Here is a 141,313-nt window from a genome sequence, read left to right as displayed (position 1 = left end):
GAAAATTCGTCTAAAAAAAAAAAAAAAAAAGAAATATTCTAGTATGGTTTTAAATTCACCAACTCAGGAAAAAGCTGGCTGCATAGTTGAATTGTGCTGCTTTCAATACACAAACAAATCAGCAATCCTTCCTTAAATTGACACTTCCCAGGAGACAGGTAAAGAATGGATAGAGGTAGCAGGACCACCATTTTTATCTGTAGACAGGATTCATTCAACAAATGCGGATTTGTTGTTGTTGCTGGAAAGTGAGTTAATCATGTGATCCCTGAAAAATACTGAAATGCTGTTGTTTAATTCCATCAGAGCACCAGATTGTCTTTGACAAAAAGACTCCAGGCCAATGAGGCCAAAGTACCTTCTTCACTCTAGCAATCAAGTATTACATTTCCAGTGATACAAGCAATAAATAATCCACTGATTACCATCATCATTTAATTCAGAGAATTGAACTAGGAATGACCTTGATATCTTTGAAATTGGAATCTAGAGGAAAATAAAGTACTTCTTATAAGTGCTTTCCCTCAATCATTACTCTTAACAAAGCAGTGTAAAAATAATTTTCTCTGATCCAGCAAACAAACCACAAAACATCTGTTTTCATTGCGTCTTTCACAAATTGGAAATGATGACAGCCATTACATTCTAACTGGTTATTTCATAAAACCATTCAAGTATTGGTTGACCTTTGTTTAACTTTCATATTGCTTTATTAAAAAGAATATATTTTTCTTGGAAAAGGAAAATCAATTTTAGTAACTTCAAGATTGAATTATAGCTAACAAATAGAAAGGCCACTGAAAGCTGGCCTGTAAGCTATGATTTAGAAAAAGGGGAACATAAACGCTGGCTTCAGACAGAACTGAAAATAAACAAAATTCAAGTGAGGAAAATGTGTTGAATGCATTACCTTTGCATCCACCCTATGTTACAGCAGTTCCAAAAATGCTCACGTTTCTCGAAGCTGTCCTCTCTTACATCTCTCTGCCTGCCATGCCTGCCTGCCTGACTCAGCTCAGATCTTGTCCTTGAGGCATAGGTGAGAAAAGTGTGTGACAGCCCCGATGATAGGAATGCATCCCTGGGTTATAGGTTATTTGAGAGTAAGTAGAGATTCTGAAGCAGTATTAGCCAAGGTAGTTCTGAGATCTATAGGTGGGATGAAAAGACAACATTTAATAGGGCCAAAAGTGTAAATAGATACATAATGAATGCAAAATCTGATGAGATTGGATTGGAAAATTACTACAAAGAGGTTACCAGAAGAAGAAAGAGTTAAGCAAAGATGGCTGTAACGATTATTTGAATCTAGCAGTTTAACACATCACACAGACCCCCTTTTAACCTAGAGCCCAGAGGCTCCAGGAGACCAGCTTGCCAGGAAGGACACAATGACACAATCACTCTCTTGTCCTTACTCTCTCCACCATAATGTGACTGATCTTGAGTGTGTCTGAGGAGGGAAGCAGGCCCTTGCCATGATCCTCAAGCCCATAATCTAGCCAGACACTGAAGCTGTATGTCTGTTACAGAACATATGAGCTGGTATCCAAAACAGGATAACAGTGAAGAAAAACAAGGTTAACATACAAAGTGGGTGAATTTAGGCAAGAAAGTGATGAGATCAATAATACCATATATTTGGTGTGAACCTAGTCTTCTGCTGTGTAGTACTTTGTGCCTTCGCTTGAATTATCTTCTGCTCTCAGAGAAGCATGTTTGTTTGTGAGGCTTTATTGGATGCTGGGTTTTGCCTAGAGTATGCTGCAGCAGAGAACTTGGCAAGGTCTTGACAGGATGGCAGCTGGGAAAGCCTGGGGACTATTACTATGTAACTGGTGCGCTGAATAGGGAGGATTCGTACCATATAATCTAAAAAACAGCTTTACTTTGGTCTTCTGCTGTCCTATTAAACCAGCCCAGTGGGAGTAATCCTATCCCTGTCTGTAGAAATTTAATCCCTCTGACTTATCTGGTTATGTGTTTTTTTCTCTTTTGGCAAGTAAAACATATTGCTGTTTTGAAAATAAAATTAAAGCCAATGAAATATTAAAAGGAAAAGATAAATTGATTTGGCCATTGTTTCCAATGAATTTACCATTTTGTAAATTCACCTGCTTCCACAAGACGTATGCCCAAAACAGACTAACTATAAAATTTATTATCCAACATGAGATACTCTTGAGAATGAAAGGCAGAGCAATCTTTGATTGCACTGAGACCACAGACATAGTAATCGTAGACCACAGGACTGTTCACAGCAAACTCTGAAGGGCACTTACCTTAACAGAAACATCTGACAGTGTTTGGATGAAACCCAGCTTTCATGACACTGAGAGGTGACAGCATGCTGGCAGTGCTCACAGTCCTCGGTTGCTTTCGGTGCCTCCTCTGCCTGGGCTCCCGCTTTGGCGGCATTTGAGGAGCCCTTCAGCCCACCGCTGCACTGTGGGAGCCCCTTTCTGTGCTGGCCAAGGCGGGAGCCGGCCCCCTCAGCTTGCAGGGAGGTGCGGAGGGAGAGGCGCGAGCGGGAACCGCGGCTGTGCGCGGCGCCTGCGGGCCGGCTGGAGTTCCGGGTGGGCGTGGGCTTGGGCTTGGCGGGCCCTGCACTCAGAGCAGCTGGCCGGCCCTGCCGGCCCCGGGCAATGAGGGGCTTAGCACCCGGGCCAGCGGCTGCGGAGGGTGTACTGGGTCCCCCAGCAGTGCCAGCCCACCGGCGCTATGCTCCATTTCTCACCGGACCTTAGCTGCCTTCCCGCCGGGCAGGGCTCGGGACCTGCAGCCTGCCATGCCTGAGCCTCCCGCCCCCTCCATGGGCTCCTGTGCGGCCCGAGCCTCCCCGACGAGCACCACCCCCTGCTCCACGGCTCCCAGTCCCATCGACCACCCAAGGGCTGAGGAGTGCGAGCGCGCGGCGTGGGACTGGCAGGCAGCTCCACCTGCAGCCCTGGTGCGGGATCCACTGGGCAAAGCCAGCTGGGCTCCTGAGTCTGGTGGAGATGTGGAGAACCTTTATGTCTAGCTCAGGGATGGTAAACACACCAATCAGTGCCCTGTCAGAACAGACCACTTGGCTCTACCAATCAGCAGGATGTGGGTGGGGCCAGATAAGAGAATAAAAGCACACTGCCTGAGCCAGCCATGGCAACCCGCTCGGGTTCCCTTCCACGCTGTGGAAGCTTTGTTCTTTCGCTCTTTGCAATGAATCTTGTTACTGCTCACTCTTTGGGTCCACACTGCTTTTATGAGCTGTAACACTCACTGCGAAGGTCTGCAGCTTCACTCCTGAAGCCAGCGAGACCACAAGCCCACCAGGAGGAATGAACAACTCCAGACGTGCTGCCTTAAGAGCTGTAACACTCACTGCGAAGGTCTGCAGCTTCACTCCTGAGCCAGCGAGACCACGAACCCACCAGAAGGAAGAAACTCTGGACACGCCGCCTTTAGAACTGTAACACTCACCACGAAGGTCTGCGGCTTCATTCTTGAAGTCAGTGAGACCAAGAACCCACCAATTCCGGACACAACACCATCTGTCTGGTTACTCTTCTATAAGGAAAAGTCCTCAGATCTTTTATCTTATTTTATTTTAAATTTTAGCAGTTTAATTTTTTTTGTATTTAAAAATATGTTTTTCTTTTATAGAGATGAGGTCTCACTATGTTGACCAGGCTGGCCTCAAATTCCTGAGCTCAAATGATCCTACCATCTTGGCCTCTCAAAGTGCTAAGATTACCACTGCACCTGGCATGAACCACTGCGCCTGGGCAGTTCTCTGACCTTTTAAAGTGGCAAAGTCTTAAGCCAGAAATGTAATATGCCCTAGATAATGATCTCAGCTCTAAATTTGACTTCAACATAGAATCATCTCACCTCCGTTAGTAGAAGCCCTCATCTAGCTGGCTACTGACGGAGGGAAGGGGAATGTGGTCTTCCTTTTCCTTTGCCCTGTTGTTTCCTTCTTTTCCATCTTGTTATCATTCTGGGGTTTTCAGTCCTTCCTGTGTGCAGGGGAGACAGCAGAGAAAGAGGTAAGGGGGATTGAGGGTAGGTGTGTAGGTCACCACAATCCACCAAATTGTCTCCCAAGACCTTCTTCACAAAATCCTCTGACTCTCCACTCTTCTACTTGTTCATAACCCTGATGTGAGTGTGGGAGTTCGAGGTTTTTATAAATGAGTTTTGGCTGTTTTCTATGAAATTCTGCATATGGTCTAGAACTTGCTTCACTGTAGCACCTCATGTATTCTGTTGCTTCGTTCAAAAGTTTCCATTTAATATCCTGTTATAACCATGTTCATGGGTGTTCATTATATATAAATTCTGGCCCCAGAGAAAGAATCTGTAATCCTCCCTGGAGGATTTGTTTTTGTGGACACATTCTTCAAGGATCTGGTTCATATGATCTATCTGGTTTTTGCTCTAGTAACTGTGGGCAGTGGAAAAATATATCTGCCCTAAAAGAGCATTGAAGACTCCCTGAAAGACTGACACCAACTGGCTGGCAGTTTAATTCAGATTCGATGTGGCTAGAGGTTCCTTAAAATACCTGCCATAAAAATAGGGTTCTACCAGTGGGAACAGAGGATGATATAAAACAATGGATAGATCATAATGTTTAAGGGTCAGCAATAATGTACATGTAGTCTTCGGGGCATTTTAAGATAAAGTCTATGACTCTACCTCTCAAGAGCCCACAGTATTAGATAACATCCCACATATTTGTTTTTTAACAAAAGCCCACAGTATTAGATAACATCCCACATATATGTTTTTTAACATATCTGAGAACAGTATGTTGAATGTAGAAATCACAAAATTTCCAGCCCCAAAGAAGACAAATTAGCCCAACATTTTCTTGTCTCTATCCTTTGGTTAAAATCATCTCTAACACAGAGATGAGAGAGAGGAAAAAAATATGAGGAAGGTCTCTGAGAAGACACAAGAAAAATGAAATCTATAGCACAGCTGAAGAATTAAATTTAGACTAGAAAAGACTCCTTGGTTTTTGAGATCAAAGTGATGGTAGTAAAAATGGGTATGAATGAGGTTTATCAATCTCTAGGCAAAAAGATGAGGGAATTCATAATCTAATGTATATCTGATGAGAGTAAAAGGATTATCAAAAGCAGTTTGGGAAGTATGATGAAGGTATGAAATGGCACTGTTCAATATAGTAGCACTACAGCAAAATGAACTTTTGGGTCTAGACAGACTTGTTCATCCACTGTATTAGCAGTTATCTTCAGGCCCCTTCAGGAGGAACATTCAAATTTAAATTAATTAACATTGAATTGAAGTAAAAGTTAGTTTCTTAATTGCCTTAACAACATTTTATGTGCTCAATAGCTAAACGTGGCTAGTGGCTGCTGCATTAGACAGCGCAGATGTAGAACATGTCTATCACTGCAGATATTTCAATAGGACATCACTGGTTTAAAATGTCCTTTTCGGAAAGTGCAACATTTGTGTGGGTCTTTTGTTTCTGGAGGGGTGAAGTGTTGCTACTCAGCATTGAAAACTCATTTTCTATGTGTGTTGCTCTTCCTGAGCTCTGGCCTCTAAATGTTAGACTTGGGTGGTCAATAAGCCTGGCTTATTGTGGCTCTGTACTTCTGAGTATAGAGCCATTTAGAAATAAGACTCAAGAGACAATTATTTGGAAAATAACAATATTGCTTTTATTAGTGATAAAACCGATTAGACAACTTATTAATAGTTTTAGATCTACAGCAAAATGGACTTTTAAAACGAGACAGACTTGACTACCCAGTCATCATGTTAGCTAGAATCTTCAGCCCTCCCCTGAAGGAGCATTCAGAAACATTTATCAACTGTTTGACCTCAGGGAATTCACTAAATCTCTTTGAGCCTCAGTTTCCTTATCTGTAAAATGGGAATAATTATATCTCAAGGTTTTGTGGAAAGAAGTAAATTTATTTATATGGTGCTTAGGACAGTCCCTGGGACACAGTAAATTCTATTTATATGTTTGGATTTATCATTATTATTGCATAATGGAAAATAGCTCAAAATGCATCCTCTCTGCTGATAGGTAGAGCTTAAGGAGAACCAAAATAAAATGGCTTTGTTGTCTGGGATAAATACCAAAGTTCTTGGTCTCACAGCTGAGGAAATCAAGGAAGTGGACGCACACACGTGTTGAGATTAGAGCGGGAGTTTAATAGGCAAAAGGAAAGAACAGCTATCTGTCACAGAGACGGGTCCTCAATGGGTTGCCAAGTTGCAGTAAACGAATGTGCTTATTAAGGCCCACTCTTTTTATTGGGGCCCATTGTAAGTATGTGAATTTTGGTGATTACCCAGAAAACCCTGCTCTGTGCCCGAATTGCTTATCTATGTTTTACAGCCTGATCTTCTAGGCTGCTCTTTGTTAGAAGAGAAATGATTTCTTTGAACTGCTTGAGGTTAGAAAGGGAGCTATTTCTGACCTGCTTTTTGTTAGAAGGAAAGTTTTCTGCTGGGAACTCTCTCTACCCTAATCTATCTATCTAAATAATTTCTTTCTATCTCCTATAACATATTTGCCCCCCTCAGGAATGAAATCCCTAACTGCTGTTAGGGAGAATTGGGCAATGACTTCTTCTGGCTACTTCCTGCTGGAGAGGGGCATTGTATGGGAACAGCAGCCAGGGTTCCTTCTGAGTGGATCTAAGGGTTCCTAGTAGAAGGGTGGTTTCATTTTCAGCTCCATTTGCAGCACCATCTGAAACTTGATGATTTCTAGGTGAGAAGAGATAAACTTTACAAGGAGGTTTAGAATATAGGGTCCGAATATGAGTATTAAGACTACCATTATCAGTGGGGTCACTATAGGCCATAACCATGACAGCAGAGTTTGTTTGATACCTGTGAGCCATTTAGATGGGTTGTACTGCTGCAAGTGGGTGATAATATTGGTTGCCTCAACTAGATGTTGCTGTACTTTACCAGAAGCATTAATATAGAAGCAACACTCTTTCTTAAGAAAAACACATATTCCTCCCTGACTTGCCATTAGGAGGTCCAGTCCTCTTCAATTTTGCAAGGTGACACCTGTGAGTGAGTCTATTTGCCATTGTTGTTTCTGAGTGGCAGCCATAATTTCAGCTAGGGCCTGGGTTTGCTGAGAGGATAAATGTAGAGAGATGGACCTGAGGGTGGTTCCCAGGAGTCCAGTTACAACAGGTGCTAAAGGGAATAGAATTACATGAGCTGCACTTTTTACTACAGCGTGGGTATGTTTTATAAGGAATGGGAATTGTGTAGAGGCATTGGCATAGGATACTTTTGGAAGTATTGCTGCAACACCACAGGCTCCCTCCATTGACTTGGCAGGCTCACATATCCCGTGTTTCTTCATATGAAGTGCAGTTCCTGTTTGGGATCTAAAGACACTTGATATCCCCAGAAGGCCATTTTGGGAGGGGGTGTGAGGGGGTGTCCCATGCACTTAGGTAGTTTCCAGTGAGGTCCTCCCATGTTGAGGCAAATTCTGCCCGAATGTTGGGGATGAATACGTGATTGGGGTGGAATTTTAAGAACGTTCTTTGTATTCCCCAGGCTAACGTTCGGGCTAGGGGTAAAGGTGAGTTATCTTTCAACACTGAGTACCAACCCATAGAAATGCAGGAAGTGTTGGTGTTACTAGTAAACTGAGGTCGCCTTGAATTTGGGTATTTAAGGAGAAGGAACTGGTGCTGCTTTCTTACTTTAAGATACCATTTGCCTCTCTTTTCTGAAGAGTTGTATTACCTTTCCTGAGTTGTCCAACTAAGAAAGACTTCATATGAGCAGTTGGACAAGTTTCCCAGGTAAGTTCCCTTTGTTCTCAAGGATGTGAAACAAATGGATAATGTGCGCCTTGGAAGTACAGTGCAAAAGACTCTTACAAGAGGTGAAGTTTCTGTAAAATTCAGGTCTGGACCATCCTCTATAACTCGTGATATGATTGGGAGAAATACATTTTTTACTTGCTCATCAGGATAAGTTGCATTGGACTGAGTGACTAGGGTAACTTTAGTGTTAATGTTGGCTAAATCTTCTAATGATATTGGTAATACTTCAGCTGACGGCGAATCTGAAATACAGTATAGCATGAAGTTAGATTGACTGCCAAGGCTAGGCACTGGATCTGTTGGGCTATCGGGTTCAGGAGATTAACCTGCACTATTAAGAGGAGGAGGAAAAGTTTTAGCAACAAGGCCCTCATATTTGTCTTTTTCCTGTAATTATTAGGCCTGCTATAAAGGTGATAATCAGGCACAATATTAGAGTAACTAGAATTATTTGTCCAGAATTCCACTGTGCAGGTGGCACAGTATATAGTCCCACTGCAAACAGTGGAGTGAGCATAGCAGTTCCTCCAATTGTAATGCAGCAAATTATTTAAAATTTTATTCGCCAGGATATAGAATTTCCCCCTGTAAGTCTATGAAGCTACAAATGTAACCCCACAGATAGTCAAAGTCTCCCTGCAAGTATGCGTCAAAGAGGAGTTCTAATATCTGGTGGCAAATCTCAAAGGGAAAGGTGGAAATAACTGAGAGTATCCGGTAGGATGAAGGTGGGACTAAGTAGAATGAGTAGTCCTCACTCATTTACTTATCTTTGGTGATTCTCAGCTTGAGATCTCTATCTCTTCACAGCGATATTGAGGGTGTTCTGAGCTGTCAGGGACTTCTCCTTCAGTTCTCCCAGCCTTAACTCGATTGTGACGTATCCAGGAGTCGATTCCTGTAACTTTTACTGCCGAGGGAGTGGAGACAAGAACAGTGTAAGGTCCCTCCCAACTTGGGCTTAAAGATGGAGAGAGAGAGGAACGAGCCTTTACCAGTACGAAATATCCTGGGTTAAATAAAGGTGGTCCTGTTTCCTGGTGTTGGGCCACCTCCACTAGCTGGTTAACTCCTGTTGGAAGTGAGCTAGGGAGGTTACATGCTTAACCAATTCAGAGGTTTCTTGGTCTAATACAGCATTTCGAAAGAGCTCAAGCCTGACTTTGAAGGGATATTTCCTACCTGTAGTAAAGCTATGGGAAGAAGAGTGACTCAAGGAAGGTGAGTTTCCCCGGACAGTTTTCTGAGGTGTCTTTTGATAATGTTGTTTTTTTCTCTACATTCCCTGATGACTGGGGCATCCAAGCACAATGGAGATGATGCTGTATGCCTCGAGCCTTTGGCCCCTCTGGGTGACAGCTGTTTTAAATAAGGGTCTGTTGTCAGTTTGGAGATGCTTAGGTAGGCCAAAGCAGGGAGTTATTTCATTAACTAGAACGTTTATTACCTCAGAGGCTTTTTCTGTACAGCGTGGAAATGCTTCTACCCATTAGTGAAAGAAGTCCCACCTTTGCCTTTGGCATGTGGGTGAAGTCTATTTACCAGTCCTGCTCTGGATAGCTTTCTATTCTTTGGGTTTGAGGAGGAAGGAGCTGTTTCTTGAGGGAATTATTTTTAAGCCACTCTATTTGACTGTTTTTAGTAAGTTATCTCCTGAAAACAATCCCTGGGCACACTGATAAGTTTTATCCTTTCCCAAGTGAAAAGTTTGGTGAAGAATTTTAAGGACTTTCCATTGTCTAGGAGGTGACAAGTGGAGTTTGCCATTCTCTGGCTGTAGCCATCCTGAAGGCTGGAAAATGTACCTCCAAGTGGCCCACTCTATCTCTTCAGAGGAGTACTGAGGCTTAATTGCTGTTACGGAGCCTTCCCAGACTAGAGGGGCTTTAAGTGTTGATGCCCTGAGGCTTTCTTGCTGCTGACTTGGCTGCCTGATCAGCTAACTTGCTTCCTTCGGCTGTTTCATCTGTTTCCTTCTAATGGCCTTTACAGTGCATCACTGCTGCCTCTCAAGAAAGGAAAACCGAGGATAATAACCTGTTAACTTCCTGATGGTATTTTATAGGGTACCTATTAGCAGTTAGAAAGTGCCTCTCCTTCCAGATGGCAGCGTGAGCATGGAGAACTAAGATAGGATACTTAGAATCAGTGTAAATGTTAGTTACGTTTCCCTTGCTTAATTCAAGTGCTCTTGTAAGAGCTGTCAGCTCAGCTAGTTGAGCGCTTGTGCCTGGAGAGGGGTGCACTTTCAATAACATTATTCAGAGTGACGACTGCGTATCCGGCCTACTCACTCCTTGTTCCACGAAGAAACTCTCATCCATGAAGAGGGCCCAGTCTGAATTTTCTAGGGGAGTCTCCTTGAGATCCTCCCTGGCTGCAGAGGCCTGTACCACAATTTGTTCACTGTCATGTTCAGATTCCCCAGTTTCCTTGGGGAGGAAAATGGCTGGATTTGGGTGAGAGCAAGTTCTTAGCTGAACTGCTGACCCTCCTAACAGCAGAGCCTGATATTTAAGGAGCTGGCTGTCTGTTAGCCTAAGGCTTCCCCTAGAGGACAGCAATCCTTCTACATTATGTGGGGTGAAAACAGTTAAGCCATTTCCCAGGGTTAATTTGGTGGCTTCTGCTACCAGTAGGGCCACTGCTGCGACTGCTAGAAGACATGCTGGCCATCCCTTGGCTATCAAATCAAGCTCCTTACTCAGATAGCCCACTAGCTGTTGAGCTGGTCCCTGTGCTTGAGTTAAATCTCTCAGGACCATTCCCTTCCTCTCTGATACATAAAGATTGAGGGCCCTCCTCAGGGAAGGCTGAGGGCTGGTGCCTTAAGTAGAGCTTGCTTTAACTGGTTAAAGCCCTTTGGGGCTTCAGTTTCCCAGGTCAGGAAGTGAGTTTTAGCTGCTTAAGTTTCTTTCATGAGCTGACAGAGTGGTCGGGCTATCTCACCATACCCAGGTATCCACAGTCTGCAATATCATGTAATGCCTAAGAATCCTCTTAGTTGCCTGAGGGTCTTGGGGAGGGGTAAGGAGGAAATGGGCTTAACCCTTTCTTTCTCTAATGCTCTGGTTTACTTAGACAGCAGTAAACTCAGTTGCTTTACTAAAGTCTGGCAAAGCTGGGTCTTAGATTTTGAAACCTTGTATCCTTTGTCAGCTAAGAAATTATGGAGCGCTTCAGTGCCTTCCTGGGAATCTTCCTCACTTGGGGCACAGAACAGAAGATCATCTACATATTGCAAGACCTGGTCTGAGGATGGGACAGTGCCTGTCCAAACAAGTGAGGACTGTCTTGAAATCCCTGAGGCAGCACCATCCAGGTTCACTGGGAAGTTTGGCCAGAGGGATCCTCAAAGGCAAATAGGTATTGAGAGTCAGGATGTAACAGTGTGCAGAAAAAGGCATCCTTTAAATCTAGGACTGTAAACCATTTCGTTCCCTCAGGTATTTGGGTTACCAAGGTGTAGGGATTAGGAATTACCAGATGAATTGGGACTATGGCTTCATTAATGAGGCAGAGGTCCTGAACTAGTCTCCATTCCCCATTGGATTTTTGCACTCTTAGTGTCAGGGTATTTCAAGGACTGTTACAGGGTTTGAGGAGGCTTTGCATTTTCAGGTTATTATTATGGTTTCTAGCCCTTTCCTAGCCTCTGCCTTTAGGGGATATTGTCTCTGGTTAGGAAAAAAAGTGGGATTTTTAAGGTTGATTTAAACTGGCCTAGCAGTTTTAGCCCAACCTATTCTTTCTTGGGCTGCCTACACTTCTGGATTAATATTGGCTTCCATTAGGGTAAGACTAAAAGTCTGTCCCAGGGCCATGAGGATGCTAGTCCCTATACAGGCTAAAATGTCTCTAGCTAATAAAGGAATGTGACTTTCAGGCATGATCAAGAAGGCATGTGTAAATAACAAGTCCCCCTGACTACAACTAAGGGGTTGAGAGAAAAATCGTGTTAGAGTCTTTCCTGTAACACCCACCATGATTGTGCTATGGGAAGAGGGGAGGCCTGGATTGGAGAGGAGAACAGAAAGACTGGCTCCAGTGTCCAGGAGGAGGTCCACCCTCCTCCCTTCAATTTCCAGAATCACCCAGGGCTTCTGAGCAGTAATGGCAGTTTCTGTAGTTTTCTTCTAATATCAGGAGCTGCCTGGATAATAAACTTGTCCTTTAGAATGAGCTATCCTTCAATTGAATCAGAGGACAAAGAGGTGTGTTTTACTAGTGCCTCTCTCAGCCTTTCCATGAGGGCTGAGGGATTCTCATCTGGCTTGTGGTCTATTGTGGACGACTTAGAGTAATTAAGCGGTTTGGCCCTAGTTCTTCTAAGGCTCTCTAATATGCACATTAAAAGGTGTTTCCTTTCCCATTAATCTATGGGGTCACAGGGAGTCCAATCAGGATTGTCAAGAGGTATAGCCTCTCTTCATATTGGGAATGGTTGTTCTGTTATTTCCTCACCTTCTATATCTCCCCTTTTCCTTTTTGGCCTACTATAAGAGATATGTTTTTCATCTCCGAACTTCTCTGCTGCCTGCAGAGTGCCTCTTTTTCAGCTGCAGTGGGGGTTTGGCTTAGAAACAGCATAACATCCCTCCATGTGAGGTCAAACACTTGAGTTAAATTTTGGAAGGCCTCTGTATTCCTATCAGGGTCATCAGAAAATTGGCCCAAGTCTCCCTTTATTTGCCTAAGGTCCTGTAATGAGAAGGGAACTTGCACCCTAGTGGTGCCCCTTCCATCTGGCATTTTTTGTAAGGGTCAGAGTGAAGATGGGGCAGTGGAGAGCTTTGGAGATGGGGGAGCTGGAGGAGCCAGAGGAGCCAATGGCACAGTCACAGGGCACCCCGGATGAGGGGGACAGGAAGAACTGGTGGGGCACTTAGAAGTTGCCTCCAATGGCTCCTTACAAACTTGCTTTTCTGACTTAGGGGAACTACTCTCTACAGACTTGCCCAATACGGCCACCAAGAGTCCTTAGTCGATTGTGCAATGCTTGCAAAGGTCTGAGTTGTCTCGCAAGGCAAAGAAAGCCTGTACATAGAGGAGCTTGGGCCACTTGCCCTCCCATCTACAAACAAGGTCTAATTGTTGGATAAGATTAAAACCAAGGCTCCTTCAGCCGGCCAGGTCTGTTCATTTCCAAGATGGTCAGAAGGCCACGCCCTTGTGCAAAGGAAAATGAGCCACTTTTTCTAAAAAGTCTCAAGGTCAAAGGAGTTCCAGTGCTTCAGAATGTACTCCAGAGGAGTGCAGGCCAAAGATGGCTTGTTACCCATTTAGAAAAGAGACAAGAGAAGAGGCATCCCTCAGTCTCCTTGTTCTTTTCAGTGTGACCCAGGGTGGAGGGGAAAGACAGTGGGAGCATTACCCCAACTGTTCTCCCTCCTTGGTTCCTGGGTCCTAGCACTGTAGTGCCACCCATGGTTGCAGGTATGACCCTCAAACCATGGTACCAGAGGAACTAAGCAATGGGGCTAGTCACGCTACTATCCCATGTGACATTAGTCCTCTACTTGGTGATTACCCTTTGACCTCCTAGACTTGTGTGGTCTGCATGACTCCCTGATGGATGGGTCTCGAGAGAGACTGTAACAATTGCATTTGGGCAAGATCCCTTAATGGAGGGAGTATACTGGATTGAGCTTTATAATCTGCTGTTATGGACCAGATTAGAGAATTTATTCTTAGGTAGTGGTTCCAGTTAACTTCAAGACACAAAATCTCCTTTCTATTTAGACGACATTCTAGTTGTAGGCAGAATAGGTGTCTTAAGAGAACATAAGGGTCAAATGGTGGCCTTCCTGCTAATGGAGAGAGTATTGAGATTAAAATGTGGTTTTGGAGGACATTTTTCTCTTCACTGCTGAAAGCAGAGTTCTCCCGCTTGCAGAGGGGGCAAAAAGTTTGGTCTCTAGCAGAGGGACGCAAAACAGAGAAGAACTGGAAAATCTCCCTGTCTGTAGAAAATCACAAAAACAGCAATCCTTTGATCTGCATTCCTGGTTTCTAAGGTGGTGGCTAAGCCTGCCTAATTGAATTTTTTCCAGGGGTTTAAAAACTCCTGCTGCATTGCATACAGAGAGGAAATAGGAGACATGGTGACAGCAGAAAGGAAAGGAGGAAAGTATAATTTGCAATAGGAAAGCTTGGAGATCCTGTAGCTGACACCTGATTGGGCAGTTGGGGGCTAGGGACAGTCCAGAAGCCTTTAGATAGCACCAGGGTATAGCCCTGACCAGACAGAAATTTTCAGTTGCTCCAGGCCCTCTCCCAGCCCCACAGGATGGCCAGGATCTCCATGAAAGGAAACTGGTTTGGAACAAGGCCAACATTCCCAGCACCCCGAGGACACTGGGAGATTGACTAAGTCCTCCCCAGCAAGCCTCTCCTCTGAGCCTTCAAGAGCAGCAACTTGCCCTGGTGGCTCCTTAATTAGCTGTCAAATGCCTGGGTTTTTGATAGTTGACAGAATAAAAACTGAGGATGAGAAGCCTCGGAAATCAAAGTATAGAGTCCGCTCCTATACTCAACCTGCCGATAAATTTACTTTCAAATCCTGGACGGGTCCCAAAGTATAAAAGGGCCTCACTGTCTGGGGTAAATACCAAGGTTCTTGGTCTCACAGCTGAGGAAATCAAGAATATGAACCCATACACACAGAGAGTGAGACTAGAGCAGGAGTTTATTAGGCAAAAGAAAAGAATAGCTCTCGGTCACAGAGAGGGGTCCCAAATGGGTTGCCAAGTTGTAGTAAAACATGTCAGTATTTTATAAATGGGCTAGTAAGGAGGGTGTGACTTATCTTCCTAGGGCCCAAAGAAATGGTTAGGACCAGGCGTGCTATCTGCATAGAGCAGGGTCTCTATCAGCCCCCACCCCATTCTTTTATCATGTGGGTACACTCTTAGTTTATGCTGCTCTGTGCTGTTTGTCTGTGTGTGCTAAAAGGGAGGGAAGAGTGTCTGTGCCTATTCCCAGGCACCTTCTTGCAGCTGCAGGTATCTTACCTGTGCATGCTTGTAGCTTCCCTGTCTTAGTATGCCTAAAGAATGGGAAAGAGATAGGCTTATGAAGGCCCACTGTTTTTACTGGGACCCATTGTATGTATGTGAAGTTTGGTGATTACCCAGGAAACTCCCCACTCCGTGCCTGAGTTGCTTATATGTGTTTTACAGCCTGATCTTCCAGGCTGCTTTTTGTTAGAAAGGAAGTGACTTCTTTGAACTGATTGAGGTTAAAAAGGGAGCTATTTCTGAGCTGCTTTTTGTTAGAAGGAAAGTTTTCTGCCAGGGATTCACCCTAACTCTCTACCTAAATAATTTCTATCCCCTATAACACAAAGATACTGGACCAAGTATGCTCGGTTCTTTTTCCCAAGATCACCAGTCAGATGTCACTCTCTTATCTGATAAGTCACTCTCTTACAAGCTGAGTGTGAGAGGAGACTAGGTGGCGAGAGGTGCCTAGTCTCTAATCTATAATTTCTGTCCATACTCTCAAATGAGTCCAGTACAATGTCAGTCCATTTAGAGTTAAAATAGCACTTATACCTCTCTTTTCCCTACTTCATTAGTTTGCAATGCAAACATATGACCTTGACTTAAATTAGTGCTACAATATATAAATAGGAATAGCAACTCACCCAAACAGTCACATAACCTGCTTTTAATCATTTTGTGATATATATCAGAAAATCTCATCATTTTTATCTAGTAAGTGCATTGTAGGTTTCTGGAAATGTAAATGTGTCTATTCATGTATTTTTAAACATTGAAATAGACTAAGATCAATCAGTGACATTTATAGAAATAATTTAAGTTTTACATGCTCCCTTTGAAATGTAATATGCCATTTAAATTGTAATTTAATTCAAGGTAAATTCTCTCATAATGTTAATAGTGACCCTGTAAGCTACACAGCCTTCCAAGGAGTTTTTTTGGATTTAGTCTTAGGTTAAAGACTTCAGGCTAAGTTTAGCAACTGTTAGAAATAATGCAGTTGAGAGGAAGGCTGTGGAAGTAGGTAAATTCAGGACATTCTGAAACCAGCACTTAGAAAAATTACCATTTGTGAAACACTGACCTACTTCAAAGCTAGTTATAGGTACCACTATCATTATGTTGAAACACAGAAACATTTCTACCACACCAACAAAAGATTTTTATTTAAAAACAGTAGCCTTTCTTAGATATCATCAGATTAATTTAAATTGAAAGAGTAACAGATATTATCTGTTAAGTCATATTCCTTACTCTGATTGTCCCACTGAGCTTTATTCTTTCTTTCTTTCATTCATCCATTCAAAAATCCTTATAGGATTTATTATGTTTCCAGGCACTTAGAGAAACAGCTGTGAATTAGACAAAGATCCTGGGCACCCGAGACTTAACTTTATGAAAAAACAGACAATAAAGAAGTAAATAAATATAATTTCATGTGAAAATAAATACTATTTAAATAAAAACAGTGAGCAATAAGCTAGGAAGTGATTGGTATTGAGGGGTACACTTAGATTGGGTGGTCTGGAAAGCTCTCTCTTAGGTGTAGTGTTTGAGTAGAAACATAAATGAGTAAAAAGGCCACGTTAATATGAAAAGAGAGAACAGAAAAGTGAAAATGTCACATGTGAAGAATTAACTTGGTGAGTTGAAGGGAGATCAAGACCAGTGATCATGTGGCACAAGGGTGGGGAAGACGGTAGGAGAAACTGGAGAGGTAAGTAGTGGCCAGATCAGGTAGAGTGTTGAAAGCCAAAGCAGGGAGTCTGAATTTTATTCTAAGTGTGCTTACAAATGTTTAGTTTTAGGCAGGAAATTACAATGATCTTATTTAATATCCCCTGTGAAGGTCTCCTATTTTCTCAGATTAACAAATTCATGGTTCTCTTTAAAAGTCCAGCTGAAGTATCACACGCATTGTAAAGCCTTTTGTCATTGTCAGTGAGGCAGTGGTTGGGTGGTCCTGTTTAACCAGCTTTCCTAGAGGTGACTTCTCCCATTCAGTTCTATTCAGTCAAAGGTGAGTCTTAGAGACTGTCTGATGCTTCAGTAGTTTATTCTGGCATCGCTCTTAAAAGATGGCGGGAAGAGGCTGGGGACATAGACCAGATAGTCAGGGCTTAGATGATCAAGAGAGTCTCCAACCAGAGACTGTTCTCAGTGTTTGGGCTTTCTTCCCCCTTTTTAAAACCTGTATTCAGCTTGGTCAGTTATCAGATGTTTCTCTCATAAATGGAGTCGAAGCTATTCTTACAAGGGTAAGCTTTAAGGTTCATGAAAGTTGCATCTGTGCTGAAGTGGCCTTGTCTCCTGGAAATTACTGGGCCAGGGGTGGAAATCTCCAGGGCCAGTTTGTATTATATTGATAAATACATTTAGTATCAGCCCCTCAAGACACTTGAATGAGCCCTATGGCTATAATTAATCCTATAGCCATGATATATCTCTTATAGTATATTTTCCTTAATTCTCCAAGTATCTTCTCTATCTTTAGTTTTCCCATTTCATACATTCTTGCATTTACATGGTACATTTCTCTACTATAGTACATTCTGCTTGTTTTCAACTTGTCTTTTCTAATGAACTGTTAACTCCATAAGGATAGGGACTGTGTAAATCTTCCTGTATGCATAGTTTATAATGCAGTGCACAGCATATCATAATGTTAAGAAAATGATTACTGAATGAACAAATGAGTATTTCAATTATCCCATAACTTATGCTTCTGGTCTTAACATTTCTGTCAAATTCCAGTTTCTGATTTTTAAATGCCTACTGACATTTTTAATTGTCTAGTTTTTCTTCAGACTCAACTTCACATACCCACATCTCTTTCCAACTTCTCCATTTAATTAATTAATTAATTAGAGAGGGAGTTTCCCTCTTGTTGCCTAGGCTGGAGTGCAATGGCGCAATCTTGGCTCACTGCAGCCTTTGCCTCCTGAGTTCAAGCGATTCTCCTGTCTCAGTCTCCCAAGTAGCTGGGATTACAGGTGTCCACCACCACACCCAGCTAAGTTTTTGTATTTTTAGAAGAGATGGGTTTTCGCCACGTTGGCCAGGCTGGTCTCAAACTCCTGGCCTCAGGTGATCTGCCTACCTCAGCCTCCCAAAGTGCTGGAATTACAGGTGTGAGGCCCTGCACCTGGCCAACTTCTCTGTTTTTATTGGTAATACCAGCTTCTAATTTCCTTGACCACAAATTGTAGAGTACTTTTATTCTTCCCCTGATACTGGCTTTACTCTATTTCATTGACTGTAACCCTAGTTCAGACTTTTATCACCTAATTCCTGGAAAAATGCAACAAAGTGGCTGAATGCAACAAAGTGGGGAATAATTCTGTCTCAAATGTCTTCCCTTCTCAAGTCTGTACTGCATGTCTTTGCAAGATCATTGTTAATGAAATATTTTATTCGTGAGTTCATGCATTGTTCCACTTTCCAAGTATTTTTGCACACTGAATGTATGACATGCCCACTCCCTTATATAAAACCTTACTTAATGCTCACATGAACTAAATGAGATAGTATTTTTATCTCCATTTTACAGATAAGGAAATTAGGATTTAGGTTAACTGCCCAAAGTCAGTTACACCAATCACAAAATGGTAGAGCTGAGACCTGAACACAGGTCTTTTTAGTTGAAAACTCTGAGCTCTGCTTAATCATCGTGCTAGTAAGTTAGTATCCCAAGTTTAAAGTCTTTCTTCACTTTGGAGGATTTCCATGATATAGCCTACCAATCCTACTTCCCATTCCTGCTGCACTTGGATTTTCTATTTCATATTTCAAATATTTTTCTACTTATCTCCTGTGCATTGCCTTTCTCTACTTCAAATAGATTGTAAGCATCTTAAAACCTTACTATTATACTTGCCTTGCATTTCTATGAAGATCTACTGTTGTAGATGACACACTAAATTCTCAGTGAATAATTTATAAAATCTTTAGCACAGTTCTTGGCACATAGGCATGTTTAACAAATGGTACCAATGACTATTATTATTACACAGGGACTGATGCATCAAATTTAAGACCTAATAGGAAACCAGAAAATTCTGATCTTTTCCTCAGTCCTGAGAACTCTGCTTGCTCTCTCCCCAATTTAGACTAGTGGTTTCCAATATTAAGTGAGTACATTTCAGTCTCATAGTCTCATCTCTACTACGAAACAGTGCCAAGTATGATACAGACATCACCATAACATGAACACCACAGCAAAATTTTGTCCATTACTGCTCTCTTTGAGGGTACTTTGGAGAAAGGAAAATGGAATAGCTGTAGTTACATTTTTGAAAAAATGGTTAATGCCCTATCTATCGACAGGTGATCTATTGATGGATAAACTTCATTTAACTTTCATGAAGTTACTATTGTCTTGTCAAGACTTCCCGGCTCAAGTTTCTGATGTACAGAACCTAGCATTCTTCAGGCACCCCTCTTGTTGTATAATCCCTGCTTCATTTTGGCGCTTCAAACAGAATTGGTTCACATGCAGCAATAGGAAAATCCGACATTCAGGCCTTGAATGGTTCACGTGACGCAGTGCAAACGGACGATTTAGGACCTCCCCAGTCCTGATTATTTTTTTTTTTGAGTCGGAGTCTCGCTTTGTCGCCAAGCTGGAGTGCAGTGGCGCGGTCTTGGCTCACTGCAACCTCCGCCTGCTGGGTTCAAGCGATTCTCCTGCCTCAGCCTCCCAAGTAGCTGGGATTACAGGCACGCGCCACCACGCCCAGGTAATTTTTGTATTTTTAGTAGAGATGGGGTTTCACCATGTTGGCCAGGCTGGTCTGTGAACTCCTGACCTTGTGATCCACCTACCTCGGCCTCCCAAAGTGCTAGGATTTGGCGTGAGCCACCGCGCCCGACCCCCAGTACTGTTTTTAAAGGTATGACGCACTTATCCTGCCCCCGAAAGCGCAATCGCGCCGTCGCGCCGTCGCGCCACGTACGTCACACGCTCTTCGGAAAGCGCTGCTGCGTAAATGGCGGGGGCGTGTCTTTTGGCTCCTCCGCGTGTAGTTACCTGAGAAACGCGGGAAGTTGGGCCCAGGCACTGTTGTTCCGGTTGCCTAAGTTGTTTTATTATTTCTGGAGAGCCGTGAGCTTGTCCGGGGGCCCAAATCCTGAGGCCCACCCGGTTTCTGGCGCGGTGCGATGGAGGTAGTGGAGGCCGCCGCCGCTCGGTTGGAAACTCTGAAATTCAATGGCACCGACTTTGGAGTTGGCGAAGGTCCGGCGGCTCGGTCTCCGGGCTCTGTCCCTGCGCCAGGGACACAGCCGCCGCTACAGTCGTTTGAGAGGTCCCCGGACGCTGGGCAGACCGTGGAGATTAAGCCTGCCGGGGAGCAGCCTCTGCAGCCCGTTCTGAACGCCGTCGCGGCCGGGACCCCAGCGCCGCAGCCACAGCCGCCAGCTGAATCGCCGGCCTGCGGAGACTGCGTCACCTCTCCAGGAGCCGCAGAGCCTGCGCGGGCCCCGGACTCCTTGGAGACCTCGGACTCGGATTCAGACTCGGACAGGTCGGGTGCCTAAGGGACCCGGAGCTGTGGGGAGAGGTCTTGTATGACGGGCGGGGTGGCCGGGGCCTAGGAGCCTAGAGGTTGCCCGTGTGGGCCCTGGAGGGTGGGCAGGTCGCTGGTGCTCCGGGCTCACGTGTTGAAGTATTGGCTCCGACTGCCCCTTATTCGCTGCCTCTCATAGCAGGTTGCGTTGTGAATCTGAGCTTAGTACTCGCTTATTTCTTAAATTTGGTGGCCTGAAGGGTTCTATGTATAGATCGTATCATTTTTTGTTAGACTTTAGAAAACCCGAGGATCTTAGGTTGTTTCCGTAACTACTCAGTTTAGGCTGTACTTTTGTGGTTATAATTGAGTTTTGTGTCAGATCTGATTTTTTTTTTCCATCACATCTAGGCTTTGTTTTTTGAACCACATTGAGGATCAGGAAAAGGATTATTTTGTGTTTCAAAGCTGGCTTTTGACGATTATGTTAATTTATAGAATCCTTGTAGGGAACACGTGTTTATGAAAGTAGCTAAACAGTGTTATTTAGTAGTATTTTATGCTTCTTACGTTTTGTGAGAGCCTTTCCCCCTTGCCCCCACTTCTGTCTTTTAAATATGGAACCTCTGGGCTGGAGAGGACTCCAGCATATGGGATGTTACTAAACCACACTGAACATTGTCTACAAATAGTTGAGTGTGTTGAGTGGGGTACTGAACAGGTTAACAAGATAGACACGTGTTGAAGAGGTGAGAAGTTCAGTTTTCAGGGAAGTCATCAGCGAAGAGTGGGAGTGAAGAAGACTGAAAGATTTGGGTAGAAGAGGGTATGAAATGGACTGGGAGGGGGAAGTAACAACTGTAAACAAGGTTGGATTTCTTGGCAGTACTAAGATTGCAGTATAATCATCTTGTGGGATTTCAGAGCTCATTTTACCAGCAAAGAAAAGTAAATGGTAGATGATTTGGGGATACGTTTTGAAAGCAGAAGGGATATGGCGTCATAATAGGCCAACTTAGTGTCAGGATACTACTTCTGACTGTTTGTGGGTGATGGCAGAGGATACCAAATATTTGTAGAAGTCAAAAGGGGTACAACTTTTTGCCAGTTAATAGCAGTAAAATCAAGTGGAAACTGAAGGAGAGAAGCAGGTTTAGTTAGTATAATGCACTTTTTCTTGTTTTAACTTGCTGTGAGTGTGGGTGTATAGGCCATTCGTACAAAGGTGGCCAATATGCCGTCAGAGATTGGACATGGAGTTTAGAGATGTCATAGCCGAAGATTTAGGCGTTAATGTCACATGGATGATGACTGAAATCATTAATGTGTATGGAATTATCCATGAAAGTAGTACAGAAAGAAGAGAGAGAGGATGGAACCCTTAAAAATAGTATATGAAAGGGCTTGAAGTGGAGAGCCAACAAACAAAATTTAAACTGAGACAGTGGTTGCTGTTAACGATAATTTCTGTGAAAGATAAGGACCAAGTGAGTTTTCAGAAAGTAGAATGGTCTACATACTTTCGTAACTGAGGATTTCCCAAGTTGTCTGTAGACTGAGAAGAAACTCATTAAGCGATCTGACAATTAAGCGATCTGGTTATTGGTGACCAAGAGAGGTGCCATGCCCAGAATTCCCTTTTTTTAGTGATTTGTCACATGCTTGCTTATACTCAGACAGGTGTATGATATGTGAGAGTATTGTAATAAGAGGACCTGGGTTATAGCAAAGGTTTGAAAATGTTATTGGTAAACTAAAGACTACTTTCCCAATACCATATCATCTTCGAAGTGCTAGTTTTGAATTAGAACAGCAGTAGTAAACATGTAGTAAAGTTGGTATTTCTTAATTGAATAATCTTATTTTAATATTATTAGAATAAGCAGTGGTAAACGTATTAAAGTTGATATTTCTTAATTGAATAATCTTATTTTAATATTATTATAATAATACTGGACTATTTTTTTTAAACTGTTGTTTTCTTCCCTGCAGTGAAACAGATACAGATAGTTCAAGCTCATCGTCTTCCTCTTCATCTTCCTCATCGTCGTCGTCGTCGTCTTGTATATCACTTCCTCCAGTGCTGTCAGATGGAGATGATGATTTACAAGTTGAGAAGGAAAATAAGAATTTTCCTCTTAAAACAAAAGATGAATTACTTCTTAATGTAAGTACTTAGATTTATTAAGTTTAGTTTTCATGTTTTAAAACATATTCTGGTACCGATATTGATCTAATTTTGCCTGTATCGGCTACATAAATTTGAAGTTCATTCTCAGCCTAATGGGCATGCTTTTGGCATGCCTTGGCTTTCTTATGTAAAAGAGAGTAGTGATCTGGATAATTTCTTAGGTTACTTCTAACTCTGCTGACATTTGGTAATTGTTCCGATTATGGCATCAACTTCAGCTTTGAACTTTACATTTTTTACATTCCCTAGAAGAAGGTATTTCTTATGTAGATTTGCTGTTTTTGTTTTTTTTTTTTTTGGTCTGCACGTCAGAAAATTTTTCTCAATAGCAGTTGAGATTTTCTTTTTAATTGACTGCATTTAGAGAAGTAGAAGGTGAAATTCAGAGGGTTGAGCTTGTTAGGATTCCTATTGAAGTTTGTGGAGTGTTTTTATTATTACAGTTGGAGAAAACTTGTTAATCGTAGAATAGTATTTATTGGCACTTGATAGATTTGGTTTGCAAAGTTAACTCTTGCAAGGTTATTTCCTCTTAAGCTGTAAATATCCTTAGGAGGATGATGTTAGTCTGATTGAAACCTATAACCCCAGAGGAAAGTCTTCTCAGAATTTCAGAATGTAGGCTATACTATCACATTGTGTTTTTTCCACCCCTGCATGTACTTTTAATTATTAATGCTTTAAAAATATTTAATGGTCACTAATCATAATTCTTACATGACATTTAAATTGTTAAGATAGTTTAATGCAAGATTTGAAAAAATAAAGTGTACAGGCACTCAGGAGCCTTTTTCATGAATGGATTCTACCAGTCTTAATTATTTGTCTTTCTCTACTCATAACAAGACATTCTCATCTCGCTTATGCTTTATACATTGAAAACCTTTGGATTTGTCTGCAGCTTCATCACTGGCTCATGTTTTCATGCTACAGATATGTTAATATTTCTTAGTGGTCTTTGTACACAAAGGCTCCCAACATAACTATTTTCTGAAAGTAAAGACTTGTTTGGTCTTTTTTCCTTATCTCTTGATCACCTTTCTACATAAGTTCCTTATTAGAATATAATAACCAGCAAAGAAAAGACCACAGTACTTCTATAAATGCATACAAATCATTGTCTTATCTTACTAGATTTGGAAGTCTTACCGTGGGACTTTCTTCAAATTTAATGCAAAGTCTTAGCATATTTGTTTAGGTATAATTTTTTCTGGACAGAATGTCCCTGTTTTCATCAGAAGATCAAAAAGGATTTGTGGCCACAAGGAGTCCAGGAACAAGTTCTTTGAGGACTGAGTTCATATGTGATCCTTGTAATTCCCATAGTGCCCAGTGGAGTGCTTTACAGATAATGGGTTCTCAGGCCAAAGTAATACATGATTATAGAATGAGTGTGTGAATAGGCATTTTATATTTATTAATTCTTCAAGAAATTATTATAGCACACCTGCCATTTGCCAGGTGCTGTAAACAAGACCAATCCAGTTTCTGCTCTCACAGTGTCTAATGGAGGGACACAGACAGTAAATAAAGTGGAGATAAATCAATTTAATTGCTAAAAGTGCTATTGAATTGTGTGAGTGTATGTTTGCCTCAAAAGACAAAATTCCATTTGAATGTTGTTAGATTTTCAAACTTGGAATGATGGGTTGGTCTGTTCCTTTCTGTGACCATTTCAATGGATCTTTGGGAATGATGGAAGAGACAATTATAGTCTTTATTTGGGAAACTATTAGAAGTCCTTCAGACCACTGTGCTGCTAGAGATAGGTAGAGGAATTGATGAGTTTCCCAGTTTGCCCTAAATCTCTGGCTTACAGGTCTGAAAGAAGATATAAGGACTTCTTCAGGGTTTCAAATCTTAAGTTTGGGGGAAAAGAATGGCTTTGTCCTGTCCTTAAGGATAGTGTATAGTTACAGGTATGTAGTGTGTTTAGGAGTCTGCCTCTTTGTCCATTTCTCAGGGCTGGCAGTTTGACCACTGATAGACTCTTGCATGAAAGTCATGGAGATGACTTTTGCTGGCCTGTGGTCTGTTACACAGCCTTGAACAGATCATTGAGGTTAGTGGAGTGGGTATTCAGATTGCTTGGCTGTGAGTCACATAGTCATTCCTGTTTGTGTAGGCGAGTGTGTAGGAGAGAGTGAGGAGAGCATGTGTAGGAAAATGAACACTTGAAAGAGCACATGGGCTAGTGAGAGAGGGTGGGAGTGCGTAAGAGCCAGTTGACAGAAAGGGAGTGTGAATGTGTATGTATTGTGAGAAGGGTGGGATGTTGGGTGTAATATCAGCCCTATATAAACCACGTGGAATGGTTTATCTTTCACAGGAAAGGGAGCTTATATCCATTCCAAAAGGGGATGCTGGGCAGACAGTAATAATGGGTTATACTCTATAGAGGGAAAGGGAAATACTTGGAAGTGGTTATCATGTATGTCTTATGTTGGACTCATTGTTACGAGGAACAGAGACTCATATTACCTCAGGAGAACTGGAGGTTTATTTGAAAGCAGCTGGGAACTAAGGCAGCTATGAAGGCTAGTTACTCTGTTTCTTTTACATGCCTCTGGATAGTCTCACAGTTCTCTGTCATTTTATTCTTTCAATATTGGCTGGCTTCCTCTGTTTATCTGTAGAATTTTTTTTTTTTTTTTTTTTTGGTGGAGGGGGACAGAGTTTTGCTCGTCACCCAGGCTGGAGCCCAGTGGCCTATTTCGACTCACTGTAACTTCCATCTCCTGGGCTCAAGCAATTCTCCTGCCTCAGCCTCCCAAGTAACTGGAATTACAAGTGCCCCCCACCACGCCCAGCTAATTTTTGTATTTTTAGTAGAGACAGAGTTTCACTATGTTGGCCAGGCTTGTCTCGAACTCCTGACCTCAGATGATCCACCCGCCTCAGCCTCCCGGAGTGCTGGGATTACAGGCGTGAGCCACCATGCCTGGCCAGATTTATCTTTTTAATTCCAGTTTATACATGGATTTCAGTATCTCTGGCTCTAAAAATGGCATCTTTTGCGTTCAGTGTCCCATGAACTGGCTAATTAGTGTTGTATTTCCTTGCCTACTTTTGGAACAATTCTGTTATTTAGCTTAGATTTTTTTTTTTTTTTGGAAAATGACAATCCATTCTTTCTGGGAAGTGTCTCCTCTCCACAACTAGTCCTAGCTGGTGTGGTATGTGCCATTTTTGTTCAGGCCTTCTGATATGTTACTTAGACTTTTAGGCAGCAGAGGTTGTGTATCTTAGCTAGATGGAGCTGCTTCAAGCTCTATGTGGTCTGTTAATTTAACTATCTAACGAAATTCTGAAGAAAATTAATGAACTTTTCTGCTAAAAGGTATATACAAATAAAATGTGCCAAACAGTTAAAATCAATTTTAGAGTTTGTGCTGGACCTTCAGGGATCTGGACATAGACATGCCCAATTTAGCCCAATTTAACCCAATTTTATGTCCAACCACTTTCTAAAGTGTTTTCTAGCAGTTTCCTGTTGTCACTCAGGCATGCTTAGCTTAATTTTTACCTCCGTTTAGTCTGTGCCTCAAGCAGGAATGTCGCCTCTGGATGTATCCCTTTAAATCTTTCCATTGTGGGTTGTTCGATCTCTATGATCTAACTATGTACAATGCAGATCTTTAGGTATATGAGAACTACAGTGAAATAACTTTATGATTGTTCTTAAACCTTAGAAAGATGTAATTTTTAAAATTAGGTTATAACCAAATCTTGCCATCCCAAGATGTGGTTATAACCCAGTTTTTGTTTTTTGTTTGTTTGTTTGTTTGTTTTTAATGTGAGGATATGGTAAGGGGGAAGAGAATAAAAGAGGAATTAGTGAGCTATAGTGGCAATGAAAAAGGAGAGTCTTAAGTGGCTCTCTTCATAATGTCACAATTAATAAGTTTAACTAGATAAAATTATTCTTTTAAACATAAATTCTTCTTTAATGCTCAGAAGGTTTATATATAACCTACACAGTCACTGTAAGCAGCATACATATTACAGCTTTGGAACTATGTTGAGCCACATAGGATGTATTTAGTGTTGCGATGAATTGGAAAATTGAGGTTCTTTTTAAACAATTTTCTCAGCAGTTTATGCCCTGAACTCTTCATTCAGATGTATCAAGTGTAATTAAAAATGTAGGGTCATAAAAATATTTGGGATTATAGTTTTTAAAGTCTTAATCAGAAATGAGTTTTATAAATTAGTGCCCGTTGTTCTCTGAAAACCTGAAAGGCTTTTAAACATAACATTTTAAAATTGTAAGCACAATGTTTATGGAGATAAGAAATGGATAATACTTCAATAGGGATAATAATGTGTATATAGGCATATAATGTAGCATGACCAAGAAAAAAAATTAGTGCGTATTGGCAATTTTGGGGGAAATTTAGCTGTCATACTTTGGTGACTGCTTATTTTATAAAATAAGTACATTTGGTAGTTAGGTTGAGTACACTCTGTCCTCCTGATTGTGGCAGTGTGGACACATTCTAAAATGTCCTAACATGAGTGTATGGAAATATCTGGACCACCTCAAGTGGTTAGAAGTTGCAGTAGAATGTTTCATGCCTATTTGATCTCCCATCATATATGAAATTGTATTGCATCTTGGTCTACACTTAGTAATTATCAATTGAATATATTGTTTTCTAGGCATAAGTTGGTTTATAAGTTTTGTCCTGAATGCAGGCCTCTTTTAACTTAGGCTTTTGTTACTATGCGTATATTTGGAACTATTAAATTCTATTTTAGAATACACTTTGATAGCACTTATTAACATTCTTCCCAAAGTGCTTGTTATTTAAGCAATGGTTTATATACTTAAAGGAGATCATTTTTCGTTAATATTCAATAGTGTTCTTCAAAAATAATTAATACTCAGGGTTTTTTAAAGTTTTATATCTTACAGAATATTTCAATAAAGCTTACATGAAGCATGAATGATTCCATAAAGATCAAATAAATACTGTTTTATTCAGTAGAGTATCCATTTATGTCCTGTGTGTGTATATATATAATTATTATTACACAGAAACATTCAATTTTTTAGATTCTCCCATTCCTCAGTAGTTTCTAATAAGTGAATTCTGCTGATTGCTTTAGAGGATAAAGACAAATATCTGTTAAAGAGCAGTGGAACTAGAGAGTGAGCATATACACTTTAGCTGAAAGCAAAGTAACACCAGAGAGTTAATGGCTGAATGTCAGATGAATGGTGTACTGCACATAAGAAGTGATAAGATTGAGTAAAAGGGGAGGTAATAAGGATTTCTGAAAAATTTGGGCTAATACCCTGTGGCATTTTACAATTATTTGGCAGTCTTTTTATCTTAGTGATATATAAAATCAGTGTCTTAAAGTTGATGAAATATGGATTCAATTAACATAAAAGATAGGCTTAGAGTTATATTCATTGTTGGAGGTTTTTTCCTTATTGAGATGGACTATAGTTTTATATTTAAGCAAATTAAATTTTGAAGCTATTGTTATGAACTTTGCTTCTCTTAACAGTAATTTTAGAGAAAAACAGGATAATAATGTATTCATTTAAAAAAGAAGAATATCAAGACACTTCAAAGAAATGTTGACCGTCATTTTTTAATTGACTTGTCTGAGTCTTAAGTTTAGTGTCATACACAATAGGGTAATTAATGAGGGGACTAATGTTTACTGGTGATAAATAGCTGAGTTCCATGGAAACTTGTAAAATTACTTCCCCTGAAGAAGTTAATGAATTAGACTACATGTTAAGTATGGTCATAGTTGACACAAAGTGTACAGACCTAATCCATTCTTTTTCCAATATGTTTTACCAGCTATAGCGAAAAAAAAATTCAGTCATGGCTCTCAGTACTCCAGGGATTGGATCCTACTTTCCAACCATATCTGAAAAGTGAAGGCTCACCTAATAGCATCAGGTAATTGGCTGCCACATGCATGTCCTGTGTTGGGTAATATGAGAAAAGTGGTTAGATAATTTCATCCCACCTTCCTCACTTTTCTCAATTCTCCCCAAACTGACACCAAAAAGGTTTAGTTTTCATTTGGAATGTTTGATTCCTTCTCCCACCAACCTCTGCTGTCCTTTTTCCATATTTGTGAGTGAAAATCCTACTGAAGTTTCTTTATATAATTTTACTTTAGAAAGTCCTCAATTTACTGATACTCTTTTTTGCTCAATAAGCCTTCACAAATGCTAGAAAAGTCAAGAGTGTTGTAAATTATAAATGTTACCTTTTCAGAGGGCCACTTTTGACATTAGCTTCTTCCATTTTTGCATTGAAAGTTTTAGGCACCCATTTTTTGGTACGTCTATAACTTCATTTTTAATAGGATGAATTTTTAATGTTATGTGGTACTCTTGAATATTTTGCTTAACTGAATAACCTTGTAGATCATACAGATGTTAGAAAATTAAAATATAATAATCTTACAAAATGGACAATAATTGCTCTTTCATGGATATTCTAGAAGTATGGTTAGGATCTTGCATTTCTTTAATGCCATCAGTATGAGTATCTGTTATCACAGAAGCACAGTCATTTTTTTGTTCGAATCTAGTATATAATTTCTGTATTAATGTGTTGTCTTTTTGATTACATGCAGTTGGACATTTAAATTGTTACTAGCCATTTGTGTAACTGTTTAGAACTTTTGCTCAGTTTCCTTACTATTCATAGGTAAGAAAAATGAAACCAGAAAGAAAGAGACTTGTCTGAAGTCATATTAGTGGGGAGGAGCAGATCTGAACTAGTAATAGATACATTCCAAACTGCTGTGTTTTTAGTATTTGTGGAGACCTGTATAGCAACATTGGAATCTGGTCATTTGGAGTTTCTCATTATTTGGTTTCTGAGTAATAATCATGTAGCATATTTTCTCAAAGTGAAGGATGAATGTGTCATCTACTGTAAGCTTTTTAAAATTGTATTTGCTTGGATTATATTGCCTCTCAATAAAGCCTTTGACTTGGAATTGTGTAGTGTGTAGGAAATAAATGGTGGAGCTTATTTAGTATGTTGAATTTAGCAGTTCATTTGCCAAATGCTGTGATGTTTGGGGATGTTTATTTCCACGCAGGCTTTTCATTTGCTAATGATGTGAATGAAATATTTTCTTCCTTTCCTTTCCTACTCTTTGTTATGTGTAGAAGTATTGAATAAATGGGTCCAGAAAAACTTTTTCCTGTTCTTTGATTTTTTTTGTCAGTAAACATTTATGATAATTTTATTTGTATGATAAAATAGTTATTTCTAATTGCAGATAATGTGCATCCAGAACAGGTTTTTAGTTGCATTTTAATTTTGGGAAACAATAAAATTAAAATATAGATTTATCACAAATCTTCATTTCCCAAGTAGAGTATTCAGGTTAGCATTAAGACTTCATTAGTAATATGGTGCATGCTGTTAAAATGTGGTCTTAAAAGTATACCTGTGTTAATGGCCAGAAATAAATTGATATTATTAATACCTGGGAATATGTTTTGTAATGGAGGGCTTTTTTGTTGTGTGAGAATGTAAAGCAATGCTGTGTAATAGAGCTTTCTACAGTGTTGGGGATGTCTATATTGTGCTGTCTTACTTGAAATGTGGCTAGTGTGACTGAAGACTGAATTTTAAATTTTATTTAATTTTAATTAAATTTAAATTTGTATCTGATATTGAGTAAATAAAACAAAAAGTCTTTCCTATCTACTGATCATTCTTTTAACAAGGGTTATGTGTATCCAGGCTGATACTTTAATCTTTCTAATCTGCACTAAATCGCCTTATCTTTTATTTTTAGTACCCTTGATGGTTGCTTGTGTGTGATGAAGAAGGTCTTTCTATCCGAGGCCTCTCCTATCACCTCTACCTTCAATTTTTTTAGTTTATTAGTATGCCTTTTACATCTAATTCTTTATATCTTTTGTGCACTGCCAAAATGGTAATGTCCCACAGTATGTTTTCTGGCCATATTTTCCCCTTTATTGGAGTGTGTCTGTGTTTCTCTTCTCTGTCACACATATACACCCTTCCCTGAAACATGGAAAAGCAAAGTGATTGATTTTTATTTCCTTAAAGGAGATTTTATATCTGAGGAGATTTATTCATTATCTTAGGAGGGGCAGCAGCTGTGTTATCAGGGAGCCAAGTGTTAATCTAATAATTGTAATAATGTTAGCTGCTGCAACCCAGAGGTACCTATGTATCAATCCTAGGCAGTTAAGCTTCCTTGGAAGCCTGGCTTTTACATTTTATTTTTGAGAAGATTAGGTTCAAGTCTTTTTCATTCTTTGAGGATTCTGTATTGGGTTATATTTTCATTATCTGATTTCTGCTGAGACTAAGACTGACTTTTGAGATTTTTGCTAAGCTTGGATTGAAGAGGGAGGTAGGTTAGTTCATTTAATAGATATATATTAATACTAAATACCTACTATGCGCTAGCCATCTTTTTGGGTGTTATAGCAATGAGCAAGACTGGCTCCTCGTTATGATTGGGACTAAAAATGTCCTAGTTATGGTTGGATTTATTGTGTAGTTAGAGAAATAGACATTAAGTAAATACAGAAATGTTGGACAACAACGTGTTTAGAACAAAGCAAAGCAGCAGGATAGTTTGATAAAGAATGACTAGGCTTGGTAATGGTACAGTAGATTAAATTTGCTAGTTGAGAAAGAGATGGTGACATTTGGCATTCATACATTAAGACAAAAATCTTATATAACCTTGTCTGACATGGCTGCCAAAGGAAATTGCTTTTTGTACCTTTCAGAGATCTATCCCCTTCGAACCTTCTGAAGTTCTCTCTGAACCTGCCAAAAATTTTTGTGGAAAGCACATCTCTTGGGTGCCTTCTTGTTGGCATTTGGGTTATTTTTTCCTCTTTGTCCTCCTCTCTCGCTCTCTTTTTTTTTTTTTTTTTTGTTTTGAGATGGAGTCTTTCGCTCTGTCGCCCAGGCTGGAGTGCAGTGGTGTACTCTCAGTTCACTGCAACCTCCACCTCCCGGGTCCAAGTGATTCTCCTGCCTCAGCCTCCCGAGTAGCTGGGATTACAGGTGCCTGCCATCATGCCCAGCTAATTTTTGTATTTTTAATAGAGATGGGGTTAGAGATGGGGTTTCATCATGTTGGCCAGGCTGGTCTCAGACTCCTGACCTCAGGATCCGCCTGCCTTGGCCTCCCAAAGTGCTGGGATTACAGGCATGAGCCACCGTGCCCAGCCTGTCCTCCTCTCTTAGCATGCTCATTTAAAAGAAACAAATAGATCTGTTTTCCCTTAATTCAGACCTCCACATATGTGCCTTTCTCAGAATTAATATATACTGCTTCATTTAACTGTACTTTCAAAGGCAGACTCTATAACAGGCTCTTAACCTGGAATTGTACAAGGATGGTTTCACTTATCTCTTACATATTTTATATATACTATTTAGTTTTTGTATACCTTTTATGTTTTGTGGAGTATTTGGGGTGAGATTTCATGTGCATCACTTTTATAGGTAGATTTGTTACTATCAAGAGGCAACTTAATGCCATCACTGGCCTTTTTCAGAAATGCACAGGAACCTGTACATTCCTATATTACAGAGTACTAGGATCACTGAACTGGTATTGGAAATACGGTGGTGATTTCAGATAACAGTGTCTGTGTCTGTTTTCCCCAAAGTTTGGTTCTACACAAAATCAGAGAACCTTCACCTTTGTGGGCAAAACTTTTCATTCTTCTAGTACATAGGTTGGAAACATGGAACAGCAACAGGAACTAAGAGGGCCTGCCAGACACTGTTTTTGACCAAAATCGTGAGTCCCTGACTCACTACAAATAATCTGGCTTTATATATTTTCCCTTATCTTCATCATACTGGATGTCTCCTAGTACTCTTTAGAGCAGAACATCAGGACTTCATCAGACCCTGTAGACTGAACTGTTCAACTTACAGAAAATTACATTATAATGATCTCAAAATGATAAAAGAATATTTGATGAAACTCAACACTTATTTCTGATTTTAAAAATTTTATTAAAATTGGAATAGATGGATACTTTCTTAACCCTTTAAAAAGAAATTCCAATAAAAATGCATCATTATGCTTAGGATTTGGAACATTCCTATTAGCAGTGTCCAGTGTTGTCACAATTGTTTCATATTTGAGATTCTGGAATTGTCAACCAATAAAAATGCATCACTATGCTTAGGATTTGGAACATTCCTATTAGCAGTGTCCACTGTCATCACAGTTGTTTCATATTTGAGATTCTGGAATTGTCAACCAGTATCATCTGAAAAATGAAAGCCATGTTGTATTAATATTGAAAAGAAGGACAACTTAGTCTTTGAAAATATGGTTTTATAATAAATATACAAGAAAATTACTGGCCGGGCGCGGTGGCTCATTCCTGTTATTCCAGCACTTTGGGAGGCCGAGGTGGGCGGATCACAAGGTCAGGAGTTCAAGACCACCCTGGCCAATATGGTGAAACCCCGTCTCTACTAAAAATACAAAAAAATTAGCAGGGCGTGGTGGCACATGCCTGTAATCCCAACTACTCGGGAGGCTGAAGCAGGAGAATTGCTTGAACCCAAGAGGTGGAGGTTGCAGTGAGGTGAGATTGCGCCACTGCACTCCAGCCTGGGCAACAGAGCAAGACTCTGTCTCAAAAAAAAAAAAAGAAAAGAAAATTACTAAAAGTAAATTTCAGCATGATGCTTTTTTGTGTTCAAGCAATACCCTATAAAGGGTCTATTTGTAATAGCAATAAAATATATTAAATAGGAATTTATAATAGCAAGTAATATATAAAATAGCTTGGAATAAGCCTAAGCACTTGTATAGGACCCTTTATGAAGACAACTGTAATTAAATGTGATCTCAATCAGGTTGACAATTCCAGAATCTCAAATATGAAACAACTGTGATGACAGTGGACACTGCTAATAGGAATGTTCCAAATCCTAAGCATAGTGATGCATTTTTATTGGTTGACAATTCCAGAATCTCAAATATGAAACAATTGTGACAACACTGGACACTGCTAATAGGAATGTTCCAAATCCTAAGCATAATGATGCATTTTCTGAAGTGTAGCGAGATAGACGTGTGAACAGTTAAAAAACATTCCAAGGGGAAAAATATTTATGGAGTAGGTAAAGGAACTAAAACATCTCAAATATTGAAATGTTTTATGAAAACCACAGTTGTTAAAATAGTTTAGTATTGACACTGAACTAGATCAGTGAAAGTGAATGCAGATTCAGTAAAAAACCCAAACTTAGTATATGTTAAAGTTTGTTTTTCAAATCAGTGAGAGAAAAGATGGATTATTCTACAGCATGTCAGGATAAACTGGCTAGTAGTTTGGATAAAGATAAGCCAATCACTGCTGCACTTTTATACAAGAATAAAATTGTGAATGGACCAAATATGCAAATATTAAAAAAATGAAACTAGAGAAATAAAGAAAACAATAGTGAATTTTAAGTTATTTTGGGATAGGGAGGACCTTTCTAAATGTGACACAAGTTTCAAAAGCCAAATAATATATATACTTGACCACATAAAAATTAAAATGCTAAAGGTGGACTAAACAACTGAAATTGTTTAAGTTCTTTAGCTAAAAAACATGCTAGGGGGTAAGGGAGTGGATATTTGCTACATATTTGATAAAAGACAAATGTCCTTGAAAATCCAAAGGGTTTTTTAAAATAAATTAATAAAAGATAAGCCCTTAAAAAATATGTAAAGTTATACAAGAAACAATTCATAACACACATAAAAATGGCCAGGATACATGCAAGGATGTTCACTCTTCCTTATGAATGAAGAAATTCAAATTAAAGCAAGATACTATTTTATATTCATAAGACTGGCAAAGATTTAAAATTTACTTATCAGTAATGGCAAGGGTGTGGGGAAATGTCTCATACATTGTGGCAATGTGAATTGATGTGACTTTTTAAGAAGAAATTTAGCAATAACTGTCAAAATTTTAAATATGCATATGTTTTAGTCTATCAGGACCACTCAAAATAATTTATCACAGGGGTTACACAAAGATATTTGTAAAAGAATGTTGTATCATTGTGTGTAGTGGCAAACGTTTTAAAAGGGCAGATATATGTTGTGTCAGGCAGCTAGTGTATGATAGTACTACTGATAACAGTGGAATATCCTAAGTGTTTAAATGAAATTAGATATATGTTTTTGTTTGGTATAGAAAGATGTGCAGGGTATGATTGGTAAAAAGGGTACCTTGTATTAAAATATGGATATTTTATTTAAGTAAAAAATATTTTTAAGTTAGAGTTAAAGTTTATATCTGCATAGTAAATGTATTTGAAAGGTACATGTTAACATTAGCTATCTGTGGGGCTTGGCATTGAGTGGTTGAAAGGAATAAAGTAGGGGAATTTTTGCTTTTTACTGTATCCTTCCATACTGCTGGAGTTTTTCCGTTTGTAAAAATAGGAACATGTTTTACTTTTATACTTTAAACAAACAACAAAAACAAAACTATCAGTTTAGATTTATATCAAAGCATAAATATTATATTACATGGGCCTTTATTCCTCATAATAGAAATACAAAACCAGGGGCCTTTCATGCTGGTTAAATAGCACTTATTTATTTGAGAATATTTAACCAGTAGGCTTTATCCCAGTCCAAAAGTACTGAAATTTTTGTTTTAGATCTTATAATTTGGCTAGGCAATGGGACAGATTTTATCACTGTACTTCTGGATTAGCAAATGACATTTGCAACTTACAAGAGGAGCCACTCCCAGAACCAGAGTCAGTGTGAAACTCCTCTCACAATTGCCCTTTGAAATATCATTAAAGCTCTCTTCTCTGCAATCCCCCAAATTATAGTTATCCAGTCTTATATTTAACAAGGTGTGAGATTTCTTTAGCTAGGAACTTCTATAAGAAGGCTATTTAATGTCACAGTTTGTTCTAACAACTAAACTCCCTCCTCCATTCTGATACACACATGAACCACTTTCAAACCATGGTCTTCCCAAGATAAGGCTTTCCATGTTTAATATGATGAAAGGGCAAGTGGTTATTCTCTCTTTGAAAGAACTCGTAAGAATTCTGATGGATAAAACAAAATAATTTCCTCTAACATCAGGCAGGCTAACCATACAAAGGCATGTTGATGACTTCCTTCTGCATCAGTTGGTTGAGACCTGTAGTGTTGCTCTCCATAAGTAATCCTTTATCAGAAAATAGCATATCCCAGAAACAAAGTGTGTTTTAGATGTCTGCTTATCAACTCTGGTTGAATGATTTTAAGAACCTAGTTTAAGTTTCTATAGGGGTAATATGATTACTCAAGATGCATTTATCTGCGGTATACTTCGTGTTATGTAGGTTTTCCCATCTTTTCCAGCATTTCTCCAAAAGTTATCCTTCTCCCAGTTTAACTCCTAAAATGCCATTGGTAGGGTCTTTACATTTAAGCTTCCTTCTGAGAGTTGTATCATTTGTCAAGGGTCAAGAACAGAAAGCTGTGTTTTTAATCTAAAGGCTAAGGTCAGATTTATTCTTAGATTTCTCTTCAGATTCATGTGTACTTCAATATCTAGTTTCCATAGCAACTGAGATGCAGTTTGCAGCTGGGTAAGAAAAGAGAAATCTTTAGGTGTAAAGAAACTTGTTTTTTAACCTAGAGAGAGAAGGTATCAGGCAGCACCTTCATAGTTTTTATAGGCTAAAGCCTACATTCTTTTTTCAGGACTTCAGTATTTCACTGATAGGTGTCATTTCCTTTTTCCTGAAGAGGCCATTCAACTCTTCTTGACACAGTCCCAGAAAAGATTGCTGCTTCTGTGTTCTATTTAATCACAGTCAAACTAATTAATTAACCAATTTAACAAGACAGCTAAAAGAACTTCTGTGGAGAAATTATAGTTACCAGTAGAATTATTTCTTTTCAAATGGAATGTCTCTGGCTGATAATAGCCTTTTTTACAGGAAGTAGGTAGTCTCTTGTTCAAGTGTGACTGAAAGAATCTAGAATAGTACTTATGTCTGTGTTCTTAGTGTAACTGAATTTGGCGTGTATACTTGAGACCTGTTGAGTCACTTAGGTGGAGAAATATTGGAGGGAGATAAGTGCTATCACAAGTCTTTGCAACCACTAAAAGGATAACATTAAAGAGATGCTCTAAGCACTTAATGTTACATTTTCAGAGATTTGTAGCACTTTAAATGGAAAATTTATTTTTTTTAAGTTGTTGAAGCTGGAGGAAGTTTAATGTTTTGTTTTGTTTTGTCTTAAATTATAGGAACTGCCTTCTGTTGAAGAACTCACTATTGTTCTGCCTGAAGATATTGAATTAAAACCTCTTGGGATGGTTTCAAGTATTATTGAACAACTAGGTATGTTAAGAATTTTATTAATAAAAATTATATCCAAACACACACTAATAATTGAATCAGTGACTTTTATGACTAGTAAATTTTCTTTGACATACATAATTAACACTTTATAGTCATTAAGTTTGAAGGGATAAAATTCAGTTTTCATATACTAAAATTATATATATCTAAGTACAGTTTCTTTATAGAAATTTAAATGTCTGCTTTTACTGACATACTTCCTCCGGAATTTCCTTTGATTTGGTTTATTAGTTTTCTAATGTTGCTATACCAAATTACTGCAAACTTGGTGACTTACAACAGCAGCACAATTTTATCACACAGTTCTCATGTGGGTCTCAGTGGGCTTAAAATGAAAGGTGTTAACAGGGCTGAGTTATTTTCTGTAGGTACTAGGGGAGAATCTTATTTCCTTGCTCTTTCTGGGTTCTAGAGCCTGCCCACATTCCTTGACTTTTGGCTCTCTTTCTACTTCCTGAAGGCCAGTAATGTAACGTCTGTCTCTGAGCCTTCTTCCATTATCTCACCTCACTCTGACTACATGTGGAAAGGTTCTCTGCTTTTAAAGACTTTTTAGATTGAGTTTACCGCATAATCCAGGATAATTTCCCCTATCTCATGGTCCTTAACTTTAATCACATCTGCAAAGGCTCTTAAAAATGTAATTTACAGATTCAGGTATTAGAGTGTGGATATCTCTGGGGGAGCCATTCTGCTCACCACCTTTGATTTTGTCTTAAAAACACGTGAGAAAGTTTTGTGATTTAATACTGTTATTAATGGCATGAAATATGAAGTTGCTGAGTTATAAGAGAACTTAATATTTTAGATTTCTTTAGCCCCAACATGTGAGGTTGTTATGTGAGATTCTTGTTAATGTAGGTACTATTAACTCATAGTAGGATATGCCGGAGAATAGAACTCAGCACTGACAAAATAATAGGATTTTGGAACTGTGAAGAGGACCCAGATTGCCCACCAGCCTCCACAGGACCTAAGGAAACAGAAAAATTCAAGTCAGTTGCTCTTAGGACCAGCTGTATAGTGAGTCAGTGGTAGAAATAGGACCTTTTTCTTTTGACTTTTTTTCTAACAGTGTCTGTATTGATATTTTAAAAAATTAATACTTACATAATTTTGTACTTTTTCAGTTTATTAATAAAAATGTAGATTAAAATGAACTTTCTTTTCAAAAATAATAATTAAAATTCTTTCCATCATTCTGGAATCATTACATTTACTAGTTTTAGAGTTATCTTATGGTATTTAATAATATAGTTAAATCAAACAGGCAACTAATTTCTGGATTATGTAGTATGGTTTAAACATTTATTAGACTTGATGTATACAGAAAAATTTTAGGTCGTAATGTTGATCCTCAAAAAAATAAATGTAAACTCTCTGACATACATGGAATAATGCGTCATTTTTGCATTTTTAACAATACTATTTTGACTAACAGAGACTAAAAAAATTCTCAACCTAATGGGAATAAAGAGTAAATGGGTCAAAATCAGCACATGCTACTGTTGCAGATTTAACTCAAAACATGTTGCCCCATGATCTGTTGCTTATGTGTATATTTGGAATTCAGCAGTACTAACTTTTTTTAATAGAGACGAGGTCTTGCTATGTTGCCCAGGCTGGTCTCAAACTCCTGGGCTCAAGCCATCCTTCCTCGTCAGCCTCCCAAAGTGCTGCAGGCATGAGCCACCGTGCCCAGCCTGAAGTACCCACTGTTAAAATTAATTGAGATACAAAAGAAATTGTTTGAATTAATTTTAATAATCTGAGGTAATATATTTTATTCCCTTAGTGGACATGGTATTATCTATGTAATGTAACAAAGTGTTCTTACTTGTGGCTCTGATTTTCTAAAAATTTATTGAGAGTGTGTTTGTGTGTGTATGTGTTTTCTCTTTGTTATGGTGGATCAGTTCTTTAACATTTGTGTCATTTAAAAGAACTGGAGATTTGGAGATTATGCTTTTGCGTTTTGAGGAGGGAATTTTCATGTAATGATAAAAATTACTGTGAGCTCTAGCACTTTGACTTCTGTTCATAGGAAGATGCTTTCGTGAAGCCTTTTATTTAACTTTTTCATATACCAGTAACTAAACAGTGCTTTGTAGAAAAGAATTTTTAAGAGTGAGAAAGAACACTAATTTCTTCTAAAAGTTTTACAACTACATGTGATTACACTATTTTTGGTAAAAATTACTTGAGAATATGTACATAGCTTGAATTTGTTGACTCTTGATGATTCAGATTTTCTGTGGGATTTGCATTTTAATTTTTTCCCCTTAGAATTATAGCTTTTTGTATTAAAAATAGGTATAAAACATTTCCCAGTGCTATTTGGTAATAAGTAGACTTTGTTTACTGAAGAGAAAATGGTTAATGAGGTAATAATCCCACCTTCAATTTTATTTTAAATTATGTTGGAATTAAAGCTTAGATTTTCATTAAAATTTTACATTCTCTTACAAGTAAATCTTGAAGTAATCTATTTTATTTTTCAGTAATAATTGAATCTATGACTAACCTACCTCCAGTTAATGAGGAGACTGTAATTTTTAAAAGTGATCGACAAGCAGCAGGAAAGGTTCGTAAAACATTTCAAATCTTACAAATTATTCTATTTATTTATTGTTTTTTTCTGACTTTCCCCATTAGTTCTCAGAAGAGTTTATTTATTTTAATTGATGGACAATCTAGAGCTCTCTAATTTCAGTACATTCTTGATTTCCTTCAGTACTTCATGTCTGTCTATAAATTGGTTTAATACTGATTATTACTCTTTGCCGCATGAGTTATTAAATACACATGTATAGAATTCTTTCCTAGTGTTTGTCAGATAACTTGCTAGGCAGTGAGTCCGCGTAATGCGTAACACATTGTTTCCTACCCTCCAGATACTCAGCTGAGTGAAGACGACTTCCCATAGTATAGTAGCTCTTAAGCATTTTTGTCTTGTGAGCTCCTTTGAATATTGGCTCTCAGACTTTTCAGACTTTGACTTCCTCAGGTGGAAGCTCGGTGTGGAATCTTTTCCAAGTGGAAAAATATTTCACTGACAGCAGTGAATTGTCACTGTAAGCACATCCTGGGTTATTACAAATACGTGCATTCGAGTAATTACTGTAAGATTTGGTCCCTTTTAACATCTTTCTAATGGAACAACCCTGCATGTCCACCTTAATATAGAAAACCGTACACTTTACCCAGCAAGTAGGCAATTCTGACTGATCGGCAGAAGGCATAAAACATTCTAAAATCAAGAATATAAATACTAAGTATTTATTTCCTGGCAATAGGGACAGTTTTATTCACCTTGATATTCCCCGTTGTACACAACTAGTACAGTTCTTTGTAAATTATTTGTGCCAAGTAAATGTGTATTGAGTTGAATACAAGCAAATAAGAAAGGAGCTATTTGTGATTTTCATGACAGTTGTCTTTTTTTTCTTAGTACCTAACTTAGACAATTTTAATCTGAAAATACTCAACACTTTGCTAAATTAAAACCTCTAAACAGACATTTTTTTGTATTTCCCACTACATTTGAATTTATAGACCTGTAAATGTGACTAATATTAATATTCAGCTGTCATTTAGCTTTGAAAGGAGTCAGATAAAATATAACATTTACACCTCTAACTTTAGTTATATGTCATAAGACTTGGCAAAAATTAAATCTATTTCTAAATTTTACATAGAATGCTTTAAAAATGCTTTTGAAAGACTTTGTGACAAGTCTTTCAAAAATACTTGATTATAAATCTAAGTGCCTTGAAATGATTCCCCAAAATAGTAGTGGGAGTAGAGATTAGAAAGTATTTGTTAAACAAACCAATAACCAGAATGTGAAGCTGAGTACCTTTTAGATTATTAGCATGTCTTATCTAAATACTAAATTAGTTTTACCTTCAGTAGCAAGCCATCGAACATCTTTTCCCTCTTTTCTTCAGTAACACAATAGTAATCAGCTACAGTCATATTTATGTTATCTTTTTAAGTTCACTGAAACCCTGCAAGGAAGTAGAATTACCTCTATTTTAAAACTTGAGAAACGTTGCTACAAAGTCACAAAGCTGAAATGGATGAGATTACAACCCAGGTTCTTTTCCCTTCCACCTCCCTTTGCCTTCCCCACTGATTAAGGGAGGACAGTCTCAGATTTTTATTCTTACCTTTGCCCTTTAATCCTAAGAATTGCTAGTTCTCTTGCTAACTAGTGAAATCTGTTTACTTCTCATATATCAGTGGGTAGGAGATTTTTACTGATTCCTTTTTAAACAATTATATTACTGTCTTGTTTGGTAGGATATGATGATTTTCTAGAGGACTCTGTATTATATTGATGGAGTGCTGTTCCCCACCCCCTCAGTTCTCATGACATATTTCAAGGTAACTTGTGATACAGTAATACACACGGTGATTGAAATGATCGGTTTACCTAATAGATTAGAATACTCTTTTCGTCTGTATTTTCTTCATTTTTGTTAATGGGAATTGAAAAAAAGCACACAGTGATTGATAAAAGACAATGTTGAATAGTTGTAAAGGTTCATTTCCTCATTTCCTTTCTCCTTTGGCAGTTTAGCCCAAAGCTGGCTCACCTGGAGAGACATTGTTTGAAGGCTGTTCCCAGGTGGCAGCATGCAGATCTTGGCCCTTCACAGGCACAGCCTGCCAGCATTGTTCCTAGGCCTGGAGATTCCTTAATGTATTTATTGTTACTTAGAGAAACTGGGATTTGCCTAGTCCCCTCCTAGATAATAGAAAAACTGGGAGTTACCTAGCCATCTCTAGATAACGCAAAGTTTGTGACATGGTATGTGTGTGGAGAGGGGAAAGAGAGTACAGCTCATTCTCCCTTTTGCAGTATTGTCTGTGCACGTCCAGCCTGCTGGCTCAAACAGGCCTTCCACGCCGCTGAAACTTTTGCCATGGTGCACACAGAACATTTGAGCCCAGCCTATGCTGGAATGGAATTTGGGGAACTGCATGCACTCTATATCTTCTCTGCTTGTCAGTTATTTTTCCCAGCAGACCCTACATTATAGCTGTACCATGTTGTTACGGTGTGTGTTAACCTCTATGTGCGATAGGAATCCTTGGAGATCCTGTAGCAAAAATATAATGCCTTTGAGTTAAAAATGGTGAGTATTATCAGCTAGAGCGAAGTGAAAGGATACCTGGAAAACCACTTCTCAATGACAGGGCAAGTATAAAGCATCAGTTGGATTAAATTTTTATATGAACACCTACAGAATATATACCATTTTTAAAGATATAAAGAAAGCTGCTTGCCCACCTCATAGTAAAGATCTCAGCTGCTACTTTTCCAAATTCAGTTTCTTATACTCTCCTTACAATCTATTACTTCCTTTGCTTTTATCTTGAATCAGGTAGTATGGAAGTTACAAAATCCCCTAAGTTGGGTGGAATGACCAAGAAGGGATGTGGGTGCCTCCTATGGAGCTGTATGAGGAGAAGTGGGCTGGCCTGAGCCTTGCTGTGTCTTAAGTTGCTCTTTACAGTTTAGCTCTCAGGTATTAGTCAATCTAAACTCTATACTCAGAGGCTAATGGTTATTTAAAATATTGTTAAATTCCTCTTTTCTAATCTGGATTAGCTAAATTGCTTATGTGATCTTGGTCAGGTTTTCCTGTAAGATACCTATTAGTATTGGCTCATGTCACATACTGTCTATTGTATGGCTTTCTGTTATCTACTGCCTGTGATGTTGTCTTACTTAAAACTTTACAATGATTTTATTATAGTTGTGGCTCATAAACACTTCAGAACCTAGGAACAGTCAACTAAAATATTATGCTTTGCTTTCGTCCAAGAATTTTGACTGTCACTTATATTTTAGTTCCAACCATACTGCACAGACCTGAGGTTTGCAGGGAGTTTTTCCATTGAAATCATTTTTCACACTTAGGAAATGGATTCATGCTATCTAGGAAACGAATCCCTTTGAAGCAGTGTGTGTACCAGGTTGCAAACAATGATTATTTTACCTTGTGTTAATGGATACACAGGAAACTTAAAAGGTATTTTTTTAATCTCTACCCAAATGAAGAATTGGGTTTGCCTATATTTGAGAGAATTAAACTTGTTAATTGTTTTTAAGACAATTTTAAGTGAAAGTAAGACTACAATAATATATGTCATGTAGGCCAGTAAGAGTGGTGCTGAGTGCACCTCTTCTGTCTTTCACAGTTCTTACTGGACGAGGTCTACTGGATTTATCTAAACCTTTTCAAAGCAAATGTCTTGCTATTTTCTTAAAGTTTTTTGCTTTTACACTTTTTTAAAGCTTTAAATTTGCGATGCTATTATTGTTATTTCATAATACATTGGCATTTTAATAGTTTTTCATGTCACTACTTCTTTTTAGAGTACACATATCTTCAAAATGGTGGTGCCCTGATAGGTGAGCTGTTTTACGCCTTAGTGAAAACTAGTGAAAGATTCAATGCTGTACTAAAGATCATAAAATGTGAAGAGCATTTACTATTAAAAATCAAGAACTGAGGATGTGATAAGACAACCATGTTCAATGCAGTTGGTATAAATTGGTCCAAGCTATTTAGAAAGCTATTTAGTAATTTCCATTAAAACTTTTATGCCTTAGTGTTAATTATCATACTTTCAGCTTCAATACTTCCACTCCTTACAGATCAATTTTTAGGAAATCTGAAGTATAGAGATTTATATATAAGATGTTTATCATGGCATCATGTATTATGTTGAACAAATTGGAAGCTGTCTAAATGTCTTGCAATAAGAAAGAAGTTAAATAAGTTGTCCTGAGTCTGTAAAGGGGTGTTTTGTGATTGCTAAAATTATACTTACAAAGAATATAACATGGAACAACTTTAGGTTTTTAAAAGGGGACAGTGTACAAAACTACAGTATGGTCTTAAAGAAAAAAATAACGTATTATAGAAAAAAGACTGGAAAAATCTATACTGGCATTGGTCATGGTCTTATCTCTGTAATATACATATACTATCTCACTTTTGTTCCCCAGGCTGTAGTGCGATGGCGCAATCTCGGTTCACTGCAACCTCTGCCTCCTGGGTTGAAGCGATTCTCTTGCCTCAGCTCCCTGAGTGGCTGGGATTACAGGTGCCTGCCACCACGCCCGGCTAATTTTTGTATTTTTAGTAGAGACAGAGTTTCACTATGTTGGCCAGGCTGGTCTTGAATCCCTGACCTCAGGTGATCCGCCCGCCTCACCTCCTAAAGTGCTGGGATTACAGGCGTGAGCCACCGCGCCCAGCCAGAAAATATATTTTTTAATTCCAATATTTTGAGAAGAAAATACAATTTGAAACCAACAAGTTTCCTTTCATTATTCTTAAAACGTTTTCAGAAGTAAAATATGTGGTTCTGCTAAAAGCAGTTCTTTTAGTTAAATGTTAAAGGCTGCACCATCTTTGTGTTCTTTTAAACATAAATATCTTCTACTTTATCATTTGTTAAATTAGAAAAAGTCTTTAATTTTACAAAATTCCTAACTATAGAAACAGCAAAAGTGATTTAACACCTATTGAAGTCAGAAGCTTGCTTTTATATTTCCCATCTGATGATTCCAAATGTATACAGTATGTTATTTCTCAAAAGTTACCAATTATAATCCTTTTCTTTGTACCTTACAACTTAAATGAGAATAATTTAAAAAAATCATAATTTGCATCTAGTTGGTATGACCGAAATGATTTGAATTTGGTGAGGAACAAACTTGTTACTGTTGTTTCACATTCATAGAAGGGAAATCTGGAATGAGCGAGTGCATTTTAATCAATATATGAAGACTGAGTATGTAAAAATGACATAAATATAACTAAAAAATTACTTTATTGCCCTAACACTGACAAAATTACTTTGTTCTGGCAATTATCAGTGGGATTTTTAAAAGAAAACACTGCTAACTTTTCAAATATTTTACATGTTAAAAGAGGCCTTTATGTTTCTATTACAGATATTTGAGATATTTGGACCTGTTGCACATCCATTTTATGTGTTACGGTTTAATTCTTCAGATCACATTGAGAGTAAAGGTATTAAAATAAAGGAGACTATGTATTTTGCTCCATCAATGAAAGATTTCACCCAGTATATATTCACAGAAAAACTTAAACAGTAAGTACTTTACTGGCATGTTGTTCTTCACTTACCTAATGTTTATATTTTAAGAATAATTCTCAGTGATGTAATTTCTTATAGTTATATTGTGTCTGTCTTGCAAAGAGTTCATTTATCTTACTAATAATATCTTTGAAGCCTACAATTTATTTTCAGATTTTGTACGTAGAACTCATATCTTTCACAAAAAATGAGATGATCAGTTATTAAGAGCACATTTGAGCCATGTACACTTTCTGATTCTAGTTCAGTGTTTTTTTCATTATATACTTTCTTTAATGTACTTGCTATTTTAGTATTAGTACTGATATTATCATTTCTTAATAACTTTTTTCAGTTAAGTAAAATTCTCTTTGGATTCTATTTAGGGGGCTTGCTCTTCAATAAAACTTAATAGTTATCAAGAGAAAAAAAAATGAGTATATCTATTTTGCTTATAAATTGTAAGTTTGTAGAAGAGACAACTAACACGTGTCCCTGAAAAATTGTGTAGAAAGTCATGGTGTGTGGAGTTGACCTAACCAACAAACCAGTGCTCTCCATTTTGTCTATAAATAATGCTAAGTGATTTCTGTGGCATGTGACCAGCAATATTTTTTTATATTTGTGCTCCCATTGGTTGAATATTTTTCAAATGTTAGCTGTTGCCAGCTGTTAGTTGTAGAGCTGTTTGTATCAGTTGAACTTGTTATAGTTATGTTATTTAATTTTTTATATCAGCAAATAGCATATGAATTGAAGTAGATTTTTTTTTTAATAAAAATAACTTGAATGCTTTCGAATGATGTAATGAATATGAGCCACTAAAAATATTTTCAAATTGGGAGTGGAAGAAAAGACTGCCAAAGATTGGGGGAAGGTTAAGTCCAGAAAGACTTTGTACTCAGTTTGACACAGAAGTTCCTTTTAGTTCTAGCTCTTCTTTTATTGGAAACTTAAAACCTAGGCGATACATTTTTATAGATGTTTTTGCAGGAAGACAAAGGAACTTTGGTCACTGAATAACTTTGGTATTATGTCAAAGGTACCAACCCCAGTTGCATGGCATAAGAAGATTACTTATACCACTTATATATTAAGTCTGAAGTCACCAAATTTCATTTATTTCAGAGATGAAAATTTTGATCCTGATAATTGATTTAACTCATGTTTAAGAACTACATAAAGATCTGGAGGAATATTTTGCCTAAGTTATTCTTCAGATTGCATAAGGTTATTTTCCTAAATAACACTGACAAGAAAGATGAATTAAATACACATAAAGTCTTCAAGATATTAATATGTTCTAGGCTGGGCGCGGTGGCTCACGCTTGTAATCCCAGCACTTTAGGGGGCCGAGGTGGGCGTATCACGAGGTCAGCAGATCAAGACCACGGTGAAACCCCGTCTCTACTAAAAATACAAAAAAAGTAGCCGGGTGTGGTGGCGGGCGCCTGTAGTCCCAGCTACTCGGAGAGGCTGAGGCAGGAGAATGGCGTGAACCCGGGAGGCGGAGCTTGCAGTGAGCCGAGATTGCGCCACTGCACTCCAGCCTGGGCGACAGAGCGAGACTCCGTCTCAAAAAAAAAAAAAAAGTTCTAAAATGCTTTAAATATTTAGCATTTCATCCTGCTTTGAATATAAAGATACTGCTGTGGTTATGCCATATATTTAGCCTTTTAACAGAGTATTTTAGCTTAAAACAGATAAACTTGAAGAGGTTTTCTGAAGATGGTTTTAAAATAGATTTTAAATAATAGACGCAGTCTTTGATTTTGATTTGCAGTTCTTCTATTAAGAAGTAGTAGTAAATCAATGAATTGTGAAATTAGACCTATATTGCAGAAACCTCCCTCCCCCAGGAAAACTGTTGTATTCTAGACCTCATTTTGGCATCTGTCATGGGAACTCAGTGGAGTACTTTGTCTTTGAGGTGGAGAAGTTCAGCTCCTTTCCAGCTTACTGTTCTCTAGTGAGGCTATTTTGATGTTAGTTTCTCATGTACTTACTGTCTTGTTAAAAGTGCCTTTTGAAACGTTGCTTGATCTTTCCTTCAGTAGATTTTGATTTTTTGTAATAGACGCACTAGTTGGGGAATTTTTCCCATTTATGTTTGTGATTCCAGGCTAACAGCAGTCCAGATCATGAGATGTCATGTATGCAGAAAGAAATACCAGAGCTATATTTAAGGCCCATGTGTGAAATGACAATTGAGGAAATGCTTTTTTTCTTTTTAAGTGATGGAAAAGTCATTGATAATGGTTCATATATAATGTCAAAGTTCCGAATCAAAAATTTAAAACAAACTTAATAACTTTCATGTTGTGCCAGCAAACTGACATCTGTACATTGATTTTAATGGCCTTAATTCCTGGGAATCTCATTTATTTTTGAGATCTAGTTTAAAACAATAAGGACATCTAGTCCTAATACTTTGTCGTATTTTACTTTGTGATATTTTAATGTAATGGAATAACAAAATAGTACCTGAAACTATGAAATGAACAAAATTAAAAAGATTAAAAATGAGCTTTCACAAATTATACTGCTCATAATAGATATCTGTACTTTGGTTGGATGTAAAGTGTAAAACTCTCCACCAAAAGTTTTTGATTTTCAGCTGCAATTACACATTTCACATATGCCAGTCATTATATCGTCCTTCAGAATCTTTAAAGCAGCTTCTCTTCCTCTTCCTCAAACTATTCATAGTTAGCCTTTATTTGACCCTCACTGCTTTAGAATCAGTGTTGGAATAAGCCTTGGTTACTCATAGAGGATTGCTGGCATTCCTCAGGTAAACTGAGGAGAAAATAATTCATATTGATGTCTCTGCCATTAAACCTGTAAAATCTTTGAAAAGGGAATGCCTCATAGTCATTTTTATGTCCTTCGCACATGGAACAACTTCCAATCTACGGTTGGCGTGAAATAAGCATTTTTTTTAAACTGAGTTTTGTGAAAACTGCAAATATTATATGAAAAGAAAAATCAAAAGAGCTGTCCGTCTGCTTTCCACTGCACACCATAGCCTTGGCTTCTCATTCCAATTCCCTAATCCTAATATTTATATTTGCTCAACTTTTGTGTTTTTCTTAGGAGCTTCCCACATCTTTTGAAATAAGGTAAAAGACACATAAGTGTATTGCAAAATTAAAGGTTGAACTCATGTCCTTTACTTTATTATTGTCTGTGTCTGTACTTTTAAGTTACAAGCACTTAATAGAATTGTGATAAATAATTTTTTGACTTCCATCCCCACCCCACTCAGGGATAAGGGATCAGATGCATCATGGAAGAATGATCAGGAACCACCACCAGAGGTAAGTATAAGTCTTTTTATGCAACATTTTATAAAGTAGGGCAGGACTTAATCTTATAAATTTTATCATTCTTGCTGTTAGGGAAGTCATTAATACTGGCTAGCAGCCATACTGCCTTCTCCTGTCGTAGCACATGTATTCTCTTACCCTCCTAGATGACTATTTTATACCTTTCAATGAAAGGTTTTGATTGATCATTTAGGAAAAAAACTTTTTTCAGTGACATTTAGTTGTATTTTAATAATTATCACCTTGTCATTTACATTGTAGTTTGCTGTTTTTGTCAACTTCGTTGATGTCTGATAAAGGCAGGCTGTCATTTTTAAAAAATGTAATTCAATTTAGTAAATACACCATATGGGACATGAAGACATGGTGCTTTTAATAGTAAGCTGCCCTTCTTTTGGAAGTACAAAATCATTTGGAAGCACAAGATCATTGGAAGCTACCTACCTGTCAGCTTTTTACGATATAACTACCTTTCTAAAAAAAGAGACCTTGGTTTTCTTTTTGTATCTATGTCAGCAAAACAATAGTTTTATGCCCCAAGGTGACTTCATAATCTAGTCTTCCTAGAGATGTGAAGTGAATTTAGGAATAATATGTAAATAAGTTAATGATTTAATAGGATTACTTTGTTTAACATTCCGTGAAAGTGTTTAAGCAGATTATCTTGAGGGTTTTTTTTTAAAATTACAACAACGAATGTATTCATTTCTTAAAAATAGCATGTATTTATACAGTATAAAATAAAAATGTATATAAATATTTTTATAAGTAAAAATTATACATGAGAGTTTTTAAAACTTGCTCAGCAGTTCTTATGAAGTTTTCTCAGTATTACAGTTTTTTTTTGTTTTTTTAAACGAATATAGACATAAGGGTCTCACTATGTTGCCCTGGCTGGTCTCAAGCTTTTGGCCTCAAGTGATCCTCCTGGCCTCAAGCAGTCTTCCTGCCTTGGCCCCCCAAAGTGCTGGGATTATAGGCATGAGCCACCTTGCCCAGCCAGTATTACAGATTTTTGATATTTACGGATTTAACCTTGGTCATTTTAGATGTTTAAAGCAATCAAATCATGATCTGTGTTTCTAATTTTACTGAGGTATGAATCAGGTTTATGCCCACTTAGAGGGTTTTATACAGGTATGAATCACTTAACCAGTGAATGATCCTTGCCTAGTTTCTGAATTGAAATAGAATTGTTTTCTAATTAATGTTATGTATTTATGAGATTTCAGTTAAGGCTCTGAATATTCACTTAATGTTCTGAATTAAGTTTAGAATATCTAGAGCATCTTATTACTTGAATTACATGTTTTAAAAGTGTTTAGAGATTCATAAACATCTCAAAACATATTTCTTATAAAATCCAGATATTCTTTTTTTCTTTTTTTGGGTGGGGGATGGAGTTTTGCTTTTTTTGCCCAGGCTGCAATGCGGTGGCAGTCTCAGCTCGCCGCAAACTCCACCTCCAGGTTCAAGTGATTCTCCTGCCTCAGCCTCCTGAGTAGCTGGGATTACAGGCGCATGCCACCATACCAAGCTAATTTTGTATACTTATTAGAGACGGGGTTTCACAATGTTGTCCAGGCTAGTCTAGAACTCCTGACCTCCAGTAATCCACCCCCCTATGCCTCTCAAAGTGCTGAGATTTCAGGCGTGAGCCACCGCACCCGGCCAAAATCCAGATATTCTAATGAATCCCTGTTGTTTCTGACCTAAGCATTGAAGTTACCAATTAGAGCAATACGAGTTATTTGTAAAATTGGTTTGACTAGGTTAATTGCAAAATTACATCTCACCTAGTTCATAGTGTTTGTTTTTTCCAGGTAGCTTGAACTGGATCATTAAGTATGTTGGGATTTAATTTTGTAATATTTGTTGATGAAACTTTGTAGTCTAGAATTATTGCCTGGTATTGATCATAGATTAAAATTAGAAATTTGTGAGGTTTAAACTTAAAAAGAGAAAAAAGAGAAACATCATGCGATGTGAAAATAGAAAGCTTGCATAAAGGAAAATAAGAGAAATTATGTGCTGTGAAATGTTGGGCTGTGTAAAGGACCTAAAAATTACCTATGGTTGTATCACACGCATCTTCATAGCCATTTTTAATATGCCACCGTATACTTTATGGTTGAATAAATGTATTTAATGAATGGAAATTTAAATTAATTTGCATATAAGAAACATGAATTTTTCTCTGAGTTTAGGAGTGTTAGCAAAATACTACCAGAGTAATCTCTCTGAAATAAACTATTCCCAATTAAAATCCTTAGTTCCTCCCTCCTGCTCTTAAGATGTTCAATTATTTAAAATGGCACAATAAGGTTCCTTATAAGCTTCTCCAATTTTATCTTTTCTGGTTTTGCCATGTAAGAAGAAGAAGCTTTCACTTTGCCTTTCAGAACCATTTTTCTTTTTGTATATACTATGTTCTATCATGCCTCTGTGTGTATTGTTCCCATTTTCTGAAAATTCTCTTTATTTTCATAGCTAACTCATTCAGGTATTTCTATTGGGTTATCCATACCAAGAAGTCTTCCTTTTCCTTTTTTCTCTTTATCCAGCACTATAATAACATAGCATTAAGTTGTAGCACTCGTTCATTGTACACTTAATCTGTTTTCTCGGAAAAAGGAGTCTTCTATCTGATCTCCATACTTTCTAGTGTCTGTCAGATACCAGATTTAATCTGAGTTTTACAATCTTATCATATTAACATCAGTAATAAGAAATTGTGCATTGGAAGGCATACAATTAGTTCATGTTTTCAAATTAGGTTTCAGAATCTGAAGTGTATGGATTCCTGGTTCATGGAGGATTTGGTCTAGAATGTATTCCAGTGAAGCCATACTGAAAATTACATACAAAGACTTTCATACACATTTTATTTCTTCTTTTTAAATGTGTATCCGTCCATACCTAGTGGGCCTGCTTTCATATGTTTTTTGTATGAAACATAATAGAAGTTTTCTGGCATTAGTAGAATAATAAAATGCCTGAACTATAGATACCATGGCAGTCATAATATATATAGCTCATAAATCTTGGTTTTCTTGGTGGACTATAACAATGAATCCTAATTCTTAGTTACATGTGAGTTTTACCACCTTTAATTTTTAAATAATTTCCTCTTAGGAGTTGGATCATTCACGTATCTGCTTATAAAAGCCTTTGCCATGTTGATCAGGCTGGCCTCAAACTAAAAATACAAAAATTAGCTGGGCGTGGTGGCATGCGCCTGTAATCCCAGCTACTCAGGAGGCTGAGGCAGGAGAATTGCTTGAACTTGGGAGGCAGAGGTTGCAGTGAGCTGAGATCGCACCACTGCACGCGCACACACACACACACACACACACACACACACACAAGTCTTTGCCTGTGGTTCTATCTAAATAGCTTCCCCATGATTTGTATACCCTTATTTTGCCTTATTTATTTATAGCTCTTACTCTATACCTAAAATTATATTTAAAAAATAAGATGGTAAACCTGTAAAGAATGAACCTGTGAAATGTTTAGAACAGTGCTTGGGTGTGTATTTTGAATGAATGAACTATGGAACATTGTCTTCTATTTTTTATTGGCTCTGATAATGTATATAATTTGCGTAGTCCTTGATACTCTTACCTTTGGCACCATTTTGCATCTGATACTATGATGAATTTTAAGTCTAAACTGGAAGTCAGACTCATATCTGAAGGGTGATTACTGGCCTGTGTTACTTAAAGAGTCATTAAACATTTATCAAAAAATGCTTTTTCTACCATGTCTAATTCAGATACAGAAAATACTAAGTATCAAAAAGGCAACTTTTGTTAAAGTCAGTGATTAATAATAGGCTTATTTGCTTCACCTCCAAGTATGTACTATTGAATTGGCAAATCCATGTAACATAAACCTATTATATACTTTTCTCTGCAAGGCCTTAGATTTTAGTGATGATGAAAAAGAGAAAGAAGCCAAACAGAGGAAAAAATCTCAGATTCAAGGCCGGAAAAAACTCAAATCTGAATTTAATGAGCCAGGTGAGTGAATACAATATATACAGTCATTCTTTATCTTCATTTACATCTATGTAAGTTTTTCAATAATAAAACTGAAGGAAACATCTGGGTTCTCTCTGTTTACCTCCTAGCATCCTGCTAACATTTAGAGTCGTTACATAGCAGGAGGTGTGGTAGTTTTATGAGCTTAAGCAGTAAAAATGGCTTCCTGGGGTAACAGAGAGACTAAACCGTGTTACTTGTGCTTGTCAGTACTTTTTTCTTTTTTTTTTTTTTTTTTTGAGACGGAGTCTTGCTCTCTCACCCAGGCTGGAGTGCAGTGGCGCAATCTCGGCTCGCTGCAAGCTCCGCCTCCCGGGTTCACACCATTCTCCTGCCCAGCCTCTCCGAGTAGCTGGGACTACAGGCGCCCGCCACCATGCCTGGCTAATTTTTTTGTACTTTTTAGTAGAGACGGGGTTTCACCGTGGTCTCGATCTCCTGACCTCGTGATCTGCCCGCCTCGGCCTCCCCTAGTGCTGGGATTACAAGCGTGAGCCACCGCGCCTGGCCACTTTTTTCTTAAGATACCTATTTGCTTCCATTTTTAGAATTTTATGATCAAGTACTTGATGAACCCCTAAATCACAGTATCTTATTTTTAAACATGCAATCCCTTTACCTTTTTTAAAAATTAAACTTTCTGAGATAATCGTAGATTCACATACAGTTATAAAAAATAATAGGAGAGGTGCTGTATGCCCTTTATTCAGTTTCCCCCAGTTGCAACATCTTATATAACTATATATGGAACACTGTCCCAGCCAGGATATTGACAGTTAAACAGTGAAGCTATACAACATTTCCCTCACCAGAGAGCTACCCGGTTGCCTTTCTATAGTCACAGCCACATCCTTACCTCTCAGCCCCTCCTTCACTCATGGCAACCATTAATCTGTTCTCCATTTTCATATATTTTGTCATATCCAGAAAATTATATAAGTGAAGTTATACACCATAGTACGATTAGGGAAAGGCTTTTGCCACTGAGCATAATATCTGTGTATCCACCCACATTATTGCATGTATCAATCATAGTTTGTTCCTCTTCATTACAGAGTAACGTTTCATGGCATGAATTTACCAGATTATCTAACCATTCATCCATTGAAGGACATCTGGCTTGTTTCCATTTTGGGGTTATTAGGAATAAAGCAGCTATAAATATTTATATACAGGTTTTTTGTGAAAACAGATTTTCATTTTTCTGGAATAAATGCCCAAGAGTACAATTGCTTGGTTGTATAATAGTTGCATTACGTGTTTAGTTTCCTAAGAAACTACCATACTGTTTTTCAGCATGGCTGTACCATTTTACATTTTTATCAGCAATGTATGAGTGACAATTTCTTTGCATTTTCTCCAGCATTTGGTGTTATCACTGTTTTTAATTTTGGCCATTCTGCTAGGTTTGTAGTGCTAATATAATTGTGGTTTTAATTTGCATTTTCCTAATGGCTAATGGCATTGAACATCTTTCCATGTGCTCATTTACTATCTGTATCTTCAGTGATATGTCGGTTCATTATCTTTTGCCAACTTTTAAATTGTATTTCTGGATTTTTACTGTTGAGTTACGAGAATTTAAAAATGTATATTTTAGATACTAGCTTTCTGTCAGATATGTGGTTTGTTCATGATTTGTTCTAGTCTGTAGTCTTTTCCCTCTTTTAAGAGGGCCTTTTGCAATACTGAAGTTTTTAGTTTTGAGGAAAACTAATTTATCGATTTTGTTTATGGAATCTGAGAACTTCCTGCTCAGCTTTAGATCCTAATGATTTTCTTCTATTTTTTCCCTAAAAGTTTGGTAGTCTTCTGTTTTAAATTGTACACTGTGATTCATTTTGAGTTAAATTTTGTATAGAATGTGAGTTAGTCTTGAAATTGCATAGAGTGATAACTCCTACTTTCTCTTTTTCAAAATTATAATTGGTATTCTAGGTCCTTTACCTTTCAGTATAAATTTTAGAATCTTCTCTACATCAACAAATGTCTTCCTGAGGTTTTTTTTTTTTTTTTTTTTGGTCTGTTTTTTGAGATCTTCTTGGTCTGTTGCCCAGGCTAGAATGCAGTGGTACAATCATAGCTCACTGTAACCTTGAACTTCTGAGCTTTTTTCTTTCATTCTCCTGACAGTATCTTTCATGGAGCAGAAATTTTTAAGTGTAATGAAATTCAGCATATCGATTATTTCTTTCATGGGTCATGCCTTTGATGTCCTATCTAAGAAGTCATTATCTAAAAAGTCATTATTGGCTGAGCGCAGTGGCTCATGCCTGTAATCCCAGCACTTTGGGAGGCCGAGGCAGGCAAATCAGGAGGTCAGGAGTTCAAGACCAGCCTGGCCAACATGGTGAAACCCCATCTCTACTAAAAATACAAAAATTAGCTGGGCATGGTGGTGCATTCCTACTTGTGAGGCTGAGGCAGGAGAATTGCTTGAGCTGGGACCCGGGCAGCAGAGGTTGCAGTGAGCAGAGATCGTGCCACTGCACTCCAGCCAGGGCTACAGAGCGAGACTCTGTCTCTAAAAAAAAGAGTCATTATCAACCCAAGGTCATCTAAATTTTCTTCAGTGTTTTCTTTTAGGAATTTAGTAATTCTGCATTTTACATTGAGATCTGTGATCCATTTTGAATGAATTCTTGTGAACGGTGTAAGGTTATTGTCTAGATTTAATTCTTTTTGTATATGGATGTCCATGTGTTCCAGCCCTATTTGTTGAAAACACTACTTATGCTCTGTTGTATTGCTTTTGCTCCTTTGTTAAATATCAGTTTATTATGTTTATGTGGGGCTATTTTTCTACCTTCTATTTTGTCCCATTGATTTATTTGTCTGTTCTTTCACCAGTACCACACTGCTGTGATTACTTAAACTTTATAATACGTCTTGAAGTTGGGTAGTTTCCATCCTCCACCTTTATTCTTCTCCTTCAATATTGTTCCATTGAGTTTTTAATTTTGGTTATTGTAACTTTCAGTTCTAAAATTTCAATTTGTTCTTTATATCTTCTTTTTTTCCCTAAAACTTTGTAATTTTAATTGTTTAGAATGTTCATAATATCTTGTTGAAGCATTTTTATGACTGCTTTAATATCTTTCATAATTCTAACATCTTTGTGACACCCTTCCTTTTTTTTTTTTTTTTTTTTTTTTTTTTAATTTCTTTTTTTTTTTTTTTTTTTTTTTTTTTTCATTGAATTTGAAGTCTTCCTGGTTCTTTTTGTGATGAGCAATTTTCTTTTATTGAAACCTGGGTATATTGAATATTATATTACAAGACCATGGATCTTATGTAAATCTTCTGATTTAGCTGGGTTTGTTGTGATTGTTTCTCTTTTTAAAAATGCTACTCTGGCAGCTAAAGGAACGGGATAGATTGATGTCTAGGTATTCCTCTTAGCCTCTGTTGACATCTTTGGCCAAGCAGTGCCTTGTTACTGCTGGATGAGGGTAGAAGTTCTGACACCCCACGAGGTCTTTTCTTATGCCTGGTAGGGACAGGAGTACTTTGTCACTCCTCCACATATGGCATACACTGACACCAATGGAGGATGGCCTTGTTATCACTGGGTGGGGACAAAAATCCTAACACTACTCAGTCTTCTCTGACATTGCCCCAGTGTAAAAGAGGGAAGAACACTGTGTTGCTGCCAGTGGAGGTGGAAGTTCAGGTTCCCCATGTGATGTTCATTGTTTGCAGGGAGGCTTGTTACTGGCACCCTGTTCAGCCTGTTCCTGATGCTACTGTGGTGGAAGGGTTGGAGTACCTCATCACTGCCTGTCAAGGATAGAAGTCTAGGATCTGTACTCAGCCTTTGAGAGTGTGTAGGGTTGGTGCCACGTTTCTTTCTGTGGTGTTTGGCTGGAGTAGAATGGTTATCGTCTAAGTGTTTTCTGACTTGCTAGGTTTTCTTTCTTTGGCATTAAGTTTTGTCTTTTCAATTCATTTAAAATTTACCATTTTATGTCTTACACTTTTTTAACTGCCATAAGATATACTGGATAATAAAGAAAAATCATAATTGAAATTTCAAACAGTGCTTTTTGATATATTAAACTTATTTTCCTTTTTATGTTTTCCCTCCGCTCACTCAAAGGTGAAGATTTTACTGAAGTACATCAGAATTGGAATGCTCATAGCTCTGCTTCAGAGCATGCAAAAGGATATCGTAACAGAGAATTCACACGAGGATTTTCCAGGGGCAAATACCCTCGATCTTGTCATGGCAGGCCTCCACCTCAGCATTTCTATAACTCAGAACATACGGTATCTCAGGAGACTTCAGGATTTCCTTCTCAGAGACAAGATAATCCCATTATGCCACAATACCCCTTTCCTCTTCCAATGTTTGACATGCATAATTTTCCACTCCGCCCTCCACCCCCACCACCACCCCCACCTGTAAACATGGGTTGGGCTACACCAAACATGGCTGCTCATCCATTACTTAACTTACCATACTCCCTACCCCCACCCCCTCCCCCTCCACCGCTGCCTCCTCCACCCTCTTCTGGAGATAGTAATTCTCATTTTGGACCTTACTATTAGGTGACTATGCATTACCAGAGAAATGTGGACTTTTCATATTATGTGGTAAGGATTTTTTTTTTTTCAAGAGTGATTATGGAGCTAGATTTTTTAAAGCACTGTAAAATACTAAATGATTCCTTCTGTTGTAAGTTGATATATATTTGTAACCTTTGTGAAATTGTATTCATATGAAAAAGTCAGCTCAGATTCTTGGGAGAACATTAAATTATGTAATATTTAATTAAAATTTTGAATTCATGCCTTCTCCCTGCCAATCCCACCCAGTTAAACTATATATATATGGTAATGGATATGGGACAAGTTTCATCATGGGTGAAATATATGGAGCACATTGATTTTCTTGCTATAATCTGAATATAAGATGAAGTCCTTTTGAGAGTCTTTAAACTATTTTTATAAATTTATACTGTGGAAATCAATTTTAATTACAAATGTAACTTGTGAGTAAGTTTAAATGACCATAATTTTTCTTTTTAAAGTAGTTGAGGGGTATAGAGGAGAAAATTTTTATATATTGGTAGAAGCTCTGATTATAGCTAAAGCAAAAAATATTTATTATGCATAGGCAAGCTTCCATTATCTGTGCAAAATATTTCCTTTATTTGGGCACTATTCAGAAGGCTTTACTATTTAACCTCCTAAAAGGGATGCAAAGATTATTCACAATAAGATCTATTTAGGGATTTTGTCTTCCATATTTGTTTTCCAGATCCTCACATGCAGACTAGGTTCAATAAATAACAAATATTTATTGAATATCTGAATTTAGAGTTTTTAATTAAATGAGTAATGACTACTGCTTTCTATTATGAAGTGTCAATGTAAGGGAAATTATGAGTTTTAGAACTAGAAGAGACCATTAAAATACTCCAGTTTTCATTTAGTAAATGAGTAGCCTAAGTGTCCCAAAGAGGTTAAAATAATTTAACTAAGATCACTCAGCTAGTGAGTTGACAAGGAGTTGAACCTAGTTCTTCTGGTTTTCTGATTAGCAGTTTCTACTAATTAGATGTTTCCCAATCTTGCATTCCTTTACACACTTCGGAAACAGTATTTGTATGGCACATTGGAGTAATCTGGAGACCACTTAGCACAAGCCCATGCACTCTGGTTGCACTGAGGCCCCACTTTTCTTCCCCATGAGCTGAGGGGACTCTTTGCAGCATTCCTAGTACACAAGTTGAGAGACTCTGCCTTGGTATACATTAACTTTATCATATGAGTACTTTCTTCATTATTTTTTTAAATATTTTTGCAACTTCTCTTTAGGAGTTACCTTCACAGGTTATAGCACAGTCTTTTTATGATTGTTAGAATATTGTAAGAGTTTATGAGATTATATCTAAAAATCACTAAAAGAAAAACCCAAACCGTTTTCCACAAGAATGGGAACAGTAACATGTTGTTATTATTAGTCATCAAGCTGTTCTGATCATCATGGCATTTAAAAACCTGTCCATTTCGGCTGGGTGTAGTGGCTCATTCCTGTAATCCCAGCACTTTGGGAGGCTGAGGTGGGTGGATCACCTGAGGTCAGGAGTTCGAGACCAGCCTGGCCAACATGGTGAAACCCTGCCTCTAGTAAAAATACAAAAATTAGCCGAGTGTGGTGGCACGTGCCTGTAATCCCAGCCACTTGGGAGGCTGAGGCAGGAGAATTGTTTGAACCTGGGAGGCAGAGGTTGCAATGAGCTGAGATCGCACCATTGCACTCCAGCCTACGTGGCAGAGAAAGACTCCATCTCAAAGTAAAAATCTGTCCATTTCTTTAACGCAGGTGACAGGTATATCTCACAGATATTGTGGCCTCAGATCCAGACCACTGCAGTCAAGTGAGTCACACAAAGTTTTTGGTTTCCAAATGCATATAAATGTTACGTTTACACACTACTGTAGTTTATTAAGTATGCAATAGCGTTGTGCCTAAAAAAAACAATGTGCATATCTCAATTGAAGAATACTTTACTGTTCAAAAAATAATAATGACCCTTTGAGCCTGCAGTGAGTTATAATCTTTTAGCTGGTGGAGGGTCTGGCCTCAAGTGTTGTTGGCCGCTGACTTATCAGGGTAGTGGTTGCTAAAGGTGGCAGTTTCTCCTAATAGGCAGCAGTGAAGTTTGCTACATTAATTGGCTCTTCCTTTCACCAAAGATTTCTGTGTAGCATGTGGTGCTACTTGATAGCATTTTATTCTCTGTAAAACTTTGAAATTTGGGATCAAGTCCTGTCAAACCCTGCCACTGCCTTATCAACTAGGAAGGTTATGTAGCATTCTAAGTCCCTTGTTATCATTTCAACAGTGTTCATAGCATCTTCACCATGAGTAGCTTTTACTTGAGAAACCTCATTTTTCCTCATGCATAAGAAGTAACTCCTCATCTGTTCAAGTTTTTTCATGAGATTGCAGCAATTCAGTCACGTCTTTAGGTTCCACTTCTAATTCTAGTTCTCTTCCTATTTCTACCACATATTCAGTTATTTCCTCCAGTGAAGTCTTAAACACCTCAAAATTATTCATGAGGGTTGGAATCAACTTCTCTCAAACTCCTGTTAATATCGGTATTTTGACCCCCTCTCATGAATCATCAGTGTTCTTAATGACATCTTAAATGGTGAATCCTTTCCAGAAGGTTTCCAATTTACTTTGCCCAAATCCATCAGAGGAATCACTGTGACAGCTATAGCCTTACAAAAAATGTTCTTATGTAATAAGACTTGAAAGTCAAAACTATTCCATGATCCATGGGCTATGAAATGGATGTGTTAGCAGGCATTAAGAAAATTCAACTCCTTGTACATCTCCATTGGAGTTCTTGGGTGACCGAGTGCATTGTTAATGATCAGTAACATTTCAAAAGAAATCTTTTACTGAATGGTGGACTTAAAATCTTTAGTAAACCATGATTTTAAAAGATGTGCTGTCATCCAGGCATAGTTTTTCTGTCTATAGAGTCTATAGAGCACAGGCAGAGTAGATTTAGCGAAATTCTTAAGGACCCTAGGATTTTTGGAATTGTAAATGAGCATTGGCTTCAAACTTAAAGTCACCAGCTGCAGAACCCCTAACAAGGTCCTTTGAAGGCCTGTCCTTTGAAGTTCGGAAGCCAGGCATTGATTCCTGTTCTGCAGCTATGAAAATCCTAGATGGCATCTTCTTTGAATATAAGGCCATTTTATGTACACTGAAAATCTGTTGTTTAGTCTTTAGTGTATCCACCTTATCTAGATCTTCTGGATAACTTGCAGCTTCATCTTGCACTTTTATGTTATGGAGATGGCTTCTTTCCTTAAACCTCATGAGCCAACCTCTGCTAGCTTCCCACTTGGAGAGAAACTGTTGTTTCTCTCAGCCTTCATAGAATCGAAGAGAGTTAGGGCCTGCTCTGGATTAGGCTTTGGCTTAAAGGAATGTTGTAACTGGTTTGATCTTTTATCCAGACCATTTAAACTTATTCCATATCTGCCGTAAAGCTGTTTTGCTTTCTTATTCCTGTGTTCACTGGAGTAGTACTTTTAGTTTCTTTTAGGAACTTTTTCTTTGCATTCACAACTTGGTTGTTTGGCACAAGGGGCCTAGCTTCTTTTAGTTTGCCTCAGCTTTCAACATGCTGTCCTCACTAAGCTTAATCATTTCTAACTTTTGATGTAAAGTGAGAGATGTACAACTCTTCCTTTCACTTGAACACTTCGAGGTCATTATACGGCTAGTGATTGGTTTAATTTCAGTGTTGTTTCACGAAATAGGAAGGCCTGAGGAGAGAGAGAAGCAAACAGCAGATGTGTGGAGCAGTCAGAACATACGCATGTATCCATTAAGTTCACTATATTATATGGGCATAGTTCATGGTACCTCCAAAACAATAGTAACATCAAAGATCACTGATTGAGATCACTATAACACAAATAACAATTACGAAAAAGTTCAGAATATTGGGAGAATTACCAGAATGCGACAGAGTACATGAAGTGAGCATATGCTGTTGGGAAAATGGAGTTGATATACTTGCTAGGTGTGGGATTGCTACAACCCTTCGATTTGTAAAAAATGCAATATATATGAAGTATAGTACAATGAAGTACAATAAAACAGTGTATGCCTGTAGTATTATCTGACAGTGGATATTTACTATCTACAGAAACATCTGAATTAAACCATTTGATCTTTGCTTTAAATTAAGTTGGTATCTTAACCACTTAGGTCCGGTTGCCTTCCTCTCTATACAAATCAGCCCTCTATGTCTGTGGGTTCTGCATCTGTGGATTCAACCAATTGTGGATCGAAAACATATAGAAAAAATAAAATACATGGTTGCACCTGTACTGAACATGGTAGACTTTTTTTTTCTTGTAATTATTCCCTAAACAATAGAGTATAACTATTTATATAAGGTTTATGTTGTATTAGGCATTATAAATAACCTAGAGAAATTGTTTAAAGTATTAGGAAGTGATTAAGTCATGAGGGCTCTGCACTTATGTATGGATTAGTGCCTTATAAAAGGGGCTGGAAGGAACTGGCTTAGATCCATTTTGCTCTTCAGTCTCATCCACCATGTGAAGACGACTCAGTATTCCTCCCTCCGGAGGATGTGGCAACAGGGTTCCATCTTGTAAGCAGAGAGCAACCATCACCAGACACTAAACCTGCTAATGCCTTCATCTTGACTTCCCAGCATCCAGAACTGTAAGCGTCACTTATTTATTTTAGAGAAAGGGTCTTGCTATGTTGTCTTAGCTGGTCTCAAACACCTGGCCTCAAGCAGTCCCTTTGTCTCAGCCTTTTGAGTAGCTGAGGTTACAGGCGCAAGCCACTATGCCCAGCATAAATTGCTATTGTTTTTATAAATTACTCAGCCTGTGGTGTTTTTCTACAGCAGCACAGAAGGACTAAGTCACCAACTGTCTCTTATTTGGAAGAGAGAAATAATGCAGTTGTCATCATCCTCACCTTAATCTTACAGTGCTGCTTTAAAATTGTGTCTCTAGATCTTTAAACTGATGTAAAGGCACATACTTAAAATGTTCCACTCACACAGTTTCTCACTTTCTATGGAGAATTCTTTGTATTAGCCTATTACTATATAATAAGGTAGGCTGACATTCACATGATTGTATATGGATAACCCCTTTGCATGTCTACAGTTGCAAATATAGAATGAAATTAAAATCATTGCCTAAGCTAATATATTTGTTTTAGTAAGGTGAGTAGCTGTAGGCCGGGTATGGTGGCTCATGCCTGTAATCCCAACACTTTGGGAGGCTGAGGCAGGAGGACTGCTAGAGCCCAGGAGTTCAAGACCACCAACCTGGGCAACATGGTGAAACCTTGTCTACAAAAAATTCAAAAATTAGCCGGGCATGGTTACGCATGCCTGTAGTCTCAGCTACTCAAGTGGCTGAGGCAGGAAGATCACTTGAACCCAGGAGGTTGAGGCTCCAATGAGCTGTGATCACACCGTGGTAATTGGATGACTTGTTTACTTATTAGAAATAGATAATTGAAATAACTGGGTTGAGACTGTGATATAGTTTGGACCTTTGTCCCCTCCAAATCTTGTGATGAAATGTGATCCTGGTGGAGGTGTTTCGGTCATGGGATGGAACCCTTATGAATGGTTTGGTGCTGTCCCCACGGTAATGTGTGAGCTCTCACTCTGTTAGTTCACACAAGAGCTGCTATTTAAAAGAGCATGGCACCTCTCTTGCTCACACTCACCATGTGACATAACTGCTCCCACTTCACCTTCCCTGTGATTGAAAGCTTCCTGAGGCTCTAACTAGAAGCAGATGTTAGTGTCATGTTCCTTTTACAATCTGTAGAACCAAGAGCTTAAATAAACCTCTTTTCTTAATAACTCAGCTTCAGCCATTTCTTTATAGCAATATAAAACAGACTATTACAGACTGTTTAGGGGAAACCTGGAATAGAGTGCAGTTTCATAACTTACCAAAGGACATGTTCTGTTTTGTGCTGTTTTAACAGAATATCACAGACTGGGTAATGTATAATGAATAGAAATTTATTGGCTCACAGTTCTGGAGTCTGGGAAGTCCAATATCAAGGCATGGCATCTTGTGAGGGCCTTCTTGCTGTGTCATCACATGGTGAAGGCAGGAGGGTAAGAAAGGACAAGAGTGGCTGAACTCACCCTTATAATGGTGGAAGTCCCCCAGTGTGGGTGGAACCCTCATGGTCTACTCACCTGTTAAAAGTCCCATCTCTTAATACTGTTACAGTGGCAACTAAATTGCAACATGAGTTTTGGAGGGGACAGATAGTCAAACCATAGTAGGATACTTCTTAAAAGCCATGTAGTTAAGTCATATAAATTCCAAAATGTATCAGTTTCTTCTGTGTAGGTAAGTGACTAGTAATAGAAACTAAATTATTAATATGTACTAGTGGGACATAGGGAAGATGTAAGTAATTACCATGGTGCCTGTGTACAGGTCTCCATTGTTTTGGGGCAATGAATATCGAATGCTTTCTCATTCTCTTTCTCTTTTCCCACTAAATTGTGATTTGTCACTCCACTTCTTTTTGTTCTACATTTTTGGTTGATTGTTTAGAGCTGGTGAACAGCAACTATATTTAAAAAAAAAATTGAGGCCAATTTGATAAAGAAGAAATGAGAATCTGAATTCCAGTTTGCTATAATTTTAAGCTATTTATTAAATATAAAGAAGTGGTATTTAAAATTCTCAGGTACTGAAAATCTTACTGTATGTTTTAAGGAACAGTTTCTTAAGGTCCCAATCATTGAACTGGGGAGACATAGAGTCTCAAATATAATGTGTCATTTGTATGTATTTTCTTTCAATGATAATGTTTGGTATTTGGATTTAATTTTATTGACTTACAAGTTTTTAGGCAGTATGTTAAACTGGTCCAGTGCTTCGTACTAGTTCTTTTACCCAACTTGCCATTATTGAGTTATTTTCTGTTGGAGAAAAGGCAATCTCTTTTACCTCTGGATGACTCAAATCAGGAAATATAAGCAAAAGAAGATAAACAATTCTTTCTGTGTCTTTATTTCTCAGTCTTTCCCAATCTGGCTGAGGCACATAAAGCAGACTTGAGGAAATTCTTTACTTAGAACACTATCTTAACCTGCTCAGGGTATTTAGAATTTTTTGAAATAAGTAGTCATGTACTTCTATAATTAAGTGCTAAGGAAAGTAAATTAGTGTATTATTAAATACTAGATTTTAAAAAAAGAATTAAAAACTAATTTGTAGAATGAATTCATGTTCACACAATATGCATTCATAAAATATTCAGTCTGATCTTTCATGTTTAACACCAATAATCTCTGAGGTATAAATGTTTAAAAAATAGAGAATTTTAGTAATGCAAGCTGGAAAATATAAAAAATAAAGAACAATATTATTCACAAGAATTCATTTTCAGGTAATGTTGCAGCTACACTGTTTATGATTTAGTGCATTCAGGATACAAAAGAAAAAAAAACGCAGGTATTTGTGTCTTTTTCTGCAGATAAATTGCCAATATTTCAAAAGTTTTTTTTTTACTTCTCATTTTGTAACCCAGTCCAATCCTAAATTTATATGGATATAAATTAGGATATGGATAATATCCTGTATGGAAATGGATTACCTGCAATTATGTTCCAGAAACCAAGGGACTATTTTTTATAGTGTAGCTGAAATTAAAGTTGAGAAATATTCCCTTAATATTACCTATCAGGCTGGGCGGGGTGGCTCACGCCTGTAATCCCAGCACTTTGGGAGGCTGAGACGGGCAGATCACTCGAGGTCAGGAGTTCAAGACCAGCCTGGCCAACATGGTGAAACCCCATCTCTACTAAAACACAAAAATTAGCTGGGTGTGGTGGTGCATCCCTGTAATTCCAGCTACTCGAGAGTCTGTGGCAGGAGAATTGCTTGAACCCGAGAGGCGGAGGTTGCAGTGAGCCTAGATCGCTCCACTACACTCTAGCCTGGTTGACAAAGTGAGACTCCGTCTCAAAAAAAAAAATAGATGAAAGTACTTGTTTTGAGCTACTAGCAGCAATAAAATTACATCTCATTTTTGACTCTGTGCAATGATAAATTGCTGTCATTGGCAGACTAGATGTATGCAATTACCTGAAAACAAAGTACAGATTTGTGTATCACATGGTAAAATACTTAATAATGAAAATAAGCCATGAAGAAAAACATCAAATATTTTCTTCTGTGCATTCTATAGAAGGCATACATTTACACTATTATCTGTGTAAATACCTATTTATTTGAAGGCTAGTACAGAAAGCCTAATTGTTACGCATTTTTTAGTTGAGTACCCTTTCTTTTCTACTCACATAAAGGTGAAATGGGAATAAATTTTACATTGCATATTTTACAGTTAGTTCCATTACTCCATCTTTCAAACAGAACAAACTGACCTTGTTTATGTGGTAAAAGCTTTTTATTTATATTGAGGATAGATGGGCCAAACATTGTTTCTAACAAGAGCTATGACCCAAATAGTAAAATAGAGCAGATGCAAAGGGATAAAATATTAGCATAGAATTCCTATTAGAATGTAATAAATAGATTAGGTGGTGTCTAGTGTTTGGATGATAGAGATGAACTTCTAAAATGTTCTCAGTAGCCACTATAGTGTGCAAAACCTATTTTTGCAGCTCTTTAAACCTTTTATTATTGCGGCTCTTCAAGTGTTTTATTGTGTGCTCCCATGACATACAGGAGTGCTGGGAAACATTTGCACTCTCCCCCAACCCACAGCGCTTGCAAATGTCTGTTTGATTATGTATCATGCAGTGTTTCATCTCAGACATGATTTGGCACTGTCAGACTCAATTATGTAAGCTTTCTTAATAGTTGATTTATTCAAAACAAATGATTAATTTTCTTTAACATCAGTTTGGTTTTTGTTTTTGACTAGGTATAATTGTTCGTATATTTGTTGGCAACAACATAAGTTCAGATGAATTCTGTTTAGCAAGATGATGGGCAGAAAAATATTTACCGGCAGAAGAAAACAGGTGTGGGCATTAATTTTATTCATTCAAATCCTATTAAACTATATCAAATTGCTGTTGGGTAGGCGATCTAATATATGACTGTGGAATATATTACTTTCCATATTTATTTTTTATTAGTCCGATCTAATATACAGACTGTGGAATATATTATTTTCCATATTTTTCTTCATAGAACATCACCCTGTACCGTTATTTCACAGAACACACTGGGAAATGCTGTCATAGAAGATAGCTGGAAGACATTCATGGCAGTTCACATTTCTTGGAGATGTGTTTAGTCTTGCTAAGAAGACAATTATTAGAAGATCATGGGACCCAGAAGAAATCTTAAATCTCTCGCATTAGGTTAGGAAACTGCTGTTCATTAGTGTGGGCTCTGGTTCCTGGTATTCCAGAACTCACTGAAAGTCTGTAAGATGTACATTTTTCTGAGAGGGAGATTCCATGGCTTTCATCTTGTTTTCAAAGTAGTATCTGAAGACAGAAAAAGAGGCTGGAGACAGAGAGTCCATCATTTAGGATATAAATAGAAAATCATTCTTACATTAAAAGAAGGGGCACTATATTCAGCTTAACAAATTTAATGGTCTGTCTCTATTTTATAAAGCTCATTCCAGGCATATTGTGATAAACAGTGAAATCTGAGCAAGTCCACAAAATTTTAAGGACATTCTACGAATAGTTAAAAAATGCCCATATGCAACAACGACAGAAAAGGAAAAGATACAAATGGAATGTAGAAAATCATTCAGAAAAGTTTCTGAAAGGAGAGAAATGAAGACCAGAATCAGACCATTCTCATAGGCCTAATAGGCTAAGGTATACTCTCCATTTACTTAGAGGACCTGAAAGTTTATATATAAGTCTTATAGTTGCATAATTTATTTTTGTTATAGAAAAGCAAAATGTATAAATTGCCCTTATAAAAAAGTAGATTCAATCATGCTAGTTAAGATTTTGTTAGTTCTCATAGAGTTCTAGTCAAAGGACTCATCCAGGTACTTTTTCACATAGCTGGCTGGACTGGATAGATATGTCATGACAGTTCCTAATGTGGGCAAGTAGCAATGACCCTTACAAATGCTCATATAAGTTTTATTTCTTTTTTTTTTCTTTTTTTGAGACAGCGTCTCTCTCTGTCACCCAGCCTGGAGTGCAATGGTGTGATATTGGCTCACTGCAGCCTCTACCTCCCGGGCTTAAGTGACTCTTGTGCCTCAGCCTCCCAAGTAGCTGGGACTACAGGCATGCGCCACCATGCCTGGCCAATTTTTGTGTTTTTAGTAGAGACAGGGTTTTGCCATGTTGGCCAGGCTAGTCTCAAACTCCTGACCTCGGGTGATCCACCTGCCTTGGCCTCCCAAAGTGCTGGACTTACAGGCGTGAGCCACCGCGCCTGGCCAAAAATAAGTTTTATTTCTGTCTGTGACTGTAACGTGAGATGTGAGAATAGACTTCAGTTCTCATACAGTGCTCTACTTCCATTGATTGCTTAAATCATCTTTTCTGTTAAAGTATTATCTGAGGGCCAGCACTGTTTTATCACACCTATCCCTACTCTAGTACAGGGAAGTTACTTGAGAGACAGTAACTGAAACCTTGTTTCTAGATACCACTTTCTGATTCATCCCCCCTGGGATTCTCCTTTGTGTTTCTAGAGTATAGTGGTTTATATGTGTGGATTCAAGATTATTGTGGCAAGCATTAGTGAGGATTCTTTTTATTTAATGACTTGAAAGTATTTCACAAGGTATCATAAACCTATTTTAGCACAGATTTCCTGGTCAGTTGTTCATCAAAAATGGCTCCGAAAGATAAATGGAACGTGAATTCTCTTTTTCTTGGAACTGGTTTTGAGAGGACCCTATCACCTCTAATTTGGAAATCACTACATTTTAGAAAAATTATTTTTTCTTAGGATAATAAAATTTGCTTAAAAATATTCAACTTTAGATGATACCAAAATTTGGCTACCAAATGGTTAAGGATAATCAATCTGCTGCAAGGTTTTTGGATTGATCTCTATATGATCATTCAGTAAGAGTGTATCCATGCTGTTCTATCCGTAAATATACCAGAGTGCTGACCTTTACAGATAACAATGAATAATGGATGATGTATTCGTGTGTGTGTGTGTGTGTGTGTGTGTGCGCGCATGTGTGTGCACGTGTATTCTAGGGAGTTTAAAGAATAAGAGAAGACTGAGTATCCTAGGAGACATTTGCTTTCCCTTTCTGCTTTTCTCTACTTTGTAAAATAGCTTCAGGATGAGAAAGCCATCTGAGGCCATGTATTTAGATTTACTTGAAAGTATGAAAAAAAAATAGAAGCACAAACCTGTAAATCTCTTGGAGCAACAAGTGGGGAAGTACATACCAGTTGCTGTTAATATTTCCGTTAATGAACCAACCTAGTGAAATTAGGTTTAGAGAGCCATTGAAATTTAATATATTCATTTATTCAATGAACATTTGTTTTGTGCTTTTTATTAGTCATTTGATGCTGGGAATGCAATCCTAAGTGCAGTAGTAGAAAATGGATAAATAAAGACACTAGGTGCTATAATACAAGTTTGTATGTGTACAAGGTATGGTGGGAACACAGAGGTGAGAAAAGTCTATTCCACTCTGGGTACAGATGGGAAGAGGAGGAAGGTAGGGAATAATTCACAGAGAACATGATCTTAGGGCTGAATCTTAAAAAATAAAAGATAAACCTGAGAAAAGCCGTAGAACTGTAAAACAGCTCAGCATGTTTTGAAACCAGCAGATAGATAGGTATGACGGGTATGAAGAGTGTACAAGGATGGAATAGAAGAAAACAATTCCTGGAGGTAGAAAGTAAATGGACGTCAGGTGACAGGAGACCTTTGGGGCCTTACTAAGGAGTTTGGATTTTATCCTGGAAGTAATGGGGCATGAATTGACAGGACTTGCAATGTTAGGGATTGTGCTGCAGAAGGAAGGTGTCTGGAATGACTCTGGGCTTTATTTATGGTTTGAATGGCTAGGTAGGGTGGTAGTCCCTGAAAAAAGGGATATATTTTGCATCTTTTTTTTTTTTTTTTTTTTTTTTTGAGACGGAGTCTTGCTCTGTTGCCCAGGCTGGAGTGCAGTGGCGCAATCTCGGCTCACTGCAAGCTCCGCCTCCCGGGTTCACGCCATTCTCCTGCCTCAGCCTCTCCGAGTAGCTGGGACTACAGGCGCCCGCCGCCACGCCCGGCTAATTTTTTTGTATTTTTAGTAGAGACAGGGTTTCACCGTGGTCTCGATCTCCTGACCTCGTGATCCGCCCGCCTCGGCCTCCCAAAGTGCTGGGATTACAAGCGTGAGCCACCGCGCCTGGCCTATTTTGCATCTTTTATGTGTTTACATCTTCACAACAATTTTGTGAGGTAGTAAACATTAACATTTTATAAGGAAGAAAAGTGAGGACTTGTATAGGTTAAAGATTTTGTTTGATTTCTTACAGCTAGTACTCGTTGAAATCATATGGAACACAACAGTTGTCTGATCCCAGGATCTGAGCTTGTAGCCACCATTGTAGGCTTCCTCAAAGGCACTAGTAAACCACAAGATTTTCAAAAGTTGGAATTGAGGAAGAGAAGAAGAAATATTATAACAAGGACTAAGAAAAAAACTGTTAAATTTATATTTAAGGAGACATTAGTGCTAAGAAATTCTGCTAGAAACTGATATATTTAATACCCACATATGCCTTAATACAGATCTCTCTCTCTCTCTTAACACACACAGACATACATACACATGAACAAAAATAATTCCAGGTTAACTCAGTGATACACTTTTTTATTCATCCAATTATAATTTTCTCAAAATTCCATAATAAGGACACTTGTAGCAGTTACATAATTGAACTACACATTTTCAAGGGTTTCACTTACGTATACACCACTGGGTTAAAACTTCATAACATTTTTGGACCTAGAGCTAGAAGGTATTATTATTAGTTGGAAACTGAATTGTTTTTTATTAGCATTAACTCAATATCAATCAAAAACTGATGATGTGTCATCAGATTGCCATATTGTGTCAGTTTTAGGAATTTATTTAGAATAAATAGCAAGAACTTAGACTTCTAAACTCCGTTGAATTGAATGCATCTATTGCATCTTTATTGGTTTAGTAAATGAATCGATTTTGCTTCAAGAGGCAATTTAGTGTCATAATGATATTAGTATACATAATAATTTTGCAAACGTAGTTTTTTGTTTTACTTTGAAAATTGTGCATAGAAATAGATCTCTACAAATAAAACTGATAGGAAAGAATTATGCAAAATAGCTGCAAGATTTTATTGCATTTGTACACATTATAAAGGGTACGACTTGTATTTTCAGTAGTAGTAACACTGGTCAGTGGTCATATTGAAAGAACTTCGCTTTTTTTCTGTTTGTAGATTTTGCCTGTTTAATCATTTAAATCAAAATGTAACCCACAGGATATGTCAGCCCAGTCACAAAAAAAACTACCAATAAAAATTTGCAAAAATATTGCCCAACCTTCCAAATAAACTTAATTAAAGAAATAAAAATAAAATTAAGAATACTATTTTGAGTGTATCAAATTGGCAAAAAATAAATAGAAACATGATTATCATATTGAGTATGGCTAAGGCTTCAAAAAAATTATTGTCCTATACCACCGATAGTATCAGACTTTATTGAGAATAACTTAGAAAAAATGTACAGTCTTTCATGCCTGTGGTCCTAATGATCCTACATTTTGAAATTTGTTTATGATGACATTATGAAGAAAGTCTAGTTGACTGTTACATTTTTGTAGTTAAGATAACCGTCATAGGAAATAGGATGATATTATGAATAACTTTATGCCAATAAAATGTAAAAATGTAAGTGAAATAGTCAAATTTCTAGAAAAACAAACTTATGAAGATGGATTAAAAAAGAATAACTTATCAGAGTAGTCCTCTATTAAGTAGAAGCCATATGGAGAAAAAAAAAAGTCTTCCCACAGCAAATACCCCAGGTCCAGATAGCTTTACCAGTGAATTTTACTAAATATTTTAGGACAAAATATGTAATTTTACATAAACTTTACCAGAAAGTAGAAAAATAAGAAACAATGTCACCCATTTGTGAGGACAACATAAACTTGATGCCAAAATCTGACAAGGACATTATAAAGAAGAAAAATTGCAAGCAGATCTCACAAATGTAGATATAAAAATACTACTCACAGAGTGAATTAACAACATGGAAACAGCAAATATAAAAAGAAGATACACTACCAAGTAGGACTTATTCCAGGAATATGAGATTAATTTAACACGTGATTATCCATCAATATTGTTCATCGCATGAACAGAATGTTCTGAATTTATCAACTTGGCACTCCCACTCCGGTGTAAGCCTTGAAAATAAATTTTCTGGAATCTTGCATTCAGCACAATTCTGGATTCGAGTTGATCAAGGAAGGCACTCACAAGATTGAACAGGCAGAAGCAAAGGAGGGGTAAATACCAAGAGGAAGCTCCTGGTCCCAGACTCAGTGACAGACACAGGTAGCTCTAGCTTCTAGCTCTGCCCAGCTTCTGGACCTGCTGACTACTAAGTGCTTTATTGCCATTTCCTCAGAGGTGGTAGATTCCACAGACCTCTCCACAGATCCCCTCTGTGGTTCTACTTCAGTGGCCAGATACACGCAGTTTCCTGAATTTTACCTCATGCTTCTACATACCCACAACTGTCATATTAGTGATGCTGTTATTTCTCCATTCTCTTCCAGTCTTTCCTTTTCCAGTTTCCCATACATTGGTGTATGCTCTAATTCCCGTGGTAAACCTCCTTTTCACGTGGTATTTTTAGTGGCTTTGTTTTTCTGACCGAATCTTGGCTAATACAGTTTTTGATAATAGAAGTGAATTAGAGTAGAAGCAATAGAATTTTAAGGATGAGAATCCTACTAGATTTAAAGGCATTAGTGACCTCATTGCCATGGTAAATAAAACACAAGTAGTCCATGGCATGCAATAACTAAACAGGTAGCTAGGGTCTAGAGAAGATAACTTTAAGTGATCAAGTAGTTACTGCAATAAACATTATTGTGGGAATAAAGAATAAAGGCTTTTGCATTTATTTGATTTCTACAAAGTGTACTGGAGGATACGGAGAAAGGAAAAGATGAGCTCATGGCTTTAAATCCTAATCCACAACCTGGGTAGGGATCCAGGAAACTTCTGTAATTGTCCTGGAAAACACAGAGACACACAAATATCTCCTGTAGCTGCAGGGTTAAAATTTCTGAAAACCAAGCTTGAAGTCTGATCCTGTGGGCAGCTGAACTTAGAAATGCAACAATGTGGATGCATCTCAAAAACATGATGGAGAGCAAAACTGCCAGACACAAAAAGGATATATGGTCTAATTGCATTTTTGAAAAGATGAAAAAGTAAAACTAAGAAGCCTTACAAGTTTTGATGGCATAACTATTAAAAAAAAAAAAAAAAAAAAAAAAACAAGGAAGGGATTACCATAAATGTTAGGAGAGGAATTACGAAAGTGGAGAAGTGAATGATAATTGGGAGAGGACCAGAGGGGACCATTTCCTTGCTGGCCATACTCTCTTCCTTGGATTGACTAAGGTAACAAGGGTGATGGCTTTGTGATAGTTTTTTGAGCTGTACACTTATATTCTGTGGAACTATCTATATAAGTATTATTTCTCAAAACCAAAAGGATTAAAAGGAACCCTGAAGTGCTTGCCATCTAACTGGGAAACAAAAGACAAGATTCTTAAATGGCTGACAAGTCTCTAAATAATCTGGCCTCCTACTAATGGTTTGATGTCTCAATTTTTCTTCTTGTCTCCCTCTGCTCCTGCATCTACACATATAGAGTTGAACGTGATCGGAGAAAACCCAACACTCATGCTGTCTGGTATCACTTGAGATTCATAACTACCAAACCTAAAAGGGAGCCTTAAAGCTGCAATACTTTTTCCTAGTCCATTCACTTGTCACTCACCAAGGTGACAATTTCATAACTCTCCTCTACAACCTTCAAGCCCTCTGTTCCCCGATTTCACTATCCCTCCTCAGTAGCAGTTTTGTTTTCCTCTTTGTACTGAGAAAATGGAAACAGTTTTATTGGGTGGACACAGAGCTGTATCATCCACATCCCTCTTCACAAAGAGCCTTATACCCCAGATGCTGGGGTTAGCAGATATCTTCCAGCATTCAGCAACTATAAAGTCCATCTCACTTACGGAGAGCCCAAAGTGCACATTTGTAGGGGGAGCCCAAATCCAGTGTCCATTTCCAGAAGGAGTGGTTGAGGGCAGCATAAAGGCTGGAGGAACAAATCCAGAGCTCTCTTTGGGTTGGTTAAGCTTTGCCAAGCATGTACTGTAGTTTGAATTTCTCCTCCATCCAATTGTTTCCTCTCTCTCCCTTCCCTAGGTGTTGATCCCTAACACATATTCAGTATTCCAAATTCCATCTCAGTATTTGCTTCCAGTGAATCCAACCTGTGATACCTCAAACACATTCAGATTTCCATCACCACGTTCACCTACCAACCTGCTTTTTTCCTCAATATCCTCTGACTGCCTTCTTTACAGAGTGCTTTTACTTAAAGCTGATCACTTCATTTGTGTACTGTCTTTGCTTACTGAGAGAGATAACTAGCAATTCTTTCTCCCCCCATATCATTTTTTCCATTTTGTAAAATTGCTATTATCTCTCTCATCTTATTTTTTTTTATCCCTGCCTTGGCCCATTTCACCAGCTACTGAGCTGTTCTGCTTTCTTTTGCAAAATTATTAATAATCTCAGACTCCCAATTATTCTTCTCTCATTTCCTCTGTAGCTTATTCTAATCAGGCTTCCCCCTCCATTAGTGGAAACTGCCCTTTTCAAAGTCATCAGTGGCTTTTACGATGCAAACTATGATGGTCTGATCTCAGTCTTCATCATACTTAACGTTTTTTGCGTGATTGATAAAAATTTTCTACTCCTTAAATGTTTCCCACTTGGCGTCCAGGACATCAAACTCTTACTTTTTTCTCCTCCTAGTCAGTCTTCATCGTACTTAATGTTTTTTGCGTGATCGATAAAAATTTTCTACTCCTTAAATGTTTCCCACTTGGCGTCCAGGACATCAAACTCTTACTTTTTTCTCCTCCTAGTTCACGGCTCACTCTCAGATGGGCCACCTAGTGCACAATTCCAAGAAATGCCATTTACCTAGAACAAAACACTAGCGGTGGCTCTACTTCTCAGTCCCTTTTTCTAATTGATTCTCTTTTCCCTGTCTCTTAAGGTAGGAGGGTCACAGAGTTCATGCTTGGTCCATTTATGTTTTTTATGTACACATCTCTCTTCCAGACACTCGGACTCAGAAATGCACAAACTCCCTGACATCTTTATTTAAATGACTAATAGATATGTCAACATGTCCAAAATGAATTCTAAATTCACGCCAAACTTGTGCCGCTGGACATTTCTGCTCCCTCAGTTTATGACAACTCCATCTTTCCAGTTGCTCAAGCTCATTCTATTTCATTTTATTTTGTGTTTCAAAACAAAACAAAATAGAAGAACAATAAGGATTGTATATTACTTTTACTTTATGTTCAGAGATGGGGAGGGAATAATGGTGGTTAAAGAATTAACCTACTTTCCAATTTTCTAGGGATAGCACTCTGAATTTAAATGTTTCAAATGGGTTGACAACCACCGAAGACATTTTCCCACTACTTCTTCCCTCTCCTCTGGTATTCAATTCCTTCCTAACTTGACTCATATTCACGTATTTCTTTAACACCAAATCAGTCCTTCAGCTTTATATCTAGAAGTATATATTCAACACTTGTCACTTCTGAAAAAAAAAGGTAGTTATGCAATAGCTGAAGTTATGTCCAGAAATCTACAAAAAAAAAAGAGATTTTTTTTGGCCAGATATAAATTAATAAGGAGTTTTCTGAGGAACCTTCAAAAAGCAATTTTGGAGGTTTACCTTTTTTAAAATGTTTCCAGTGTTTAATATGTGAAAAAGGATACAATATCTAGTTATTATAGAGGGAGAAACAAAACTCAAGCAGCTCTATCAGTTTTTATGTAGGCCTTTAATCCATTTTTTAAAAATATAAATAAATCCCTAGAGATTATGGTTCCAGGTTCCTAAGACTAAATATGTAAATAACTACGCTACAAAGTGCTAGAGCTCATCAATTTTGAGTTACAAAAATCCATAGCAGAGTTCAACTTGATGGAAGCAAAAATAGGAAAACCAAAAACAAAACTGAAAGCTTAAAATCTGTCTCTAGTTCCTTTCCTCTTTCAGTGGAAATGTATTGAAGCAAATAAACATCACTTTTGCCTGACCTTAGGTTTCCAGATCAGTAAGAGAATATACAAAATTCATTTACAAGTTAACTTTTGAAGTTAAGATGATGATACAGTAATTCCCCCTGAGCCTTGGGGGATATGTTCCAAGACCCCTAGTGGATGCCTGAAATCACAAATAGTAGCGAACCCTATATATACCTTGATTTTTCCTATACTTACATACCTATGATAAAGTTTAATTTAGGAGACAGGCACAGTAAGAGATTAACAACATCTAATAATAGGACAATTATAACAATATTTTGTAGTAAGAGTTATGTGAATGTCTTCTTTCTCTGTCTCAAAACGTCTGATTTTACTTCACCTATTTTCAGACCATGGTTGACTGAAGGTAACTGAAACCACGAAAAGTGAAACCACAGATGAGGGGAGAGTACTGTATCCTCAAATGATGCTATGGCTGGTGATGGTAACAGCAAGTCTACCAGCCTAGTCAAGCATTCTTATCCATAGAAGAGTTGCCATGGGGACCTCGTGGCAACCCACAGATTTCAAGTACTGTATGTTCTGGCTAAATAAATAATGACAAGCTATCTTATTGAATCTTCTCCGTATCTGCGTACTTAATAGGGCAGGATGCTACCTAACATATCATTTGCAGTAAACAAAGGTAAAAATGAGAGACATACAAAAGTAATATAAGGATTACATCTCTGCATTTTAAAAGCACATTCTGTGTTAACTAATTATGTTTTCATTTCATTCTGGATCAGAAGATCAGACACATATCATTGCTTATTCAGACCTCACCTGATCCTATGTATAGGCCCCTCTCAAACTCACTGAAGGTGGCAGTAATCTCTATATCTATGAAGAGTGTGAGGTAATTCTAGGAGACACCTTTCTGTGCAAAATATCAGGTGTTAGCTCCCCATGGAGGAACTCTCTCCTTGCCGCTTGAGGACCTCACAGAAACAAGTCATAGCATTCTTTTTTTAGGCTGTGAGGTAGGGTTAGATCATCCTCACTTTTCTGTTACCACTTGTGTTCTTTCTGTATATGCTTTTTAAATTCACTAACTAATAGAAAAATGCTTTGAATACATTATTAACCTCACAATGAGGATTTTTTTCTTCCTGGACATTGAAATATTTTAGACACTAGACAATAAAGAATTTTTAATAAGTGGAGTGTAACTACTTACAACTTTTTTCTTCTTTCCCCAAAGTGAATAAGTAACAATTGTAGGCTAATGTTTCAGATTAGCATAGGTAGATAATATTAGTTTTTTAATCATGAAATTATTTTAAGTGCATCATTTGAGAGAATTTATGGTATAAATTCTTTATAAATTTTATATTTGATAAGAAATATAAAGATAGAAGCTAATGAAGAGGGAGAAGAACTAAGTATTCTTGAGTTGTTTGTGGAAGTAGTAATTTTATCTAAGTTGTATTCACTTAGCCCCTCCAAGATTAAGTTTCTATGTGAAAAAAAGAAAAGGGTGACAAGGAGAGCACCAAAACCTTACATGACTGGAGTTGATTTAATGAAAAGCTTGTTTCTGCTCCTCACTGAAATGCCTTGGAATGTGATAAGTACAGTCAGAAAGTTTTTAATATTTACTCTCAACATACAGTAAAGATTTAGGAAGAGAAAGGAGGGAATAGGGAACTCAGTCTTCCTAAGTCTAATTTCATTAAGAAACTTAACAAAGGGAAAAGACACTAAGCCCTTTTCTTGTAAGAAACTCACCTGAAAAGGAAAGGGATCCAAATATGAACAAGAACAATGACTTAGCACTGGCTTCTTAAGAAGATATGGTTTCCTCTGGCGCATAATGCCTGGCACATAGTAGGCCCACAGGGAGTATTCACTGAATGAGGGAATGCATGATAGAATACATTAGAGAGTGTATTTTTGCCTGCGTTAACTTTAATTGAATACATTTTAAGAATAATATGTTACTCTTTGAAAACCCATATTTCTTCTATTAGTTTTGTAAAGCATAATAGAAGAAAATATCAATGAAGCACCTTTTATTTTAATTGTAAAGATTTGTTGATTTATCAACTAATATGGAGGAAATTTTTGACTAAGTGAAAAAACAGGTTAGTGTAAATCTTAGCAATTATTACCTTAATCTATGACTGGCTTTCTCGTTGAATTCAGTGCTTAACATTTGAATATTATTTTCTTTTCAGAATTGAAGTTGGGGAGTAAGAGATGTTCTCCAGGTGTCAACTATTGTTTTAGGGGGCTTCAAAAGAAACATGAGCAAGCTATTGGCTAAAGGGTTTGAATTAATGGTTATTGGAAAGTTAAAAATGTACCATATGCCATCATTTAGGTATCTACAGCCATTTCTCTGTTCTTTCTCCATGTCCTTGTCTCTCATTCTTCCACAATCCTTCCCTGCCTGTAAGCAATTACAGTGAAAAATGCTGGAGTAGAATGACAGAAGATCTTTAAGGTTAAGGGCCAGGTGATTTCAGATACTATGACTTTTCAGAAAGCCCAAATAAGTTATTTCCTTACTTACATAGCTATTGATGTATACAAATTATGATGCATGCAGGAAGAAAAAAAATTTTCTTAATTTCCACACTCTAGCAAGCTAAATGCTTTGAAATATACTTGACAGTGTTCTGCAGTATTGAAAGTAGTATCTATTTCTGATGTTTCAATTCCTGTATGTCAAACATTATCAAAGAGGGCAATATCGCCCCCAAGGGGATAAAACTTCATTATTGGAAGGTGGAAAGTTCTTATCTTTTTACTGTACAATATTAAGCACAGACATATATACAGTAATTGCAGACACAGCATATCTGGGGTATTATAATTTCATAGTGGGGGATTAGGGAAAAAATGTCTAAAAAGGCTCCTTGGCAAGCAGGGCGGAGGGGATAACCAAAAAAGCTTAAGAAACACTGTTGTACATTGTGCTTTCCATTTATTAAAAAAATCGTATTTGCCCCCAGGTTCAGGCTAATGGAACAAATAATAGAGAACTAATAGTCCTATGGGAACCATTTTTTAAAAATAGTCGAGCAATGTAGGACTCTCAGGTAAAAGCTTCTTTACAGACTGTGCTTAGATCTGGGACTGAAGTGAGGTCCTTATTGTTTGAATTGTAGTCAAGTCATTCCTACAAGACAATCTAAACCTGAAACAGAAAGAGAGAAAGCCCTGTCCTGGAGAGAAAATTGCATAGTGAGAGCACAGTGTACCTGGACACAGAGTGAAAGAGCAGGCCGAAGGAGCCTGCTATATCTGAGCACAGGCTGGTCTCAGCAAGTACACTTTGAAACCTGCTTTTGGGCCCAGTGATCCCATCTACTAGCAAAATGACATAGTAAGTAGCAAGAGTCTCAAAGTGCTGGGCGTGGTGGCTTATGCCTGTAATCCCAACCCTTTGGGAGGCCAAGGCGGGCGGATCACTTGACGTCCAGAGTTTAAGACCAGCCTGGCCAACACGGTGAAACCCCGCCTCTACTAAAAGTACAAAAATTAGCCGGGTGTGGTGGCAGGTGCCTGTAATCCCAGCTACTCAGGAAGCTAAAGCGGGAGAATTGCTTGAACCCAGTAGGCGGAGGTTGCAGTGAGCCGAGATTGCACCACTGCACTCCAGCCTGGCTGACAGAGCGAGACTCCATCTCAAAAAACAAAAATGAAAAAAAAAAAAAAGAAAGAAAGCCTCGAATTAGCCCTTTTTCTAAGAAAGGTAGGTGTGGAGAAATAACCCTGAAATGTATCATTCTTTGAAAATATGAGAAAAGAATGGAGGATTCTCTCAAATGTGTGGTACTACAAATTGAAATGAATTTTGTCTGCTAGTTTTGCCTAATTCCCTACTGATAAATAGATCTTTTAGATTTCTATATATAAGTTAATATTCATCTAACACTCAGGTGTTTTTTTCTGTATTGTTCTGTAAATACCTCAGAAAACATAAGATTAACTCTTGATTGTTTTTCTGAATTATTAAAATAAATTATTTTTTTCCATTTTTAGGCTGAAATCTTATTGGATGATTCTGTATTAATATAAGAAACAAGTGGGCAGAGAAAAATACACGAATGGAAAGAAAAAAATGACTATTTACTATTCATGTTATTTCAGTAGTTCTTTTTCACTTTAGTTTTCATTACTATAGAAAACGGAAACGCTAGACTAGTGTTGTCCGATGAAATACCCTGCTGTGATGGACAGGAACTATATAGGCACTTTCTAGCTATTTGGGATTAAGTTCTTGAAGTGTAGCAGTGGGACTGAAGTATTAAATTTAAATTTCATTTAATTTAATTAAATTTAGCATATAGTCACTTGGGGCTAGTGCCTTACCATATTGGTCAGTGCAACACTTAGATTCTGAGGATGTTTGGCATACTTTAATTTACAAAATCAAATTCCTTAGTTTGAAATAATGTAATAAGAACACTGGCAAACCATTCTGAGTTTTCCTCACTACACATATTTGTGGCTCCTAGTTTAATATTATGTCTTTGTTTGGGATAACTGTCAATAGTGGTCTCCTGGTTTAAATCCAAATAAGGAGGCCTCCCACAGGTGTGGTTAATGAAAATGCATTGATTAATTGTGTGTTTCTTACACAAAAAAACTAAAGTCCTTTAAACGATTAGACCAATATTAAAGAATATTAGTATTGACATGTTTAAATGAAATATGCAACTTAGAACAAAATGTTTAGAAGTAAACATTTTTCAAGATATAATTGGCAACTTGCTCATAATTTTCCTTATTCTCAATCATAACTTAAGCCTAATTTTCAGCAGAAGTTGAATTAGAGCTTGCATTCATTGACAAAACCTAGCAGACAATTATTGAACACTGCAAAAATAAACATGTTTTCCACATCTACTAAAAGATTTAAGACAGATACAAGCCAGACAAGTCCAAATATTTTACTTATAAAATGCAATATACTTGTTTAGCCAAAAGGAAGTATATCTTATTTGAGTTAAATAGGTATTTTATTTTGTGGGGATGAAATTTTGCTTATAATATAATGAAAATGTAATGTACTCTGTTTATGATCTTAAGAAATTATTTCCAACAGATTTTTATAGCAATAATAAAAGACTATCTTCTAAAGTCTAGAGACAGCATGAGATATGATATTCATATTAATTGGTTTAATATTAAATAGCTGACAGTTTTAGTTAAGGGTCACAGATCATAGCTTCAAAAGTGATAAGTTTCAGCTTGTGATTATTCTCTTTGTTTGCCTCCAATTTTTACTTTAGGAACTATTCACAGGTAACATTTATTAAGCATTTTAAACTATACACCAGGCACCGTGTTAAGTGGTAATTCGATAGATGTTATCTTACTTAATGTTTATAATAATGCTATTATATCAGAGCTGTTATTATCTGAATGATATCATGAAGTAAACTGCAGTTCACAGTGATTAACTTACCAAAGCTCACACAGCCAGCAAATTGCAGAGCTGAGATTTGCATCAGGCTCTGCCTCAGTCCAGAGCCCATGGCTCACATCTTAACCTCTGCACCAACGGCATCTTAAGAATTTCCCAGCATATAACAATACACGCCAGGAACAACAATAGGGACTTCAAACTAATGATTAAATAGTAGAGGGCGGCTGATCCCTTGGTATATACTGCAAGAATAACACTTTTAATAAAGGATGAAGAAAGATTTGTACTGAGTCAATAAAATTTCAACGACTGGTTTTGTTTTGGTTTGATTTTCTGAAACATAATCTCCCAATGCACAAAAACGCACTAAGCAAATTGTTGAGTTATGAATATAATTAAGTTAGGTTTCTCTTATGCACAAATAATAGCTTTCCTAGTCATTTATACTAAAAATCACCACGAATTTCACAAGATCTAAGTGATCAACATTGAAAGTGGAAAGATTGCTTTGCCAGGATTCTTATGGAACCTCTTGCTCTGCTGTTATTCAGAAAGTAAAGCATATCACTTTGATTGCACTGTACATCGTTCCTTAGTGATCTTTCTTTCTGACCGGCTAATTAGTGAGTTCAGAGTCTGGGATGGATGAGTCTTCTTAAATATAAATATCTATTCTTGATACTTTACTATAGCTGAGTAATTTCAGAAATAAAAACAACATCTTTGTGTGTCCAAGATTGGTTATATTCAGTAAAACTAGAAACAAAATGAGATCACAGGCATGAAATATATCAGAATCCAATATTAACCCAACATTAACCATATTTTTATAGCCATTTTTACAATAGTATCTTTTTTCACTGAGTATGTATGTTCAAATTTATTGAAGACCTTTTTTATGAATTGCTAAGTACACCAAATATGGCTTTAATAGAACTACAGCCTTAACTACATGCTTATTGTCAGGCCTCTGAGCCCAAGCTAAGCCATCATAATCCCCTGTGACCTGCACGTATACATCCAGATGGCCTGAAGCAAATGAAGAATCACAAAAGAAGTGAAAATGGCCGGTTCCTGCCTAAACTGATGACATTCCACCATTGTGATTTGTTTCTGCCCCACCTTAACTGAGTGATTAACCTTGTGAAATTCCTTCTCTTGGCTCAGAAGCTCCCCCACTGAGCACCTTGTGACCTCCCCCTCTGCCCACAAGGGAACAAGCCCCTTTGACTGTAATTTTCCACTACCCACCCAAATCCTATAAAACGGCCCCACCCGTATCCCCCTTCTCTGACTCTCTTTTTGGACTCGGCCCATCTGTATCCTGGTGAAATAAACAGCGTTATTGCTCACACATAGCCTGTTTGGTGGTTTCTTCACATGGTCACGCGTGACATTTGGTGCAGAAGCCTGCCTGCACCCAGGTGATTAAAAAGCTTTATTGCTTACACAAAGCCTGTTTGGTGGTCTCTTCACACGGATGTGCATTACATTTGGTGCTGTGACTCGGATCAGGGGACCTCCCTTGGGAGATCAATCCTCTGCTTCCCTGACTATTGCTAGGCTACAGCCACACCTCATTGCCACCCTTTTCCCCAGTTCAAAGCCTCCTTCGCATCCTCCCCTTGTATCTCCCCACCTTAATCCACAGGTATGGGAAACCTCTATTCCCTCCTTGGTGACCGATCATGCACCCCTTACCATCTCATTAAAACCTAATCACCCTTACCCCACTCAGCAACAATATCCCATCCCACAGCACACTTTAAAAGCATTAAAGCCTGTTATCACTCGCCTATTATAGCATGGCCTTTTAAAGCCTATAAACTCTCCTTACAATTCCCCCATTTTACCTGTCCAAAAACCAGACAAGTCTTACAAGTTAGTTCAGGATCTGTGCCTTATCAACCAAATTGTTTTGCCTATCCACCCCATGGTGCCAAACCCATATGCTCTCCTATCCTCAATACCTCCCTCCACAACCCCTCTACAACCCATTATTCTGTTCTGGATCTCAAACATGCTTTCTTTACTATTCCTTTGCACCCTTCATCCCAGCCTATCTTCGCTTTCACTTGGACTGACCCTGACACCCATCAGCCTCAGCAAATTACCTGAGCTGTACTGCCACAAGGCTTCACAGACAGCCCCTATTACTTCAGTCAAGCCCAAATTTCTTCCTCGTCCATTACCTATCTCGGCATAATTCTTCATGAAAACATGTGGTCTCCCTGCCAATCGTGTCTGACTGATCTCTCAAACCCCAACCCCTTCTACAAAACAACAACTCCTTTCCTTCCTGGGCATGGTTGGATAATTTCACCTTTGGATACCTGGTTTTGCCATCCTTACAAAACCATTATATAAACTCACACACACACACACACACACACACACACACACAAAACCTAGCTGACCCCATAAATCCTAAATCCTTTCCCCAGTCCCCTTTCCATTCCTTAAAAAATAGCCCTAAAAGCTGCTCCCACACTAGCTCTCCCTAACTCATCCCAACCCTTTTTTGATTACACACAGCCGAAGTGCAGGGCTGTGCAGTCAAAATTCTTACACAAGAGCCAGACCACGCCCTGTAGCCCTTTTGTCCAAACAACTTGACCTTACTGTTTTAGGCTGGCCATCATGTCTCTGTGTGGCAGCTGCCACTGCCCTAATACTTTTAGAGGCCCTCAAAATCACAAACTATGCTCAACTCACTCTCTACAGTTCTCTTAACTTGCAAAATCTGTTTTCTTCCTCACACCTGACGCATATACTTTCTGCCCCCCTCCACTATCTGTCAGCAAGCCGAACTCATTGCCTTAACTCAAGCCCTCACTCTTGCAAAAGGACTACGTATCAATATTTATACTGACTAAATATGCCTTCCATATCCTACACCACCATGCTGCTATATAGGCAAAAAGAGGTTTCCTCACTACGCAAGGGTCCTCCATCATTAAGGCCTCTTTAATAAAAACTCTTCTCAAGGCTGCTTTACTTCCAAAGGAAGCTGGAGTCATTCACTGCAAGGGCCATCAAAAGGCGTCAGATCGCATTGTTCAGGGCAACGCTTATGCTGATAAGGTAGCTAAAGAAGCAGCTAGCATTCCAACTTCTGTGCCTCACAAGGGGTTTTTCTCCTTCTTATCGGTCACTCCCACCTACTCCCCCACTGAAATTTCCACCTATCAATCTCTTCCCACACAAGGGAAATGGTTCTTAGACCAAGGAAAATATCTCCTTCCAGCCTCACAGGCCCATTCTATTCTGTCATCATTTCGTAGCCTCTTCCATGTAGGTTACAAGCCGCTAGCCCATCTCTTAGAACCTCTCATTTCCTTTCCATCATGGAAATCTCTCCTCAAGGAAATCACTTCTCAGTGTCCCATCTGCTATTCTACTCTTCCTCAGGGATTGTTCAGGCCCCCCTCTTCCCTACACATCAAGCCTGGGGATTTGCCCCTGTCCAGGACTGGCAAATTAATTTTACTCACATGCCCCGAGTTAGGAAACTAAAATACCTCTTGGTCTGGGTAGACATTTCACTGGATGGGTAGAGGCCTTTCCCACAGGGTCTGAGAAGGCCACCATGGTCATTTCTTCCCTTCTGTCCGACATAATTCCTCGCTTTGGCCTTCCCATCTCTATACAGTCCAATAACAGACAGGCCTTTACTAATCAAATCACCCAAGCAGTTTCTCAGGCTCTTGGTATTCAGTGGAACCTTCAGACCCCTTACCGTCCTCAATCTTCAGGAAAGGTAAAACGGACTAATGGTCTTTTAAAAACACACCTCACCAAGTTTAGCCTCCAACTTAAAAAAGACTGGACAATACTGTTACCACTTGCCCTTCTAAGAATTCGAGCCTGTCCTCGGGATGCTACAGGGTACAGCCCATTTGAGCTCCTGTATGGACGCTCCTTTTTATTAGGCCCCAGTCTCATTCGAGACACCAGCCCAACTTGGACTGCACCCCAAAACTTGTCATCCCTACTATCTTCTGTCTAGTCATACTCTTAATCACTGTTCTGTACTCATAAATGTCCTGCTCTTGTTTATATTGCCGGTTTACACTGTTTCTCCAAGCCATCACAGCTGATATCTCCTGGGGCTATCCCCAAACTGCCACTCTTAACTCCCTCTTAGAGTGGATAGATGATCTTTGCTGACAGGGTAAACTCCAGTACTTTCACCCTGATGAAGTCCTATTCTTTACTTTTATACTCACTCTTATTCTTGTTCCCGTTCTTATGCCACCCTCTACCTCTCCCCAGCTATCTCCACATTACCAATCTCACTCACTCTTTCCTAGCGGTTTCTAATACTTCTTTAACAAACGATTGCTGGCTTTGTATTTCTCTTTCTTCCAAAATTGCTGAAACCTCAACTTACTCACTGCTTAAAAAAAAAAAAAAAAAAACTCTATATTTTTAAATGAAAAGTGTTGTTTTTACCTAAACCAATCTGGCCTAGTATATGACAACATGAAAAAAAACTCAAGGATAGAGCCTAAACTTGCCAACCAAGCAAGTAATTATGCTGAACCCCCTTGGGCACTCTCTAATTGGATGTCCTGGGTCCTCCCAATTCTTAGTCCTTTAATCTGTTTTTCTCCTTCTCTTATTCGGACCTTATGTCTTCCATTTAGTTTCTCAATTCATCCAAACTGTATCCAGGCCATCACCAATCATTCTATATGACAAATGCTCCTTCTAACAACCCCACAATATCACTCCTTACCACAGAATCTTCCTTCAGCTTAATCTCTCCCGCTCTAGGTTCCCACGCTGCCCCTAATCCCGCTTGAAGCAGCCCTGAGAAACATTGCCCATTATCTCTCCATACCACCCCCCAAAAATTTTCGCTGCCCCAACATGTAAACACTATTTTATGTTATTTTTCTTATTAATATAAGAAGACAGGAATGTCAGGCCTCTGAGCCCAAGCTAAGCCATCATATCCCCTGTGACCTGCACGTGTACATCTAGATGGCCTAAAGCAAGTGAAGAATCACAAAAGAGGTGAAAATGGCCAGTTCTTGCCTTAACTGATGACATTTCACCATTGTGATTTGTTTCTGTCCCAACTTAACTGAGCGATTAACCTTGGGAAATTCCTTCTCCTGGCTCAGAAGCTCCCCCACTGAGCACCTTGTGACCTCCGCCCCTGCCCACAAGAGAACAAGCCCCTTTGACTGTAATTTTCCACTACCCACCCAAATCCTATAAAACAGCCCCACCCCTATCTCCCTTTGCTGACTATCATTTTGGACTCAGCCCGCCTGCACCCAGGTGAAATAAACAGCCTTGTTGCTCACACAAAGCCTCTTTGGTGGTCTCTTCACACGGATGCGCGTGACACATATATATATGCCTAAGGAGCTCTTGAAATTACCCAATGCAGACCCTGTACTGTGGTAAGCAGAGTAGTTTGAACAAGCAAGTGGAAGATATATTCCCCGTCTGCAACAAGCTTACAATTTAGTTGTAAACAGCTAAGAACAAAGAAAAATTTCAAGTCCATACATAAAAACTCTACCAATGACAATTTGTATGCTCAATAAAAATGAATCAATTCTGTTGTCATTGTTTTAATAATAAACAGTCGTCAAAGACTCAAGTGAGCAGGAGTATAGAATAAAAGAAAAAATGTAAACTCCCTGTGAGTCTGTAATTTTCTATTATAGGAGATTAGGCTTGGACATTTTTTTGACTTTCCAGTGTTGAAACACAGACATGTAGCCTCTTTTTTTCCCTTTACCTTCAGCCCTATTTCTGCTTCATATATTGAAGATAAAAATAGGGAGAAACAATCAGAAAAACAGGGGCTATTTTCTTTTTTCTTTTGGTAGTTCACCCTACCATAGATGAAAGAGGAAGAAACTGAATTTGAAGTTACAGCCTGCAGCAAAAAAAGTCCTTAGTTGTTTACTTCTAAAGAAATCTCTGAGATCAGTTCTGTTCAAGTCCTGATATCTCAGAACTGAAGAATCTGAAAGAAATTAAGGGTGCTTCTCTGAAGCTAGAAAGAGAAGTGATGAATAATAAGAAACAAAAACAAAAGTTAAGTGATAAGCGCATTGATTTTGATTTAGGTTTTTGTTTAACTCGAAAGACTTCTTCTATAAGAAAGTAAACTTAACTGTTGAATGTTTAAGTTGCCCTTAGTAGGCCGGGCGCGGTGGCTCACACTTGTAATCCCAGCACTTTGGGAGGCCGAGGCGGGCGGATCACGAGGTCAGGAGATCGAGACCACGGTGAAACCCCGTCTCTACTAAAAAAAAAAATACAAAAAATTAGCCGGGTGTGGTGGCGGGCGCCTGTAGTCCCAGCTACTCGGAGAGCCTGAGGCAGGAGAATGGCGTGAACCCGGGAGGCAGAGCTTGCAGTGAGCCAAGATTGCGCCACTGCACTCTAGCCTGGGCGACAGAGCGAGACTCCGTCTCAAAAAAATAAAAAATAAAAAAAAAATAAGTTTCCCTTAGTGAAGGTTTAGTTTTGAAAAATGAAGAAAGTCTGCTTAGCTTTCACTCAAACAGACCATTACAGTAGAATAAATAGGCATTGCCGTACTCCTGGGGCTCAGACCAACGGACCTCTGTCAGCTGATGGGTGGCACACGTTGGTTGTACCAAAATTTTTCCAAGTTCCAAATTTTTCTTGGCAAAACCTTTTGAAAGATGGTACAGAATGACTCAAGAAAGCTCAGCTTCAGGCTGCCAGGTTTATTCTGCAGGGGCTGTGCCCCGGTAGGTGGATAGGGGGCAGCTGGGGAGCTGCTTCCTCCTGGAGCCCCCAGCCCACCCCGCCTTGATCTTATCTCATAAATTATCTAAGTATCTTTCTCTCACTCCGCACCCCTCGTCCCCCAAAACACACACAGAGCCTAGAGAACCTAAAATTAATTTGCACACATTCAACCATGTACCACCCCTCTCTCTCTCTCTTCCTTACTCTCTCTCCCTCTGCCACGTAACACCCAGTAAGGAGGACTTTCTCCACATCGTATCTTCTGACTTTCTCTCCTCCTCCTTCTGACTCTGGCTAAACTTTAATGATTCTTTCTCTACACTATAAAAATTTATATGAACGAAGTATTTCAAAATTGGTTGTTGACATACTATTGGGAAAAATCATTAATTTTTAAAATTTTCTCTCAGGTCTGTCTCAAGTGGCTATTGTCTTGCTGCATAATCTTATCTGGGAATAATAAATTTAACTTTCTTAGATGAATAAAAATAACATATTGATGTGATTCACTTTTCACATGTGAATAAAAAAAAGGAATCACAAGATGTGATAACACGTTGTATGTACAGAAAGCAAAGTAGAACTTGAAATAAAAGTCATTCTGTTTTACCGTAACAGTAAGATAAATATATTTCATTTAGGTCCTTGACTTCCTATATTAGGTAAGTGAGAGGATCGATCATCATACATTGATGCGGGGAATAGTTAAGCCAATAAGAGCAATTTGAATGAACTACGGGAAAACTCTTAAAGGGCCATTTAAAAAAAAAATATATATATATATATGCGTGTATATATATATATATGTGTGTGTGTCTCTGTGTGTGTATATATATATATAAAATAATCTTTGATCACCAGTAAGTCTTAGAATGATCAAAAGGAAAAGGAGGCAAGTATTGTTAGCACATTTATGTATTTTGCTATGAGACTGTTGAAGCACACTAGAAGGTCCTGGATCTGGTGCTCAGCTCAGATGAATCCACAAAAGGGAAATTATTTTCTTCTTCCTGAGTTCTCACTAAGTGTACAGAAGCCATTAGTATTCCTGACATTTTGATACTGGCATTGATTTTCAAATTTCATGAGCTCTCTATCTATAAGACGTTCTGGTTATTGGAATTTCCCCCCAACCTGGTCCTTTAAAGAGACGATATCCCTTAAGATAAGCTCCTTTTAACTGCCTTATCATTTCTGGTTCAAGTTGATGAATCAGAAGCATAAGAAAAACGCTTATATTTTTCTTTATTTACTCTATAAGAATTTATTGAGCACCCATGATCAGGACATTGTTTTAAGTTTTGGAGACATACAAATGACTAAACTCAGAACTATACTCTTAAGGATCTGATAGTTTATCAGGGATGACAGAGAAAAGAATGAATAATTTCCATTCAATGATATAGGTTCCTTAGTATAAATAATTATGGGGCACAGTAGATACTAAAGGAGAGAACAGGGAAAGGGCAACAGAGGAGGTGACATTTATGCTGTAGCTTAAAGAGCAAGTAGGAGTCTTCCAGGCTGACAAAAAGAAAAAAAATAGCCCTCAGAATAGGCTACGTTATGTACTAAAACAGACAGTGGTGTAAAAGCATGACTATGAAATTATACCATTATTTTGCTTATATTCAGCTTGATTCTAGGAAAACTCACAATCATTACATCTTTGGTAAATATTTTTCAATTAATCTTTAAAAATGGAAACTGGTAGCATATTTGTACATTTTTATACATGGGCCTTATACTTTAAGGGTGAAGTTCATCCTTAAATTCACAATGAGCTTCAGTTTCAGCCAAATATTTTACCATTTGTTTTCCTTTCACCCTGTTAAAAACAAAGATAAACTGTAGTAAATAAAAATGAAAGTAATGCATCAATGAGAAGAGAAGTTTCTGTAGTTACGGCTTTGTAATGACACCCACTTTGATCTGTCAAGAAAGAGACTGGGTGCAGTGGTTCACACCTGTAATCCCAGCACTTTGGGAGGTTGAGGTGGGAGGATTGCTTGCATCCAGGAGTTTGAGAACAGCCTAGGCAACATAGCAAGACCTCGTCTCTACAAAAATAAAAATTAGGAAGGCATAGTATGTGCCTGTAGTCCCAGCTATTCAGGAGGCAGAGGTGGGAGGACAGCTTGAGTCCAGAAGGTCAAGGCTGCAGTGAGCTGTGATGGCATCACTGTATTACAGCCTAGGTGACTGAGACTCTGTCTCCAAAAAACAAACAAACAAAACAAACAAACAAAAAAAGCGAGAGAGAAAAAAGAAAAGAGGCCATTTCAGGGACCTGTATTCTAGTCTAAGCTAGTGTGGCTGTTCTCTTAGGTCATGGTTAAGTGGTGTAGGAGGAAGACATTTCTGCTCCGTCCTTCCCACTCACCTCCTAGCACTCAGCTAAGAAAGAGGAGCTGCCACCCTGGTATATCTATCAGCCTCCAAGACATTGAGGCTTACTTTACTTCTTTCACCAGGCGTGACATTGCTTTATGATAAAAATGCCATGTTAATCTTGAAATATTCTCCTCTTTCTTTTTTATATGTTTTGTGGCTAGATTCTAGAGAATTTACCAACAGACTCAGTCGACTTGCTGTCTCCTCCATTTTTTTTTTTTACCTAATAGATCTATGTGATGCTCAGATCCTCCCAAGATACAGCTTTGAGTGGGGCCTGGGGTGATATGGGTATTTTTAGCCAAAACCACAAAGCCTGTGCCAGAAATATGCTTTTGTGGTCATTGGTCACTGACTCCACAGTTACTAAAGTGATGCTCTATTTTCCATTTTTTGCTATGTTTCCTTTCAGAGAGCTAACAGGAAATTTGTGGAAATTAGGGAGAGGGAGGAATGACTGACAGGCTTTAGGTATTTTTATATTTTTAGATATAAAAGCACAAAACACCATCAAAAGTTTGCTCTCAATTTGTAACATTTGGCATAGCCTTAACAGGCTAGAGCGTGAGCTAATGCACGGGAACTAGCATTTGTGAATTAAAAGTGCTCATCAAGAAATCAGGACAGTACTGAATCAGCAGATACTGGGCTGTGATTGGAAAACATTCATTTTGAGGCTAGGGAAAATATGTATTTGCTGAGGATTTAGGAAATAAGAACTCATGTACTACTGTGGGTATGTTACTTTATGCAATCTTTGAAGTGCATAATGAACTACTAAAAATCAGATACACAAATCCATTAACCCAGAAATTCCAGTCTGAGGAATTTATTCTTCAAATGCACTGCACAAGTACTTAAATATTTATGTACAATCATCCTCATTGCAGCACTGTTTACCAAATTGGAAGCAACCCAAATGACCATCTTTATGACGGTTATCTAGGTTGCAATGAGGGTCATTTATTTGATATATTAATTTATAGCAAATAAATTGTGCAGATCTAGTTAACTACTTTTCTTTGAAGTATTTTCTTTACTTGCCTTCTGTAACATCACTCTTCTGTTTTTTCTTTTTTTTTCTTCCCTTAAGTTTATGGTCATTCTAGGTTCCTTCCTGTTTTTGCCTACTCTTTCATCCATTTCTTAAGATTTCTACTGGGCCTATTATTATCCTCTCACTGTGCAGATTTTCTCATGATAACCTTTTGTGCCCCACTCTCTCTGCTTTCACTTACCATCATTTTTATGGACTCTCAGATCTATTTCTCAGTACAAAATCATTTTCTGTGTCTTGGATCAATAAATCTAATTACCTTCAAAAATTGTACCTCCCACTCGACATGCAAAAACCAAAACTCTATCCTGTTACTCTCAAATGATCCTATGCTTTTTCAATATTTCTCTTCTCAGTAAATGTCACCAGTCGAAGACCACCAGGAGACATCTGTAGTCAAACAAAGTTGAGTTATTATTCGCTGCAGCAAGGGAGACTGTACACACAGAGAATGTGGGACATTTCAGTAAGAGGATGCCAGGAAGCGATTGCTAGATGAGCTTGGGTTTGATATTTTGGAGAGCATTCATGGAAGTGAGGATTGGCTCCAGATTTGGTGTATTCATTTAGGGACAATTCTGTAATTAGTTATCTTAATACTTGTTACTGAAGAGGTGGAAGGGATGGAGCAGGGCTAGTGCTATAGTCGGTAGAGAAGTGGCATCACTCCTAATTGCTTGAAGAAGAAAATGTTTGGTCATTTTTGAAGTTTGCGTGGTGTTCTTATTTTGTTTATTGCTTGTCATAATTACAGAGGGCCTTGTTTTTGTCTCACACTAGCATGATAACAGAAGGAACTTGTCTAATGGTGATGTTCCATGCAACTGTTTGTGTTTAGCAGAAGAATGGTATGACCAGCGACCAGCCAGCAGTATCACGGCTGCTAATTTATTGCATACAACCACAGACTTAGTTGCCCAGTCCCAAAAATGGTATCATCCTTGAATCCTTTGTCTTTACCCACTGTATTCGGCAAATTACCAGATCTCTTGATTATCCAAAGTAACTCTAAAATCTATCAACTTATTTTTTTTCTGCACTCCCACCACAATCATTTGTCACTTCTCCTACTGTATTAAAATCCTAATTGGTCTCAGTGCTCCCATTGTTCTCTTTTCTTGCTGATTTTGTTGATGTCTTTCAGAATGTCATTCCCTTTTTAACATATTATTCTTTTAAAATGGTACTTTGCAATCTTGGCTGCAAATTAGGATCACTAGTAGAGGCTTCAAAAAAATTATGACGTCATTCTCGTTCTCTTTTTCCTAAGGGGAAAGAAAAATACCCAGAGTTCTCATACAACCCCTACCCACAGACAACTTCCCCACTATCCCTAGCTCTCACTGGAGTGATACATTTATTGCAACTGATGAACCACATTGATCTATGTTTGCATTACTCAAAATGTGTAATTTGCATTAGGGTTCTCTTTTGGTATTGGACGTTCTATTGGTTCTATGGTCTGAATGTTGGTGTCCCTTCAAAATTCATATGTTGAAACTCAATTCCCTCTGTAGTGGCATTGGGAAGTGGGACATCTGGGAGGTAGTTAGGTCATGGGGGCGGAGCTCTCATAAATGGAATTAGTGCCCTTATAAAAGAGGCCTGAAGGCATGTGTATCCTTTCCATCATGTGAGGATGCAGAAAGAAAGTGCCATCTACGAAGCCCACAGAGCCCTCACTAGACACTGAAGCTGCCAGTGCCCTCATCTTGGACTTCCCAGCCTCTAAAACTGTGAGAAACAAATATCTGTTTTTCACAATTCATCCTGTTTATGATAGCGGTGTTACAGCAGCCCAAACAGACTAAGAAATGGGTTTGAACAAATGTATAATAACACGTGTCCACCTTTATAGTATCATACAGAATATTTTCACTGCCCTGAAAATCCTCTGTGCTTCACCTATTCATCCCTTCCTCCCCACCAACTCCTGAGAGGAGTGGATTTTTTTTTTTTTTTTTTTACTGTCACCGGAGTTTTTCCTTTTCCAGAATGTCATAGAAGTTATGTGTCATTTAACAACGGAGATACATTCTGAGAAATGCATCTTTAGGCAATTTTGTTGTGCAAACATCAAGAATGTAGAGACACAAATCTAGTTGTTATAGCCTGTTACACCCTTAGGCTATATGGCACAGCCTATTGCTCCTAGGCTACAAACTTGTATCGCATGTTATTGTACTGAATATTATAGGCAATTGTAACACAGGTGGTATTTGTGTATCTAAACATGTCTAAGTCTACAAAAGGTACAGTAAGAATATGAGATAAAAGATTTAAAAATGATACTTCTGTAGAGGGCACTTCCTAAGGATGGAGCTTGCTGGACTGGACCTTAGCTTATTGTAATTTTTTACTTTATAAAGTTTTTTTAACTTTTTTCCTCTTTTGTAATAACACTTAGCTTAAAACACAAACACATTGTACAGCCAGCCATTCAAAAATATTTTATCTCTATTTATCTTTATTCTATAAGCATTTTTCTATTAATTTTTTTATTTTAAATGCTTTGTTAAAAACTAAGATATGAGCACACACAAAGGCCTAGGCCTACACAGGATCAGAACCATCAATATCTCTGTCTTCCACCTCCACATCTTATCACACTGGAGGGTCTTCAGAAATAATAACACAGATGGAACTATTATTTCCTATGATAAAAATGTCTTCCTATGTAATATTTTCTGAAGGACTTGCTTGAAGCTGTTTTATAGTTAACTTTTTAAAAATTTATAAGTAGGCCGGGCACGGTGGCTCACGCCTGTAATCCCAGCACTTGAGGCGGGCGGATCACGAGGTCAGGAGATCGAGACCATCCTGGCTAACACAGTGAAACCCCGTCTCTACTAAAAAAATACAAAAAATTAGCCGGGCGAGGTGGCAGGTGCCTGTAGTCCCAGCTACTCGGGAGGCTGAGGCAGGAGAATGGTCTGAACCCCAGGGGGCGGAGCCTGCAGTGAGCCGAGATCGCGCCACTGCACTGCAGCCTGAGCGACAGCGAGACGCTGTCTCAAAAAAAAAAAAAAAAAAAAATATATATATATATATATGTAGAATTAGTACCCTCTAAAATACAATAAAAAATTTAGTATAGTAAAAACATAAGCCAGTGACATAGTTATTAATATTATCATCACCAAGTATGATGTGCTCTATACAATGCATGAGCTATACTTTTATGACTGGCAACACAATCATAGCTTTGTTTATACCATCATCACCACAAACACTTGAGTAATGTTAATGTGTTGCTTTGTGGTGTTGCAAAGCTTACAATGGCACTTAGGTGATAGGAAATTTTCAGCTCCACTATAATCTTATGGGACCACCATTGTATATGCTGTCTGTTGTTTACTGAAACCTCAGTATGAAGTGCATGACTATAGTTGGAATGGTACAGTATGTAGTCTTTTCAGCTTGACTTCTTTCACTTAGTAATACGAATTTAAGGTTCTAACTTGTCATTTAAGGGCTCGACACCTCATTTATTTTTAGCATTGAATAATATTCTATTATCTGCAGGAACCAGAGTTCATTTATCTATTCGCCTCTGAAAGACATCTTGGTTGCTTCCAAGTTGTGGCAATGATAAAATTCCTATAAAGATTTTTGTCTGGATATTTTTGTGCCCACTTTTGTGTGGATATAAGTTTTAAACTCCTTTGGCCTGTAGCAGTTTGTCCACCCTGACCTAGACTTTTGCCATATTCGTGCTTCCCTTTTCTCTCTCACAATAATTTTCTTCTCCCATTGACTTTTCTCATTTCACACCCCCTCCATTTGCACTCTGTCACCAAGTCATCATGAATCTGTCACCTAAATATCTCTCCTGACTACTACTCCAATTCCCACTACCATTGTTTCCATAACCCTCTACTCTTGTCAAGAATCGCTTCTTTGGCTCCACACTGGGTGAGTACGGACTCATCCGTAAGACTGGGTGGTGGGCTCTCCTCCTCTGGGAGGCCTTTCTCCCCCTGCGGCGCTCGGCCTCTCCTGCTGTGCTCTGCGCCTCTGCACCTCCTTCACTGTCCTGTTCCTATTCATGGGGGCCTCATGTTTTTCCTCCCCAGACTGTGAGCTCTTTGAGCTTTGCTTTACTCATTTTTGTGTCTTCAGTGTAGTGTCTGACTCACAAAAGAAGTGTGGTAAACGTCTTTTGAGAAGAATGGAAGAAGACAAAGAGCATCTTTTTTATTTCTTCATGTGTGTTACTCTTTTTCAATTATCACAATGAAAAAATAAAGGGTATGAGAATTGTGACAGAATGATTGCCAAACAAATTAATTGTCTGAAAAAACTGTGTTAAATTTCATTTCGATGACAACAGCCATGGTCTCTCATTCTAAGTTGATTTCTACCCTTGGCTCTGGATCTAACACAAAGGGGAGGCTACGTGCTTCTCAAATGTAATATGGCATTATCACCTATTATCAAGCATGTGGGAAGTGGGGAGAAAAAATAAGGAGAATAATTTAAATTTTGCTAGACATGAAAAAATATATTCCAAATGAGACTCAATAGAGTCCTGTCTTCTGAGTTTTAAGAATGCACTTACACATCAGTCCTTTAGTTATTTATTTAACAAGTACTATTAAACATTTATTATGTGCTCAAAACTGCCTGAAGGATTTAGCGCTGAAGGGGGCTGAGCAAGGTTCTTTCTTTCTGTAATTTATCTGCTTCACAGAACTCAAAATATCAGTCTATTTTTGCCTTGTAATTTGCAGGAGCCATCAAAGACAAATGAATATGCCTGAAGTGTGCTCCAAATATCAAAACAAACTCATAGATCACCCCTTTTATCTCTCTTTCCTATGGCAATGCCTTCCTTATGGCATAAAGAGTTTTTTAAGAGTAGGAGCAAAATTTTAGGGTCTTTGTAGAAAGAAATGGACAGTAAAAAAAAAAAAGATTTCAGAGATAAATTTTACTTAGAAGCTTATGCTTTTATCATTGGAAAATTAACTACATAGCGGCTCTCTCCTCGACACCTCCCATTATGTGAAAAGGATAGTAAAAATAACCTATGGCTGCTCGGTTTTTAAAAAAAATAGGGACCTGGCTTGGTGGCTTGTGCCTGTAAACCAGCACTTTGGGAGTCTAACACGGGAAAATCACTGGAAATGAGGAGTTCAAGATCAGCCAGGACACACAGTGAGACCCCATCTACAAAAAAAAAAAATTTTTTTTTGTTTTTTGAGACGTACGTAGTCTCACTCTGTCACCCAGGCTGGAATGCAGTGGCATGATCCCTACTCACTGCAACCTCCGCCTCCCAAGTTCAAGCAATTCTCCTGCCTCAGCCTTTTTAAAAATCAGGCAGGTGTGGCGGCAGCTGCCTGTAGTCCCAGCTACTTCAGAGGCTGAGGTGGGAGGATTGGTTGAGCCTAGGAGGTCAAGGCTGCAGTGAGCTATGCTCATGCCACTGCACTCTAGTCTGGGGGGCAGAAGGAGACCCTGAATTAAGGAAAAAAATCATGGAGTATAAAGATGCCTTAGAATTAATTAGGATAAAAACAAAATGCATTTCTGTAAGTTTTGGCTATTTTGCCTTAATGAACTTGCTCATTTTTTTTATCATTCAGCTTTTGGACTGGTTTAGAAAACAGAGAGATCAAAGATAAGCAGGCCTTGGGACTATACTCATATATTACTTTCCTACTAAGAAACTGCTACAGTCACAGGTAAGGTTACCTAGGAAGCTAACCAAGAGGCAGTGATGGGTGCTTCCAGAAGGAAGTGCTCTCAGGATTAGAATGGATCTTGAGGACAGAAAGCAGGATTGAACTTAGGGAACCACAGTAGATGCATCAGCCAATCCTACAGGGAGCTCTAGAGATAAAATAATTTTTCAAAGTTACCCTGAATTCCATCAGGAGGGCTGGGTCTTTCTACTCCTTCCCCTGTACTCAGTGACCAATCATGGGCTGACGGCTGCCCTGAGAAGGAAGTGTAACCTTGGGCAAGGCAGTTGGCTTAGCCTGAGGGTAGTCATCTGGTACAGAGATCCTGTGACCTGACAGCTGTTAGCAATCTGGAAGCTGGGGGAAGAGTGCTCCAATCTTGAAAGAAGGTGGTATGGTTGGGGCAACTGTGTGTTCACTGCAGCAGCTGAAGGAGGGAATGACCGAAGACACCCAGTGTACTGGGACTCATACGACCTTGAAATTTTGTAGATAACATCATAGACATCAGGTTTAAAAATGAGGGACCTGAAGATTTGTGATGCTAGACAATTTAATATACTGGTGGATACTGTGTTTGTGCATGTGTATCTGCACAACTGTCATGCCATGCAGTCTTTCCCTAGCTAGCTGATTTGTTTGTTCATTCGTTCATTCATCCTCACAATATTCTGTGATCATCTCTGAGAACAGATTTTGGGAAATTGCTTCTGAGAGAGCCTTAAAAGTTGGCATTTTTCGATCATTTTAAATGCTATTTTAAAGATTTCAGATTATATATAGTTAATCTCTTGCTAAAAAGCGGATAGAAGTGTTTACTACATAAAATGATAGAACCTCAGGTTTGAAGGAGACTTTCAAGCCACTGAGTCTTTAAGAATAAAGTGGAAAGCAGATTTTTTTTGGATTCGTGAAAACAGAGGAAATTCTGTCCTCTGAATATACAAGGGCTATGCCTCCTTTTCCTGTTTTGTATGCTGGCAGAAAGGGAGACTGAAGCTTGTGAGGAATCCTTCAGCAGTGAACAGAGCAATGCGGGGATGAACAGCCCTGCCCACCACGCTCCTGGATGAGAACTGATAGAGGCAAAAGTAGGATCTTCACATTAGGATTTTTTGAAGCTCTGGAAACACACACACAGGCACACACACACACAAACTCATGCACACATACAGGTTTTGATCGCGAGCTGCAAATTAACAGCCCTCTAATCAACATCAATGTAACCTACATTGATTAAGACTCAAGAGTGCATCCCTGTTAACAAATCAGGAGAGCAGCAATTTTACTGAGTGCCTTTCTTGGTGTACTTTTCAAGTGTGAGCTGCTTTATTAAGAAACTGGTATAAAAGGTTGCAGTGTGTCAGAGTATTAATCTGTTCTTGCCCCATATTTTGTTTTTCAGTTTTCGGATTGTTCACTCAATTCCCTCCTGTTCATTATCAGCAATCCACCCATTCGTCCTGAATTGATAAATAGTCTGTGTGGTTTTGGGCATCTGTTTTTAGGCTGCCTTTGTCTCTGTTCTCATTTCATGGTATGTCTGTCGTGGGAAATGATACTATATAGTTTGGTGGATTTTTATTTAGTGTTGTTGTAATTTTATTGACTAAAATCCATGCTAAGAGTTCTCATTTTACAGTTTTTCCTAGTTTGTGTCCTTATGCAGAGAAATTGTTTTTCAAGTCACGGTTGAATCCAGATGGACATTCAGCCGTATACAAGCTCTGGCTGGAAATGTCTCTCCCTAGGAACAATCAGACCCTGACAGGGAGCCTGCACCGTCCTCCCAGCTCTGCCACCGCCCTCTTGATAAGTCCCCTTTGCAGAGACCTTTGTGTCCTTTCCTATCAGCAGACAATCCTAATTCATTAGTCTCTCATAATGTTGCAACTGAAAAGCAAGAGGGCAAGATGCCTGATCCTGTTTCTAGGAGAAGACTCGTCAGCTCTCTCATGACAATTCTGCATGCCACGGGGTGTAGTGAGAAGCTGCTTTAGTCTCACCATCGAATGTAGTGTTTTGCACTTTTCACAGGGTGATAGAGTGCTACCCTTTAAACATTTATATGAAGAAGGGGAGTTTTTCAAGTGAGTGCTCTAAGGTGACTTGCTTTCATCCACCCACAGGAAGAAGCAGTTATACCTCTTGGAGGAAAAAAACAGTTCTCATCAGTTACCTTGAAACAATTTTTTGCTATTTAAACGATTTATTTTTAATAAACTTTAGTTTTTTATCACCTCGCCTATATTACCATACCTAATTATGGAAAGCCTAGCCTCGAAAACCTTTAAGTATTAACGTGGTGACAGATATCACCACGCTTTAAACATTGTTACATTTTTCAAAAAGGCATTATTTGAATATATAATTATGTGTTGGTTTGTATTGGTGTACACCAAATTACTATAAACCTGGTGGCATAAAACCACACCCAATTGTTAGTTCATGATTCTGTAGGTCAAGCTCTGGGTGAGCTCTCCTGGTTTTCTGCTTATAGTTTCACAGCTCCCAAATCAAAGCACATCTGGACTGGTCTCGCGTCTGGAGGCTCTGAGGAACACTCTCCTTTCAAGTTCATTCATGTTGTTGGCAGAATTCATTTGTAAGGCTGAGGTCCCCGTGGTCTTGCTGGCTGCTGATTGGGGGCTGCTATCAGCTCCTGGAGGCAGTTTTCAGGTTGTATTCATGCACCTACACCTCAGATCCTTGCCTCCGTATTCAAACAAGCAAGTGTGTAAGTCCTTGTCACACTTGGAATCTCTCTGACTACCTCTTCTGCCTCAATGCTAGAACACTCTCTGCTTTTAAAGGGCTCATTTGACCAGGTGAGGCCCACCTGACTAACTTTCCTTTGTCATGTAATGAAACAATCATGGGAGTGATACCTACTCACAGGTTGCACCCACACTTGAAGGGGAATTGATCATACAAGGGCAAATGTCACTGGAAATCATTTTAGAGTTCTGGCTACCACAATGCATAAATGTTTAAAATGGCATTTACTTATACTTCTCCAAATTCTTGGTCTTGGAATTCCAATTGTTTTAATTCCATTCTTTTTTCCTTAAATAAATACTTACCATTAACTCCTCTTCATTGATAAACTTTCTGGAGTCAAGCAGAAATCTCAAAATACCCTCCATCTGCTTGACTTCTATATCTTCTCTAGTGTTGTAAAGCCAGTATAGAGTTAGAAGAAACCTGAGTATCAGGATTGATTGATTGATTGATTTTTTAAGTTCCAGAAATGTAACTAATAGGAGGGCCATGGTGACATGGTTATAATTTTTTTTTTTTTTTTAGATGGAGTCTCGCTCTGTCTCCCAGGATAGAATGCAGTGGTGCAATCTCGGCTCACTGCAACCTCTGCTTCCTGGGTTCAAGCAATTCTCCTGCCTCAGCCTCTTGAGTAGCTGGGATTATAGGCGCTCACCACCACACCAGACTAATTTTTGTATTTTTAGTAGAGGCGGTGTTTCACCATGTTGGTTAGGCTGGTCTCAAACTCCTAATCTTGTGATCCACCCAACTTGGTCCCCCAAAATGCTGGCATTACAGGTGTGAGCCACCGTGCCCGGCCACATGGTACTAATCTTATTTGTTTTGTTTTCTTTTTGAGACAGGGCCTACCTCTGTCACCCAGACTGGCGTGCAGTGGTGCGATCACAGCTCACTGTAACCTGGGTCCCCCAGCTCAGGAGATCCTCCCACCTCAGCCCCCTGTGTATCTGGGACTACAGGTGGATGCCACCACCCGGGCTAGTTTTTGTATTTTTAGTAGGATGGGGTTTCTCCATGTTGCCCAGGTTGATCTCAAACTTCTGAGCTCAAGAAATCCACCCACCTCGGCCTCCCAAAGTGCTGGGATTACAAGGGTGAGTCACTGCTCCTGACCCATAGTACTAATCTTAAACTGAAGGTCTGCATTTTTTTTTTTTTAATTTCCTCGGCTTCTTGTGAATATGGTGAGAAAGTCATCAAATTTCTTATACTTTGTTTTACCCCATGGGATAACTATTTGACTTAACAATATTTACCTAATGGTCTACTTTTTCCTCATGCACCTGCAATTCGTGCTCTGTCATACACTAAATTTCTATATATTTACGAATCTGTTTGCAGGATCTTCATTCTCTTTCATTCATCTATTTATTTACATGGCATCAATACTACCCATCCTAAATTATTGGAGGTTTATAAGAAATTTTGATATCTGAAAAGGCAACTTCCTCCCACTGGACTTGTTTTTATTCTTCTGAAGTGTTTAAGCTATGTTTGGCAATTTGCACTTTCATATAAGTTTTAGAATCAACTTACGAGTTCCACAAAAATCTTTTGCAATTGCATTGATTCTCTATATTAATCAAGGAGAATTGAAACCTTTCTAATATTGAGTCTTCTTAGTTATGAACATAATGTATTATAAACCAAAAGTTATCTGAGACAGATCTCAATCAATTTACAGAGTTTATTTTTCCAAGGTTAAGGATGTGCCTGTAACATAGTCTCAAGAGATCCTGACGACATGTGCCCAAGGTGGTCGGGGAACAGCTTGCTTTTATACATTTTAGGGAGACATGAGACATCAGTTCAGTCTGGTAAGGTGGGACCACTTGAGGTGGGGGCTTCCAGGTCATAAGCAGATAAGAGATGAAATATTGCATTCTTTTGAGTCCTTAATCAGCCTTTTTTGAATACACAATTTACTTCTGTCTGTGATTTGTCCACAAGGAATTTCCATGTGGGCAAATTGTGAGGGAGGTATGTAGCTTTTCATCTTTGTAGCTATCTTATTTAGGAATAAAACAGGAGGCAGTTCCCAGCTTGACTTTTCCCTTGGGGAGGGGAAAGGAGGGTCCCATAATTTATTTTCCTTTCACAGAATTTCCACATGTAATGTGATTTTCTTTCATGTCATTCAATTCTTTAAATATAATTTTATTCATAATGGTGCCACATATTATTTAAAATTATACTATCTTATTTTTTGTTATATAATTAGTATGCTTATTAAAGGTATTTTTTTGTAATTATTCACGGCTGTGTAGAAAAGGTCAAATGCTATACACTGATTTTGTATTCTGAAAATTTTCTAATTATCTTAGTAATTTTTATATTCCAGTGGTAGATTCCTTTGAATTTTTATGTATACAATAATAAAATCATTATAATTACAATTTTATTTCTTTCTTTCCTATTCTTATAGCCTATCTATCTATCTATCTATCTATCTATCTATCTATCTATCATCTATCTATCTGTCATCTATCTGTCATTATATTATTTAGGAACTCCAATGCCAGGTCCAATAGATGTGGTAATAACAGGTATGTTAGTAGGCTGGGGTTGCCATAACAAAACACCACAGACTGGGTAGCCTAAACAACAGAAAATGATTTTCTCACAATTCTAGAAACCAGAAGTTTGAGATCAAGGTGTACAGGGTTGGTGCCTGTGAAATTGTGAAAGATATATTTGGTCTTCCTCCCCATTTCTCAACATACAGCTCCAAAGACCCTTGGAATCTCCAGAATGATAATGCTAATCAGATGACAGGTGGCTGGGGACCCCTGGACAGTAAAAATAGGGAAGGTCACCAGAAAGAACAAGGCAGGATTAGAGAGTTGAAACTTTTAGCTTCACCCTCCAACCTCTGGGAAGAAGAGATAGGCTGAAGGTTAAGTTGATCACCAGTGGTCAATGATGTAATCAATCATGCCTATATAATGAAGCCTGCATAAAAACTCAAAAGGACAGGGTGCTGGGAGCTTCCTGACTGCTGAACACATGGGAGTTCCTGAAGGGTTGTGAAGCCAGAGAAGGCACAGAAGCTCCACATCCCTTCTTTCAAGTCTTGCCCTGCACAAATCTTCCATCTGGCTATTTATCTACATCCTTTGTAATATCCTTTATAATAATTGGATAAACACTGTGAACTGCTTTAGCAAATGAATCAAACCTATGGAAAGGGTTGTGGGGACCCTAAATAGAAAGTTGGTAAAAATATCTGGCAGTAACATTCTAGTTTATGCCCTGGAAAGGGGAATATAGCCATTCTATAATGTTTGGAGATTTTGGATTACTCCTAATTGTATGCAAGTTGTCTTACGGTGTATTGTCCCTTAATTTCAAGACTCAGAATTCATGCTTGAAGAAATGCAGGTTAGTTTAAACTTTTAAGGAAATTTTTAAGGTGGCAAAAGGTTTTGGTGGCATATACACCTTAATCTGTAGATGGGAGTGATTAGCTGTTTAAAAGTTAAAATGTGACTGAGAAGGAAATCTAGTAGGGCAAATTTTAAATGGGTATTATTTTTCATCTTCAAACAGGCAGACCTGTTATCCTAAACTAGGGTTTTTAATTGACCACAACAAGCAAGCATGCAGCTTACTGCTTGAAAGACAGGGTCTTGCCTCACCCAAGCTGGAGTGCAGTGGCCTTTGAAGCTTACTACAGCCTCAAACTTCTGGGCCCAAGTGATCTTCAGCCTCCCAATGGTCTTTGTAGACCGCCTCATGGAGTCTCATGGCACAAGAAGATTAAAACAATGTCTCCAATTTTAATAAATTTTTGCAATCCAAAAAAAAAAAAAAAAAAAAATTTCCAGAGGCCTGAACTCGTGACTGGCTTGGGGACTGTCTTGTGGTCTGAGCCCTTAACCTGTGGGATTTGATGCTATCTCCAGGTAGATAGAATATAGGACAATCAGCTGGTGTACACTGCAGAAGTGGTTGCTGGTGGGAGAAATACTCGCACATTTTGATGACCAGAGATGAAGTGTATTGAGTAGCTGTGTGAGAGTAAAGAGTAGAGAATAGGAAAAAAGTATGCTTTTGTTGTTGTTGTTGTTGTTGTTTTTGTTGTTTTTCATATATCCCTAATGGTATCTTCTAGGGCTTTTCCCCTTGATTTGTAGAGGGCTGTCTTCTGCTGTCTTCACACAGTTCTCTCTGTGACTGTGTCTGTCTCCTAATCTCCTCTTCTTATAAAGACACTGATCATATAAGATTAGGGCCCATCCTAATAACCTCATGCATTAGTTTGTTTTCACCCCGCTGGAAAGAACTGCCCAAGACCGGGTAATTTATAAAGGAAAGAGGTTTAATTGACTCACAGTTCCGCATGGCTAGGGAGGCCTCAAGAAACTTATAATCACGGTGGAAGGTGAAGGGGAAGCAAGGCACTTTCTTCACAAGGCAGCAGGAAGGAGAGTGAATGCAGGAGGAACTAACAAACACCTATAAAGCCATCAGCTCTCATGAGAACTCACTCACTGTCACGAGAACAGCATGGGGAAAACTGCCCCCCATGATACAATCACCTCCATCAGGTCTCTCCCTTGACATGTGGGGATTATGGGAAATATAATTAAATATGAGATTTGGGTAGGGACACAAAGCCTAACCATATCACCTCATTTTAACTTAATTACCACTTTAAAGACCCTATCTTTACATACTTTGCAAGGTATGGGGTTTAGAACTTCGCTGTGAATTTTATGAGAACACAACTCAGCCCATAACAGCAAATATTCTTGTCTTCTTTCTGATTTTAAAGCAACTGTTTTAACATTTCCCAATTATATAGAAGATGTCGATTTTAGTTAGATAGTGTTGGGGTGCAGACATTGGCATGCTGAGAGTTTTGAAAATGGAAAGACCTCAGAAATAAGCCTCAGAACCAGTTGGGTGCAGTGGCTCATGCCTGTAATCCCAATACTTTGGGAGTCTGAGGCGGGCGGATCACCTGAGGTCAGGAGCTTGAGACCAGCCTGACCAACATGGTGAAACCCTGTCTCTACTAAAAATACAAAAATTAGCCTGGCCTGGTGGTGCATGCCTCTAATCCTGGCTACTTAAGAGGCTGAGGCAGGATAATCATTTGAACCTGGGAGACGGAGTTTGCAGTGAGCAGAGATTGTGCCACTGCACTCCAGCTTGGGTGACAGAGAGAGACCCTGTCTCAAAAAAAAAAAAAAAAAGGAAAAAGAAAAAACAGAAATAAGCCTCAGAACCAAGGTATCTCTCTAATCTTCCTCTGCTTCCCTGTCTCTGATCTTCCTCACAGCACCGAGAGGGACTCTCTCTGGAATTTTCTTTTCTAAGAACGCTTCTTTCCAAAAGAAATACAAGTATTTTAAGGTACCCTCCCCAGCAATCTCATCAACTAACCAGGAGTGATCAATCACTGGAGAAGAAAAGAGGCTGTAGTCATCAGACTGATTTTTCATCTGTTCTTCTGAAGGCACTCTGAGAGATTACCTGGCAGACTTTAACTGCATAATAAGACAATCTTTGTTCCCATGCAGCTCTGCCTGTCCCTTTCTCATAACTTGTCTCATCTAGCTTCCAAAGGGAATCATTTACAAAATAGTATCTGCCACCTGGGGATTCATATATCTCCTGTGAAGAGAGTATTTAAATCTTGACCATCTGGCCCCTCTTTGAGTCTCATTCTTTGTGTATGGCTTCAGTGTTTATGCACATTAAATAAATTTTGTGTATCTTTTTCACTTATTAACCTGACCTTTGTCAGTTCCTTTTCCATGAACCTTTAGAAGGTGGAGGAGAAGCTTTCCCTTGGCCCCTGGATTAGATGTTATCAGTTTACAAAGAAGTGACTTTATTAACCTTGTGTCTCTATAAAGAAGTTATTCTTTATCTCTAATAATTCACTGTGCCTTAAATTCTATTGTGTTTTAAATTAATATAGCTATGCTGACTTAATTTTAATTAGAATTGCCAGATATTTATATTTTCAATTATTTTATTTCCAATATTTCTGTCTTTAAGTTTTAGATGTGTCTACTGCAGCATTTCTCAAACTTAAGGGTACCTCGGATTCATCCAGAGAGTTTTTTAAAGTACATATTTTTGGGTTCCTCTCCCAGAGCTTCTGGTTGAGTAGGTCTGGAGTAGGGCCCAAGAATTTGAATTTCTAACACATTCCATGTGATACTGAGGCTGCTGGTCTAGAGGCTACACTTTTATAGCCACTGGCCTATTATCACTTTCATAGATTAAAAAAAAAAATCTAGTCATCCAATTTTTGTCTTCTTCTAAAATTAAATACTTTTTTATATTAAACACATAGAAACATGTATAACTCATATACATATAGTTTAATAAATTATCCCAAGTTGTAAACACCTATATATGCACTACATAGATCAAAACGTAGATGTAGAGAATTTCCAGCACACCATTAGCTTTGTCAAGGCCCCTTCTATCTCTATCCCCTTTCCCAAAGGTCTTCCTCCCCATTTCTCAACATACAGCTCCAAAGATCCTTGGAATCTCCAGAATGATAATGCTAATCAGATGACAGGTGGCTGGGGACCCCTGGACAGTAAAAATAGGGAAAAAAAAACTGTCCTTAATTCTGACACTATTAGTTTTTCAACTCTACTGTAATGTAATCCTGTGGTATGTAATCTTTGATGTCTGCCTTCTTTTGCTCAAGATTTATGTTTTGAGTATCATTCATTTTGTTGCAAATAGCAAGTATTTCTTTAATTTTCCTATCTGTACTATATTTCATTATATAAATATACGACCATTACTCTTACAAATAATAGTGCCATGAACATACTTATGCGCAATTTTTTCTTGCACATGTGAAGGCATTTCTTTCGGTCATGGGGTATGTATACATTGAAATGTAGTAGATAATGTAAAAATTTCCAAAGAGTTTATACCAGTTTATATAACCTTTACTGTAATCACCCAGTGGTTTCTTCCTGCCCATCGCACAAAGAAAATAAAATCACTGAGACGGCAGCACAGACCCTTTATGGGTGCCAGGCAAGAGGAAAGCCTCTTGCAGTTGAGATGGAGGAAGGCCACTGTTTCCTGCCTGCCCCTGGGAACTGAATGTCTCGGTATAAAACCCGATTGTACATTTGTTCAATTCTGAGATAGGAGAAAAACTGCCCTATGGTGGGAGGCGAGACATGTTTGCAGTAATGCTGCCTTGTTATTCTTTACTCCACTGAGATGTTTGGGTGGAGAGAAACATAAATTTGGCCTACGTGCACATCCAGTCATAGTACATTCCCTTGAACTTAATTATGACATAGATTCTATTGCTCACATGTCCATAAAAAACTCTGTGCCTTCCAGGAGACTGATTTCAATGATAATTCTAATAATCCTGCATAGCCAGCCTCATGTCAACTAAATCCTGCTGATTGGTAGAGCCGAGTGGTCTGTTCTGACAGGGCACAGATTGGTGCGTTTACAATCCCTGAGCTAGACACAAAGGCTGAGGCGGGCGGATCATGAGGTCAGGAGATCGAGACCATCCTGGCTAACATGGTGAAACCTTGTCTCTACTAAAAAAATACAAAACAATTAGCCAGGCATGGTGCCGGGCCCCTGTAGTCCCAGCCACTCGGGAGGCTGAGGCAGGAGAATGGCCTGAACCCAGGAGGCAGAGCTTGCAGTGAGCCGAGATTGCGCCACTGCACTCCAGCCTGGGCGACAGAGCGAGACTCCGTCTCAAAAAAAAAAAAAAAAAAAAACAGTTCTCCACATCCCCACCAGATTAGCTAGATACAGAGTGTGGACACAAAGGTTTTCCAAGTCCCCACCACAGTAGCTAGATACAGAGTGTGGACTGGTGCATTCACAAACCCTGAGCTAGACACAGGGTGCTGACTGGTGTGTTTACAAACCTTGAGCTAGACATAAAGGTTCTCCAAGGCCCCACCAGAGTAGGTAGATACAGAGTTTCCACTGGTGCATTCACAAACCCTGAGCTAGACACAGGGTGCTGATTGGTGCATTTGCAATCCCTTAGCTAGACATAAAGGTTCTGCAAGTCCCGACCAAACTCAGGAGCCCCGCTAGCTTCACTCAGTGGATCCCGTCCCCTGGCCGCAGGTGGAGCTGCTTGCCAGTCCCACGCCATGCACCCGCACTCCTCAGCCCTTGGGTGGTCGATGGGACTGGGCGCCCTGGAGCAGGGGGTGGCGCTCGTCGGGGAGGCTCGGGCGCACAGGAGCCCACGGAGAGGGGGGAGGCTCAGGCATGGCGGGCTGCAGGTCCCGAGCCCTGCCCCGCGGGGAGGCAGCTAAGGCCGGGGGAGAAATCGAGCACAGCGCCGGTGGACCAGCACTGCTGGGGTACCCAGTACACCCTCTGCAGCTGCTGGCCCGGGGGGCTAAGCCCCTCATTGCCCGGCCAGCAGGGCGTGCCAGCTGCTCCGAGTGCGGGGCCGGCCAAGGCCACGCCCACCCGGAACTCCAGCTGGCCCTCAAGCGCTGCGCGCAGCCCAGATTCCGGCTGGCGCCTCTCCCGCCTCTCCCGCCACGCCTCCCTGCAAGCTGAGGGAGCAGGCTCCGGCCTTGGCCAGCCCAGAAACGGTCTCCCACAGCGCAGTGGTGGGCTGAAGGGCTCCTCAAGTGCCGCCAAAGTGGGAGCCCAGGCAGAGGAGGAGCCGAGAGCGAGGGCTGTGAGGACTGCCAGCACGCTGCCACCTCTCAATATTAATGAAAGAAAAACAGAAGTTAATTAACGCATGGTGTGCCCATCAGGTAGGAAAGGCCTCAGTTCAAAAGTATTTCTCTTTTAAGGCAATGGCTTAGAGACCTTGCTTAAATAGTATTTTAACAAAGAGCCATAAATTCTATGCAGTGACAAGACAAAGAAGAGAGCAGTTCATGTCTTCGAAAAGGTAGGAATATGTGGGAAGGTAGTAAAATCTGTCCCCAGATTCCTCTGGCGCCTTTGATGCCTTCTCTGGGCTGATAAACAAGTGCTGTTTCCAGTATGAAAGGATTTATGTTTTGCCATCAGGAAAATAGAGGCTGAGGCAGAGTGTTCCCCTGTGTTTTTAATGTCTTTAAATTAACAATCCTCAATATTTTGGGGAAATATTTTGATTTCCTTCAGTGTGTTACAAATATCTTTCCTACTCAGTGACTTGCATTTTTCTTTGCTTAATGGTGCCATTTATGAACTGAAAATACTAATTTTACTATAGCTTAGTTTGTCGATTTTTAAATTTATGGTTAATGATTTTAAGCCGGTGTTTAGTTATCTCCTAAAAGCCTGTTTATTTTACTTTCCTCAAAGCATAGTCACCCTGGAAAGTGGTGACAGATTCTTTTAATGAAGGCTAGGAAACAGATTGATAGTATTAGTTTTCAGCTGGCAAAGAGGGTCTTTCCTCAAAGGAAACTGTTTGGATGGCTCTGGGTCTGTCACTGACGAATGTGCTGGATTTTGCTTGTGGGGCTGCAACTCCCTATTGTGGTAATTCAAATCAGACTTGGATTTACCAGATCTAGAGCTTTCCTTCTATGCAAGTCAAGCAATGCTTCAATAAGCAGCCAATTATTTCTGTTTTAGAGACACTACAATCTATTAGCTAACGTCAAAGATTCCTCTAGACCAATCAATTCTGAGTACTGCTTTGGCTCTGTTGTTCATTATAGTAAAAATACCCACTTTGTCTCTGATAATTAGGTGTCTGCACTTGGCTGCAGTCACTATGGGATCCTGTCATCAGTAAATTTAGAGAGCCCACCTTGGGGCAGCAGTTAGCACTGTCATTTCTGGCCTACTGAGAATGGCCAGCACAGCTATTTAACAATGCCGGTGCTCTCCTCGCAAATGTATTTCTTACAGTCTTGGTGAAGGTTGTGTGAAGGGGTGGCCTGCCCCTCCACACCTGTGGGTATTTCTAGTCGGGTGGGACGAGAGACTGAGAAAAGAAATAAGACACAGAGACAAAGTATAGAGAAACAACAGTGGGCCCAGGGGACCGGCGCTCAGCATACCAAGGACCTGCACCGGCACTGGCCTCTGAGTTCCCTCAGTTTTTATTGATTATTATTTTCATTATTTCAGCACAAAGGAATGTAGTAGGAGAGCAGGGTGATAATAAGGAGAAGGTCAGCAACAAACTTGTGAGCAATAGAATCTATGTCATAATTAAGTTCAAGGGAAAGTACTATGACTGGATGTGCACGTAGGCCAAATTTATGTTTCTCTCCACCCAAGCATCTCAGTGGAGTAAAGAATAACAAGTCAGCATTACTGCAAACATGTCTCGCCTCCCACCATAGGGCAGTTTTTCTCCTATCTCAGAATCGAACAAATGTACAATCGGGTTTTATACCGAGACATTCAGTTCCCAGGGGCAGGTAGAAGACAGTGGCCTTCCTCTATCTCAACTGCAAGAGGCTTTCCTCTTTTACTAATCCACCTCAGCACAGACCCTTTACGGGTGTCGGGCTGGGGGACACTCAGGTCTTTCTCATCCCACGAGGCCATATTTCAGACTATCACATGGGGAGAAACTTTGGACAATACCCCGCTTTCCAAGGCAGAGGTTCCTGCGGCTTTCTGCAGTGCATTGTGCCCCTGGTTTATTGAGACTAGAGAATGGCGATGACTTTTACCAAGTATACTGCTTGTTAACATTTTGTTAACAAGGCACATCCTGCACAGCCCTAGATCCCTTAAACCTTGATTTCATACAGCACATGTTTTTGTGAGCTCCAGGCTGGGTCAAAGTGGCTGGGGCAAAGCTACAAATTAATAACATCTCAGCAAAGCAATTGTTTAAAGTACAGGTCTTTTTCAAAATGGAGTCTCTTATGTCTTCCCTTTCTACATAGGCACAGTGACAGTCTGATCTCTCTTTCTTTTCCCTACAGTTGTGTCTTCTTAATCTTCTCAGGAGAATGAGGGAACTTATTATACATTATAAATCTACTCCAGCATGCCAATCTTCTTAAGTATTTAAAACCTTCCCCATTCGTTCTCAGAATTTTTGGTCTCAGGATGCCTTGATAGTCTTAAAAATTATTGAAGAACTCAAGGACTATGGGTTATTAAAGGCAAATTAAAATTGTCAGAATTTAAAAATGTTTATCACTAATTCATCTTGAATAACAATAAACTCATTACATATTGATATAAGTATATTTTTAATAAAAATAACTGAATTTTCAAAATCAATAGTGAGAAAAGTTATGTTGTTTCGTATTTTTAAAAATCTCTTTAACATGTGGCATAATAGAAGGTAATTAGATTCTCCTATCATCTTGTGCAATCTTTTAAGGAAGTTATTTTTGACTGGAGTATATGAAGAAATTGATCCACACAGATATTTAGTTGGAAAAAGTGAGAGAATATTGTAATAGCCTTCTCAGATAATTGTGAGTACTGTACAATTGGTACTGCACAAGATGGATCCATGGTAATTTCTTTTTCTTTCTTTTTTCTTTCTTTTTCTTTTCTTTTTTTTTTTTTTTGAGATGGGTGTCATTCTGTTGCCCAGGCTGGAGTGCAATGGCACAATCTTGGCTCACTGCAACCTCTGCCTTCTAGGCTCAAGCAATCCTGCCACCTCAGCCTCCCTGGTATTTGGGACTACAGGTGCACACCACCACACCCAGATAATTTTTGTACTTTTTGTAGAGTTGGGTTTTCCCCATGTTACGCAGTCTGGTGTTGAACTCCAAGGCTCAAGCAGTCCTCCCACCTTGGCCTCCCAAAATGCTGGGATTATGTGAGCCACCACTCCTGGCCCAATGGTTGTTTCTTAAAGGTTAATTTTATTGTGACAATAAAACCATGTAAATATACTTTTGCATTCTGTAACATTAACATTTCTCTGTCTTACATTTTGAATGTAGTTCTAACTCATGCATGATTTTGTAGTATCATGCACAGATTCTCTGTGTTGTGCAAATTTTCCAAATATTCACACATTTCAGTATGTAATATCGAAAATTAACATTTACATACATCACCAGTAGTTCAAGTTCTTTATGCATATGTATGAAATATACACAAAATATTAAAAATACATGTACTAAATAGTAAAATTGTATGGTTCTTTGCTGATTTATCAAAGACATTTCAAAGTGAAACTGGCAATTTTTATTACGAGTTTGTGGTTATAAAGAATATAATGATGATTAATAGAGTTTAGTGCTACTGCTGTGATTCATGGTAAGATGTCAGCAGTTCTACTCACAGTTTATTTTTCATCATCAATGTAAATGTCAAGACAGTGAAAAAATAAATAATGTATTAGTACTATTATGAAATTACTTTTTGATTCTGCAAACCTCATACAAGGTTCTCAGAGACTCCCAGGCATCTGTGGACAACACTTTGAGAATTGTTGCTCTACAATATATCAAGAGAGTTCTAGCATTTTAACTTTATTTAGTATACACTGTCGAAGATAAATCTACATTATAAATAAATCACTAGCTGCATACTGGTGAAAGTGATAAAATATTTTAATTGGTAATATACTATTGCAATAGGGAAAAGAATCCAGTGTGAATGGAACATAACTTCAATTTGTACGGCAGTGACTGTGTGTTTTAAAGAGAATGAGCGAATGGGGAGAGTGCGCAGAGGCTCAGTAGATTCAGGGAAGTGAAAAATTACAAAAAGCAGGAAGGGGCGCTTGGTCCATGTGAAACCTATCTGGGTTTGACAACCAGCCTGATTGTAGTTGTAAGCTCCTACCTTCCACAGAGACTGGCAGACAGGATCCCTATCTTCAGGGGCTGGTTGGAAAAAAACAGTAAATTATTTTGGCATCTTTGTATTTTCTCATGTGGGTACTTTAGGCGGGACTAGACTCATTCTAGGGAGATGGCCTTGAGGGATTAGAAAATATGTTAGTGATTTGCTCAAGTCTTTATAAGCCAAGGTTGAGGCCTAGTTGGGAAGAGGGCTCAGAGGAGCTTGGCTAGAGTTTGGTCAAGGAGAAAATTTTTGTCAAGGCTTCCACTGGCTCCAAGTTTCTGTCAACTGACCCAGTAAAATGTTAGAGCTGCTTCCAGACACGTACTGACCTAGTTGTTCTGGAATCTCTCCTTAGTGAGCCCATATTAATAATCTGAGCTTGGTCCAACGTGACATTTCTTCTCCTAGACCAACATTGTTATCAAATTGAACTTGGGGCTGCCTGCCTGGCATAGCAAAGCCAAACACTAACATCAGGATTGCAGTGAGAAAAAGTGAGGCAAAATTTTTCCCTCATTCTGTAGGGAAGACATTCCTTTCATGTCTTTTTACTCTGCTGATAGTTTCTTTTGCTGTGAAGAAGCTCTTTAGTTTAATTAGATCCCCTTTGTCAACTTTTGCTTCTGTTGCAATTGCTTTTGGTGGCTTTGTCATGAACTCTTTGCCCGTTCCTGTGTCTAAAATGGTATTGCCAAGTTGTCTTCCAGGGTTTTTATAGTTTGGGGTTTTACACTTAAGTCTTTAATCCATCTTGAGTTGATTTTTGTATATGGTGTAAGGAAGAGGTTCAATTTCAATTGTTTGCATATGGCTGGCCAGTTATCCCAGCACATTCTCACTTATAAGTGAGAGCTAAATGATGAGAACACATGGATACCGAGAGGGGAACAGAAGATACTGGGGCCTACTGGAGGGTGGAGGGTGAGAGGAGGGAGAGGATTAGGAATAATAATTAATGGGTACTAGGTTTAATACCTAGGTGATAAAATAATCTGTACAGCAGACCCCCATGACACAAGTTTACCTATATAACAAACTTGCACATGTACCTCTGAACTTAAAAGGTTAAAAGAAAAAAGTGAGGCATTTCTTGCAGGGCACTAAGCAAGGAGAATTGGGCAGCTAATGCTTAAGACCCAAACTCCCCGATGGCTTACAGGGAGGAGTTTTTTAAAGGCAGGAAGGCAGAGGTTACAGGAAAAGTCATAAATTATGCATGGAGGTTATACATTGCTTTGACCTAAAAAATTGGGACATCTCGAAATGGAAGCCACAAGTTATAGATTTTCTGATTTGCAACTGGTTAAGGAGGTGAAGTTTTATCTAAAAATTTGGGGCCAACAAAAGGAATGTTGAGATCTTGCCTGTGGGGGTGACTTCCTTCCGGCTCCTCAGGAGGAAATTTAGAACACAGAATAGTGGTTAGAGTTCATTCCTCAGCTCCCCCTTATCTGAAGTCTGTGTGCTAATGGACAGCATTTTTAATTTGGTGGTAATGTGCATTTCTGAAAACAACTCAGAATTATATGTGAAGATGTTATTTTTAGTTTCCTTCTTTTTTTCTTCTTTAGAGACAGGGTCATGCTCTGTCACCCAGGCTGGAGTACAGTGGCCTGATGATAGCTTCCTGTAACTTCAAATTCCTGGGCTCAAGCCATCCTCCTGACTAAGCTTCCTGAATAGCTAGGTCTACAGGCGCACACCACCATGCTTGGCTAATGTTTCTACTTTATATTTTGGAGAGATTGGATCTCGTTGGTTGCCCAGACTGGTCCAAAGCCCCTGGCCCTAAGCAATCCTCCTGGCTTGGCTTTCTTTTTAGTTTCTACAGGAAATCAAACGTCTCATGACTTTAATATTCTTGGTTATTGTTTTAAGCTATTATTAACTTCTTGCTTATCAGGTTGCTCGTTTACTTTTCAAGGCTAGCTAGGTGTCTGGGCTTTGCCATGAAGGTACCGAAGATTTTCCTTTATTTTAATGCTTGAATGAGTAGCTGCCCAGCAGGCCCCCAATAAGGGTTTCCTGTTCCATCTCAGCATCCTTATGGCCCACTCTTCTCAGTGCTATCCAGATTTCTGTTGATATAAAATTTCAAAATCCTGAATTCCTCTGATGTGTTTTAGACCTCCTTACCGGTCATACTTCTACTTTCCCCTGATTAAAAAATACCCAAATTCTGTTTTATCCTTCTTTCACACACTACTCAACACAACACTTCTGATGCCACATGTGTAGGAGTTTTTCTCCACACCAAGCAATTCTCTGGCAGGCACCACCTGGGTGTTCTATAATTCAATTCAATTCTGATACTATCTACCTGGAGTTAGTATTGGATCCACATACTAAGTGCTCAGTCCCATAAGACTGTCCCTTACTTCAGATGCCAGCTTCAAGCTCTAGACTGTGACTTGTGCTTCTAATCAACCAGCTGTAAATTGGAGGTTCCCACTACCTTCTTCCTGAGTTGCATTAATTGCTTGAGCAGCTCACAGAACTCTGGAAACCACTTATGTTTACTGGTTTACTGTAAATTATGTTACAAAGGATATAGATGAACAATCAGCTGGAAGAGATGCATAGGGCAAGGTATTGGGTGGAGATGGAGCTTCCCTGTCCTCCTAGGATGCACCACCCTCCAGGATCTCCATGTGTTTAGCAATCTGGAAGCTTCCATGACCCTGTCCTTTTTGTTTTTTGTGGAAGATTGATTGATTACATGACTGATCATAGGCATGATTTATTACTTCATTGGCCATTGGTGCTCAGTGCAATCTTAATCCTTCCCTGGAGGACTGCCAGTAGGACAGAAAGTTTCCACTCTCTAATCACATTGTTGATTCCCCTGACAACCAGCCTCCAGGAGCCCTTATCCAGTCTTCTTGTTAGCATGCAAAAAGACACTTAGCACTTTGCTGATTCCAAGGATTTAGGAGCTGTGTGCCAGGACCCAGGGGCAGAAACCTAATATATATATTTTTATTACATCATAATATCACATTTACCCTCTGGCATCTTCTAAGACTTGTCTGCTTGTAGGTCTAGAAACAATGAAAAATGGAGGAGGTAGGTTAAGAGAAGGGTTACAATCCTTTCTAAGGCAACTTCCTTACAGGTGAGGCTGTAACAGTTTAGGCAAGGGAAAATCGATTTCCTCAGATAGAAATGGAAGTGCTTTTTTCCCCACCATTGGCAAAGGAGGCAGCAGAATTTAGGGTTTCAGGTGTTTCAGCTTTATGAGAATCTTCAACGAACCTGCCCTGATATTTGAGGTCCTGTCCTTCCTAATCAGTGCTCTAACTTTAGCATAAGAGACCCTGTGAGTTTGGAAATTCAATTTGCACCTTAAGTTAATCACCTGCAAGTTTACTTTTTTATATTGGTTTAAAGAAATATTAGCCCTTCAACTACCGGAAATACGGTTTCTTTTAGGGTCATTGTAGAAGATTCACTTATCCAGACCTTGAGTTTGATTTTTTTTTTTTTTTTAATTTCCATAGGTTATTGGGCAACAGATGGTGTTTGGTTACATGAGTAAGTTCTTTAGTGGTGATTTATGAGATTTTGGTGCACCCATCACCTGAGTAGTATACACGGCACCCTATTTGTGGTCTGTTATCCCTCACTCACTTCCCACCCTTTCCCTCCGAGTCCCCCAAATCCATTGTGTCATTCTTATGGCTTTGCATCCTCATAGCTTAGCTCCCACTTATGGATGAGAACATACGATATTTGGTTTTTCATTCCTGAGTTACTTCAGTTAGAATAATAGTCTTTAATATCATCCAGGGTGGCGCAAATGCCATTAATTCATTCCTTTTTATGGCTGAGTTGTATATATACATATACATATTTATATATATATATATACCACAATTTTATGTATATATATATATATACACCACAATTTCTTTATTCACCCATTGATTGATGGACATTTGGGTTTGTTCCACATTTCTGCAATTGCAAATTGTGCTGCTATAAACGTGCGTGCAAGAATCTTTTTTTTGTGTGTGTGTAATTACTTCCTTTCCTCTGGGTAGCTATTCAGTAGTGGGATTGCTGGATCACATAGTAGTTCTATTTTTAGTTCTTTGAGGAATCTCCACACTGTTTTCCAAAGTGGTTGTACTAGTTTACATTCCCACCAGCAGTGTAAAAGTGTTCCCTGTTTACTGCATCCACACCAACATCTGCTATTTTTTGATTTTTTGATTATGGCCATTCTTGCAGAAGTAAGATGGTATCACATTGTGGTTTTGATTTCCATTTCCCTGATCATTAGCAATGTTGAGCATTTTTTTCATATATTTGTTGACCATTTGTATATCTTCTTTTGAGAATTATTTATTTGTGTACTTAGCCACTTTTTGATGAATTTTTTTTTCCTAATTTGTTTGAGTTTGTTGCAGATGCTGGATATTAGTCTTTTGTTAGATGTGAAAATTTTCTCCCAGTCTGTGGGTTGTCTGTTTACTCTGCTGACTGTTCCTTTTGCCGTGCAAATGCTCTTTAATTTAATTAAGTCCCAGCTATTTATCTTTGTTTTTATTGCATTTGCTTTTGGGTTCTTGGTCATGAAATCCTTGCCTAAGCCAATGTCTAGAAGGGTTTTTCCAACCCTTGGGAAAGGGTTGTCTTCTAGAATTTTTATAGTTTCAGGTCTTAGATTTAAGTCCTCGATCCATCTTGAGTTAATTTTTGCATAACGTAAGAGACAAGGATCCCGTTTCATTCTCCTACTTGTGGCTAGCCAATTATCTCAGCACCAATTGTTGAAAAGGGTGTCCTTTCCCCACTTTATGTTTTTGTTTGCTTTGTTGAAGATCAGTTGGCTATAAGTATTTGGGTTTATTTCTGGTTTCTCTATTCTGTTCCATTGGTCTATGTGCCTATTTTTGTATCAGTACCATGCTGTTTTGGTGACTATGGCCTTATAGTATCGTTTGAAATCAGGTAATGTGATGCCTACAGATATGTTCTTTTTGCTTAGTCTTGCTTTGGCAAGCAGGCTCTTTTTTGGTTCCATATGAATTTTAGGATTTTTTTTTTAATTCTGTGAATAATGATGGTGATATTTTGATGGGAATTGCGTTGAATTTGGATACTGCTTTTGGCAGTATGGTCATTTTTACAATACTGATTCTACCCATCCATGAGCATGGGATGTGTTTCCATTCGTTTGTGTTGTCTATGATTTCTTTCAGTAGTGTTTTGTAGTTTTCTTTGTAGAGGTCTTTCATCTCCTTTGTTAGGTACATTCCTAAGTATTTTATTTTATTGTTTTGCAGCTATTGTAAAAGGGGTTTAGTTCTTGATTTGATTCTCAGCTTTGTTGCTGTTGGTATATAGAGGAGCTACTGATTTATGTACATTAGTCTTGTATCTGGAAACTGCTGAATTCTCTTACTAGTTCTAGGAGCCTTCTAGAAGAATATTCAGGGTTTTCTAGTTAAACAATCATATCATCAGCAAACTGCGACAGTTTGACTTCCTCTTTACCAATTTAGATGCCCTTTATTTCTTTCTCTTGTCTGATTGCTGTGGGTAGAACTTCCAGTACTATGTTGAAGAGGAATGTTAAGAGTGGGCCTGTTCCAGTTCTCAGAGGGAATGCTTTCAACTTTCCCCCATTCAGTATTATGTTGGCTGTGGGTTTGTCATAGATGGCTTTTATTACATTGAGGAATATCGCTTGTGTGCTGATTTTGCTAAGAATTTTAAGCATAAAGTGATGCTGGATTTTGTCTAGTGCTTTTTTTGCAGCGATTGGGATGGAGCTTGAAATTTAGAGCCTGAAGCTTTAAAGATTTTTCCCACCCCTTTTATAGTGCATTTAGAAGTACACAAACAACCCCCACTGTACTCTTTATTTTTTTCTAAAATGTTCAGTAATTGTAACTATTGGTTACCCTAAGCCCTGCCATCTATGGACTTGTTAGAGGTTTCTGGAGGTGCTGTTTTAAGAAACGAACTCCTTGAATGACATGGACTATACCAGTTTCCTTCAGCAATGTCATTAATGCCTTTAAATTTGATTGGATTAGAGAAAACACAGAACCTGTTCAGAGAACCCATATTTAAGGCTCTGTTTCCCTGAAACCATGTTCGTTACTATGTTAGTCAGTTTGGGCTGTTATAACAAATTACCATAGATTGGTTGGTTTAAAAAATAAACACTTAGTTTTCATAATTCCAGAGGCTGGAAGTGCCAGCATGGTCAGGTCCTTGTTGAAGACCTGCTTCCTGTTTTATAGAAAGCCATCTTCTTGCTGTGTCCTCACGTGGTGGAAAGAGAGCTAGCTAGCTCTCTGATCTCTTTTTATTAGGGCACTAATCCTCCAAATACTGTCACATTGGGATTAGGGTTTCAACATATAAATTTTGGAGGCACACATTCAGTCCATTACAATTATAAATTTTGTATCAAATTTCATTCAGAGCTGCAGAATCTGTGTGAGTGATACGGAATAAGGGATTTGTTGTAGGCAGTAGACTTTATGTAATTGTGAGACATAGTGAAGATATTTTTAGAAAGAAAGTCATTGCCTCTGACACTGTTGAGGAGCCTGAAGTCACTGTAAGTCAGCAAGGCCAACAACCAGGAAGAAAAACTGGATAGGATGAGAGTGAAAGAGCAAGGATACACTGGAATTCATGAGGACAAGCTGGACATAATGTCTGCTTCTCACCACCTCCAATCTCAACGTCATGGTGATCTGCAGAAGAAGCTGGTATTTTTTGTTTACTAGAGCGGCACATGCATCTTGTCTAAGACATGGTAAATCTGAAAGAGAAACTCCTGTAGGGGCTGAAAGAGCTACAGGCTCAGCAGCAGCCCCCTGTCAACAAAGTAAGCTGGAAGAGCCAGATAACAACATAGCTCTTCCCAGATCCCTATGCTGAACTCCAGACACCTTACCAAGCTCATGCAAATTTTACTTCTGGCCAATATTTGCCTAAACCGGACAAAGAATTGTAGTATCTAGCTCTAGTAGTTAAATGGCACTGTACAGAGCTACTATAGACTTCATTCATTCCTACATAACTTGATTTATCGCTTTAAATTTTCTTTGGTCTCAAGTTATAAAAAGATGAAGATAGCAGGGTACGTCTTCACGTGTCCTCTGTATTTTGACATCTTAACCTTCCTTACTATTTCTACAGTGCCACAGTTTATAACAGTAAAATTCTCTTCCGTAACCATAACTGCTGTTTTAGATTACATCCTATATTTAAATGAATTGAATGCTCTCTGTCAGCAGTTGTTACCATATTACCTCTATTAATTTATTTTGCATTTTAATTCCTTCCTTTAATACATGTTTCAAAAAAGATCATGTGGATCACTTTTACTAAGTTGCATATATTAAAAATATTTTTCTGCGCTCTTTAAATGTGTAAGACAGCCAGGTAATCCATCCTTCCTTTCCTTCTCCCTCCCCTCCCCTCCCCCCCCCTTTCTATCCTTCCCTTCCCTTTCTTTCCTTTCTTTCTTTCTTTTTTCTTCTTTCTTTCTTTCTCTCAGGTTCTTGCTGTGTCACAGAGGCTAGAGGATAGTGGCACTATCACAGCTCACTTCAGCCTTGACCTCCCTGGCTCAAGTGATCCTCCCACCTCAGCCTCTGAGTAGCTGGGACTAAAGGAATATGCCGCCATGGCTGACTAATTTTGTATTTTTTCTAGAGATGGGGTTCTGCCATGTTGTCTAGCCTGGTCTCGAAGTCCTGGGCTCAAGTGATCTGCCCGCCTTGACCTCCCAAAGTTTACAGGCATGAGTCACCACGCCTGGCAGGTTTTCCTTATGTAATGATTTTGATTTTTCCCTTGAGGATATTGTCTGCATTGCCCTGATTTTTTCCCAGAAATAAACACTGCTGTGAAAGTGTGAGGCTACCCTGATTTTTGAAAGGGAGATGGTGACTGTTTTTTTCTGGATTGCCAAAACTACTTTTTAATTTTTTTTCTTGCTAAGTAGATCGCTTTTCTAGTACATATATCAGAGCTGAAAATTCTGTAGCAATATTTTCTGACTTATGATGTACCCTTTTAACCTACAATTTCAAGTGTATTTTTTGATTTCAATAAACTTTTCTTGAATTAAAATTTTGTTGACTTCATTGCTGTCATGAAGTGTTTTATTTTCTCTTCTATTTTGTTCATAAACTCTGCCTTCCATTTTGCATTTCTTTGGTTGTCTTCTTAATTCTTTATCACATTTTATACATTTTTTGAACTTTATTTTTCAGATGCATTATTTTTATTATTTTAAAGCTATTAGACATGTTTTTACTCAAATTTTTTTGGTTTATTTTTCATCTCTCATTTTTGTTCCTTTGAGCTTTTTCATACATATTTTAGAAATCTTATATAATTAAGAAAACACAAAATATATTTTTAATTTCCTGGACCAGCGATTTTGTAAAGGATCATTGGTAGAGGGCCAGGCTGTTGTCTGGGCTCATAGACATTTTCCCTGGCTCACTCGGAGGCCCTCCAGCTGTTTAGGAACATTAGAAGCTTCAGGGATCCTGATTATCGAAATGTCTCTGCATCACAGCCCATTTGCAGAGATAGTGTTTTCTGTACATTTCCAAATTTAGCTGCTGCTCCTGCCACATCACGATGTCAGGAGGAATACAGGAAGGTGTCTAGAATAGTATCTGCAGTCAGTTCACGTATCTCTTTCTTAAAGTTCCAAGCCAGGGGTTCTGGACTGTGTCACATTTGTAGGCCATGTGTTCTCTCACTGTAGTCAAATTTTCCATCTTCTCAGTAGCCCATATTGTATGAGTTTTGACTATCAGTGAATCCTTATCTCATCCAATATAAAATTTCTTTTTCTATTTTATGTTCTCCCTGTTGTCTTGGGATGCAATTTTAAAAGGATGAGAGGATGAGATATCTTTCATAATTTACCATTTTCTGGATCAACTTTTAAAAAAAATGTTGAAAATTCCAATAGTGTCTCAAACATCTTCACAATATTAAAAAAGTTTCTATAGAAAACCTAGAGAAAGGTTTATACGGACTTGGCTCCTCCAGTTTTCGAGCTCATTCTTTAGGTACTCTGCACATGCCAGATAAAGAGGGTAAAGGCAACACAAAGAGTCCCATTAGGAGAAAGGCAAAGGGACTGGTCCAGGATCTCCCCTCAATTTTACTCCAACTCTCTCTGAATGGAGTTCCCTATTATTCATGGTAATTTTCTGGATTGAATAAGTTCATGTGGTAAGAAAATATTTCCTGTTTCTTAGAGATAAAATAAAATAAATATCTCCTAATATTAAATAATTTTCTCCCTCTCAAAAAGTACTTTTATTACATCTAAAAGACAGCAAAGAGGGGTTGCCTGGAATTGACTAATACAGAAGAAATGGATTGTTTCTATTTATAATGATTAATCATATTGGTTAGTGGCATTTGGTTTTGGTGTTTTTTTTTGTTGTTTTTGTTTTTGTTTTTGACAGGGTCTCACTCTGTTGCTCAGGCTGGAGTCGTGATCACAGCTCACTGCACTCTCCACCTCCAAGGCACAATCAATCCTCTCACATCAGCTTCCTGAGTAGCTGGGACTACAGGCATGGGCCACTACTCCTGGCTAATTTTCTTATTTTTTGTAGAGATAGGGTCTCACTACAAATCCCAAGCTGTCTTAAACTTCTGAGCTCAAGCAGTCCTCCTGCCTCAGCCTCCCAGAGTGCTGGCATTATAGATATGCTCCGCTGCCCCTGGCCTGGTGTTGCATTTTTTCCCCCTCATCTTTGTACCATCCCAAATATGCTCTGTGATAAGATTTACTTAACTTAATCAATATGGGCTATTTTTTTTACTAATTTACCTATATTCATTTTTACTCAAAAAGATTTGAAGCCCCTTACCTGTGTGGCTGGAAAATATTATAAAACATTAAACAATGTTTCCTCCACCCCAGCATTTCCTCCATTCTCCCTTTTACCTGCTTAAAAAGTTATGCTGTTCTGTGCTCATTGCTATTTGGAAGGCTGTAAAGTGAGCAAAAAAGCCCTTCATGGCTTTAGCTTCTGAGATTCTTATCCCACATTGGGCTCTCAGTATGCCAGCTATATACAGGCTGCTTCAGAGCATCCTGAAAAAAAGTACAATTCTTTCACTCTTCTTTTCATTTTTTTCCTCCATTTAAAAAGGTGCTATCTCTGCCGGGCGTGGTGGCTCACGCCTGTAATCCCAGCACTTTGGGAGGCCGAGGCGGGCGGATCACTAGGTCAGGAGATCGCGACCATCCTGGCTAACACGGTGAAATACCGTCTCTACTAAAAATACAAAAAAAATTAGCCAGGCTTGGTGACGGGCGCTTGTAGTCCCAGTTACTCCGGAGGCTGATGCAGAAGAATGGCGTGAACCCAGGAGGCGGAGCTTGCAGTGAGCCAAGATCGCGCCACTGCACTCCAGCCTGGGCAACATAGTGAGACTCGTCTCAAAAAAAAAAAAAAAAAATTGTGCTATCTCAAAGCAATGAGAAATATTTGAGGTAATGGATATCCTAAATACCCTGATTTGATTGTTACACGTTGTATACTTGTATCACAATATCACATGGACCCCATAAGTACCCACAATTACTATGTAATAAATCATAATAAATTAAAAAAACATTAAAAAATGCAAAAATCTCCCACTTAAAAAATGCTGTCCTGAGAGGATGGATAGATATGGAAAGGTCTCAGAGTCCTAGGATCTGGCAAGATCCTTGAGAAGTTTGGAGAACTTGGCAGCAAAAGGGATTGAGCTGAAGTCCAAATCTCAAGGCTGGAGCCAGGCACTGGAGAGGGGAGTAGCTGTGGGAGGGTGATTAGATCACCTGCATGGTTTCCCTTGCACTAGAAGAATGCTGGAACGGAACTGTGGGTCTTAGTCCACCAACTATAGCAGAGAAGTATGTAGAAATTCTCTGACCTGAAGGGCTCATTTGGATGAGTCATGAAGATACGTTTTTGGTGGATGGCTGCTTGCACAGAAGTTGGTGAAATTTATATGTATTCCTTCTGATCCCCGATATATTTTAAGCCCCTCAGAACTTAGACACAACTCTAAAGAAATGGAGAGAAACTAGAAAGCAAATAGAATTAAAGTTCCCACCAGCTTTGTAGAATAAATACCAAGACGAATTAATTTGAGCAATAAAATAAAATGAATAATACTTTATTTCTAGCACACCTCAAGTTGAGTTTAGATAGCCATTTTTACCACAGACACAGCCAAGCACTTTGGCTGGAGAAGCACTTTAGGTAAAATTGTTCATGGATGGCATTAGATGTCATCTTTCAATCAATATATTCATTGTCATTTCAGTCTTTGCCATGCCATATAGAAGTATTTTGGATCTCTCCCATATGTATGAGTTTGAATATATAATTTTACATAAGGGCAGAAAAGGGGTTTGGATCCTGAATTCCCTTCTTTCATAAAATTAAAAGACTTAGAAACATACTTTAAACTGAGATGTTTCCTAATCAATGATGTGCTTTGGAAAACAACAATGTAAGCTTTTGAATGAGAATTTGTTGAATTAAAGAGTTGTCTAGGTACCCGACTTACACTTATCAAAAAGACAGGTGTTACAAGAAGGACAAATATATCCTTATGAACTGGTTTGAAGTTGCTTTGTACCTTCTTCGCATCCATAGTAAGGCTGAGGTTTTCATGGAGAAAAATGCCCATGGTTATGGCACAAAAATTAAATTTTTCCTTCTTCTGCACCACCAAAGAGAATCTGGAAATTTCCCATTGATAGTAACCTCTCATAAAGGAAGGAGTCTTTCTTGCTGATAAAGGAACTAAGTCAATCTACATCAGAGAGTACAGAGAGACAACCAGTGAAAATAATGAAAGCAAACTGTATAATTCATAGTTGGGTAAGACATTTTTAAAGAGGTTTAGTGGAAGGATATAGCCACAGAGAGTAAGGAAAATGTGTGGAAGCATGTGTGGAAGCAGAATGAGTATTTTTGTAAATGATGATGTGGATTATTTATTTGGATGTTTTGAATATTCTTTATTTTAAACTATATGTTAGGCTTCATTTGGGTTTATTGAATGCAGCACCACCCTAGGACAGAAATGTGTGGATCTAACATATATCATACAGTTTAATGTGCCTGAATTTAGAGTTGTGGCATTTTAGGCCAGGAAATTTTGCCATGAGATTATTACATCAAATACCTCCCATTTCTACCTCAGTGGACTGGTGACACCAGCAGCAGGGACAGTGGTGCTTCATCAGCAACAACAGGTGGTCAAAGCAATCAAGTCCAGTACAGAAGCTGACTTCCAATTGAGAGTCTTTGTTTCTTCATTACCTTAGCAAGTGTCAGTGAATGATTCATGGACCTGTGTAACCTTCTGGGGAATCCTGGAAAGTACTTGGAAGGAAAACTGGAAAATTAGAAATTATGCTAGTAATGTGAGAATTTTCAAATTTACTGTAAACTGGTATAAATATAAATGGGACCTAACCCGTAGATGTCAGTTGGCGCCATGATCTTTTGGTGATGTCTTCTATGACTGCCAAAACTTTTCAGGACATTTTATTCATGTTATTGTTTAAACCAACAGTATAACTTAGACTATTTAGAGAATAAAATGTTCTGTCTTGTGAGATTTAAGCCAATACAATTTTAGAGGTTTGCTACTAAAAATATAATTTGAGACTTCTAATAGTTTATCTTAAGCTATCCCTTGGGGTGGTATTCAATGGTATAGCAATGCTAGTGTAATTGCAATGCTATGTTATGATAATAAAACATCATGTTTAGCTTCCTGTTTGCTACAGAAAATGGAAATGGGATATTCATCCAACTCAGAGCCAACATGATGTCAAAATATAAAGTTATAAAGAAAGGGGTAAAAATCTATGCCTGCTTCATTCCTTAGGAAACCATTACTGACTTCAACAAATCTCCAGGTTCTTGAGACTGTAATGGGTGATTAACCTATGAATTGCTAGGAACACTCATGAAGTTAGAAAATGGCTTCCTCACTAAATATGGAAAGGAAAAACTGGTACTAGCCACTGCAAAAACACACCGAAATGTAAAGACCAATGACACTTTGATGAAACTGCATCAACTAGTGTGTACTAGCTAGCATCGTCATGACAGAATCAAATTCACACATAGCAATATTAACCTTAAATGTAAATGGGCTAAATGCCCCAATTAAAAGACACAGACTGGCAAATTAGATAGAGTCAAGACCCACTGGTGTGCTGTATTCAGGAGAACCATCTCACGTGTAAAGACACACAGGCTCAAAAGAGATGGAGGAAAATTTACCAAGCAAATGGAAAGCAAAAAAAAAAAGGATGCATTCCTGGTCTCTGACAAAACAGACTTTAAACTCAAAGCTCAAAAAAGACAAAGAAGGGCATTACGTAATGATAAAGGGATCGATTCATCAAGAAGAGCTAACTATCCTAAATATATATGCACCAAATACAGGTGCACCCAGTATCATGAAACAAGTTCTTAGAGACTTACGAAGAGACATAGACTCCCACACAATAATAGTGGGAGACCTTAACTCCCCACTGTCAATATTAGACAGATCAACCAGACAGAAAATTAACATGGATATCCAGGACTTGAACTTAGCTTTGGATCAAGTGAACCTAATAGACATCTACAGAACTCTCCACCCCAAACCAACAGAATATACATTCTTCTCAGTGTCATATGGCACTTATTTTAAAATCAACCACATAATTGGAAGTAAAACACTCCTCAGCAAATGCAAAATAACTGAAATTATAACAACAGTCTTTCAGACCACAGTGCAATCAAATTAGAACTCAGGATTAAGAAACTCACTCAAAACCACACAACGACATAGAACTTGAACAACCTGCTCCTGAATGACTCCTGGATAAATAATGAAATTGAGGCAGAAATCAAGAAGTTCTTTGAAAACAATGAGAACAAAGACACAACATACCAGAATCTCTGGGATACAGCTAAAGTGGTGTTAAGAGGGAAATTTATAGCACTAAATGCCCACATCAGAAAGCTAGAAAGATCTCAAATTGACACCCTAATGTCACAATTAAAAGAACTATAAAAGCAAGAGCAAACAAACCAAAAGCTAGCAGAAGATAAGAAATAACTAAGATCATAGCAGAACTGAAGTAGAGACATGAAAAACCCTTCAAAAAATTAATGAATTCAAGAACTGTATTTTTAAAAATTAACAAAATAGATAGAACACTAGCTAGACAAATAAAGAAGGGAAGAATCAAATAAACACAATAAAAAATGATGAAAGGGCTATCACCACTGACCCCACGGAAATACAAACCACCCTCAGAAAATACTATAAAGACCTCTATGCAAATAAACTAGAAAATCTAGAAGAAATGGATACATTCCTGGACACATACACCCCCCAAGACTAAACCAGGAAGTCAAATCCCTGAATAGACCAATAACAAGTTCTGAAATGGAGGCAGTAATTAATAGCCTACCAACCAAAAAAGCCCAGGACCAGATGGATTAACAGCCAAATTCTACCAGAGGTACAAAGAGGAGCTGGTACCATTCCTTCTGAAACTACTCCAAACAATTGAAAAGGAGTGACTCCGCCCTAACTCATTTTATAAGGCCCACAGCACCCTGATACCAAAACCTGGCAGAGATACAACAATAAAAGAAAACTTCAGGCCAATATCCCTGATGAACATAGATGTGAAAATCCTCAATAAAATACTGGCAAACTGAATCCAGCAGCACAACAAAAAGCTTATCCACCACGATCAAGTCGGTTTCATCCCTGGGATGCAAGCCTGGTTCAACATACACAAATCAATAAACGTAACCCATCATGTAAACAGAACCAATGACAAAAACCACGTGATTATCTTAATAGATTCAGAAAAGGCCTTTGATAAAATTCAACATACCTTCATGTTAAAAACTCTCAATAAACTGGGTATTAATGGAACATATCTCAAAATAATAAGAGCCATTTATGATAAACCCACAGCCAATATCCTACTGAATGGACAAAAGCTGGAAGCATTCCCTTTGAAAACCGGCACAAGACAAGGATGCCCTCTCTCACCACTCCTATTCAACACAGTATTGGAAGTTCTGGCCAGGGCAATCAGGCAAGAGAAAGAAATAAAGTGTACTCGAATAGGAAGAGACGAAGTCAAATTATTTCTGTTTGCAGAGGACTTGATTCTATATTTAGAAAACTCCATTGTCTCAGCCTAAAAACTCCTTAAGCTGATAAGCAACTTCAGCAAAGTCTTAGGACACAAAATCAATGTGCAAAAGTCACAAGCATTTCTTTTTTCTTTTTTTTTTTTTTTTTGAGACGGAGTCTCACTGTCTTCCAGTCTGGAGTGCAGTGGTGCGATCTCAGCTCACTGCAAGCTCCACCTCCCGGGTTCACGCCATTCTCCTGCCTCAGCCTCCCAAGTAGCTGGGACTACAGGCGCCCGCCAACACGCCCGGCTAATTTTTTGTATTTTTAGTAGAGATGGGGTTTCACCGTGTTAGCCAGGATGGTCTCGATCTCCTGACCTCGTGATCCACCCGCCTCGGCCTCCCAAAGTGCTGGGATTACAGACGTGAGCCACCGCGCCCGGCAATCACAAGCATTTCTATACACCTACATTAGACAAGTAGAATGAATGAACTCCCATTCACAGTTGCTACAAAGAGAATAAAATATCTGGAACACAGCTAACAAGGGATGTGAAGGGGCTCTTCAAGTAGAACTACAAAACACTGCTCAAGGAAATAGAGAGGACACAAACAAATGGAAGAACGTTCCATCATCATAGATAGGAAGAATCAATATCATGAAAATGGCCACACTGCCCAAGGTAATTTATAGAGTCAATGCTATTTCCATTAAACTACCATTGACATTCTTCACAGAATTGGAAAAAACTACTTTAAATTTCATGTGAAACCAAAAAAGATCCTGTATAGCCAAGGCAATCCTAAGCAAAAAGAACAAAGCTGGAGGCATTACGCTACCTGACTTTAAACTACACTACAAGGCTACAGTAACCAAAAGAGCATGGTATTGGTACCAAAACAGACATACAGTCCAATGGAACGGAACACAGATCTCAGAAATACCACCATACATCTCCAACAATCTGATCTTTAACAAACCTGACAAAAAACAAGCAATGAGGAAAGGATTCCCTATTTAATAAATGGTGCTGAGAAAACTGGCTAGCCATATGCAGAAAACTGAAACTGGACCCCTTTCTTACACTTTATACAAAAATTAACTCAAGATGGATTAAAGACTTAAATGTAAAACCCTAAACCTTAAACATACTAGAAGAAAACCAAAGCAATACCATTCAGGACATAGGCATGGGCAAAGATTTCATGACCAAAATGCCAAAAGCAATTGTAACAAAAGCTAAAATTGACAAGTGAGAGCTAATTAAATTAGACAGCTTCTGCACAGCAAAAGAAACTATCATCAGAGTGAGCAGGCAACCCACAGAATGGGAGAAAACTTTTGTAATCTACCCATATGACAAAGGTCTAACATCCGGAATCCACAAGGAACTTAAACAAATTTACAAGAAAAAAAAAAAACCATCAAAAAGTGGGTGAAGGATATGAACAGACACTTCTAAAAGAAGACATATATGTGGCCAAGAAACATATGAAAAAAAGCTCAACATCACTGATCATTAGAGAAATGCAATTCAAAACCACAATGAGATACCATCTCATGCCAATCAGAATGGCAATTATTAAAAAATCAAGAAACAATAGATGCTGGTGAGGATGTGGAGAAATAGGAACACTTTTACACTGTTGGTGGGAATGTAAATTAGTTCAACCATTGTGGAAGACAGTGTGGCAATTCTTCAAGGATCTAGAAACAGAAATACCATTTGATCTAGCAATCCCATGGGTATATACTGGGTATATACTGGGTATATACCCAAAGGAATATAAATCTTTCTACTATGAAGACACATGCACATGTATGTTTATCGCAGCAGTATTTACAATAATAAAGTAATGGAAAGGACCCAAATGCCCATCAATGATAGACTGGATAAAGAAAACGTGATATATATACACCATGCAATGCTATGCTGCCATAAAAAAGAATGAGATCATGTCCTTTGCAGGGACATGGATGAAGCTGGAAGCCATCATCCTCAGCAAACACAGGAACAGAAAACCAAACACCACATGTTCTCATTCATAAGTGGGAGTCGAGTAATGAGAACACATAAGTGGGAGTTGAGTAATGAGAACCCCTCCCTGTGAGGGGAACAACACACATCAGAGCCTGCTGGAGGGGCGGTGGGTCAGGGGAGGGAGAGCATCAGGACAAATAGCTCATGCACAAAGCGCTTAAAACCTAGATGGATTGGTAGGTGAGCAAACCACCATGGCGCATGTATACCCATGTAACAAACTGGCACGTTCTGCGCATGTATCCCGGAACTTGAAGTAAAATAAAAATAAAAATAAAATAAAATAGCTTCCTAGTTAAAGATTGTGGAAGTAAGATAAAATATTGAGACGAAACATTGCAGGGACCTCTGGTGCAAGGTCATTCAGATCCAAAGGAGAATAGCTGCTGCCTTCACTTGTCTTTCTAAAACTGAAAGAGCAGCAAATATAATCATGGCAGCCTGCCTGAATATCATCTGAAGCTTGATTCATGATCATCAGTTGACATATAATTATGCTCTGTTCTCTCCATCAGAAAATGGATCAAATCATAATTCCAGCTGTGTCTCTCCCAACTTTTACTCATATATCCAAGTCAAGTATCCAAAAAATCTGTCACCATTTTAAATTATATAGTAACTTGGTTGTCTATCCCAACCGTTTCTTACTCCTCCTACACTCCACAGATGTATAAACATATCATGAAAACTACTATCATTTTCAGTGTGGAAAGAAGTGTAGGGTGATATGTATGACTCTGAATCATGGGGAAGATTCTTTAGGGGAACAATGTGCTTCGAATATAATACCCTTCAAATCTAGGACTTACAAGCAGAGCAATGAGTGAGTGGTTCATAATGTTTTTAGAAGATGACAGATTCCTGACTCCTTTGAGAAGATGATGAAAGCACCAGATCTATCTCCAATCTGGCCCAGAAAGAAAAGACTTTTTTTTTTTTTGCATTAAATTTGGGAGAGCTCATACATCTTCTGAAACCCAGCTAAATATCCAAGGTTAGCAAGAATCCAAGGTTTAAGGGTTGGTGAAAGAAGTTTAGTTGAATGATTGCAAAAGTTATAGAGAAGAAAGCTTCTAAATAACCTTTCCTGTATTAATATGTATCATGTATGTATTTAGAATATATCGTATTTTAACTCATGGATGGAACTCTTTTGGAAAGCAAAGGTAGTATCATTTAACGTTTAATTTCTAGTGATATGTCTAGATAAACTTACAGAATCTTGAGGAATGTATAATTAAGAGTCTAAGAGACTGCTTAAACTTTCTAGACAGCAATCAATTCTGGGTAAATCAATTACCTGGGTAAATAGTCAAACAGGGATTTATCAACTTTATCTAAAAGACCAGTAGATCAATGTGAGGAATAGGAGTCAGCAACCACTTGTTCCCCAGCATCCCTTATTTACTCTTATCCTTGGTCCCAATATGAAGATTAGTTCATACTGCAGTCAGTGGGACAATGTTCATTTAGTTTTCTTTTCCTAGTTGCTCCGTTATATACTTGAGTGAGGCTTACATTAAAAACAGCAGTACAGAACATTCATGATACCTGCAACCCGGCCAATGATAAGCCAATAGGAATGTCTAAGTTTGAGTTGATAATAAATGACACAGCTGGCTCTCACTCTGATAACAGGACAGCACCTCTCTTTGTTTCAACTCTTATCTCTTCCTTTTGATACTTTTAGCATGATTTTTAAATCAACTATCTCACTTCACAATACTCAAAAGACAAATAGGGTTTGTCATAATTGAAGAGCAAGAAAGACAAACCGTGTCTTCTTTCCTCTCATGTTGCTGACATCCACTTCCTAGGACAAGTTCAATAAATATTTGTTAAATATAGTTGAATTTTACATGTGAAGAAATCAGAAACAAGACACATTATCTGAGTTCCTCAAGGTGATTTATCTAGTTAGTAATGGATTAAGGATTATAAATTTGTCTATTGACTTAAAAATAATCTTTTTCCATTATAGGTGAAATTCTAAGGTATTTTGTGTGACCACCTAAAACCTACAGTACAGTTAGGATCCTAGGAGTCCTTTCCATAGGAAATTTTATGTTCTCTGATTTTGCTGAAGTTCCTTTAGCAATTTCAACCATTATAACGGAGGCAAGCACTAATAAAAACATCTTACAAATATTCACGAGCACACCTTTGACAGAGTTCAGGTGCTGGCCTGCTAAGATATTCCATTTTCCATTTTAGTTATCATTAACATCTAGGGATTCATCAAACCATATGACTAAAAGCTGGTATTATCTCGATTTTTGAAAAATTAGCTCTTTCCGCTCTTTATCTGGTTATTTTGCCATTTGTTAAGTTAAAATAAAATTGCTTCATACTTCTTCATGGTGATGCCTTCCCTATCAGTTTCATGCACTGTACATCCACAAATGCTAGATGAATAAATACAGCACATTCTACCATTGTTCCCTATTTAGCATAAGAATGCATGACAGGCTGGGGGCGGTGGCTCATGCCTGTAATCCTAGCACTTTGGGAGGCCAAGGTGGGTGGATCATCTGAGGTCAGGAATTAGAGACCAGCCTGGCCAACACAGTGAAACCCCATCCCTACTAAAAATACAAAAATTATCTGGGCGTGGTGGCAGGCACCTGTAATCCCAGCTACTTGGGAGGCTGAGGCAGGAGAATCACTTGAACCCAGGAAGGCGGAGGTTGCAGTGAGCCAAGATCGCATCACTGCACTCTGGCCTAGGTGACAGAGTGAGACTCCATCTCAAAAAAAAAAAAAAGAGAAAAGAATGCATGACAAACTTGGATAAAAATGAATGTGTTTTTAGTTTGAATATTACTTTATTATTGTTTTCACTGGAGAAACACAACAACTCATTTATTTTTATATCCGATACAAATTTCTCATATAAAGCAATATGATTTCCCCATATCATGAAATGTTTTCTTACCTGTCATTAATTATTATTAATAGTAATGGGAGACAGAGCGAGCTCCTGTCTTAATGCTGCTGCTACTACTATTACTACTAATGGGCATTGTGTGTACGGTGAGCCACACTACACAATTTTTTTGGTGTGTTTCTCCTTCTGTTTTCTCTTTAAATATCTTAGTGCTATGAACCTTGAGAAAATTTGCTACTAATGAAGCAAAATTTGCTACTAATGGAAACTAGCGACTCCACCTGTCCCTTTCTGTTGTTATTAGAAGAAATATCACTTCTTATTTTGAGAACAATATGTAACTATTTTTATTGAAAGGCCCTAGTGAATTGTTGGGAAACTAACTCATGGTAGTTACTCTGTGGGTTGTCACTTCAGCAGAGAACACTTTCTATTACAGAATAGAGCAGACAGATGCTGGGTCTACATCTGTGTACTTCAAACACACTGAAAGCATAAAGTCAGGCTAAGAGCACTTGATGAATGAAAGAGGCAAGCAGAGATGAAAAGGCTGTAAATACAGAAAGAGTTACAGTACAGCAGGTTCTGGAAACCATTTGGTTGGAATACATTTAAAGGATCCATATGGCAATGGTAACAATGTCTTGCATAATATCCAGCCCTGGGGAAGCAGATAACTTCAAAATATGCCATGTCATTTCGACTGTGGTAATAAAAGTCATTTTGCAACTCTTAAAGTCCATAGAGTAAAAGAAACTGAAGCAGAATTCGCTGTGGTTTTAATTCCACATTGCTTTATGGTATGATCTACCTTGGCTACAATACAAAATTTCTAGACAGAAGTTTAGATGACACTTTGTTATCACTGCCTCTTAAGTCTATTCTTGTCTTTATATACAATAAATTAATTTTAAACTGAAGCCACAGTTTAATCTCTTACTTCTAGAGGAAAGATGCGCTTCCTTTTGTTAGGTCGTTTGACTAAAACAGCCTAAAAAAAAAAAAAGCATGTCTTGTGACCAGCCTGGCCAATATGGCGAAACCCCGTCTCTACTAAAAATACAAAAATTAGCTGGGTGTGGTGGTGGGCCCCTGTAATCACAGCTACTTGGGAGGCTGAGGCAGGAGAATCGCTTGAACCCGGGAGGCGGAGGTTGCAGGGAGTTTAGATTGGGACACTGCACTCCAGCTGGGGCAACAAGAGTGAAACTCCATCTCAAAAAAAAAAAAAAAGACCTCATTTTAGATTAGGTTTTCTATACCTCAGCAATATGGATATTTAGGCAGGAAAATATTTTGTTGTGGGAGGCTGTCCTGTACAATGTTAAATATTTAGCAGCATATCAGCCTCTGCCCACTAGATGCCAGAAGCATCTCCCCCATCAGGTTGTGACAACTAAAATGTCTTTGGACATTCCCAGATGTCTTCTGGCTGCAGTGGAGTGGTGGTGTGTGCAGCAAAATCGCCCCTAGTTGAGTCACTGCTCTAGATTCTGGTCCTATAATGTTATTTTGTGGAGTCATGTGATCTGAACTCCTAGCAGCATTAAAAAGATGTGACTGAGTGGTGAACTGTAATAAACTCAATAGCTTCAACTCTTGAAAAATTTAGAAACAAAAGATAATTTTTAAAAAAGTAAAATTCACAATTATTTTGGCAACCAAGACAGGAAGATGCTTTCATATGAATTAGCTGATCTTCAGGCATTTGTTGCTTAACTTGAATATGGCTATGATTATAAAATTTCGTTAGCATGCTGCCTTCAATGCTTGGTGGTCACTGAATAATTACTTACCACTGGGGGTGTTTTACCTGGTGATTCTAGCTGGTAATGAGCTACCCAGGCTTTCATTGCTATTATATGTGTATCATATTAGCTTTTACTTTCTTTTTAACAAAAAAGACCTGCATGAATCCCACACTGTAAGAATTAGCTTCCCTTTTTACACAGTGAATGTACTGAGACCCCCTGTTGGTACAAATAGGCTTAGAATGGAACATAATTTGGCATTATGTTAAGTGCTGCCATTTCTAGGATGGTACAAATCCTGCATTTAGGAGGGCTTCTTTCTCAATAAGAAAGTGGCACAAATGTTTACCTTCCAGCAGGTATTTTTTCACATTCATTGATTCAGGATTTACTGGGCACTATAGTGCATACAGCACCAACATACTACCTTCCCTCAAATTATTTACACTTTAGACAGACTAGAAAAATGACTTAATTGTGTGGGAAGGTAAATTACAAAGCAGAACAATGATATAAGAGTGGCTGAGAGATTATATGCAAAGAATTTTTAATAGGGTGCTCTATGCACCATAGTATTCTCAAGATAAAATCTAGAGGGGAGAAAGGTCACTGCCGGATCTTAGATTACCATGTAGATTTTTATCTAGATCATTTTGAAAGATGAATAGCAGAAGGAAGAGCTTTTCAAAAGGGTAAAATGGTATGGGCAAATCACAAAAGAAGCAATTCCAGTTGTGTATTTGTGGGGGATGATATGTAGACCATTCCGATTTGCATAGATATTTTGTGTATGGAGTAGAGAGGTTACTTAGAAAAAGGTTAGAGAAGGTTTTACAATTTTGGTTTCATTTTTTCTTTAGGAAAAAGGGGAACACTTTTGATGCTTTTAAACAAGGAGGGTAACTTAAAGCAGTGTTTGAGGAAAATGGATCTGGTAGTAGTACATAGTGAGGACAATGAAATGTTACAGCCATGGCAAGATCTTTGTATCTCATGTCAACACCAACCAGAGAGCACCCATGATGGAAGAAGCACTGAACAACCAAGAGAATGAATGGCTCAGCCAGCTGACCCTACCAGCCTGGGTGATTGGCCACACCAGCACTGGCCCAGTGGGCACAGAAACAGTGACCTTGTTGGCAGAGATGGAGACCATATACATAAAGTCCAACAGCACAGGTCACCCCTAACTGTAGCAGTCCCCCCTTATCTGTGAGGGCTATGTTCCAAGGCCCCCAGTGGATACTTAAAACTGTGAATAGTACTGAACCCTATATATACTGTTTTTTCATATACACACATATCTATGATAAAGATTCGTCTATAAATTAGGCACAGTAAGATATTAAAAACGGCACTAAGAAAATAGAACAATTAGGCCGGGCGTGGTGGCTCACGCTTGTAATCCTAGCACTTTGGGAGGCCGAGGCGGGCGGATCACGAGGTCAGGAGATCGAGACCACGGTGAAACCCCGTCTCTACTAAAAATACAAAAAATTAGCCGGGCGTGGTGGCGGGCGCCTGTAGTCCCAGCTACTCGGAGAGGCTGAGGCAGGAGAATGGCGTGAACCCGGGAGGCGGAGCTTGCAGTGAGCCGAGATTGCGCCACTGCACTCCAGCCTGGGCGACAGAGCGAGACTCCGTCTCAAAAAAAAAAAAAAAAAAAGAAAATAGAACAATTATAACAATATACTGTAAGGAAAGTTATGTGAATGTGGTCTCCCTCTCTCTGTACCACAGGCCACGAAGACTCTGGAAAGCAAACTTGCACGTAAGGGACAACTGCTGCACATCTGATCTAGCCATTGCCGCTGCCAAAAGTCCCAACTGCCTACAATGGTAACTGATAGGGAGGACCTTGGTCTTCAGAAGATGAAGCAGCCACCTGGTGGCAAGTGGGCATCATTGCTCTTTTTCTACCGTGAGGAGAAACAATTAATTTTGATGGAAATAGGTTACATTTTTCAGCTCCAGGTTTGCCTTTCCTACTCTTGGGGCTTTAGCCAGAACCCATATTCAAAGGCTGACATGGGTCTGATCCATTGATATGGTAACCCATGCAACGTCATGTCAGAGGGCCTACTTAACAGGAAAGGAGGTTTAGCAATGAACATATGAACCAAAAGGTCTACAGGTTCTGTCACATACTATACCACCCAGGACCTGCAGGGATCATAGAGCAATGGCATAGTTCATGGGAGGCTCAACTGAAGCACAAGCCCAATATGATGCACTGCAAGATGAGCTGCCATCCTCCAGGATGCAATATGCAAGTTAAATCAAGGACTAGTGTGTGGTGCTGTGTCTTCAATTGTTAGAATACATGGGTCTGGGAGCTAAGGGGCAGAAGTAAGCATTCTCCTGCTATCTATCATCTGTACTTTCTAGCGCCACAATCATGGCTTCTGCAGATTTAGAGATCCTGGTTCCCAGAGAGGGAAAAACATCTAAAAGAGTTAAATTAAAAGTTGCCAACTTTGAAGAGCATTCATCATCCTGGCAGAAATAATACACCCAGATTATTAGGAGGAAGTCGTGGTGTCATTACACAGTGGGGGAATGGAGGCATCTCTTTGGCATCTAGCTATCCACTTTGTTGTCTCTTGGTACTCTCTTGCCCAGTTTTCAGGGTAAATGGGTATAATAGTCATTGCCTGAGAAAGAACTGGTGGCCAGAGGCTGAGAGCCTGCAACAATGAGGATTTGGCTCATGCCCATCAGGTGAGCCACCTAGTCCAGCAGTGGCACCAGGTGAAGGCAAGCAGGATCTAGAATGGTTGGCAGGGAAAGGAAAAGATGAGTAATAGTCGTGAGACTCTGTGCATGCCAGAGTTCATCCCACAAACCTCCCTGTTCTGTTTCTTCCCAAGAAAAGAGCACTATCAGAATCCTGGGGGAGCTGTTTCCTGAACTTACATGAAGTGGATCTGAGTGACCAAAGAGTAGATGGCATTAGATGCTGTGATGCACTGTCCAGTTCCCCTTTCAGAACTGAAGGACTTACTCTCCCAGCTGCTGGGAATGATGCCTGCTGATAGTGATCAATTATTGGCCTTCTCCTGTTAACTTACCTCAACAACTCCCTTCCCCAGGGCAGCCTGAATCCAACCCATGGTTGATGTGGAAGTGGGGGCTGGGGAGAGGATTATAAGTTTGCTGTCTCAGTCATCCCTGAGAAGCCTGAGGAGAAAAAAGTTTGATGTCTTTGTTTCAACTCAGGAAGTCTCTGAAGGGTGATTCCAGCTGTAGAGTGTTCCTTGTTACAAATGCATATCAGTAAAACTTTTTCCTCTGCAAATACAGCTTCCTCTCCTTCCCTTCTCATCCCAGAAGTTGATTCTGAGAATATGTATGAAGTTGTAATACACTTCTTGAGCACTACTCTACATCTCAGAGTTCGCCTCCTGGGAAACCAGCTATGACAGTTACATACTACTTCTCTACTACTCTGTTTGCCTTTATTATAATCTGCATAAATTTTTACAATAGCCCTTTTATTTCCCTCCCCTACCCCCATTCAGGTTTTAAAATAGGCCACATATCTAATGAAATTATACTGCTGTCACATTTCATTTCTCTAAAGATAGCTTTAGCACAGTCGCCTAGAAAATTGGTGAAAGACTGTTCACTTTTACACATTTAACTGTGAAATCAGGTGATGATTTACATAACAGTAGGTCTTCTACTTTTAGAAGCTTTGGAATTGATTAGATAGTAACTTTTCACTCAAATTTAGCCACAAGTTGTAGGCAGTGACTGATGAGGTGAAAATGTAGATAATTCTCTCACTGTTTTCTTTCTTTTGTAATATTTGTAATATAATTTCTCCTCAATTATTGATCCAGCATCATATTTTCCTCCGCAAAACACATCTATCCTCTCAATTGCATAGGCTTAACATGTTTTTCTTTGTGTTTTTATATGTATTTCTTCTGAATTCCAGAGTAGCTATATTTGAAAGAAGACAGAGTAATATAAATATTGAGTGTATTTTGTATATGAAATCGCTGTTACTGATGAAATATACAAAGAGAAAGATAACAGTTTTTCACATTGAAAGTACAAATAAAAATTAGGAAGGAATGAGTTGTTTTACTATTTCTATCTCATACTCATAGACATAAAAATTATAATTTTTTGCGGACATTACCATATTAGGTAAATAAATTTTCTTCATTGCATTCCTTTAACAGCCAATTTGCAAAATCAGAAATAAAAAACCTACTATTATGAATGAGCACAAGATGTCTTTTACTTTGTTTTCTATTTTTACTTCATCTTAAGGCATGTTTCCATGTGCCAGTTTTAATTTCTTTTTTTAAGCACACATAGAAATAAGCTGAAGCTAATAATCTCAGCACATAAAGCAGATAAGTAGTCAAGACAAAATGTCTACGGCTAATAGAATAAGAAATATAAATTAAATAGATTTTACAATTTTCCAGCTATTATCGTATTTGGAAAAGGTGGGGGGAAGGTGAGACATCTTGTAAGTGAAAAAAAAAACCCTTTATTTTATTAGGATGCTACTATACGAACTTGAAAGTTTGTGTATGAAGAAATAGGAAAGAAGCTCAGAATTTTGGGGATAACAATAAAAAAATAAACAGAAATGGTGACAAGTGATTGCACATGGGCGCGGGATGGAAGTGAGAGGTGTGGAAAAGGTGATTCCTCCTTTGTACTATTCAATGTTTCAAAATATTTGCTTACATTGTGTTGATTTAAAAAACTGAATTCAAGTTTTATATGTAAAACTTTTAAGATGGTTCAGTATTTGTAGATCAGAAGGTGTTTAGTTACTTCTCCTGGTAAGCACAGTTTGTAGAGATCTGAAAAATCCATAGATGAGCTCTATGTTTGTGTCTCCTTACTCTGTTTCTTATGCCTCTAATCTGTTATTTTACAATTTGCCTATTTTCTCTAGATTAAGTATTAGAAACAGGGAATTTTTCTCCCCAATATCTTAGTTTTAGAGTCAGGTCTATCTTATATGTATATCAGAACATCTCTTGTTCTTGGTCTTCTCCCTGGATTAACGTATTTTGTTTTATAGTCCTTCGTATGGGGAGATGAAGACTTACAATTTACAACTCAGAAAATAAATGCTGATTTGAATTGCAGAGTCAACAATTGGAAAGATTAATTTATTCCTCTGAGACACTGAGTAGAATAAATACAGTTCTTGTCCCAATTGGGTATAATATCTAGCAAGACAGGAATATATGGTGGCTAAAATAACAATATTATTGATAACATCGTTACAATAATCCAGTAATGTGGTCAGGAGGGTCTTCCAGGAAGCAGAGCATTTACAGAACTACCCAACGTTCTCTTGGCTGAAGAAGATCAGGGTCCTGATAAGGTGAGCAGTGCAACCACAGGAATGGTATGGAAACAGATTTTGTTACGTGGCATTTCTGCAAAACCAATGTGGTGAAGTGGATTTGGTGAGAAGTAGAAATAAAGTGGAGTTTGCAACCATTTAAATAAACATTGAAAACTGCTGGTAATGTGACTTAAGATTATGTACAATTATATATGGGATGAAGAATATGGATTTTACTCTGTTGGAAATAGGGAATAATAATTTTTAAGCAGAGGAGTCATATACCAAAATTAAAGTTTTTGGAAACTTGGCAGTAATAAGGAACTTTGAGTCTATGTTATTTTTTATGAACTAACTCTTAGCAGTTTTTAGAACACTGGTAGACAGTGATTTGAAAGCAATAAATATCTCACTACAATATAAATAACATTTTTGAGCAGTGACATATTTAAAAGTACTTTTACATTTTTTAATATTTACATCTTTTTAAAATTTTTCTTATTCAAGAGAATTTAATTATTTGCATTATAAAATATCTTAAGAATTTTTAATTCATACTATTAGAATTTTAATAATATTTTGAAAGAATGTAACTGTATTAGTCAGGGTTCTCTAGAGGGACAGGACTAGTAGGATAGATGTATATATGAAAGGGAGTTTATTAAGGAGAACTGACTCACATGATCACAAGGTGAAGTCCCATAATAGGCCATCTCCAAGCTGAGGAGCAAGGAAGCCAGTCCGAGTACCAAAATCTCAAAAGTATGGAAACTAACAGTGCAGCCTTCAGTCTGTGGCTGAACACTTAAGAGACCCTGGCAAACCACTGGTCCAAAAGTTGAAGAATTTGGAGTCTGATATTCGAGGGCAAGAAACATCCAGCATGGGAGAAAGATGGAAGCCAGAAGATTCAGCCAGTCTAATCCTTCCACATTCCTCTGCCTGGCAGCTGATTAGATGGTGCCCACACACATTGAGGGTGGGTCTGCCTTTCCCAGCCCACTAACTCAAATGTTAATCTCCTTTGGCAACACCCTCACAGACACACCCAGGAACAATACTTTGCATCTTTCCATCCAATCAAGTTGACACTCAATATTAACCATCACAGCAACCAACCAACAGTTGGCAGAATATGTGAAAATATTTCTTATTGTAATACATCTTCCCTACAGTCAATAACTCAAAGCTTTCACTTGTCTTTTCCCTATAAAATGAAGTGATTGACCTAAATGCTTGGTAATGCCTGATTTAATTTAACCACAGCTTTTGGTGATATTTATAATTCTGAGCAATCAAAGATCTATACTTGTAATACTATAATTTTGTCTTGATTTTGTACTTTAATAGATTTTTCACTAAGCACTCATTCTTTGACTTGACATGGCAATCTACAAGTGAAAAGGAGTGATTTTAGGAATGGATAGTTACATCAACATGGCTCTGTGTAATACAATTTTCATTTGTATCCACATCAATTTCATTCTTTCTCTCTATAATCAGATGTTTCCTACCAACATTTAGAAGAAACTGTTTCTATCATCTACTTTGCACTGAAAACAGAATTTGTGTTGGTTAGTTTGCTCTTTTCATTCCTTTTAGACAACAGTGAAATCTAGTGACTGATTTTCAGAAAATAATGCAAGTTACTTATCTCTCTTTCCTAGTTCACTAAGTGCAAGCTCACATATAAATCAAATTGTCAGAAGTTTTTCTTTTTATTGGTATATCCTTCAATGTCAATTCTATCTGAGGCACATTCTTATAACTAGATTATAGGAAATAGGAACTTAAGCATTTTCTAGTGAAAGTGGCGATGCTTTTAGCAACCAATCAATCACTTTGGTCTTGTGATCTGTAGAATCTACTTTCCTGATACTCTCATAGCTAAATGAAATAAATGTCCTTTTAAGGCCTGTTCGATACAAGCTCCTAGGATTCTATTTGTATATATCAAAAGGTAAAATTGGAAAAGGAA

At 38.5% G+C, this 141,313-nt stretch overlaps 1 protein-coding gene across 4 annotated transcripts; it reads left to right on the top strand.

Annotated features, from left to right (window-relative positions):
* The first annotated feature begins 19,845 nt into the window (after positions 1–19,845).
* Positions 19,846–82,093, top strand: NAF1 (nuclear assembly factor 1 ribonucleoprotein). 4 transcript variants are annotated; one of them, XR_009212939.1, is made up of 11 exons: positions 19,846–20,367; positions 22,342–22,516; positions 36,828–36,921; positions 39,444–39,526; positions 44,924–45,084; positions 48,338–48,389; positions 52,321–52,423; positions 56,544–57,040; positions 58,776–58,830; positions 65,910–66,828; positions 75,714–82,093. XR_009212939.1 is itself a non-coding variant. In XM_032148736.2 (8 exons), the coding sequence occupies exons 1-8, from the start codon at positions 20,003–20,005 to the stop codon at positions 56,993–56,995; spliced, it is 1,485 nt and encodes a 494-aa protein (XP_032004627.1). In that variant the 5' UTR covers positions 19,846–20,002; the 3' UTR covers positions 56,996–64,746. The 4 variants fall into 4 exon arrangements, 2 of the variants coding, with proteins under 2 accessions (XP_032004627.1, XP_032004631.1); XR_009212940.1 differs by lacking the exon at positions 58,776–58,830; XM_032148736.2 differs by lacking the exons at positions 65,910–66,828; positions 75,714–82,093 and having other exon boundaries at positions 56,544–64,746.
* Positions 82,094–141,313: the final 59,220 nt, after the last annotated feature.

Source organism: Hylobates moloch, unplaced genomic scaffold (genome assembly GCF_009828535.3).
Source record: "Hylobates moloch isolate HMO894 unplaced genomic scaffold, HMol_V3 SCAFFOLD_3, whole genome shotgun sequence".
NCBI classification, from domain to species: domain Eukaryota; kingdom Metazoa; phylum Chordata; class Mammalia; order Primates; family Hylobatidae; genus Hylobates; species Hylobates moloch.
This window is presented reverse-complemented; position numbering and strand designations above follow the sequence as displayed.

Bases quoted from the DNA above. Each gene is read 5' to 3' on its own strand.
- NAF1 (XM_032148736.2), top strand. From the start codon at position 20,003: ATGGAGGTAGTGGAGGCCGCCGCCGCTCGGTTGGAAACTCTGAAATTC. The intron at 22,517-36,827 runs GTAAGTACTTAG...CTTAAATTATAG, and splicing joins AAGATGAATTACTTCTTAAT to GAACTGCCTTCTGTTGAAGA. The intron at 45,085-48,337 runs GTAAGTACTTTA...CACCCCACTCAG, and splicing joins TTCACAGAAAAACTTAAACA to GGATAAGGGATCAGATGCAT.